Source organism: Molothrus aeneus, chromosome 1, assembly GCF_037042795.1.
Source record: "Molothrus aeneus isolate 106 chromosome 1, BPBGC_Maene_1.0, whole genome shotgun sequence".
NCBI classification, from domain to species: domain Eukaryota; kingdom Metazoa; phylum Chordata; class Aves; order Passeriformes; family Icteridae; genus Molothrus; species Molothrus aeneus.
In genome coordinates, this window is record NC_089646.1 from 15,674,069 (window position 1) to 15,802,825 (window position 128,757).

The 128,757-nt window shown below is 45.5% G+C and overlaps 1 protein-coding gene across 4 annotated transcripts; it reads right to left on the reverse strand.

The window, feature by feature from the left end:
* Positions 1–18,281: 18,281 nt before the first annotated feature.
* On the reverse strand, positions 18,282–78,438 carry JCAD (junctional cadherin 5 associated). 4 transcript variants are annotated; one of them, XM_066551901.1, is made up of 5 exons: positions 78,308–78,438; positions 69,119–69,197; positions 34,508–34,869; positions 24,542–28,197; positions 18,282–20,559 (listed from the first exon to the last, which is right to left on the reverse strand). In XM_066551901.1, exons 3-5 carry the CDS (start codon positions 34,807–34,809, stop codon positions 20,525–20,527), a joined length of 3,993 nt encoding a protein of 1,330 aa, XP_066407998.1. In that variant the 5' UTR covers positions 34,810–34,869; positions 69,119–69,197; positions 78,308–78,438; the 3' UTR covers positions 18,282–20,524. The 4 variants fall into 4 exon arrangements, with proteins under 4 accessions (XP_066407998.1, XP_066407982.1, XP_066407975.1 ...); XM_066551885.1 differs by lacking the exons at positions 18,282–20,559; positions 69,119–69,197 and having other exon boundaries at positions 24,447–28,197; XM_066551878.1 differs by lacking the exons at positions 18,282–20,559; positions 69,119–69,197; positions 78,308–78,438 and adding an exon at positions 47,439–47,509 and having other exon boundaries at positions 24,447–28,197.
* Positions 78,439–128,757: the final 50,319 nt, after the last annotated feature.

Below are 128,757 nucleotides of genomic sequence, written 5' to 3' on the forward strand. Positions count from 1 at the left end.
TGTTTTCCTTTTGCTCGTATAAAGGAGAGTAACAGATAAAATGAAGTCTGTGAATGAAGTCCATAAAATTAAGGCTACACTGAGAGTCTATGGCCTTTTCACACACTGAGATGGGCTTTCCACCAGCCCAGGCCATGCTGTGCCCTCAGGAGCTCGTCAGAAGTGCAGGAGCTGTTTTCCTGTGATGCCACAAGCACCTACAGCAGCACTTCTGCACTTCATTGTGTCCAATGCAGCAGACAGCAAATTCAGCCCATCTCCTTTTAACTGTGAGAGTTTAGATTGGGATTCACATAGAAAATATCCCACTAGCCAGAATTTTCCAGGCAATGGATGGAGGAGGCAGATAACACTATAACACATAGGCATATAAGGGACACACTTCCCTTTTCCCATTGAACGCACAAATAGCTGTATCCATTTCCAACACCCCTAGCACTTTGCAGGTACCTCCTGCACAGCTGCTTCTTGCACCACTGCACCTCTAAGAAGTGCTTTAGTAACACAGGGTGCAGCTACAGATATTTCTGAATGAATTGGAGGTATAGATTTATAGTGTCAGTGCAGCTGCTAGTGGCAACTTCTTCCTCTTGCCTTGGAGCAAATTTTCCTTATGGTTAGGGAACTTTTCACTTACCATAGGCTGTGAATGAGATCTTGCTGTGGAAAACATGATGTGATGTACATGCATCTCCCCACAGTCACTTGTTTGTGTAGCTGTACCTTTAGAAATAAGAGCTGCAACCCAAGTAGGGTTTGAGAAGAGTCCTGCTGTTGCCCAAACAATGCTTTCAAAGGACTTTCAAATAGTGTGTCATGAGGGATTTGTAATTTGTTTTGCCATACAAACCGCTGTGGCACCCATTACAGCCTGAGTCTGGAGCAGAGTTTGTGGTTAAAAACACTGTGCAGCTGTAATACAACAACAAAGCAGTTCCTCTGACTAATGCTGGCCACAGTCCTGGGGTCTTTTCTCTTGCTTTCTCAGCCACACCCTTCCCTGAAATCTCCTTCTGCGTTATGCAGCTGACCGCAAGTCCATGGGGTTAGTCTATAACAGCAAAATGATTTTCCAGACCAGAACATTTACAGTTTGATATCTAGATAAAGAGTGACTAATTTTTGACTCATGAGTAATGCCTGACCTTACTGATGTGCCTGGTTTTCAGAAATTGAACTGTCAGGGGGAATACTCATCCTCAAATTCCCAAGCGCCATAGATGTCATGTGGCTGTCACCAGAATGACAAATGGGCACCCACACATCCTTCCCCTGCTGCACCCCAGAATGCTGTGGCCCTTCAGAAGCTGAAACATCTGCACCCTTTCTCCTGAGCTTGGGTGCAAACACAGGTGACAGCTGATATCTTTCTTGCAGCAGCTGCACATACAGCTCCTGTACAGCCACCCCTCCCCTGCCAAGACATGCTGTGCAGGACTGTGCATTAATTCAGGATTGTGATAGGGTTAAGCAGAACAGACATTGTGTGCAGGATGTATTCTGTTTTCATCACAATATTTTGAAAGTAAGGGAATGCATGAGAATACATATTTGCTGCAACCCGATAAATTCCCACTTTTTTTGTTTTAATAAGAAAACCACAAAATCTGCAGCTAAATATTCCCTAAATTTTTTGAAATTTCCCCCAAACTGAAGCTCCTGTACAACCCAGGCACTTTTATAGAAACAAAGGCAATAAAAAAGTTGGATCATTAACATTGTGCAGAAGCCCAGTTTCAGATGAATGTGTTGGAAATGTTCATACTTTCAATATCTTTTCCTCCTTGCCAGTAGGAAACCATGTAACTTAAGGAAAGAAGGTGGAACAACACATGGTACAACATGGAAAAACTTCAGTAGTTCTCCTCACTGCTCAGAGATCTCCCTTTAGCAAACTTGCAGTCCACAAAAGTGCCTATGTGCTGCACTTCAAGTGATGAAAATCCACAGGAACAGGTGTCTCTTGGCCAAGCATTCCAGTAAGTGAAATTTATTGTTTTAATATTCCCTTCTCCCATTTCTCAACCAAGGAATCTTCCATCACTAAATCAACATGACCCAGACTGGTGCAGGAAGACAGACAACAGGACAAGTGCAGACTTTCAAAAATTAAAGTAGAGTCAAAGAGGTCTTCTGCAATACTGAGTTATACTATGGTACCAAGATGACTCAAGAGAGCTACCCTGGGAGGCCAACAGAAGAAGGAGGTAGCAAGAAAAGCTTATCACTGGTATCAATATGACAAGAACAGGTGAAAATCATCCTAGACTTGAAACAATCTGATCCTCCACTGCAGTGCCTTCATCATCACATTGGTCACAGATGAGGGCAGGAGGGTTTGAGAGTGAACGTTTTATTTGTGCTTTGCTGCTTTCTCTGTTCCCGGGGCCAGAAAAGATAAGAGCATCACCTATCACGTGTCAGTCCACTGGCAGTCTCTCAGTGCTAAGGAGAAAACTGGCTAGGCAATGCCCTGTGTCTTATGGATGGCCCAAATGTCCTTCCCAAGGGAGAGGACAGAAATAGCACCTTCATCCTTCCCACATCACCTGTCCATGTGGGAGTCACTAGATCAGCCCCTCCCTGTGAGTGGCCCATCCAACTTCTACAGGATACCTGGAAGTGCTTTATTCTTGGTAATGCTAAAGGAGAGTTGTGTCTTATGGTATGTAGTGCACAGAAACAGGGTAAAAAATGAACCAGAGGGTTTACAATGTAATTAAAGGGTTTAATTCTTTACATACACTGTAAAACTGAAAATCCAAGCTAGGTGCATTTGAAAACAGAGCAAACCAGATAAACGTGAGCTGTTTCACACTAGACTATGGGTATACTTATGTAGAAGACTGAACAAATAAATTAATGTTTTTTTTCTTATAATGTTAATACTCCCAAGAACACTGGAGATCCCAGTATAGTCATCTGGATGGGGATATAATGCAGTGCAGATGTGAAAATGCTTGAAGGGAAAGAGGGAGCATCCAAGCCTTTCCCAAGACTCTCCAAACACCCTTATGACAGTGATCTGCCTCAGTGTTGTTGTTGGCATGGTTGACTCAGCAGCCGTCACATCCCAGCTTCATAATTGAAGCTACAGGCCCAATTCATTAAAAGAAGATTTACTAGTGTTAGGAGGGTTTTGTCATAGATTTTGTTTTCATAAATGGGGCTCTCTAGTGCATGTGATTTACAGAGGAAAGAAAAATCTGAATTATGGGGAGAAATGCATGTGAGCAAGGTTCTTGGAGTGAGAATAGTTTAGTGTGGAAATGTGACGCAGATCTGGGGAAGGAATTCGATCTCTCCTCTTACCTGCTGACATCCCAGGAGATGTCTCAGCAAGACAAAACCACACTGGTCTTGTTGTGCTGCTCTGTACAACACTCTGCTCCTTCTACTCTCCAGTGTGCTCCAGCAGCTCCAGGAGAGCTAGCAAGGAACAAGGGAGTCCCAGCTCCCACTGCTCACTGCCTCCACAGTGTAGCTCTCCTGTCTCTGAACCACTCAGCTAAATGCTGAGGCCCTGTAGACATCTTCTACACTTGGAGTGACTTTCCAGCCAGACTGGCAAGTACAGCCCAGCAAGATTAACAAGGGGAGCTGCAGCTGTAGTTTGAGTGGCTGTGGGAGCCACAATGCAAGAGACGTGTGTGACGTCTGGGTATGGCATAATAAATAATAGTGGCAATAATAAATAATGACATAATAAATAATAATAGCAAGCAGGGACCTGGTCAGTGCAAGCAGCCGAGTCTTGAGCATATCTCATCCTAACTGGGTGTCTAAAACAACAGGCTCTCCAATAACCCCCTCTTTTCATTGCCTACCAAGGGAGCCAGGGTTCTGATTGGACCCAGCTGAGGTGAAGTCCCTCCATGGGTCCTGATTCAAGCCTAATTGCAACCTTGCTGCTGCCCATGGGGCACAATACAAACATGCTATGTACAGTGCTGTCTGTGTTGGCAGAAGCATTGCAACGACTCAGTCCAGGTGGGGAAATCCTGAGGACAGACCAAAACTTTTTTAGTCCCTTTCCCTCTTCCCTCTCCCCTAAAAACAGTTTCTGCCTATTAGCCTTTATGTCTAGAATGCAAAACAATTGCGTAAAAATTCCTGTCCTTTCACTGAAGCCTTTATATTTGTTTTTAAAAGACAAGTAATTTATTTTACAAAAAAAAAAGTGTAAGCTTAAATTTTTTATGAGTTTTTTCTCTGAGAATTCATAAAAGGCTATAATGTGATTAATAAAGCCAATGAGTAATTGTACAATGAGGCATTGTACAACTTAGTGTCAGACATGTTGGAGCTGGTCAAGACAGCCAAGAGTTAAGAGACCTATAGAAGTGAACAAGGGAAACTGTTATTTGTTTTGATTATGATGTGATGTTATAAGCATTTTGCTCTTGCAGATCTGATATCCTGCAGTGACCTACATGTGACACACAGCTCCTCCAGAGGGTGTCCTGTATACAACCAAGCAATTTCCCTGGCCAAGCCTTGTATGTACAAATGATTTTCTGGAAACATTCTTTCACATCTTTACTTAGTGATATCATATAGGCCAAAAAAGTTTGTTGGCTTTTTAATAAAAAGGAAGTGTGAAGTGAAGCATTTACTGCCTTTAAGTTGTTCATACTTGTCCAGGAATCAGGAGCTGTTTTCCAGAGGCCCTGCAGGTGTCCGAGTGCGCATTGAATTTGACATCTATTGTTTATGCCAAGCAGTAGATTTTTGAGGAACAACTGGAAACATTCAGAGAAAAGGGAAATTTTGGACTTGTGCAGTGGGACTGATCTTGCACAAAACCTGAAGCTAAATTTTATTTGCCCAGTGGGAGAACAAGGTGCAAAACCACCCTTATGAGTCATGAATTCATTCCTCATTCATTGCCTAAATAGTGCATACAGGTTGCTCTTAAATTGCTTTTGACCAGGGAGTTTTCCACTGAGTTATTTTGATTAAGTAAAAATGTTGTAAATAGTCATAACTTGCTTGTGGTCAATTCACAAAGAGAAAAAAATAAAAAAGTTAAACTGTCCAAATATTATCTTTATTCCAAAAAGTGTATTCTGTTCTAATCACATGGCAACATTCAGGTGTATCTAGTTAAGCCCCACTGGCAAGCCATCAGCAATAGAACACCAGGAAAATCAGCCTTGATGCTTCAAATCCATGTTTTTCATTTTCAAACCAAGAACCATGTAATAGAGGGGAAGAACCTGAATTTCAAATGCAAGCTGACTGGCAACAAGCAGTTACCTTGGACAAACTCCAAAGCAGTTGTTCCAGGGATCTGATGACTGAAAACTGTAGTTTTAGGTCAATCATATTTCATAACCCAGTTTCAAGGCTGGGCTTTTTCTGTGTGGAACAGTAAAACTAGGAAGAGATTAGGAAGCCTGCCTAATAATTAGCATTCTAGCCTGTCAGAGTCATATTATGGCACATAAAACTTCGATTAGACGAACAATCCAAGGGTTCCCAAGATAAGGATTCAAAAGCAAGGCAGTACCAGAAATAAGGTCATTATGCTCAGTTTCAGAACTTTGAATGATACAGCCATGTTATCCTTCTGGGAGAGTCATCACTCTCCTCCAAATACATGGTCTGTGTAATTAGCATGTCCATGAATGAAGATCCCATCTGTACTCACCAATATAAATTATGACAGCTGGAGCTTGCCAGAAAATTGATTTTTCTGTTTGACATGTGTCTTTCCTGATTTTTCAGGATTTTTAAGCCTGGCACCTCATCTGCCCAAAGTACAGCTACCACTGGCTTTCAGTGGTATCACCCACCTCTTCAAAGACTGCTTGAATGAAGTGCCCTGCATCACCTGGGACAGAGGGACAAGGACAGTCCATCTTTTTGGAGCACTACTGTCCTTTCTGTCCCTGTCCTTCCTGGCTGCAATATGTGCTTCCCTGTTGTCCTCACCTCCCAACAGAGAAGATGGACTTTGTAAGGTTCTAAAATCACAGTCTAAATGTACCTTGAAAATTGCTCTGGTCTTTCAAAGGCTGTTCTTTTTCTCCATGTTCTGCACTATAGTCAGTTCTTTTGCCACATTGCAAGCCTTTCCGAAAGAATGGAAGAACTGTCAGGCATCCCATCATCCATACAAGAAAGACCATTCAAGAATTTCAGGGCATGAAAAAACCAGCATTTTTTGTTCCTTAACTTGGATCTTGAAAGTAGCTTAAGCTGGATATCATGGAAAATCTCCTGCTGAAACATTTTTAAAAGATTGTCAAAATCACAAACAGAAAGACTTGGGATTTATAAAAGAGAAAACTCTTCAACCCAAATAATGAGTAGACTTGCTAGATCTCTCCAAAATAGCACTTGCTGTAAGACCTAAAAGCATTTCTCCACGAAGGGTTCAAAGCTAATAAGCTAAGGACTGGTGTATTTTACAGACATAGGACTGTGGAGAATGCTCTACATCTTCCTCTAGACATTCACTGAGATTAGACTGACACCAAGAGTTGTACTGAACTAAATCCACAGCCAAAAAAGTGATAGAGTCTCTTGCTTAATGTGAGTAGCAAGTCTCTTCAGACTGAATTGCTGGATTTCTGTTCTACACTAATAATCTGTAGGACTAATTCATAGACCATAACTGATCACTTATTAGATTAAGGTGAAAACAAGTACTCATGCATATCACCTTCTTTCTTCCTACAGATAGCTTCTTCAAAATGTTACTGTTCATTTGAAGAAAGCCCTGTTTGGAAGAGAAAGGAAAGGCATCACTTTTACACTATCTGTATGAGCATTGCCTCTCTTTACCTATTTTTCTGAGGGCTAAAATGTGGGAACTGAAACAGGAACTCCAAAAGGGTTCTGATTTAGATACCTAATGTAAGATATGCTTGATTATTTATCATCCCAAATTATGTTTCAGGTTTTTGGCTTTATGCTCATGTCTATTCTTTTGAATTTAGTTTTCACTGATACAAGTTTTCCCCTAAAGCCTCTTGCACTGCAGGAAAAAGAGCCCCTCAAAGCTGGTTTGTGTAGATTTTTAAAACTGGCTTTTAAAACATGCTAAGCAACACACACAGCTGCAGTAAAGGGCACTAGGCTTTTGATCTTAAAAAGAAAAATAAAAGGAATCTAAGTTTGAAGAACACTCATTTTATGCAAATAAATCTGTGCCCTTTAGACACCCGAGAAAGCAGCTGGCTCTGCAGGAAGCAGCCTGCAGGTGCTGGGAACTGGCCAGAGGGTCAGACTTGCAGCTGCTGCACTCAGACCTGGCCTTTAGTACAGTGGGAGCAGGAAGATGTGCCTGAGGAAGCAGTAGTTGTCCCTGAAGAGGATTCACCCCTTCCTGGCTCCAAGCAGAATGGGCTGCTTGGCTCTTTCCATCACATGCAAATTTCTATCAGGCTGGATTTTGTGTTTTCTTGTAAAAAAATACTTCATTTGAGAAAGATTTATTTGAAGGTTGTGTCTGGCAGGCATTTCCCTCTAGGGCAGCCTGTGCTCTGATTTTGGTCAGTCCAGTAAAAAAAAGTCAGATAAATGCTTCTGCAGAGGAGAGACTGATACATTACTCATTTGAAACAATCATAGCTTCTTTTTGCAGAACTTGTACTTTTTCTGTTTCTTTTTTTTTTTCCTTCCTGCTATCATTACTATGGATTTATTTTTCCCTCTTCAATACCTTTCATATGAATATCCTACCTTATCAAAGAAAGTATTAGAAGCTGAGGGGAGAAGGGGAGACAAAAGAAATGCAGTTGCCATGTTTCTTCCCACCCAGGTAGATCTGGATTGCTTGCCCTTCATCTCCTTAGTCTGTAACTCCAAAGGGAGCAGCATAGGTATAAAAGTTTATGCCATGCTGTGTGACTTGCTGTGTGAATTCCAAGGGCTGTGTAACAAGCCAAGGCTGACACAGTGCAGACAATGTGATGGCAATGCCTGCCTTTTGTGTCACTACAGAGAAGGAGGTGGAGGAAGGCACTTGCACATCTCCCAGGAAAGAGGGAACGGGTAGACAGCTGGAAAAACAAACATTTTAAGAAAAACAGACGACAAACAACAGAGAATACAGTCATGAATATGTAGTGCTAGTGCAACATTTTCCACCTTCAGATTTCAAAATGCTTCACCACTTTATAAGAACACAAAACCCAATGCCATGTTCACCAAATGTGTTTACATCAGAATCAAGGGTGAAAAATTACCTCCATGCTACTGCACTCTTGAAACATTCCTTTTCTTTCTCCCAGCTCATGTTGTGACATGTTTCAATATAAATGTCCCTGTCCCCATAACTGAGGTTCATGGAGCTGAAAGGTTGGAGAAAATCTAAGTTAGACTTGGAATTGAGATGGATTTCAGGAAAAAATGGTGTTGATTTGGCAACATGAGCTCTTTCAAACTTTGACTAAAAATGTGTAAGGATGGGTGAAGTTAATGAGCAGCTGAGCAATTAATTATTCTATTCAGTGGGTGATCCCAGTCATCCTGGAACACAGCTCCCCATGAAAGAAATGCCAAGACACAGCTTTCCTCATCCAGAATGAAGCTAACATGCCTAATCCCTTCCCAGTAATTCTTCAGCCATCTCCACCCAATCAACAATGAACAACCTCCACAGAGTTTTTAGCCCTCAAGCTATTTTCCATACAAGTGTGAAGTGTCAAATTTGCTGGGTCTGAAACCACAGGATTGGGATGGGGCAAGTCAGTTGTAGTATCAAAGTTAAATGGGATTATGAGTTACATGTTTGCGACTGGAATATAGGATGGTTGGCACGAAAAGCGCTGTGGAGCTCTGGCTGCTAGGGTTTGGCAAGTGGGAAGAAACTGGAAACTGTCCTTGAAGCAATTTTGAAAGCAGTATCTTATTGCTCTGCTTCCATGAAAACCATCATTGGAATAAACCCTATGTCTTTTGAAATATTCATTAAAAAGAAAAGATTCTCCCTTGCCAGAAGAGTCCAGTAGCCTGAAGTATCTAAGTCCAACCTCATAATTTGGGTTTGTATCAGACAGGGAAGATTGTGGCTGCCGTGCATTGACTTTTATTCCTTTTTATTAAAATTTAATTTTTCCTATTTAGAATCTTATTTTGTATTAAAAAAATTGATGTTCAGTAGGACTAGGAGAAAGTGTCTGTTAGTTGGTGAAAGGAGGTAGGAGAAAGGCTACTAGTTGGTGTAGACTAAAGACTGATTACTGGCATTCCAGTTCAAAAATAGGAAAGAATTAAAACACAGGGTTTTGGCCAGAGTGCAAGGTGTAAATGAGATCAAGCCAGGTATGACACCAAGGGCAGGGAAGGATGGCTGTGGGAGGGATGGCAAATAGGATGCTCTTAAGGGGTTTACTGAAGAGTCAAATGTTGGTGATGTTGTTTTGGCTGAAATGAGAGTAGAAGTGTTTTGTTCAGAACCAAGAGTATATGTCAGTGAAGCAGACACAGAAGTTTTCAAAGGTCAGTTGTAGCTGGTGAGTGTGGTGACACTGCTGAGTAATTTTGTTCATGTTGTGATCACTTCCTAATCCTGGGAAATCCTCTTACAGTGAAGTTGCGGGTCCCCCTGCCTTTGGGGAATCTGCTGAAGCAGAACTCATGTGTCTCAGGGATGCTGAAAGGATAATCTGGTTGATGGCAGTAGATGGACTGGCCACCTAGAAGCAGAACAGCAGGTGCTGTCATGGGTGCCTCTGCAGATCTAACCAGAGGCTTATCCTAAGGAGACTTAAAATGGAAGTAGTTCAGCACAGGCATAATTGGTACCTACTGTAATTCTTGGGGTGGTTTTGTGCAAGGCCAGAAGACAGACTTCAGTTATACTTGTGGGTCCTTTACAACTCAGGGCATTCTGTGATTCTGTGATGACACATGCCTCACTGGTAAATCCCAGGAAGTGTGAGCTCTGTTGAAAGGTTTTCTGAATTTTTTGTCCCTGTCCAGGTCTGCCAAATGATGGTTCTAACAGTATGCCACAGCTAGACCAAAAGGCTGGCACACCTTATATACCTGGCCTCCCTAGCCTCACCTCCCACCAGCTTTTTCTGTCCCTTGTCCAGGCTCAACAGGACTTGGACCCATCAAGTCTCACCTATTCCACCTGCCTGCCACCCTCCTCACCCTATGTCCGCTACACTTTCCTGCCTCAGCCTGTTTCCATGCCGGCTGCCCGCAGCCCATGTCCCTCGGTGAGGGTGTCGGGCCGGGCACGGCCTCTCCCCGCCGCTCCCTGAGGCCGCGGGCAGCGCCCCCGGCGCCATTTCCCGGCCCGCAGGTGGCGCTGCTGCGCCGGGCCCGCGGCCGGGCCGAGGCGGGCGCGCGCCGGTCGCCTTTCGCCTCAGACGAGAGCATCAATATGAACAAACAAAAGCGAAATAAGTTTTCAGTGGCGAACAATCTTTGGCGGAAAAGAAACAAGCAGGTTTCCAAGAAGGCTGCCAGGCGCCGTGGCAGCCGTCCCCCTCAGGAGCGGCGTGTGGCCTCCCGGACGGCACGGCCGGCTGTGGGCTGCAGGGGCTTTTCCCCGCGGGTTGTGGCTTAGGGTCGGGACACGCCTGAGGAGGGGTCGGGGCAGCGGCGCATGACAGAGGGGACACGAAGTTAAGACAAACACACATCACAGCCGTGACTTTTGTCTCTGCTAACGTGAGGAGGATGAAAGGTCCCTGCGGAGGACGTGGAGAAGGAGATCTGCTGCTGCCTTCCCAGCAATTTCTGCTGAGGAGCCCCGTGGCACCCGGCTGTCAGAGGAACCGTGCTCAGGGCAAAGGGGACACGCACGCCAAGAGCCACGCTCGGATGGGTTTGTGGCTGCTGGGAGACCCGAGCTCAGCTGCAGCCATTCCAAACAAGGCACTCTGCTGAAAGCAGCCTGTTTCTTTACTACTCTGCCTGCGCATAATTGAGGTGCTTTTACCCCCATCTCATCTCTATCTCTTTGCATCACCACCCCACAGCTATTATGAACTTCTTCAGTTATTTATATCGTTCAAATTTACTGACACTGCCTAAAAAAATTCCTCAGGGCAGAGTTTTAGGAAATTGGTCAGAAATCTCAGAAACTGAGTCATTTGGGATGGGTTGAACTTTGCTTTTTTTCCTCCAGCTGCCTGCTGTGTGTTTGTCAGATAGGGATTGAACTGAGGAAGGGTCTTGGAGTTCAAACGCCTTCCCTGCTGCAGCGAGGTGGAGCATGGCACAGGATGCAGCTTATCACAGATAGCAGCTGTGTGTATCAGGGGTCTCCACTTCCCTCTCCCATGCTGTTTGCTCGGCTCCCTGCTTCTCCTGTGCACGCTGTGTGAGAAGCTGGGGTAGGGGATGGATTTCAGACCCATTAACAGCTTTCCAGACAGCTAAAGTCAGTGTCACGGGGCACATCCTGCTGATTCAGCAGCAGAGGGCAGTTCCTATCTCAGGGGGAAGGCAAATAAAAAAGAAATAAATCTACTTTCCCTCAGGAACCATGAGTTGCACCTTTCAACCCTGTCTGGGTGAAATGTGGACTTAGATTACAAAACTATACTGCTTCACTTGCATAGCTAAAGCAGTGTAATTTCTAAGCCATTAACAAAACTGTACAGATATAAATGCAGTCCCAAGCATTTACCAACCCCTGAACTTCAGCCAGAAAAGACACTCCATAGAGCTATGTCCACACCAGGATTTGGTGGTTTGAAAGGTTGAGGGTGGGGGAAATATTCAGATACTCAGATCAAAACCATGAATAACAGCTTTTGGGTTGGGGGGAAAAGGGGGTGTGCAAAGACCATTTCTGAAGGTTTGAAATCAATCCACTATTGCTCTGTTATTTTCACTTCTCCTAAATACTCTTTCTAAATCTTAGCAAAAACATTATCCCAGGATTATTAAAACACCAATGACATACCCAATAATATTTTGATAATAAAACTGCAGTAAAAGGCACAATGTTCTCAATGAACATCCTCTTATTGCATGAGTTGACAAAATTCCTGAATTTTGTTTTTAACTTCTCCAGGAGAATAAAGGATGGTTTTTACATAAGGAATGCTTCTGTTTAAAATCTGTCCCGGGAACCTGGTGGCCTCTGTTTGACTGTCCTGAATCACCTCCCTGTTGTGCCTGTGACCCTTGGGGGCAGGGAAAAGGGCTCTGTATTTTTGGCTCTGTATTTTTGGTGCTGATACCCTTCAGAGGACCCTTGGCTGAAGTGTCAGAATTGTATGAGAGCTGCGTAGGTTAAGGAGGGTGTTGCAGGAACAGGGAGGTGTGTCTGCACTGAGAGGGAAGAGGAGCTGGAAAGTAATGCAGAAGGCAAAAAATAGTTTGTGGGTACTTCTCTACCCCAGGCACTCAGGAGGAGGCTGAGAAGGGAAGGAAATAAGAAAAGCAGCATATCATGAACTGAAGAGAGCAGTGACATTTTACAGCAGCTGAAGACCCCTCCACAGTGTTTGTACTCCTTTCATGTGGTGTTATCAGAGCTCTTTGGAAGAGTTTATTATCGTGTTCCCTCAGACAGCAGCAGACAGCCATCCTGTGACCCACATCCTGAGTTTTACAGCCCTCCTTGTCCTGTGCCATCTGGGGTATTTATAGTGTGACCCACCACTGGGAGAGCAGAGGACTTCCTTTGTACTCTAAACATTACGCTACAATAATAATGAGAAAATGGGACAAATGACAAGCTTTCCTGCCCAAAAAATGTCATAACCCCCTGCCACTTCAAATGACGTGAGCTGGCCAGGTCACCACGCTCATGGCTCTGTGAGTTTCAGGGCACTGCTGTTGTTGTGACTATGCTGAAAGGCTGAAGGCTGTACCTGGGGCAGCACATGGAAGGAAAGTCTAAATATGCTGCAGACTAAATCACACAGGGAAGGGGTAAGAGAAGCTGAAGCTCCTGGTTAGGGCAACATCTGCAAAGTGAGCTACAGATGGCCTGTAAATACACTGCTACAGAGCATAGCATAGCACCTCAAAGAGATTTTAGAGCTTTTTTCCTTTTTTTTTCCCCAGGAATTTGCCTTGATCTTAATTATTGTTACAATAAGTGATCTTCTTTTAAGGGATAAAAGGAAGGAGTTGGCTTCCTTCCTTTCTGCATCATCTCCTGAGGTATCACACTTCTGCAGGCTGATGCTAGCACCTCACTGCATAAATGGTGCAAAGGGATTCCCCAGGGGGCTGTTTTTCTCCCACCCAAGAAAGGGATGATTTTGAGAGATAAAATAGCTTTAACTGAATGTGGTAACATACCATTATTGCCCAGAAAGGTCAAACAAAGGGGCTGTGAGAGGTCAGTGGGAGAGATAAAGAAGATGAGGTGTGTGGAGAGTAAGATAAGAGCTGAGGGTCTTATGTGATTATCAAAGGTCAGGCATGTGTGGGCTAGAGTGGCAAAAGGATGAGTGAGCTTGTGGCTCTCCCAATTAGAGCTGGAGAGGGGGTGAAGGGAAGCAGTGCATCTGGGAGAGTTTTTGATTGACTTAGCAAGGAAAGTTCTGAGTGAGAGCTGAGCAACCTCTGTTCACCCTTAGCCATCACTACACTTTCCCACTGATGTGCTTTGCAGGCCAGGGTGGGCCTGAGCACCGACAGATTTGCTTGGCAGGAGCTCAGACTGTGTTGGCCAGCCCCAGTCCCTGTCTGGTAGCAGGAGCAGGACCTGTGCTCCCTGAAGCATGCCATGAGAGTGCTGGCCAGGTGACATCCAGGAGCAAAAGTGAGAGATAGCTCCCTGCTGGAGGGGCTGGCATCAGCCTTGATACAGCAGAGAGGGTGGGTGGTAGCAAGTGCAGAAATGTCTCTGCTCTTATGCTTTCACCTTTCCTATGGGGCTGTGTGTGGGTTCCCCAACATATGGCCAGCCCCTTTCTTCAAAATGTTGGGTCTCAATGGAACAGGAGAGTTTGGACCCTGGGCTTCTGCCTTTTGTAGCTAATAGCCCATTCTGTTAGGTACATCTGCAAAAAGTAATGAACAAAATGCTTGGATTGATTCAGGGATCAAAACTAAGGTAAAGAGTAGAAACAAAAACTCCCATGTATTAGCAATGGAAAAGAACTGCAAGCATTCTCCTACCAGCAGAAAAAATGTAGGAAAATTGGTTTCTAGACTCAAATTGGGTAGATGGTGGGATTATGCTGGACTAGAGATTTTTATACTTCAAGCAGGTGAGGAAGGAGGGGGTATAGTGAGAAGGGTTTGCTGGATGATGAAGAGGAGAGCAAAACTGCCACAATGATTTCTATCTTCAGCCTCCCCAGATCTGTTGGGTCTTTTGTTCCACAGGTTTGTTGGTTACATGTGAGAGGTACTGGGATGAATCCACTGCTTCTACACTGCAATACATGTGACAGTAAGGTATAAACTGCTTGTGAGCCAGTGACAAAAGACAGAGCTGCACGTTCTAGCCATGAACAACCTACAGTTTTGCCTGGGGGAAAAAAAATTGTATTAACTTGATAACTTAGCTCTCTTGAAGTCCTATCAGCACAGATACAGAACATGCCATTCTTTACTGCAACACAGCCAAGGTAAACTATCCCAGTGCCATATCAACTTTTGCAAAGGGAGGGGAAAACACTGACATGGAGTGGAAAATGCTCTGGTGGCGTAAGTTTGGCCAGTGCTCATGGCTGAGTGCCAGGCAGTAAAGGAGGAATCTGCCCTCACACAGAGGCAGAACACACCCTACAGGTAACAAACAAACAGAACACAACCTGGAAATGAATGTCTCTGCTGGTCTGAGACAGTGTGGATGTGGAAAGAAATTCTTAAAAAAAAAATTAAAATCTGTACCTCATTCTGTAGACACCAGGTTTGGAAGCAGCAGACCCCTGGAGAATACTTCAGCCTTTTAACACTTCACCAATACAATACATTTATCTTTCTTGAAGGCAGTGCAAACATCAGAGCACAGGCTCCATTTTACCTCATGATAACAACGTCAACAATATCACTGAGTAGGGTACTCATGCAAAATCTTTATTTGGAAAATGTCTTGTCAAGAATAAAAGCACTCCTCTGGTTTACTTTTAAGCCCAGAAACAGTATTTGCATTGTGCAGGGAAAAATACAAAGAAAATTCTTAAAACACATTGATCTTCTGATATCATATAAATAGTATTATAATTGCTTACGTCTATTTCCTCTATTTTTATCCCACTAAATCTGCCTGTGGACTAGTGAGAGAAGAAAAGCAAGGCAATGACATAGTATTAGTTTTGGAGAAAGGCCACAGTATCTTAAAGACAATGTGGAGAATTATCTGTATTGTATAAGGACAAAGACACATGGATACTGATTCACTGTCTAGCACACACATCTCCTTGTTTTCCAGGTCAGGAATGGCTTTCAGAATGGCTCTGATTATTTTCTCTGCTGATCCAGAGCTCTAAAGAAAGCCGAGATTGTGGCTGTTAAGGGTAGAAAGTTCCTCCTTCATTTTATAATATGTGTGTTATTGTGGTTTCTCTTGGCTGGGAAATTTCATTTCTATTTCTAATCTCAGCCATGTGTCGGTCAATTCTGATTTAAGTTCCCTTCACCCTCTCCCTGCTGTGCAGCTCTGCATGCCATATTGCAAACATATTTTTCAGCATGGGTGGGAGGTAGCACTGTGGTTCGGGCTTTGCTATTGATATCAGGATTTCCCTTTTTCTTTGTTTGAAATTTTTTTTCTTTGAAAATAGAATTGATGGTAAACAGGTTTCATTTAGTCCACAGGGGAGGGACAGTGAACATTTTCTTGCAAATTTGAATAAGAAATCACAATTTTCCAATTTTTCTAATTAATTCAGACATATATTCATCATCTCATGAAATCTTCAGCTTGAACCTTCATTTGGATTATGTAGAAGAATAGAAGTCTAAATTTTGTAGACTCCACTTGTAATTAAAAACCACTCCAGTAAATTAGGGCTCCAGCACTGTGGCTTATTGCCAGTGGAGGGAAATTAGGGGATTGTTTGATCCTCAACCAAGAAAATACCAATGTCTTCCAAAAGGACAGCTTCACACAAAACATTCAAAAGTCTAACAAGCTGTCAGTTCTCTCCATTCCTTTTAGCACTGTTTTGTCTGTCTTCTTTGAGTTGAAGGCTCCTGCCAAGTAAAGATTCATTTCTCACATATACTTGCCTATCAGATTTTGAAGTTGGACAAAAGGACCCACTTAGCAATTGCAAGAACTTTTATAATTTAAAAAGCAAGAACATTGGATTTCTGCATTTCTCCCAATCACTCCACTGTTTGTTTTTTTTCTTTGAAAAAAGGCAGTGAAGAACGTATCAACAGTTTAACCCAAAGAGAAGGTCGAGCACTATAAAACTAATCTTCAGCTGGCTGTCCATGTGGAAAAGGCAATAAAATGTTGACTCTAGATATTTATATTGATTTGTGATACTAAACAGAAGTATTTTGCAAAATTCCAATATTTATCCTTAAATAATCTTTGATAGGAATGATTATTTTTTAAGGGTGAGACGTTAATTCTGTGACTTCACAAATTTAAGCATTGCTGTCCTTCCTGTTTTCCCAGAATCATTGGATGTTTCAGTACAAAGACTTGTTCCCCACATCAGGAGCGGAGTCAAGGAAACTTTATGGTTTTGATACATGATGCTGGTGTTTTAAATAAAGACAAACCTGTGGTATGAAATACAACAGCCCTTCTTATGCCTGGGAAGGCTTCTTGAGTTAATATCTGATGAGTGATGCTTGGTCAGGTGCACTGTATCACAGGGCATTTCTGTCACCGGAGGTCTCAGGTCATTCAGAGGCATTTCCCTTCTTTGCCTTCCCATCCCCTCCTTTAGCTGTGGTGTGGTGGCATTTCAAACACTGAAGAGCTCTGCTCAGACCTCACTTTGTCTAGTTCCAGACGACTCTAGCAAGGAGGATGGCTTGGGGCCCGCCAACAGCGGTTCTTCAGGGAAACCAACTTCCCGCTGGCGCTCGGGAGCCGCAGGAGGGAGCGCGCTGCCCTCCTCAGATGCACCGCCCCCGGGCAGAGCCCGCCCGGCCCCCGCTGCCGCTCTCCATCCCAGCCCCGATCCCAGCCCCGCTCCCCATTCCAGTCCCGCTTCCCATTCCAGTCCCGCTTCCCATCCCATCCCAGCCCCGCTCCCCATTCCAGTCCCGCTTCCCATCCCATCCCAGCCCCGCTCCCCATCCCAGCCCCGCTCCCCCTGCCTCTGCCGCACCGGGAGAGGCCGTCCTGCCCCGCCCGCAGGGCTCGGGCCGTTCGGCAGCCCCGGAGTTCACGGGTGGCTTCTCTTCCTCATATAGGAGCTAGGAGCCTGGAATGTCGTGTTCGATTTTATCTCCCTGCCACCAGCCGCTGTTTATTGGCACCAGCCCCTCAGGATGTGACTGTCCCTTCTGGATTTCAACAGGGTAAAGGGAAGGAGTTGGCAGGTCCTCTTTAGCCATCCAAGTCCTGGGTGTCCCCATTAAACATGTTTTTAGATGTATGGATCAGTCAGGTTTAGGGGGTTTTTGCATGAATTTCTGAGATTGCTCATGAAAACAGTATCTTCCCCCAACGTCAGCTTCCTCAGCTATAACAGCATAGCAGCAGCATGAGCTGGATACACAGCACGTTGTAAAAACATAATTTTTGAGGTCTAGCTCTGCTCTTCCCCCTAGAATAAAGGCAGAGTTCCTCACTTTTCACTGTGCTTGCATTGCACGAGGCACTGGAAGCAGCCTGCTGCATCCTCCACCTCTGCACCCGCTCAGCCCTGAGCTCCTGCTGCTGCCATTTCCAGTGATGACTGTTGCCAAGACAGTTTTATGGACCTATTAAGACAGGCACTGGCAATCCCCATTCACTGGTTTTTAACCATGTCTGGCATAAAAGGAGCTCAGTGTTGACTGCAAACTGACAAAAGGCTTCTGGAAAGGTGGTTCAGCTATGGTACAATACAGTCCATTCCAATAGCTGACCCATGGTATTGACACTGTAGAAACACTGAGGCAGAATTGTTAAGAAAACTGTACCCTATGGATTTCTCAATTGTCTGTATCATAGTACCAAATGAAACTACCAATGTTGTTAGAGGAATACACCATTTCTGCTCCTCCATCCACTGGTCAGTCACACACTACTGCAAAACAAAGCTTACCCACTTTTTAGGTTTTCTTTTTTTGGTTTTGATAAATAAAACTTCCTCTGCAATATTTTTAATACTGTTGCCTCCTGCCTCTTCTTCTTCTTCTTTTTTTTTTTTAAGATCTTGGATGTTTGTGTGCTTTGGAAAAGTAATTACTTGACATAACTGATGAATGAAACAGACACATTGCAGAATCAATAAACCTATTAGTATCAGAAGAAAATAAAATGCACAGAAAACTTCTGTTCCATGTAGACATAAACAGAAGGCAATAGCAATGCTTATATGGGACAATTTACAGTTCTTCTGCAATCAAGGTTAAACTAAAACTTTCAATTAATTGCTATGCATCTCAGCTTCACTGGTTAGTAGGAAGATGAGAGTGGATGAAGTTCTTTCAGAACTGTTTTTTTATGGGCAGGATTCAGGTGGGGAGGCACTGGGGGGAGAAACATGTTTTGTAGCTATCTACAAGTCCCTGGATGTCCTAGATGGTGATGAAGAGAGGTGAATATAGTAAGAGTGGTAGGAACAGTTTGTCAACAAGTATTGCTACACAGCATGTGCAAGAGTTAATAAAATAAATTATACACCACATTTTCTTTTCAAGCAAGCTTTAAATAGTCCATATGTAACAGAATCATGTGTTACAGACAAGAAACTCTTGCTGCCAAAACACAGGATGAGTGTTTTTCCCGATCGTTCTTTCCAAATTACAGATTTAGGAAAAAATATTTCAAGAAATTACAAGATTTTAAAAAATAAAATTATGCTAAAACCCAGAAAAGGCCAAGAGAATAGAATGGTGAAGTACATGAACAAGTCATCAGAAAAATGTTAGTACACAAAACTTACAGGAATGGACATAAAGGCTTTTAAGACACAGATAATTAGCAGGCTAATTCAGGATCAAAGGGCAGAATGCATAGGCTTTATTATAAATTCTGTAATTCATGCATTTGTGTGTGCAGATAAAATATATTTAAAGCCATGTATTTAAATGCCATCAAAAAGACACTTGAACTTCTCCCCAGCAACACCTGGTGACTTCAGGGAAGAAGAACCCAGTTTTACTTACTTTTGTGCACTGGCCTAATCCAAACTCATAATCTGTAAAAGGGAACAAAGTATAAGAAAGCAAGCAGGCATTTTATCTGAGCCACTCGGCAACACTGGGACAAAGATCCAAACCCACTTTTTGGTAATCAGCATCCCTGGAATGGAATGGCAGCAGCACCAGCCTGGAGAGTTCTCAGTGTGTTTCAGAAAGTGGCTCCAAGAAGAACAATCCAAGGGTTGAGTGGGAAAAATTAGAAATTAACCGTGTGGTAAATAGATAGATGGATAGATGGACAGATGGATAGATAGATAGATAGATAGATGGCTTTTTTTCAGAGCAAAATAAGGTAGCACTACCAAGTAAGTGGCAATATGGTGTGTGCATTAAGATATATAAGTGAAATCTGCTTGGGGCACCTTCACTCAAAGGAATAAGTCTTCTTAAAATATAATTATAATAATAATTATAATAATAATAATACTTCTTTATACTTGCCACTTGTTAGCAATTGTTTACATCGTAGAAAAATAGATAGTATTCTGTAACAAGAAATATAGTTACTTTGTTAAAATGGGCTATTTTAAACCAGCTATTATTCTTTCATATAAAGAATTTCTAAACAGCAAAACAAAAACAGGTAATACTGAGTGCAAAACGGCCAGTGGTATACTTTGCATTGGTTTGAAACATAGTTGCCAGCTACTATAATTACATGTTCTGTACACTGTACTACAAAAGTCTTCCATCTTTTAGAAGCTTTTGCATTTTGTTTTTCTTCTTTATAGGTGGCAAGTAAGTATTTAATCCAAGTAAATTCAAACTCTGGAAGTCAGAGAGAATTTCACAATCAGTCTTTGCTACCACTCTTTCACATTCCTTCCCCCACGCAGTGCAGCAGCACTTTCTACTTATGGCCAAAAATCCCTTAAGTTAAACAAAGTTCAGAATGTAGATACTTAGAAGTGTAGCTTATAGATTCACATTCTTTTAAAAATAATTTCACAAATTTCCCACGTTTACATTTACACCAATGTAACACCTCACTTGATGCATTTCATTATCCTTGCTAAAGACTGAAATAAAGTTCAGATGAAAACTCTTTGCCAATGGTAGGTATTGTCTTAAACACTACAAAGCCAGATGGTTCCAATGTAGAAGTCATTTTTCTGTGGTCTCCGCAACAGTTTCAGACATGAATAGCTAATTCCTAGTGGCAGTGGTAAAGGCATTATCAGTACACCATGAACATCACAAATGGAGACAATTTCCAAATGTTAAAGAACAAAAACCAAACAAAAAGCACCCAGAAAAAAATCAGTGAAACATTCTTAGTAGAGAAGAAATCTCTCTATTCTCCTCTTCATTAATCTCACACCTTTTCAACTTTGGTGGGGTCATATGTATCTGGAAAAAAACCAAGAAAACACCATTAATAATGTATTGTGAAATCTATTCAATATTTCTAGCTGTGAAAATGACACATCTTTTCCCTAGTTTTTATTTTAAAAAAGAGAAGCTGATAAAGCTTGCCACATTAAAGATACATATCACATTCCTGACGCAAATTCTGTGTTTTTACCACTATAATTCAGCAACAACTCTGACCAAATGCATGAAGATAGAATTTGGGAAGGCCTTAGATAGGTAGGAACAAGCATACTGAATGTTAAGTGATTACTTCCAGTTTTCAGGTGCTTTGACAGGAAGAAAAAGACATAAGATTTGTTCCCCCTTGCACTGAACACTAAGGACCAGCAAATGCTTTAAGCATCCTAGCAGGGTGTGTAAGGCTGGCTGAAGGAGTGATTATGCCATGCAGTCATCAGGGTCTTTTCATTTGATTGCAAATCCTTCATTTCAGATTAATTCAACATAAAACAGGAAAGCACAGCTGCATTGCATCACTATGGTTGGTCTGTCTTGCTTCAGTCTGCAAAACTGCAGCTCATGTTTCAGCCTTATTCACTAGAGCACTGGAATGGCTTGCTACCACTCTTCTTCACTTCTAGCCTCCCTCCTGCCAGTTCACAGGACATACCATAGGCTGGTTTTCCTTTTCCCAAATCCCTGAGGACACTCTTCTATCAGGTTTCTTAATTGGGTTTATCCCACTGCTGGCCATATAGTAAGCAGACATGAGCCTTTTCCTTCACCCTTGTCATTCTGGGAGAGGATTGCAAGGAAAAGGCTTTGCCCTGTGAGCTCTGCCTGCCCAGTGTCACCATGCAGATGCCTGGCTTGCCCTTGTTGTGCATGGTCATGGCATGTAGGAGCCAGGGCTACCTAGGGAGGAGTCTGCGGGCACAGAGGGCCCAGACAAACCAGCACTGCAGCCGCGCTGCCGCGTGCTGCTTCTGCTCTTACACAACCTGGGAATCTGTGCTAACCTTAAACGTCCCTCCCGTAGGCTGTACTCCCACTGCACTCACATTTAAACAGCTGAGCATGAAAATAATTCCACACACAAATATCACACTTTGGAGTAAAACATTCATCCTCAGGACTTTCGTGTTGATGTGAGTGAATGTCTTCATTCAAACATAAAAAGCATAAAAATCCTCCAGGGAAATTTTTGCTCCTATGTGCAAGTGTCCATCTGCTACATCCACACTCACGTCAAGGGGGAACTGGCTAAGAAAGGACTTCTGGATTTGGCCCCAGTGGGTGGACTTGTATTGCAGAATCTTTTATCACTTCTCTTGCCCACCCTCCTGGAGCTGCTAGTCCAGCCAAGAAAGGAGTCTGTGCCAGCAACACCTATTATTTCTGCTAAGCCTTTTCTGGTATTTCCAAACAGACACCACATGAATGCAAAAAATCAACAGAAATAAAGCTTTTGTGGGATAATGAGCTCTAGGATAGTGCAGCATCTTTTTAAGCTTAATGCACTGATGGTGTATGAAGATGCCTCTAAAGCAGTAACATTTTTTTTGGTCATAAATATTTTGCCATCTAAACTGTTAGAAATTCTGTTAAAAATTCTGAAGTGTTCTGTGACAGGTTGACCTAAGGATAAAAATGGATTTGCATTTCAGAAACCTGATTTTCCTAAGGCCAGACACATTCACATTAACAGAATTCCCCACAAAATTTCAGGTGCTCACTGTTTCAGGGAGTGGCAAGACAGGGGTGGGGAGGAAGGGAGAAAACCAGGCCACAAGACATGGAGCCTCTGCAAGGCTCAGTATATTCCCTGAAAGCTTACCCATGCCCTCAGCACCTAAACCAAGGACACAAAAGTGCCAGACTGACAGGCCAGGTCACCCTTTTGAGGGGGACAGACATTGGAGTTCTAGCACTGATACAGAAATGCTTATTCAACATTTGGTTAAGCTCATTTGAAATGCTCTCTACAGAAACAAAGCCAGATTAGCAGACTCATGTCTTCCAACAGCAAAGGAGAAAAGACATCCAATGCATTTGGGAACACTTAGAGATGTTCCCTAATGGCAGTATTTGCATAGTAAGATGAGCTTGCACTCAGTTTTGGCAGGGCTCTTACTCTGAGATGACTGTTCGTCTGCCAAGCTACATTATACATGTAAAAGCCTGTTTCTGCTAAGGGCTGCAGCCTCTGTGACAGGCCCAGTCTGCAATTATAAGTCTAACATCATCCTACCTTGCTCCAAATAGAGTGGCCTTTTAGAATGGAATATTTGCTCTTTGAAAGCAACAAAAACAATCAGGATTTCAGGATTAATTCTCATTTGGGCTTTCAATGGTACCAATGAGCTGTTGTGAAAATTGGAATGAGATTTAAAAGAGGAAGACACAACATCAGGCCCTCTTACAAACATGAATCTACAGTCACCCTGTAAGGTGAAGCTTTTGGGGCCAGCAACAAATCAGGGTCTCTTTGCATGGGAAGAGGCCAGAAGCCACCTGCCCACCCCACATGTGTCACCCTGGACATGCACAGCAGGAAGGGACATTCATGCCATTCAAACACAAGAAGGGCTGTTATGGCTGTGAGGGAGCTGCTGCAGTGGGAACACACTGCAGAATATAAGCCTGGCATCGTCAGCAAGAAGGATAAATTTAGATCTAATTTACTGCAGAATAACTCTCCAATAAAATGCACACAATCTGTTTTGATACATCCCTGAAGTCATGTCACCACAACAGTTATTTTCTTCACTCCAGCAGAAACCCCAAGGGAGGAAAGCATATGAAATGCATGTGGGGCAGACTAGACCTGATGGGTACAAGAAAGCTGAATCAGTCTGTTTGAAAAATCTGGTCTGGAGAAATACAGTTCAGAGAAGAGAGAGACAAAGATGTGGGATACAGAAAAAGACATGGAGAAAAAGGCTTCAAGGCTGCAGGAGTCAATACTTAGAACTCACACAAGCATTTCTTTTCAGTTGGAATTGCATATATCCAGTTTAAAGTATACCTAATTTAATTTCAGTCCCTCTGTACTGGAAAATTGTGAATAGATTTTTATCAATAAGGTTAAATGAATAACCTGTGCAGATTTCAAGGCAAAGTGTCAACTGTAACAGAAAGGATGGAAAAAGGAAGGAGGAGATTAATATTAATTTAACAGCTTTCACACTCTATGTTTGCTCACTCCAATTTATTTAATAGACTAGGCAGGTGGCCTGGGAGATTTATCCCTTTACACAGATCTATAGCAACAACTGATTTTCAGTTGTTAAAAAAAATGCTAAATGAAAACTGTTTCAGAGAGGGAACTGCTCATGTTACTTTGGGGATGCATATGGACTACACAAGTTTATATGTTTTAGAGAGAGATCAGAAACACCAAAAATAGTAAAAAAAAAAAAGGTGTTCACTGAAAAAGTCAACTTTCCATTTGTCCTGGGGTTAATAGTTATTCTCAACATCTGATCTGGAAAATATTCATGAGAGAGAGAATTTCCAGGCCCCTATATGCAGCCATTTCCCAGAGGCTTCATAGAAGAACATCAGATTTTTATTTTTAGTTTCTTCTGAACTATCATATAGTATGTGTCTACTTAAGTATTAGAGAAGGAAAAAAATTGGCATTCAAGGAACAGCTATGATTAAATGACCACATGTTCCCAAACACTGGCATTAGAGTGACTGTCTTTGAACTCCACTGTTTTAGCCTGGCCATTCCCTGAAACAATTAGACAGAGACAAGACCTTAGGGAGCACTCCAGTCTCTGTGAATGAATTTCTGTATCACAAGTGAGTTTCACAGTAACAATTCCTAAAATGGGACCAGAGAACACTCATCTTTTCCACAAGGAGAGCAAAGTGGGTGGCTCCCAGATGAGGATAGTACCACCTACAGCCTGTTACTATTTGAGCAGCATTACGTGGGCATAAGCAAACCGATCATGCCCGTTACATAAGAAACGAGTACCCATCTGGATCTCCCATAACAGGGTCTTACCTAAAGAAAAATCTCTGTCGATTTTCTTCTTGTCCATTCCACCTAAACATCCATTTTCAGTGAGAGAGATAACACGCTTGGAAACAGCCCCTGAGCTTGCCAGTTTGCTTCCTCTCTCCTCTGGTACCTTCAACAGCTTCTCCTCATCCACCTCCTCTCCTGAGTCTGCGCTCTTAATGCTCAGGCGTCTCATGCGTGACACAGAGTCAACTTCTTTCATCCGCACCAAGCGATCCATGGCAGTCCGGCTGGGTGGAGACGTGAGCTTGCCTTGGAGTGTCTCTATCACTTTTGAGGTGCTCCTCACTCTCTTTTCTGAATGCTGATAAGCAGCTGACTTGCAAACCAAGTTTTGGTCCTCACCTTGGCTGAGACTCACAGGCTGTTCAAGAACTTGCTCAGTTACCAGTGGTTTAGCGCTGGCTTCTTGAAGAGTGGCCTGGCTTTCAACAGGGTATAAAGATCGCCCTCCTGCTCTGACAAAGAGAGCGCTCTCTGTCCAGCCACACTTTCGTCTGCCTTCATAAGAATCTTCTTTTTTTCCTTCTTTGTTACTTACTGTGTTCCCTACAGTTGATGACTCAAAGTCCTGAGCACCGTTTGAAGGGCTAGTGCCTGGGTGGGGCCCAGCATGGTCATCTGGAAGGAGAGACTCCACTGCTATATCTATACCTAAAATTCTTGCAGCTCTTGCCTGCAATGACTCATTCACAGGGATTTCCACTGCATTTGCATCTGAAGAGTGATCAGAATTGTTAGCACCAGGTTCTGGGGCCACATCAAGTCCTACTGACCTCAAATCTGGTTCAGAGCACCTTTGGTTCCTCTTTGTTAGTGACAAGCGTACTCCTGACCCTCTCTCTAATACCCTATCATTTGTGGGAGTTGCACCTCTGCTTAGTTTAACAAAGTCTAGGTAATTTTGGTCTTCACTCATCTCCTGCAAGATAGGGTTATTGAAAGGATTACTGTAACATGAACTACTTGAGCTACTGGACAAAACTCTTTTGATAGGGCTGTCATGAACTGGCTGTTTGCTTGTTCTGCTCTTGGCTTCCCCCATCCCCATTTCTGTTTTCAGTCTTCCATCTGCTGGCCTGACTCCTTCACTGCTCCCTCCTGGCTTTGAGAAACCTTGAGAGCCACCACATCTTAGCTCGCCACCATGCTCTGTCCCCATGCTCCAACTTTCAGACTTACTTTTAACCCTTCCTGACCTAATTACAGGCACCTCTGGCACAACCATTTCTGATTTCCCACCATGTTTTGGCTCCTGGCTTGGTTTCTCTTTTCTGGACTCCCTCCTGTGCATAAAGGCACCTGCCTGCAGAGGAGCTGCAGCACTTTCCAAATCTTCTTCACTGCTTGTGCTCTCCTCCTGCCCTTGCAGCTCCTTGTTAAAACTTTCTAGCTCACTTATTACATCCCAGGGACGGCGACTTACAGGTTTCAACAGGAACTGCCCAAATGGTTCTGTACTGTTGCAGGGAGCACCTGGTTCTCCCTTAACTATATCTCCCTTGGAAAGAAGGCCATTTTCCCTCTCTTGGACAGGCACAGGCTGGCTCTGGTGGGCTTTTGGGGAGGGAGACTTAAGGACTGAGATGGCAGTCCTAGAAAATGCACTGTTGCTAGACTGGCTAAGGTGTGTCTGGCCCTTCATACTGTAACTGTTCTGTCTGCAGCCTCTCTCATCAGAAGGTGACCCTGTCTGTTTTGGCCCCATTGGGGATGTTGTACATCCTGGGAGTTTTGGAGATAGCTGTTTGCTACTATCAGGCTTCCCAGGCTTTGTACCATGGAAAAATTCTGGGCTCTCGGGTTCTTCAGAGAAACTTGTCTGTGTCTGCTGGTCTTTGTACTGATCACCTGGCCAGGAGCCAGAATATTTCAGCTCTCTGTGTTTTGTAGGCTGAATAAATCTGAGGTCATTCATTTGTTTGAACTCTTCTGGTCTCCACAGCTCTTGTTTTTGTAACTCATTTTTATTGGTCATGCTTCCTGTAAGCGCTTGTAACTCCAAGTCTGTTGAAGACATACTTAAGAGACTTTGTTCTTGCAAAGCCCCATTGTTATCAAACCTATTCTTATCAGGGCTCTGAGTTATGTTGTTGTTCCTATCTGTATCTGGCAGATTGGATTCTGATTTAACTGGGATGGAGACCAAACAAAATATAGTTTCATTCATTTTTTTCTTTGAACTCTTTTTGCTCTGCATCCCAACTCCAGGTTCAAACTTTTTCACTTTTGTAACAGTCTCACAGGTGTTGTCCATATGTGAATTTCTTACAGAAAGTTTGCCTTTTGTGTACTCTGTGCTGGCTTCGTTACGGGGGCTGTGATTAGTTGCTCTACAATTGTCTCTTTGGTCCGGCAAGGCACAGTTTTCCTGATCTCGGATGGATGGTGCCAACCATCTGTTGCTATGGGTGGAGCTGTCAGAAGTTCTTTCTCCCTTTGCAGAACTGGACAAGTTTGATGCATCCACAAAGGCACTGTTGCACTGTACTTCAAGATTTCTCTCTTGCAAAGCACCAGAACTGGGACTACATGCATTTTCAGTGTGGTTAGAGTTGCCCTGCAGACCTTCCAGTGGTGCAATTTTAATGTGTCGTATCCGAGGATCATCAAAGGGAATGTACTGAACGGAACGCAGGTGGTCAGCAGGGCGCCTTGCATGGCTTTGCTTCTCATGAGGAAAATGGTTGTCTTTGCAAGGGTCACCCCCCACTTCAAAAGTATTCATTGCTGGTCGTTGGCAGGGGACAACCCGCTCTGCAGGACCCTGTGGATCACTGCTGGCGCACGTGTTGGTTTTAGGCACTTCACTGGGGGAATGGGGGGTCGCGTATTGGTGAGGTGGGGATTTGTAAGAAGGAGGAGGTACATACACTGGGGGCTCCAAACCAGAATCTGGAATGCCAGCATCTTGCCTTGGCTCATTGACTTTGGCTAAGTAGGAGATAGGTTCCTCTTTCTGGTAGTGGTCCTGGAAACCCACGGTTTCTGCAGGTGCCCTAGTCTGCCGCTGCAGTTCATAGGATGGAGGCTTGAGAGGTCTCCCATACTTGGGCTTCACCAGGGGAAGGAAATTGCCTCCTGTTCCATGGTGCTTGGCTGGTTCCACACTCAGTCTGTTTGGGGAATAGGAGGGGGTTTTAGTGACACTGAGCGAGTTGTTACTGTTGGTCAGGGAGGGCATTTCCACGCACCTCATGCTCTCAGGTGAAAGGACCCTTGGCAAGGACTGTGATTTCCCCCTGCTCTGGGTGCTGAGCACGTTGTCTCCCAGCGTCAGCGAATACAGCTCTTGAAGCAGCTTCTCCCTGTCACCCTCAGACATTTGCCTCCCTACCTTTTTTGGCTGGTTCCAGCTCTCTACTTCCAGACTTTGCCATTTGCAGCTGCTGGACACTTCACAGCTTTTCTGCAAGCCACTTCTTCTGCCATACCCTGCACCTGTGCCCACCTTCAGCTGATTCTCCTTGGGCTGCCGGGGTGCCCCTGGGGATGCAGCCAGGCCTTTCATCTCCACACTGGCCTTCTGGGAATAGCCCAGTAGCACACTGAAGTCCTGTCCTCGTCTTCTCCAATAGGCCAGATCTTTATCAGTCTTCGGCTGGGAAGACCGTGCTAAATGAGGCCTGTCATAAGCCCTGGAAAAAAAAGCAGTGTCAGAGGCAGTGTGCACAGGTGCCTGTTCTTTCTACCATGGGTAAGGCCATTAGGAGGTCAAATGATGAGTTATGCCAATGGGGTTTTGTGTAATCAATTTGCAACCAGATGACAATTTTAATGAGAGGATTTAAAAGTCAGTCAATTAACATGGGTAAAGGAAGGGAAAGAAGCTCTTCTGACAGGTTGTTAGCTATGCAAAGATGTTAGAGAGACAAATGCAGAGTTACCTGCTGTGCAAACATGCACAGCCCTCCTTGATGGACATTAGAAAATTCCCTGCCCACAGCAGGGGGCTTGGAACTAGATGATCTTGAAGGCCCCTTCCAACCCAGACCAGCCTCTGATTCTAAGATACCATTCTAAAACCAGAAGTGACTGTCTTAAATTACTTCTGTATCCTGCTAAATTAAAATCTATAGATGTCAAGGAGACTACTGTGGTATTCAAGTTTAATAGGATTCCAAGAAGCAGAGGTAGGGAGAACAGGTAGGTGTCTATATCATAAGATTTCATAAGATACAGTCTGTAAGAAACATGATTTGCATCCTGGTAAAAGTGCTGAAATTAAACATGTCAGTTCCTGAATTGATTCTTGTTCATCTTTCTGAGGAACAAATTTCTTCAGGGTGCTTTGGATTAAATGACACATGTCACAACAATGGTGATGTATCAACACAGTTCTGAATAAGACGGAACCAATATTTTAAATGTAAAATACCTCAAAAGAAGTTTAAAATTCTTAAATAAAATAATCTATCGGTGAAATATGAAAGACATTAGACATTGCAGATTAGATATTCAGAACACAGATTTACATGAACAAAATAGGTTCATTGTCTATTCTGAACAGAGTGTAAACTGTTTTATACATTTCTGCAGATCAAAATTGGTACCCTTCTATATAAATAATTAATTTTCTACTTGAATAGCATTCTGCTATTCTTGTACCTAAGGTGTCCAACAATATAACTGCCTTTACACTATGTGGCTGCCACCAGCATAAGACTGGAAAGAAAAATCAAAATTGACAGAAATAGGACAAGTATGTAGATAGAACCCAAGAATTTCTTCCTCCTCCCTGCACCCCAAGGTATATAAACAGCATCATCTGGCTGTTTTTTACTAAAAACATGATCTATGTAAATGATCTATTTAAATAGGACCTTGTGAAGACATAATACAAATCAAAATTCAGAATGAAAATTAAGCCATGCAGATCCACAGCAATTTTCTTTTATGTATATTACTTTCATCCTATGAGTCTAAAAGTTTAAAAACCAGACTGGGATAAGGAGCATCTTGTTCACATTAATTCAATTGGATTGAGATTGAGCTTCTGAACAAAATGTTCTGCCTCTGAAGCATGAAACACAGTTTGATTGCTGAACCCCAAGAAGGAACAGACATCTCCATTAATCAATGAAATATAACAGGACACCTCCTATATCAGAAGCTGACTGTGGTAACAACAAAAACTTCCATGTGGAAACATACAGCTGAACAAATGTTGTTTTCTATCTTTTCATCTCATCCCCATACTGCTGTGGCACCATCTATATCTGTGTTTACAAAATGAGGTGAGAAACAGGGTCCAGTAAGAGTGAGGAGAAAATGAACAGGTTCTCTTTCTGATTGATTTTATCCATCATTGTAAAAGGGTCTACAGAAATTTCAGGAAGTACAGTCGTAGATTCCAAGATCAGAAGAGACCATTAGAATTATTTAGTTTGACATCTTGCTCAGCACAGGCCATCAGACTTCTTTGAGATGATTCCTGCTTAAGTGGTAGCGTCTCTTAGAAAAGCACCTAAAAATTCTGATTTTTAAATATCCTGTGATGTTGCAAAGCTTAAGTCACCATTAAAAAAACCCCATAAAGTAACCAAAAATCCTTTTCAACAGAAAGAGAGAAAGCCCCTCCATTTATTAAAAGCTGTTTAAAATATTAAACTTATTTTTAAAGGTTAATAACTAGGCTTCAGTAATGAACTTTAGAACATGATACAATCCACTGTGTAACCTGTACATCATTGCAACAAGACTGTAAAAAAGACATTTAAAAGGAGGCATTTAGAGCATTTTAAAACCTGATCCTTTCTAAGATCTACTCATAGGACAGACAGTATCTGTCTGTCTAAATCCTGGCTAAGGCACTACAAGTGCTTACATAGCCAGCCTCTATCAGGGACCCCATAAACTTGTGAAGATGACACTGCACTGTGCGGAGAGGATGCTCCAAGGACCCTCCAGTGCAGCTCCATCCTGAAGTCTCCTCTGCTCCCAGTGATGGAGAGCAGCTCCTGCACCCCTGCATGCAGGCATGGTAGGCAGGCACAGCCCAACCACCCTGCCTGTGGCCACAGCTGCAGCACAGAGTGCCTCCCTCCTGGACATGTGGCACTTCTGGCTCTTGCAGTCCATCAAGTGCTGGAAGGGGAAACTTCCAAGAGCCACTCCAAGTTTAAAATGCTTCACTGCAGCCTCACCAAAGGTGAGGTGGTGCATATCACCAGAGAGAAGACTTCAGAGCCCCTCTGTGCAGCAGCTCATCTCTGACTCTGCCACTACACAATTCTGTGTCTCTCCAGGATGTGCCAATGCTGATGCACAAAGAAATGCACACCCAGACACAGCAGCTTCCACGTGCCTGCTAGCTGGGAGGAGGATGGAGCTGAGGATGGAGCAGTCCCATGGCACCAACTGTGGAGATTTAAGTTCCAGGGACAGAGTGGTCCCAAGGGATCAAGGAGATGGGTTTTAACATTATGAACTCTCTTCTAACAGGCCTGCTTCTAATACGTATCACATTTGCTCTCATAAAATGCTTTGAATTGATTCTATATAAAGTCAGTTTAATTAAAATGGTTCAAAACCCCCAAAACTATTTCTAGCTTTCTGTGAATTTTAGGTCTTTACAAGAAATGAGGCCATAAGTCTAAGCTGCACTGGCTGTATGACCATATTTCACTGAGCTGTCTTGCTCAGAGCCATGGGTTGAAGCTGCCCTTTTCCCCTAGGGTGACACTGGACCAGCAGGACCTCACATGATGCAATAATGGGGCCAAAAGTGAAGCAGCATGGTGCAAGCATCAAGTCCAAATCCTGCAGAATGAGGCCACTGCAGGACTATGTAGGGAATGTCTGTCCCTGCTGCTGGCTGCCAGCATGCAAGTGGAAGGTGTTGGGCACTCAGCAGCTCATCCTGCATGAGCTGTAGGCACTGGCACAGACTTTGTGCCCCACAAAGGGCACTGTTAAGAAAGCCAGCAAAGTGGAAAAATTTTCAGAGGGCTGTTCTGGACACTGGCTGCTTCTGTTCTATTTTGAGATCCTATCCTCATATACACTCTTCTGAGACCCAGCATTGGAAAACACCAATATACTTTTCTAATTGTTCCAGCAGGTGATCTCATTAATGATATCTATTTATCACTAAATTTGCTAGCTACTAACACTTCCTCCCACACAAACAACTAAGCAAAGTGCCTCTTCTCTCTACTTAGAACAGAATCAGAAGGGAGTTCTCCTGTGAAGAGAACTCTCATCTATACCCATAGGATCAGCTTTCCCTTTTTTTTTGTTGACTTGTCTCCTCTTCCAAACCTTTACTGTGTGGCCTCCAAATGCTCAGTTAAGCAAGGACAGCCAGGAGAGCCCTCCCACCATCTGCTCCCTCACGCTGTGCCTGAAGAACAATAGGCTGGAGCCAAACATCCCTTCCCCATTCCACCAGGGCATCATTCTCCCCTCACAACCAGCAGGAGCAGTGCCTATGAAGCCTCTACCCTGCTCAACAAGGTTTGATTAGCAGAACAACCGTAATAAGCAGAGACAACAGCATCATCCCCTGCCATCACAAAACACCACAAGCCCTGCAAACCTGCCTGCAAAGGCAGCCACGAGGCTGGCAGCATCACCCACTTCCGTGGTGTATGGGAGAGGATTAGTTCTACCTCAGTGGTGTCAACAGGAGTTTGGTGTAGATAATTCCCTGGACAAGGAGCCTAAGCCCTGCTCAGAGTTGCTGTGGAACTGTCACCACCCCTGAAGGACACACACAGCCTGCTCAGGGCCTCTCCTGCCCTGTGCTAACAGGGAAAGCAGCACCAAGAAATGGTGGCAGGAAGCCTGTGATGCCCAGAGAGTAACTCCCTGGGTGGTCATCTTCCCTTTGGGCCCAGATTGTCCCCAGGTCTCTGCAGTGTGCAGCACTTTCCCAACCTGGGAACCAGAAGCTGATTTCCCAGAGCAGTCCAGAAACCAAGAGCGATATCAAAACATCTGCTGGAGCTCACCATGGCCTGCCTGTCACCAGCCTGAGCATGCCCAGCTGGGCCCCACAGGTATCTTCTCTCCAGCTTTGGAGCAGCTCACAGGCACATGGCAGCCTTGTGACTTGGGAGGGGACCTGGAGGGGCTCAGGAGCTGACACAAGGCACTGCAGCGCTGAGGCTTCCCTGGATCCAGCCTGGAGAGCTCCCTCCTCCCTTCCCAATCCAGCCACGGCTGTGTCATGCTCCACACCAGAGGGATTCCACACTCCCAGGCATGGCAAGGAAGGGATGATACAAAGGTTTTTCCAGCTGCTAGTGCCTTGTGAGAGCTCCCAGTAGGTTCACTGGGAATCAGAGCTTGCTGTAACAGTAATAGCAAGAAAATATTTCTATTTTTATGAAAGGGTGACAAAGCCATTTCCAGGGTTGTGTTCCAAATGTTATGTGGAAAAGCCACTTTTGAAAACCAGGATTAATATTTAACTATACTGTAGATTTTCAGGTCTCACCCCTTGCATTTAGTAAGAGATGTTTAAACTGTTAGAGAGCATTATTTGATATTTAGCCAAGGCCAGCAATTACAGATATCTCTGCCATATCCAAGATGTGGGGCAGATGTGTGAGCCCCTGCAGATGCACCCAGAGGAATGGGAAGCAGGGAGGCAGAAGCCCTCCCAAACCCCTGTGCACCCACTCAGGCTCTCACAAACAGGCTGCAGGAGCAGCAGTGCTGTGGTAGCTTCCAGCCTCACACAGGGAGATCTTCTTCACAACAGTATTTCTCCACACTAAACTGAGCATCAGCTTCAGCACCACTGCACGCCCTCGTCCCCTGCTTCAAACCCTTCTTCTCTTTCATTCTTTTTCAGTATCTTTCCTTACTTTTTTTGTTGTCCAGTTCACTTCATCCAAAACACACCAGAAAGGACTCTCCCAACTACCCTTACATCTGTGTTCTGTCCTTCCTTCTCTAGAATGGATGGTTCCACCTGGAGACCTTCACCAGGACTTGCTGTCCTATGACTGCTTTAGAGGGCTCACATCTCTTCCTGCCCATTATCCTAACTGGCAACCAGCAGCCATTCCTGCTCCAGGCAAACAGACTTGCAAGGGGAAAAGATGTGAAGGGAAAGAGCAGACGAGCCCAGGAGTAAGGGGACACATGGCTTTGCCACATGTTACTGAAGGTCTTTGTAAGAGGACAAGCTCCCAAGGTGACAGTGTTTGCCCTGCTTTCAGTTTCAAGCCCACTCAGCAGGAGGAAGGGGCTTTTCCTTGTAAACCATCGTCATACTTGGGCTGGCTTCCAGTCCTGCTCGAGCCCCTTTCCTTTGTCCATCTGCAGCCCTCAAATAGCTGCAGAACAATGGCTGAGTGTGGCTGTGTACACTCAGCTCTTCCTGCCCAGCCAGCCCCAGCCCGGTGTGCACGTACTTGGTGCTGAGCAAGCCATGGCTGCACGAGCACGTTTTCTGGAGTGACAACAACAGCTTCCACTGGCTTGGAGTTGTTTGTAAAAGAAGTGCACGGGCACCTTCTCATGTTTACTCCACAAGAGCAGCCTTAGGAGAACAAGCAAGTCTTCAATGAATGTAAGATCACCCACCAAGAGCTGCATGTGGCTGAATCCACAGTAAAACTTGGGTGTGTAAGTGGCAGAAAAAGCTGGGTGCAGTTTTAAAACTGAAGAAAAGGATGACTTTTTTCCTTTTCTTTCCCCCTGTGCTGGAACTAAGCTTTCCTAAGTCCATCAGAAAGGCCTTTCTCATTAGTAAAACATATTTTCCCACACTCAGCCACTTCACATTATCCCAGTATTCCCTAAGGCCTTTCGCTAGCAGAAGGTGAATGAATGTGCCACTGGATGTGGCCATCCAGTGAATGGAAATGGTTACTGGGATGGGAGCAGGAAAGGATCACAGTAAGATGGCGTTAAGGGTTAGAGTCATGATTAGTTATCTGTCAAGACCAAAAGAAAGAGAAAGCAAAGCCATGGCATGATGCTGAAACTTACCCCCCTTCTGAAGTATGAAAAGTGGACAAACCCTGAAGGTCATGGTGGTAACCAGGACCTGCTTGCCTCCCTTGGCTCCCATGGCTGCTTTCAGTGCTGCTTGAGCTGGTTTTCACCAGAGGTTTCTTGCTGTAGGCCCCAGCTCTGGATTCTGCTTCAATCCCATTCAGTGCTGGTCTCTGAGCAGATCTGCTCCCCGTGGTTTCATGCCGGTATCCATCGTATCTGTTCTCGTATGAAACAGGGGGATTTTTCGACACTTTGTATCCATGAGAAATCAGAAGGTCTTCCACACTGAACATGTTCTGCTGGATTCACTCACAGCCGTGCCATCAGAAAGCTCTTTCCAGCTGGACCCATCACTACAAAACACAACCAAAACCAATCAGAAGGCCACTTTAGACAAGAAAAGGTACCTTTGATCAGGAAGGTACCTGGTTGGCTCAGGAAGCTAGGAGTCTCATCTCCTCTACTCAGTTTTTCAGCCTCTTAATAAAATAGAAGAAGCAAAGTGCATGCAGATGCTGATGAATCATGGGCTGTCCTTCCCTAGACAATACACCTCCCTGCACTCAGCCAAGCAGCAGATGCTGTGCTGCTGCTGCTGACTCAGTCCCTTTCACTCAAGAATTCACTGGTGATTGCAGCTTTCAGGTTTCACTAATGCGACCTCAAAATAAAAACTGTGCACTGGAAGTAAGCCTACAACCTGAGCAGGCATTTCCTTAGACAACTATTTTTCTCCAGTCATGGAGAGGTGTGCTCTGTATTATGTTTTAAGTTGCTGCAGGAGGAGGGGGTGGATTACAGAGCAATAAGCCTCTCCCCATAGTTCTGCATATTCCAATTAAAAAAAAATGTTCACATGAACAAGGATGAAATATGCACAAGAACAAAAACAAATTTGCAACCACATGAGAAACCCAGGTAATATCATGCAATACCCCAGCTAAACAGTCCTTTTTACAGATTACTTTCTTTTCTCCCTAGATTGGTCTGCTGCAATCCTCAGCTAGAATAACACAAAACCTAAGATTTCAAGTATGCTGTTTTTACAGCACACTTCCATTGTGCAACATGACTATAAACAACACGTGATGCCCATGTGTATTATGTCTCAAGGATCTGCAAGACACAGGATGGTCAAGATTTTTCTTCCCCAGTGACAGCTCTCAATTCTGTACTGACTAGAGCACAGATCCAGCAAACTGAATTAGCTGTCTGAAAACAGTCTCTATTGTCTATACCACTCTCACAGCTTGTAATGGCAATTACAGAATACCCATTCTTCCAGAGTTTTAAAAAGTGTGGAAGGTAATGTTCTGTTCTGAAGGTTGTACAAAACAATGGACCCATCCTGATACATTCCTCCCTGTTTGAACTGTGTTAACAAAAGAAAGAAATTTTTAAAAGGTGGATAAAAAGGTAAAACACACAAAACACACAGAAATAGATTTATGTAAAATATAACCACAAGATTCTTTTCCCTGCATGAAGAGTTCATTTAACACATCTAGTGAGTACTGTGTGTCCTTAGTAGCAGCAGGTCCACCTGAGGATCATGAGCAGCTCCCTAAAGGAGACTGTCTCTGCAAAGATCATAACAAAAGTACATTTTATACACTGTCTCTAATGCCCTTCCTGGGCATGAAGAAAGGGAGAAGGTCTGTTCCTATTGTTCACAAGGATTTACCTGAAATGGAGCAACTACTGAGATGGCTGTTCCATGTTTATTAGTACTAAATCTCTCAGGCTACACATACACAGAAGTGGATGTGTTGGCACTCTATATAAACCAGTTTCTGTGCTGCAGCACTCCATGTGTTATGGCCACTCTTTGCCTATCCAGTGCCCAATCCATTTTCTGTCCCACCTTGACTCCTGGATGCTGTGCCAGCTGTGGAGCCAGTCTGGCCAGCTGCTCTGGGCCAGCCTGGTGTGCAGCTCCAGGCACCCAGGAACCTTCCAGCTACTGCTGCACTGCCCACAGTGACCACAACACTCGCCCAAGGAGAGCTCACAGTGTAGAAAAACAGGCACAATTGTAATACAGAGCCACAATTTAACCTGGAACACTGCAAAAGTGGCTTTCCACCCTGAGAGCCTCCTGAACACCTAAACCGGTTTGTCCCTAGAGCTTAATGAATCTCCTCCCTTTTCACACAAGCAACATTACACACCCTTTCAAAACAGAGAAATAAAGCTCTGTGCTGAAGATATTGGCCCCTGCTAGAACAGAACTCCAAATTCCCATTAAGAGCTTGGAACAGATGAGCCAGCAGTAAGTACAAGCAGGCAGAAAGCAGGGAGGAGTGGGACCCTTCCCTCATGGAAGGAGGGGAAGGCTTTGTGGGTTATTTTTGAATGCTGACCTAAAAAGCTGATTTTCCATCCACCCCCTGCCCGGACTGTGCAAGGAGCCAGGTACAAGCAGAGCAGAGGGAACAGCTGGCTGCTAGAGCTGTTCAGCTTCTAACAGGAGAAAGATCCAATGTGACTTCCATAAACAGCAGAAAGCCCATCGAAATGCTCACAGGTGCAAGGAAGAAATGTGCTTTTCCTGCTGTTAGAGGGCTGCTTTGGAGAAGAGTTTAACCCCCTCTCTGCCACCCACTGCAGCCATCAGAGAGGCAAAGCTGTGTGGGCGAGAAACCTCCAGCCCATGGGGTTTACTCTGATCCTTCTTTTGGCACCAGTGGTGAGGAGCAACAAGTGGGAGTGTGCCATGAGGAACTGGTATGACTGTCTCTTCCTGCTCTGCAAACTCACCATGTGTGGAAGGGGAAACCCCATGGTGTTATGTGTGTTATGGAGGCCCATCTGGGAGAAGGATGCTATATCTATGCCCATCACAACACCACAATGGGAACAGCCAAGGGGGAAAATCCTGCTCCGCACTCACGGCACAAGCTCCAAGGAGCCAGTAGCAGTGGTGGCAGCTGGCCACTAGTTGGGACATTATCAGGACACAGCCTCAAAGGGCAGTGCAGAAGTCATGGGGAAGTAGCATCTCCTGCAGGGACCTGATCAGGGACAGGGAAGCCAGAAGTCCTGCCTGATCAAAGCTTGCAGGACATCAACCATGTCAGCACCCATCATCTGCAAGGAGGCTGGCCAGCTTTCTGAATCTGACTAGAGTTCTAGGACACTCACCCCACCCTCCCTTAGATAAATAAACCTAAAAAATAAAATCAAAGTAATTGGATTGGCAGGAGTAACAAAACCATTGCTGCAGCATTCCATGTAAATAATCTGTCAGTCTGGACCGCAGAGTAAAGGCTGTGCAGAGCTTCTAATTTGAGGGAAGATCAACAACGCTGCAAAGCAGTTTGTTTTTCCAGCCCTCATTTGTTTTGTTTGCCAATGACATCACTGCTTTCTGATAGGGTTTGCTTCCTGAGGATGCCTGCTATCTTGCCAGTGTTTCCGACTTGTCCCCGGCAGCCGGTACAACTCTGCAGTACATTGGAAACAGGGGCCAAGCTTTTCTCTGGAAACTTCTCAGCAGCACTCTCAGATGCAAAGAAACAAGTGTGAACGGCGGAAATCAGCATCAGCCCCCATGTAGACAGACACAATGGAGACCCACAGCCTGGGCAAGAGGAACACAATGGGATCAGCAGATGGAAATATCATCAGAGCACCTCACCTTGGGGTGCTCATTCCAGGAGCAGGGATCTCACCTCCGGCCTGAGAAAAGCCCAACGCTCCTGAAAAACAACCTGAAGAAATTTGGTGCTAGTTTCCCCTGAGCTGCTTCTGGAACTCATTCTCAGTGGGGGAAACACATTGTTTTCTATTTATGATCTGCCTTTGTCTGCAGTTGTTTTCAGTGGCAGGGGTTCCCAAGCCTTGTTATTTTGGGGGGTACCATCACCATCTGTACGATGACCAGTACCAGTGATGGTGAATGCCAACACTGCAGCAGTGGCAGAAGCAGGTGTTACCCCTGTGCTCTGAAATGACTTGCATGGCATTGAATGCCCCCTCCATGGTGCTCTGAGCAGCCCCTTGGCAGGCTCCTTCCTTTAGCCCAAGTTCCACAGACTGCCCTGGCACAGCAGCCTCATATTGGGTGGGAGACCAGAAGTGACAGAGGATTTGGTCCTGGCTGCCCTCTGTAACATCTCTCCTGCCCTCCACTACTTGAAATGTAGGGGAAGGTGGTAACCCTTTAACTGGCTGAAATCCTTCTTGAGCATGATTTGCCCTCCCACCTCTACAGAACTATTTATAACAATAATATAAATGATTTTGTACAATTTTGAATAAAATAAACATTGGAGGAACATGATTCATACTGCAAAATGAAGCACACAACATCAAGAATTGCCAAAATCAAGGACACACAATTTATGTGTCTCTAATTACATGACTTGAGGCTACTGAATTCTGCAGGACTCTGGCCTCGTTTGGTGTGCAGGCTAGGTGATGGCAGTTCTTCCTGGGCTGTCTCTACAGCAGCTATTCAAACACTGCTTTGAAGATATAGTTACTAACAGTCATGTGAATTACAAAGAGTATTATCTAGATGGGTCACACATTAAACTAGCTTATCTTCACTCACGTCTGGGTGACATTATTCCCATTTCATGTCAGACATGTGCCAGACAGAATATTTATGCAGACAGACTAAAGTGAAACAATCCTCTCCACTCTAGGCACCCAGTCTGAAGGGCTTACAACCTGATTTTTTGAAGGACTCAGCGGGCCTTAAAAGTGAATTAGGTACATTCAAAGCAACTGCTGCAAGAACCTAGTGCCTCTGCACATGAACCTAAGTATGGCAAATAGCTGTCCACACAACGAAGACACAGGATAAGCCAAAAAACCTGGTTGCAGTAATTTGTGTACTGTGCTTTCCTCTACCCCTCTGTCCATCTAATTCAACTCCAACACTTTTGTCCAGGAAGCCCCATATCCCCCCACCCCTGTTAACTCTTCACCACCATGTAACCCAGTGCCTTCATTTCCCCCTTCCCACACTCACCAATCCTTCTTGCTGCCCTCCCCCTCTCCTCCAGGATCCCTTCTCTGCCCTCCTGTCTCCTGGTCCCACCAGTTGAGCCACTCTTCCCACACAGCCCACCACTGTGGCAGTCAGCCCATCCTTCCTCCTGCACTCCTCACAGCTTCTGCTGGCCAGTCCTCAGTTCGCATCCATCACCCCAACTTCTCCCTTCCCCCTCTGATGAACTCCTACTGTCCTGTCTACATTTCCAGCAGAAGAACCTCTGTGCCTGCTCCCAGATTTGAGACCCCATCTCACCTATACTGGAAGAAGCAGGAGCTGTCATCACAGGGATGATCCCACTCCAGCAGCACAGCCCTACACTGGCACATCCCTTGGAGCAGTGAGGGCACGAGCACAGGGCTGGGTCACCAGTGGGCTGCTCAGCACCAGAGGCTGGGCTGTGCTGATGGATGGGGAGAAAAGCCTTCAGAAAATGGAGAACTCAAAGCAGAGATGAGTCTGCCAAGAACATGCAGAGATGTCTCCAAGCCTTGTCACCACAGATCCTGTTCTTGAACATGATGGCACTGCAGCTCTTAATCAAAAAGCTGAAAGATTTATTTTCTTTCCCCTTTCTAATGTGGGCAAAACAACATTCCTTCTCTCCTCCCCTCTAGTTTTTCTTGGAAATGGTTGAATTGGTTTAGCTGACAATATTAAAATAAACCTAGCCTGAGAGAGACACACACAACCTGAAAGTCTCAGATCAAGTGATAAAAGCCTGACAGACTAGAGCAATGGAAAACAGGTTCTTATGGTTGTTTCAATACTAGATGGTGCTACTTGCTCTGTCTAAATATAACCCTGAGCTATATCCCAGGAGAATATCTAAGGCTTTGGACATTTTAATTGCTCCTGTTTTCTCACTCTGGCTTTGCATGTGTGCATATAAAACAGCCTATCAAAAGCACATTAAACAAGGTTTTTACCTTTCTAATTTCATCTTTTGCAGGACAATAAAGTCAGATGGGACTGTAATCAGCAGGCTGCAGTGGTGCTGTGCATGCAGCCACCCCAGAATGCCATGCCCCTGCCCTCTGCCACGGAAACAACCAGCACCACATCCACTGACCTGCAGACACACGCTCCGTCGGGAAAGATTAAATGAATGTGTTTGAAGAGCCTTCAACAATAATGTTTACTATGATCAAATGTTTGCTATTTAATGCAAAGATACTCTAGAATGCAGGAGAAAGATTGGAGAACGTTAATGTAAGTTGGATGTATCCAACTTGGTGGGGCTTAATTAAGCATAGGCTAGGAGTAAGGAAGGAGTAGGGAAATAGCCAGGGCTGCCTCCTAGCCACGAGTAAATACCTTGTAGAAATTCTCAAAGGATGAGTGAAGGGCAAACACACTATGTAACTTCAAACAAAAGAGAGAAGGAGACAGATCTGGGGTATCATAGACCAAACAGCCTTGCTTTGATATCAAATCAGACAAATTATTATTCAATTCCCTTATAAATACTTATAACAAATGTTGATTATTGTGCAGCAGGAGGGAGCAAGTGTGCAATCCAAGAAGAATTTCCATCTCCCTGCTTGCCACCTTGCACTGCAGCTGCATCCACTCCCACGTAATAAAGCCATGAGAAAACAGAAAATACAGACTTGTCAAGAACAAATTAAGCCTAATCTATTTAATTTTCTTCTTTGACTGAGCTGGGAGCATAGTGTCTAGGGAGGGAAAAACAGCACAAGTCACACGTTGGAATGAGGAAAGCTTTGATGAATGCATGTGATAGTCTTATATGCAAACCAGGTGAATACAATTGAGGTATAATTCACTGTGGGCAGGCATACAGGGCAGGCTTCAAATACCTACTCATGGAACAGTAGCAAGTCCAATGGTAACCTGAAAAGACACATAAGGGCTGTGCCTGGGGTCTTGTTCTACTCAGTATTTCCATTAGTGACTTGTAAATTAGGAGGAAGATTACAATTACAAATCTCTAGGGAATGCTGTGAGCATTTTCAGGGATTAAAATTAGAATAAAATCTTAATAAATCAAAGACCCAGTCTGAAATGAATGATTGAGATTCAATACAGGCAGGTGTAAAAAAACACGTTGAAGAAGAAGGATGTCATGCAAAACAAAAAGGAGCAGTACAGCAGAAGAGTCTCTGGGGCTATAGTCACAAAGAGGGATGACATGATTTGACTCAATGATCTTAGAGACCTTTTCCAAGTTTAACAATTCTATGGTTTCATGATAAGAGCGGTGCACGGCCTGGTAGACACAGGTGAAAAAGCTTGGAGATATATCAAGAGGAGCATCACACATCAGGCTCTTTACTCCTCTCAGCCCTATATCCAGTTTGTGTCCTACCTCAAGCAAGACGCTCACAGGAATGATAAATAATTTAGCCAAGTGTGACCCCTAGAGAAGAGGGTACAAGAAATGGGCTTGTTGAGTTGGAAGAAAAGTGTGGAGGAATGAGGGTGAGAGAATGAGAGACGATAACAAGTTTTAAATATGTCAGGCTGCTAAAAGGCTGCAATAATCTTGTCCTACTCCCTGCAGAAGTGGATTACCAAAAGGACTGACTTAGGAAGCAGCAAGGGTGATTTAGATTAGGTATTGAAAGGAACTGTCTAGCCATAATGATAGTTATTGACTGTTTATGCTGGCAGGTTGTGAATCAATACAGGTTTTCAAGAACAGACTGAATGAACAACTATCAGAAGTGGTGCAGATGAAGCAATCCTGTCCCAGAAACAAAGAATTTAAGATGGAAACTAAACTTTGTAATATTCTTCCTCTACCTTTCCCTCAAAAAATGTCTTGTTGGCATGCCCCACACATTTCCAAGAAAATCAAAACTCTTTCCCACAAATCTCTCAGTGCTACAAATAGCCACCTCACCTCAATTACAATGTGACTTTCTCCTCTATCCCCAGCCCCCTGCTACAACTCTCCCTGCACTCTCCTTTCCTGATATCTCTGCACTGCAGGGAAGAGTGAGGGGGTTGATAAGGGGGTGCAGGTCTGGCACAGGGGTAGAAAAAGAAACTTTGCTTCTCCTCCAGGGATGGGAGGGACAGGGAGGCTGGGACACAAAACACACACCACGGGGTGAAGGCTCCTGAGCAGAGAGAGGCAGCAGATGAGAGGAGGCACCAGAATGGGGTCCTGACCGAAGGACTCCGATCACATAATGGATACACCAGGCAAAGCTTCAAGAAAGTTCCCATTGCAGCCAGTGCTGTACTGAAGGCTTCAAAGCTGCTAGTGCTACATGCATAATCATCTCTGCAGACTACATGGGAGGAAGACGTGCCAAAGTCTTTGCTGGAAGATAAGCCAACTTTATGTTGGTTCTGCATGTCTTCTCAGGCCAGTCCTTCTCATTCACCTCAAAGAAATTAAAAAGAAATATGTGAATTTTTGTGTTCAACTCTCATTACCTGCGGGCAGGAGAGTTCACATTTTTTCTCTAACACAGAGATTCACAGACAGTGAAAATTACAGCTCACATCCTCTTTGCATTCTTTGAGCAAAAAGACCTCACTGAAATCCTGGAGGAACCGTGCCAGAGAACAAATTAATGATACAATGTGTCTCCAATAAAATTAGGAAGTGGGAAGGATGAGAGGAACAAGTCTTAAAGAGTTTATTTAACTCTCAGAAGGTAGTTATTCCTGTCTTGCATCTCACCGGTGCAGATGCATCTGCAAACCCACCATGACATGTGAGAGAGTGCACAGCATCTCCTGGGGCAGATCTCCACGAGTGACAGCTGCTCTTCAGGTGCTGCTGTTTGTTAGGAGCTTTCAGACTCTGCTTTCTCGCATTCACAAAGGAAAAATGGTAGAGAGACAGAGATTATTTTTTTAAGTAATGTGGGTGTTTGAGTACTGGGGTCACACAATTCAGAAAAACATGTCTGACTATGCACAGATGGGAGCTGGTATCCGAAATAAGTTTGATTTTTAAATTTGCCATGGACCAGTCCAGGCCTGACTGAGCACTGATAGGCTGAGGCTCTTGAGCATCCAAATAGATGTAAATGCCTAAGAGAGAGAGAGGATATCCAAGCATGCACAGATACCACTGTTTGTATTAGCTGGTTTTCAAAATGTCAACAGCTGGCTTTCACTGATGATAGACCAGCACATCAGTCCACTGAAATTGGCCCAGATTTTTTTCAGAGAAGGAGCAATTGTTAAAGAGCACTCACTGATACTCTGCGCTCCAGATATAACCAGTCCTTACACCAATTGGCAGCATATGGTGCATTTCCTCAAATGACAGCTTTTGTCTGTCACAACAGGAGAGCAAAATAGTACTTCACTTATTACACAAAGAGTAATTAGTCAACTCTTTGCCTCCCAAAAAGGAACTGCAGAAGAGGATGCTTTTCAGGACTCATATAAATGTTTCCATGCTGTTTACAGTTTTGTATGGAGCAGTTCACACTGGTAGAACAAAGCACAGGGAATCACATTTGGTGCTCACATCTTAAGATATTATGGGCTGATCATCCTACCTAAAATACCTATGGGCAAAGTCCTAATAAGCTACTCCCACATTAGAACTTCATGAATAAGCATTATTTTTTGTATTTTTTTAATAGAAAAGCTCTCCATCTGTACAAGACAAAAGAAAATAAAAAAGGATCTCAATAATAACTGTATTAAATCTGTCAAAGCAAAAATTTTTAATAAGGGATCTATCACATGGCTGAACTCCTTTGAGGTGACAGTGACATGACTTATAGAGCCTGGGCTCTGTGATCAAAAGGATTACACACATTAGCATCCTACTAATCACAGCAGGACAGGCCAGCCCATCAGGCCAGGACTCAGGGAGGAGGGATCCCTAAACAAACACTTTCTCCTGCTCACAAACGTGGCTGGGAGCAGAAGTGTTCCAAGGTTGGTGTGGTCTTCTCTTCTTTCAAAGAGATAAGGATTGTGTCTTCTGGAGTAAATAAATTCTCAGCAGAGTCTTACACATCTGTTTGTTTACTCATTTTCGGACACTACCACCCTCTCCTGTGTGTAATCCCCTTTATATTACCCCTGTACTATAATCAAATGCCCTCTCTTCTGGACTGACCCTCTGCTTCTTCCTGTATTACAGATGCCTTTGATCTTTCTTTCTTGGATCTGTGTGTCCTGACTGGTAGTCTCAGCAGGATTTCCCCCTGACCCCTTGCTCTACCAGAAAACAAATGCCAAAGTAGCATTTTCATGCACTAGCACAGAAGAAAACTAGACAAATGCTTGAGAAGGCTACACATGATCAATGTTGTGCTGCTGAAGAGCTGTGTGTGCTGGGCAGGACTGCCCAGCAGTAAGGTAAGCCCAGGCTGGTGAAGGGTGACCCAGTTCCAGAGCACAGATAAGCCCTCTGGACCAACAAGGTGAGCAGCCATCATCACAAGTGGGAAGATGGACCATCCTGAAATTTCAGAAACAGCTGTTCATTTTTCTTCCCTTCATCACACTCTTAGTGACTTGCAGGGTGCTATGAGCATTTTCAAAAAGTAGAACCCAGCCTTTAACTTTTTTTTTTCCTTTTTTCAACTATCTCAGATTTTTTTCTCTTGCCTCACCATTTGAGACAGTCCAAGTTATGGCTGACAAATTCCATTAATATCCTAATTGTAATACTCTTGGGCAAAGAGGCTCCTGCGGTTTTTCCTTCCCTGCAGGCACTGCCAGTACCAGAGGAACTGAGGGTTATTTCTAGGTAGATGTGAAAAGATGCCATCAGTTCACACAGAGACCTTAACAATCACATCAGGACTGCTGAAAGGCTGCCCAACCCCTTCCTTCACAGCTGGAACTGGTGAGTAAGTTTCCCTAGCAAGCCCAAGCCCACTTGCCCTTGCAACAAAGCACAATAACAAGATTGCAGAAAGCAATAGGATAACCCTTCCACTCAAGGATTAGAAAACAACATCTGTTAAAAAACAAATAAACTGGTGTAATGGCTTCAGCAAGAGACCCAGAGGATTTTAGAGATGTAGCTTGTAGCTTGGTCAACACATTGTGAACAGCAAATTACAAGAGAACAATTGTTTCATACCAAGCTCTCCCACCCCTGAACTCCCTCAAGGTTAATTAGGATGGCCTCTGGCCAAATTAATTAGAGGAGAAGATTTGGGCAGGACTTTGCTATGCACTCATAACTAGTTCCAAGGTGACCAAGAAGTTCAGAAATGCCTCACCTTCCAAGTAGAGCTTGCTTGGCAAAAAACAAGCTCACATGTGCCATGTCATTCTTCTGACAATCAGGAGAAACACTTAAAAGTCGTGTTTCCCTAACGAACAGCTAACGTGGAAGAACTTTCTGCATCCTTCCCACTGAACAATATGCCCTTGTTTATTTTCTGTGTGCTTTTTAGGTCATAAGAGGCCAGAGAAGTTATGCATCTAAAGAACAATATAGTACTGTAATATGCCAGTTGATACACACAGCCTGGCAGACCCTGAAAGATCCATCTTTCCAAGAGCTGGCAAAGGCATGTTGCAGCGTGGAGAAATACTTAACATCACCATAGGAAGGGAGGATGCAGAAGGGCCCAGCTTTGAAATGACAGACTAAATTGGTGTTTTAGTTGGTATTCTAATGTGCCCTGATGGTGCAGCTTGGAGATGATCCTGCCTTGAGGGGCACAGCCATGCCCAGCTTCTCTATCCCACGGCAGCAGTCTGCCTCAACTTCCTCCTGCTCCTGCTGCCCAAAGCGTCCTTGGAAAAGGGAATACCTGGCAGGACCACGCTTTTTCCTCCAAGTGGTACCCTTGTGTGTGGTAGAACTGCACAGCATAGTAGGGTAGAGCAGATCTAGCCTTGTGATTACAAACCAAGTGCTGGCACAAATTAAGGCTCTGCAAGTGACTGCATCTCTGATCTGTAGAACCCTTCTCTGTCATTAATCTGATATTGTTTAGTTTGAAGCCGGAAGGTTGCTATTTTCCATGTGTCTGTTACCCACAGAAAGCAACAGCCATTCTGGGCAGAATCGGAACTTCTGAAGTAACAATGAGAAACTGCTTCAGCTCACGCAAAGAAGTGCAGCTGAATACTTTTCAGCAGGACACAATTCTCATTGTCACTAGCCAAGATTTAATGTCTTGACTCTGTGAATCAGACTGACTACTTAGAACAGTTACATCGTGTGTTCACTTAAAGACAGGGGCTGGAGTAACTTAACGTGTAGAGACCATGCCAATAAAAAGCCATTATTCTCAACTCTTGACCAAAAAAAAAAAAAAAGGAAAAAAAAGGGAAAAAAAAAGGGAAAAGAACCCAAACAACCACCCATCCTTAATAGATGCAAGAGTCTTTTGGCACAGATCCAGTGGCAGACTAAGGCCATGATTTGCAATTCTGAGGCAATTATGAAATGACATAACAGCCCAGATCTCCTTCTGACAGAACAGCTGAGGTTTTGTCGCCTTTGCAATAGGACATGGCTTAAAACAACCACCAGAAAGTAAAATAACCCAAAGAGCCATTTAACTACTGTGTAAACACCGGAGTACAGAAAAACACCAAGAGGGACGGCACTCGGTGTTTCAGACGCTGGTGCCACATCCTCTCGGGTCGGTGGGAGCCGGCACCGAGCCGCAGCCGGAGCCCCGGTCCCGGGCGCAGGGGACCGCAGCGACCGACGGTGAACGAAGGGGAGCGGCTCCAGCGAGCGGCACCGAACAACTTCCCCGGGACGCCGGCTCGGGGCGAGCTCCGGGGGGATGCCGGCAGAGAGCCCCGCCAGAGACGGCGGTCACGGCGGGGAGAGAAGAACGAGCAGGTGCAAGGGATGGGAACCCGAGGGATGTGCCCCCCACTGCCGCGAACCGCCGCCCGCTCCGGGACGCCGCCGAGCGCCGCCGTCCTGCCCTTCCCTTCCCTTCGCCTCCCGCCTCCCCCGCCGCCCGCTCCCGGCCCGGCACTCACCGCTCCGGGCGCCGCGCAGGACCCGCGGGGGCCGCCGCGCTCAGCGGCTGCGGGAGGCGCCGAGCCCGCGGCGGCCGGGGCGGGGCGGAGCGGGAGGGACGGAGGGACGGACAGAGGGAGGGACGGTGCCGGATCCCTGCCCGTCCCCCCGCCGCCCGGCCCGCCCCGGGCGGCTCCGCGGGCAGCGGCGCACCGGGCGCTGCGGGGCGCGGTGTGGCCGCTCCGGAAAGTTGAACGGGCAGGTCGTGCTCTCCCTCCCTCCCTCCCTCTCTCCCTCTCTCTCTCTCTCCCTCCCTCCCTCCCTCCCTCCCTCTCTCTCTCTCTCTCTCTCTCTCTCTCCCCCCCCCTCTCTCCCTCCACACAACTCATGGCTCAGCTTTCATCAACTTTCTTAGCACGGGGAGAATCTGCAGAAGGGAAGACGGGTCTATCAAGGATGAAGAGGGACATGAGCAGACCTTTCCAAAACGTGCTGTTCCTGTTGGCACCTGGCCATGCGCCCAAAGGGCCTGTCTTCAACATGGTTTTCAAACGTTTTTGAAGCACTGCTTCCCCACCTTTCCCCTCCCCATGATCTATTCAGCCTCTAGAAACAGGTGAATAATTTGCAAGTCTCTTTTGCTTTAATGACACTCTCAAAGAAAAGTATGTTTGTGAATCATTTACTTTAGTAATTGGCTGGGCCCATCAACTGCTTGCCCTGTCTTAATTGACTTTTACCCCAGGCTATCGAAGCACTTTTACACATGTTCATGAATTGAATCCTATTCAATATGTGCTCCAGTTAATAGTGAGAAAACAAGGGCAGTAAAATTACATGATGAGTCCAAGGTCACAGCAGAAGTCTGCAGGAGAGCCCAGAACTGAATACAGGTTTCCTGGTGCCCCGGTTTCCCAGGGCTCCGGGAGTAATTGTCATTGACCTGCTTTTCTGTGAACATCTCCTTTTGTCTTCCAGCAGTGGCGGTGTGAGCCTGCAGCTGCTGACACATGATGCAGCCACCAAAGACAATGCCACCGGCAGCAGGGGGACTTTGAGCAGAGCCCTTGCACCCTGTCCCTGCAGGGTACCCCTGAAGTTCTTTGGGGCTTTGCTGGTTGGGAAACCCCTGTATTTTCCTGTGGTGAAGTCTTGTAGCTGACACTGTAGTCACGCAGTAGAAGGTTTAAGTTTTGTCACAGAGCAGCTTCATGTGGATGTGACAATAGCAAGGGTTTCCATCAAGGAAGCCGTGCTGCCACAACTTCCAGTTTATTATTTAAATATCTTGACTCTCACAGGCAAATTGGGAGTTCTGGGTTTATAAAATACTTGTCTCCTCTGTGTTGTTAGAAAAAATTTCTGGAATTATTTTCTCATCTGCATGGCTGCAGCTCTGAGCTGTTTGTTCTCCTTGGTTGTAGAAGACAGTCCTGTTTAAATCACTTCTTCCCAAGACAAAAGCTTTTGCTCTGGTTGGGTAGTCATGGTGTGCCACATGGAGCAGGTCCTTTTTCCTGGAGCTCACAGCTCTCTGTTGGGAAAGCTGCTTTGGCCCTGGGTTTAGGGGATGAGAAGAGTGGGGGAACAGGCTGGACCATTCCATTGGACCATTTGAAATGGGACCATTTACTGAACATTGTCAGAGTGAAGGGACATCTTTTTGTCTTCATGATGTCACAGCCTGTAGAGATCATGATAAAAGCACAGAGGACAGAGCACATCTCAGACCTGCCTCCACACCTGGGACTAATTTTTGCTACATATCCTCTGAGAACACTTTGTGGGCTGCAAAGGGAGGTGCAGTGCTTAGAAGGAGGCACTCCTGCAGGTGTGTCTGGAGTCCTGCAGTCACTGAAGATTTCTCCCAAGTGAAGTCAAAGGACCTTGAAGTTAGAAAAAACAGAGGAAAAGATCCTAAAAAAAGAAATCAGTGTCCATGCTTCTAGGTCTCCTGTTACAGAGAAAAAACTGAAAACGTGAGCTGAACATAGCTCCACAGTCAGACACCAGAAAGCAAACATGATTTTGGGGACAATAGGAGGGATGCCTTGGGCTGGATTCACAATTAACAACAAATGATGGCTGGCAGCCCCAATTAATGTCCAAGGGGGATTGCCCAGAGGGTTGGTGTAACACCTTAGTCTGTGATTTGGGAAGTCTGAGGGCTGAGCTTCTCAGCATCAGTGCAGCTGCCAGGGACTCCCTTTGCTCCTGCATCCCCTTGCCCTCTGCCTGTTAGAGAGCAAGTTCTTTGGGCAGATGTTGCTTCTCGCTGTGCCTTTGCCCGGTGCCCAGATCAGCGGGGTCGTGGTCTCAGGTTGCTACTGCAGTGCAGACTGTGACTGCCAGAAGGGCAAAGATGAAGGGAAGAAGAGGAGGCAGGAGAGAATTCTGCCTTTTGATGGTCAATGTGCACAACTGATGGAGCATTGCTCCCCTGCAAAGGCCACAGTCCTGCAGCTGCCTGAGGAGATCTCCCTCTCCTGGCTTTCCAGAGAAGCAGACCATAGTCAGACATTCTTGAGCTTAGAGCTTCATCCTTAAAGGGCTAAAAGAACTAAATGTGGCTGAGAGAAAAGCATACAAATGGAGTTTGCAGAAGAGAAAAGAGCAGTAAAGCCACTCACTGTCCTGCCATGTAGGACTCCTGAGGTGGGTAAAAATCAGTGTGATGGAGCAGGGTGACTCATGGGGCAACAGAGGAGAGAACCATTATTGTCCCCCTGCAAGGAGAAGGGCAAAGAAACCACGGATCAAAAGCTGCTGGTGGCTGTGTGTGCAAAGCTGGGTATCTGGACAGGAACACAGTGGGGCTGCATGAACCCAGCAGGCAGTAGAGTATCCCTGTGTCACAGCAGGCAGGCTCAGATCAAGATCCTGTGGGACATGGCAGAGCAGGTCTGCGTGCCTGGGCAAGCAGGGAGCACCAGGACTTGGCTCCCCAGGAGATGAAGAGCAGCTTCTGCAAGTCTGGCCTGCAAGTGGCCATTATGGACAGAAATTGTGGAAAACAGAAACACACAAACATGAGCAAGACAGGCCAGATGGGGGAAATACAGATGAATTAATTTAGAGGGAAGGGAAAAGAAAAAACACAGAGACATGCTGCACACCAGCCAACTCTTCAGCAACAGCACTGCAGCGTGTCATCACTGTGCCAAGTGAATGGGAAATTGTGCTCTGCTCGATGCAAGATATTGCTGTTTTATGCCTTTATAATTCTCCCTGGCCTCAAAAACTCCCTGACTGGGAGCCCTCTGTTTATGTTTTATGTCCCATCAGCAGTGTCACTGCTCAGGATCGGAACTTTCCTGCCATTCCTACAGAACTTGTTGTGGGCTTGGAGCCTCATTTCTGGAGGTGATCATTCATCAGTGCTTTTTACAGTGAAATCAAGCATACTTTTTCATAATTTGGTGGGGTTGGAAGTGATTAGGTGCATTAATTACTCCCCAAAAGACTGTAACAGTTTTTGTCTTAGATCCAGTTGCTGGGAAAATATTTAGGAACATATGCTGAAATCACCACATACCTGAAGTTTACCATAACTAACTAGCCACAGATGTGCTATTAAACCCCTGGTTATTTTTTCCTCTTGTCTATCCTATATGGCATGTTACAGCCATAAGATATTAAACTTACTTGGAACAGCTGCTAGTCAAAACCAAAATAGCTATTACCTTTTTGCAAGAAAAAATTCACATTGCCCATCCCAACAGTAATCACTTGCTTATACAATTGGCACCTCTTTTTAGCTTGGAACAGAGAAACTTCAGATATTTTATTGCTACATCAAGGGAAACACTAAGCATTGCTGTGGAAAAGGGAGGTTTTCATTTGCCAGTTCTCTGGTGCTTCTTTAGCTGTATTTTGACTTGGTATTCAGGGATCCTTTTCTTGAACTGCTTTATTGCTTCCTAGGCATCCCAAAAGAGCATGAGGGCTGGGTGGGTATTGAATAGAGGGAAATAGTTCATGATGTCAGGTGGTGACCATTCTGCAAAGATGATTTAATTTGCTGATGATTCAATTGCTGTCTGTGCAAGGTGTTGGGCCACTGGCTGCTGAGGAGCAGAAATAGTGCACTCATGGAGAGTATTTTCCTTTAAGTGTAAGGACTAAGCTATCAGGTCTGTCAAATGTACCTTGAAGTCCTAAAGTATGACACATGAAAGTGTGCTGGAGGGAGGAAAAAATGGGGGAAAAAAGCTAAAAATAAAAGACTAGTTAACACGGAGGAAGCGTACACCCATATGAGTGTGAGTTCCTGAACATTGTGAAGACTGACGAAAAGGCTGAGGGGTGTGGCACACAAATTACCCTGCAGAATTTAGCTGGTTTACATTTGGGAAAATTAGGTAGTGCTTCCAAAACTTTTGAAGTGCTAAATATTGTTAAAACAATCCTTACAGCTCTTTCATTCAAGGACTTGGCTCAGGGTACTCAGAAAATAACTAATGAGTTTCTCATCATAACACCCAAGAGAAATGGGAAGTTATCACAGTAATTACCCCTGTCACCCAGCTGGGGAACAGAACAGCTAAGCCTTGTTTTTCAGGGGTGTTTCTTGACTGAAGTATTTGTACAGTCATCCAGCTGAAAAGCTCTTGAGAAGGATTAGAAGCTCCAGCTGGCCTCTCAGCAAGGTGATGAGGGGAGGAAGAGTCATCCCCCAAAGGTAGGGGAAGATAAAAGGAGAAAAGTTATGCAGCAGCAAGGCATGTTGGTGTTGGATCTATCCTACTTTTCTTAGTTTAACATTTGAATGCTTTCTACTTCAGAGAAGACCAATCCCTGCATTTCCTTAATAATGTTCTGTAGATTTGATAGTATATGCATTATGTACCAGGGTACAGAGTGGTACAATGCAGATGTTATGGCAGCTCCATCCATCTCCATGAAGCTACACATGGAGGCTCAGCTGTGAATGCCACATTGGCATTCCTGCAAGAGATGTGAGCTTCACTTGATGAGGAGGGAAAACTCACAGACACTGGGAAGAGAGACGTGCAGCTGGGAAAAGGTCTTTTTCCAGGTACAGGTTTTAGCTTGATTTCTGTAATGACAATAAATTAGTAGGAGCTGTGGATCTCATTAACATCATTGTGCAGACTAGAGCATAAGGAAAACAGACTTCAAATAAGCTGAAAGAAGAGCAGCCTTTGGTCAGAACTCGTAAGTTACCACAAGGTGTTGATGATGTCTGTGGAAATGCCCACCTCACATGTAGTTGTGAGTGCTCAGCAGCCACCAGGTCATGCCTGATGTCCAGTGTAAGTCCAGTCAAGCAGTGGGTTCCACCCTGTCCTCCTATCAAACATCTGGCTACAGCTCAGCACCATCCTGCTTCTGACTCCAGATTTACTGTGTCAAGCTCAGATACTGACCTGCTGGAGTTACAGTGAAGACTGAAAATAAACTGAGGTGACCCATAGGCTTTAGCAAAAAATTCTTTGCCTTTTTCATTAAATTAATTTCAAATTTACTTGGGGGAAAAAGAGAAGAATCAACTTCATCTTCAAAACAGCTGCAATCATATTCTTACTAGTACAGATAATTTAACTTGCAAATACATAATGGGTGCTGACCAGGTCTTTATTTGGGAGAGTAGACTCTGAAACAGTGGAGATCCTGGGGGAAGAGAAGCACAAGGGCCAGAGTGATAAAGGTATGTGAAGTAATGTAGAAACCAGAGAGGCCTTTTGGGAATGTCTCCTCCCTTTCCTGAACATATATGTATAAACAATAAGCTGGAAGATGGCAAATACAGTACAGATAAAATCATTCTTATTTATTTACACTGATATGTCTGGGCTGTGAAATTACTGCTATTAAGAGGGAACTGAAGCCCTGGGGTTTGTTAGAAACAAAATAAAATATATACTGATGGCAGAAGAACATATAGCTACAGCAGTAAATATCAAGAAATAGTGTCTGGAAAGGTTCTAGTCTTCAAAACTTTGATCAGACTGTAATTATTGGGAAGATAAAGGAAAGCTGCCCTGGAGCAGGTTACTCCCTTCTCCCAGGCCCACTCATTGCCATACAGAGAGGCTCAGGGGGGCTGAGGCACCTGTGTGCAGCTGGCAAGGGGGCAGCAGCAGGAGGGGCAGCTGGATCAGTGGCCATGGGCTGTGGGCCGACCATTGCCGTGGTAGTCCTCCTGCTTGCCACCAGGAGGCTGGAGATAAACACTGTGAGTGACTTCCTTCCCCCAGCATTGCCATACTTTGGGTACCAGTCATGGTGGAGCCTCTGCAGAGAGCCCTTCCCTGGGGAGTGCAGATTCTCCCAGGAAGAGGAGAGCATCCTTGAAACTGTGTTTTAATATACAATAAACTCTCTTTTTAGCAATACTTTGTGTCATAGTTTCTATTAGGTCCATAAGGACTGAATTAATAGCTATTTGACTGATTTCAGCTTTTAGCTGTGGTAATATTAGTTTTCAAATCTTAAGTTTCAAAAGGCAGCATTGCCCTTTTTGAAATAGTGCCTCCCTCCAGTGAATTTGCATGAGCTGCTTTTATGAGATCAAGGGGAGAAAGTTATCTCCAGTAGGTAGTTTGGGGTTTTTAAATAAGAGAATCTGAGCACAGTAGCAAGGGCACAGAGTGAAGAAAGGCTTGTTTGTAATGGGAGCACTCAAAAAGTTCAACAAGAGTTTGCAAGACCCCTTCATGTCAGGACATTCCCACAGAGAGCCTCACCCAAAATGCTGAAATTACAGTCTTCCTCAGTTAAAGAAAAAAATGGGAGAATGGCTTGTAATTTTTGAACCAGGAAAGCTATGTTTATCTTCCAAGCCACAGCCCCTTGAAGACGTGACTGTCATGCAGGGTTAAAGAGCAGGCAAGGAGCCCCAGAGGGACGGGCTGTGGCCGCTCAGCACCCAGCACCAGGCGTCTGTCTCCTGGAGCGAGGGGCTGCTCCTGTTATCTATCTGATACAGAGCAGTGTCACGGCTTCCCGTATCCAAACACATCTTGACACTGGAGATTGCACAGATCCCAGGCTCTGGAGGGAGGCCAGGGACGTGCCCCCGCCCAGCAGCAGCTCACACCGCGGAAATCGTTATCGGGGAGCGGCGACATGTCACGGCCGTCTCGGATGGGCCGTGGGGTCAAAGGATTATGACTCAAATCCATTCTTCATAGAGAAATCTTCTCCAAATGCCTGGCTACACTATGAAATCACACAGGGAGTGTCCTGTTATCTGTGGGGGTGGTACAGAGCCACCTCTGCTTCATGCGGAAAACCAGAAAAAGAAAAATACAGCTGTGCAGAGCATCCCTGCGGTACAGGGTCAGCTTTCCAAGCTTCTTCCCTTCCTTTCTACCTGCTTGTAGACAGGTTTAGCACAGTGAGTGGGGATATGTTTCAGCCCCACAGTAATAATCTTGCCCTGTGCATGTATATTTTAGTCTTGAATTTAACTCTTATTTGCTCTCTTATTCTTTTACACACATTTCTGCAAATACAGATGTCATCCCCATTTCTTATCTACTCTCCAGTGGAATTGCTTATTGAAGAGATAGGAAAGGAGATACTTCTTTGGAAAAGTACTGGTACCAAGAACTTATCTGAGCAGCATTATGGAAACACAGTTTTGCTTGACAACCTTTTAAGTTACAGCAACTGTGCAAAGGATTGCAGCACCAGAATGTCAGTGTGTACCGGGCTTCATTTGGATTTGAAAGTCATTGAAATCTGTTAGTTATGTTGTTGAAATTTATACTGATATTACAAGGAAACCTTTCTTGGAAGGCAGAGAAATACAGACTCTTACCAGAAGATTTTCCTGATCAAGCTGTGAATTGTTCTATTTCCTTCCTTCCTTCCTTCCTTCCTTCCTTCCTTCCTTCCTTCCTTCCTTCCTTCCTTCCTTCCTTCCTTCCTTCCTTCCTTCCTTCCTTCCTTCCTTCCTTCCTTCCTTCCTTCCTTCCCCAGAGAGAAAATGGAACTAAGCACCAAAATAATAAAAATAATAGAAGATTATTTTTAGCAAAGCTTCATTCAGATTAATCAAAAGGCATCCATGTGCATGTTACGAGGTGGGCTTGTTCTGAGGTCACCTTATGCAAAATTTATGCAGCCCCAAATTCACTAAAGGACTTCCAGACTCATCTGTGGAAATTACACCTCTACCTCACCATATTTTCTCTACTTCAGATGAGAAACAGACACCACTGAAGCCTTTTTTATCACATCCTTTCCTTCCCTGGATCAAGCTTCACCCCTGCCATTTGGGCATACTGCAGCACTGTGATAGAGAAGCATCATGCAGGCATCCCTCAGAGGAGACAGGCTGTTTAAAGACCAGGGTGCTGTGGGACATTTACACCCCACACACACTTTAATTGCACTGCCACTGTGCCCAAACCCAGTCACCCCCTCAGGCAAGTCCCTGCTCTGGGGGTCCCACATCCCCCTGTCTAATGTGAGACCTCATAAGTTCTGCCTTCACCTGACAGAGATCTGAACCTGGAAGGAGATTCTTTGTTCAAGCTCTGGAGTGCTCTGGGAGAAAAGCAGCCAGCCAGCCTCTGAATGAAGGGCTGTTTGAAAGGAGATTAAACCCTCCCCTGCATGTGCAACTTCCAGCCAGGCAGCCTACATCAGAGAAGTCAAGCTGCATCCACTCCAAGGGGAAAGTTAAAATAGAACTGAATCTTCTTACTTCAGCTCCATCTTTTGTTGTGCCCTGCAGGCAGTGTTCACCTGAACACCTACCCTCCAAAGTCAGAGTATGCTTGCCTAAAGTGAAAAATGGCACACACAGCCCTATCTTTTTTATTCCCATCAGCCTCTGTTGTCCCTCTATTGAGCATGAACTTAGTGGTCATGAGCAGCACCACTAATCATGTAGGTACTTAGATATTTCTGAGGGGAAGCTGAAGAGTGAGTTGCAAAAGTTGTGGGGTCCTTTACCCCACATATTTGAAAATAGAGGCAAACAAATCCCTACAGAACTAACAATACTGCTTTAAGATGCTGTTCTCTACCTGCCACCTTCCCCTCTACAGAGTCAGATGTACGGATAGTGGGACCTGCACACCCATTTCAACACCAAGTCAGTGGTTCCAGGCTGGATGGATTTCTGGACTGCACTGGGCTGAAGGTTTTGCAGTGAAGGAAGTTCTGCTGAGGGGAGTTTCCTTGTACAAGTGAAGGAAGCAGCCCGGGGCAATGACACCATAACCCAGTGCAGCTGTTTCTGCAGCATCATTTGTTTGCATTCTAGGATGCATTGAAATAGCATCTTGGAGCATTTCTGTTGCTGCTTATCCTCTGACTGGGCTGTTGTTAATGCAACACTCACTCAATGAAGTGTTTGGGATGAAGTCCAAAAAAGCACTTAGGTGCCTAAATCCAAGACAGTGATTCACTGCTGCCTAAGGACTTAGGTTCCCCCCTTTGTATGCCCCTTCCCTGAACCTCTTTAAAAACCTGGACTTCTGCAGAAGGTTGACTCTAGGTGCTGACATCTTGACAGGGCTTGGCCACCAGAGCCTGCCTGCTGTGTCTGTGCTGTGCAGCCCTGCAAATGAGGTGGTTGTGTTTGGGATACCCAGACACTCTGTGGATGTGCCAGAGCTTTGAATTCAGCAGCCACAGCTGCTCTTGCTCAAACTGTGGCTAATGTTGGTTTTTCCAGCTGATATAGCCACCGTGGGGCTCTTTGCAGACAGAAGATCATGAAGAGAACAGCACAAAGGTGATTTTATGCTGATGAGGGAGGAGGCAGTCACTAGCTTGGCTTGAGTATGTTTCCCCCATGTAACACTCTTCTCCTCCCACTCTCTAACTCCACAGTAGAGGTGATGAAGATGCCTTTCACAGAAAATGGGGTTTTTCTCCTCCGCTGTTTTTGCTACTGGTGGCCTGATGGGGAATGGTGGAGGCAGGTCTGGCATCTGCTTCTTGTTTGGAAACTGGATGGGTCATGGGATGCAAGGCTCAAATCCACTCATACTGCCACCTCTCAATAGAAATCTATAGAATAGAATAGCTTAAAGGCATTCCTAACGAGGTAAAAAAATCTTCCAATAACCAACTCCTCTATTACATTGCAGAGTATGTACGTCCATGTGCCTCTTTTCTCAAGATAGAGCTCAAAATAGTTGCCAGAAAACTGATTATAAATTGCAGTGACTTACAGGGAGTGAGAAAGAGCATAGTTGCTCTTCTACTACAGCTTATTCACCTTGCTCTTAAAAAGCCATTTACTTCCAAGAAAGCTCTGAGTAGATGACAAACTGAGGCACACAGTTTCAGTGCTGGGAACTGCTTATTTGGGATGGCAGCATCCCTTGCTGCACTATGTTTGGGTGCTCTGACATCTTGACTACATTCACATGTCTTGCCATGAGACCATTACGCTTTGCCAGGTTTCTCCTCTTGTCTGATAAAGCAGTTAGGGCTCTGTGTGACAGAAACTTGCACTTTTCAAATATAAATCTCAGGTATAGCTCTACATGCACAGGCTGTTTTCCTCATTAAGCCCTTCGGTTACTGCTCTTTACCTAAATCCAAGCTGGGCTGTAAAAGGCTTAATCGATGCAACACATTCACTCTTGGTGATGTCAGGGAGCCACTATACCCATCTAACAGATGAGCTGATCTGCTAGCCAGTAAATTTGGGATGACAAGAAAAGTTTATCATGTTAAACCAAATGCCATCAGCACCCTTCAGTTCTGCAAAAGTGCTCTAGTTCTTCAAAAAGCTATTACTGAGATGTGTAGGGAAAACATGAGATCTGAGCCACTTCCTGCTCCAGCCTTCTGCAGTTGGCACCTCGTCCCACAATCAGGAGAAGATCCCAATGTGGAAGCGTGTTTCTGAAAAGATTTCAAGGACAAGATTTGGGATTTGGTGTCTTCTCTGCCTACATGTGTCCTCAGCAGGAAAACTGCAGAGCAGCAGAAGAGGGAAGATGAGAGCTACTGTGGGACAGCAAATGAATCTCCTGTAGATCTGTCCATCCACGTGTGTCTGTCTGGGCCCCATCCTCTGGCCCTGCTGTGATCCATACTTCAAAGGGGCCATGATTCCTTCTCAAGTTACTGCTGCTGGCAGAACAGCAGAGCCGGCAAGTGAGCTTTCAGGAATGTCTTTATCCTTCACGATCCATATGAAATAGGTCCAAGTAGTAATATTTTTGGAGAGCCAGATACACAGATTTTGCAAAGGTTGGGAGCAGCAAAGCACACTATTAATAAAACAGTCACACTGTTCTTGGTTTTGGTCTTATTGTGATAATTATAAGCAGAAGTTTTCTTTTGTCTGGTCAAAGATTCTGCTGCTTCAAATTTAGAGCTGTCAGAGAGAGCTGAGCAAGAGGGCTTCGTTCAATGGATGGCATTATCTGCTTCAGCAAGTGTCATCATTCTCCTTCGGCAAAACCAGTGGAAGAATAAAGAGGAGCTTGTCTGAGGACCCACTCTCCCATCCACTATTAACACTACTGTAGCTCAGAGTAGCCTACCAATGGTGTCTTGGCTTAGAGAAAAAATAGATTTTTTTCTAAATATATATAAGCATATCCATCACTGTATACAATGATGAAAACTAGAACTACTTTAATTGTCATATTTTTTATATTAATGATGACTTATTTTAACATAGTGCCTTCAACAGGGAGAAAAAAAAGGACAAACTCTCAAAATACTGGGAATTAGATACAAAGAAGAAACTACTCATAATTGTCTTTTTTTATGCTCAGTCAAACAGGAGAAAAGTGCCTTCTGGCAGCATGAACCTGCCTAGGAGTGGGGATTCTGTTCTGATAGTCAATAATTTTCTCTTTACATTTTCAATTGTAAGTCTCAACAGCTACCATTAAGAATCAAAGTCTTGATGCTCCAGAGGCCAAAGCACCCACCATTTCACCTCATTTGTAATTTAACAGGTTTATCATTTACACTATGTTGTCTCTTTTAAAGGAGATCCCAGTGGAATTACCCAGTACTCAATTTCAGGTGCAGGAGGAAAATGTGCAGTGGAGCATATTCATGCTAGAGACAGACTTTTGTGCCTGGGTACACTGCAGTGGATATTGCTGAAAAGGGCAGCTTTTCTGCAAAGTTCTGTTATATCCCTTCAGCAGGAAACAATTATCTGTAATACCAATTTCCCGCAGAATTTTGCAAATCCATCCCCACAGGGATTTCACCTTTCTTTGTTTCCCCTGCACAGCACAGAAAGTCTGACTGCAGTCATACAAAATCAGATCTGACTCATTTTAATTTTCAGCCTCTGGCAGCTGAAGGGAATAATCTCATTTTTGACTAGAAGGAGATGAGCAAACAGGGTAAGGGCTGGTGATCAGAATCCCCAGAGGACCTCCAGCAGTGCCTTCCCACCGTGTCCATTTTGTGATGAGAGGCCCAAAAGGAGGGGTGGAGGATGCAGTGGAGTGGTCCCTGCCCTAGGGGCACCCATGCCTTGGAAGGAGAAGGGGTCCAAATCCAGGCATGCCAGGGCCCCAAAACATCTGTGGGAAGGGGCACTGTCATAACCAGTGTGTGCCTGGAGATGCCCCTTGCAGCACCTGCTGCCACCCCAAATGTTGTCTGAAGACCATGAAATCCCCATGGCAGAGCCTGTGGCTGCCTTGAACCACTTTTCTTTCAGCTGCAGCATAGAGGTGTTCTGAGGAGGATTACAGCCATGGTAACCAGGATTCACATTTTCAGCAGTTTTCTGCATTTTTTTGTCTTTGTCCCCTCTTCCCAAGCAAGATATCTTCCTGCACAGCTTCCTGACAGTGTGGGCACAGCCCTGCCTGTGCCAGCAGGCCTAGAACCAACCCACGGCACTTGGGAGGAGTCTGCCTTTTTCTTCCACCCTGGAAAGGAGCTCTGGGCTCAGTGTGGGGGTGCTCAGATTCCACACTGGGCAGGACATGCCCAGGGAAAGGGGATATGTGGGGTTCACAGGGGAGGTGGGCATACAGAGCAGGAACACTCTCCTCAAGCAGTTCAGCATGTTTAGAGCTACTGTATTGAAATAATCCTCACATAATCCACTTTGTTCCACCTCTATGGACATTTTTGGAGGGCCTTGGCTATGTGGTTAGGGAAGCAGGTACGGTGAACAGGGACAGTCCATTTTCCTGTTCCCAGAGTCTGGGATCCCAGCAGCAGTGGGACCTCACCCCCTGACTGACAGGGACAAGTACCAAGTTGGATTGTTTAGCTGCATTTCCCACCAAGAGGAGGCTTGTGACATTATGCTGTCAGTCCATCTGCACCAAGCAGTGTGTGGCTGTGCTATAGCAGAGGTGTTCCAAGGCCATGACGTCCCCACGGGTTTGGGACACGCGAGGAGCTGGCTCTGACCAGCACCAGCTGCCCCTGGCCAGGCGAGCGCTGGCTGCTGCCAGGGCAGGGGGGCTCAGGGCAGCAGCTGAGGCAGCCCCAAGGGCCAGACCCTGCAGGAAACCACTCTGACAGGCTCCCAGAAGCCACTCCATCACTGTTTGTCCCTCTTCATCCCCAGCTGTTTATTAACTCAGGCTCAGCTGACCTGACATTCAGGTAAGCCAAATCTGATTTTCCGGCTGAGGGAGCCCTCAGATCTTCACTGTTTCCAAACAGATTTCATCAAGGAAAGCAGCATGCCCAGCTGCCAGCTGGAGGAAACTCAGACCTTTGCAAAGCTCTGGCTGAGAAGCAAGGAGCTGCCCTGGGTACAGCACATGGCTGAGGGTCTGACCTGGGATGTCCCATCAGGTCCCATGGGTGGCCCAGGGTGCAGCTCCTCCCCTGCACAGAGGGCACAGGGGGATGTTCATCCCTCTCCAAAATGCAGAGTGCATCAGTGATGGTGGTGTTGAGGTCCTGGGACCACTCTGGTGATCTGGTTCAGTAAGGAAGGAAAGGCAGGAGGGGCCCAGCCTTTGGGGGTACAAGAGAGATGGACAAACAAGGTGAAGAGACCCCTAAAATATAAAGAATACCTTTTGATATTTTTTGAATTGTTGTGCACCTGGTACTAAAGATGGACAAATGACATTTAAATTTCTTAAGGTTTTTTTTTTCAAAAACTGTACACCTAAATCACAGCTGTCTTTTTAAAATATACTGCAAAATACTTGTTCAAAAGCAACCTTTTTGTGTAACAAGTGACTTAAAGGAAAACAGTGACAAAATTCGAGTTCTGGGAAGAAAATTTTTCAGTCACAAAAGTCTGAATAGCTCTGTTCTCCACTGCTGATGCTTTCAGACCTGCTCAAAGAATGTGCATGTGCATATGGAGCTGTGATTTGCCATTATTTGGGATATCTTTGTTGTTGGCCTTGAAGCTGCAGGAGAGCTGCCTTGTTTCCACAGTAGAAGTGAGTACAGAGTAGGCTGCCATTGTCCAAGAAGTGTGAGTACATCTGTGGAGACACACAAACCCACAGCACAGAAATTTAAAGCTATGGAGCAATTCTTCAGGGCTGTTAATATAATCTGATATTCAGCCCTCATCATCCATTTTTAGTCATAATCTTTTTACATGTTAGACCTCTCTAGCAATCTTTAATTTAAAAAATTCCTTTCCCTCCTGAGATCTCAGATGAATGGGGTAAAACTGTCATTTGCATGATAATCAAGGTCTCCTTCAAGGAAAGGGTAGGATCTGGATAAATTAGCTACAACTTGGCAAGAGTGGGAATATCTATCAAAAGTTTGTCTTCTTAATTCCAGAGTCCAGGTGATCACAGCTTTTTGTAGAAGCTGGGAGAGCAACAGCCAAGTGAAAATGCCCCAGCTTGGTCTTCTTGGCCTCACTCTACAAAAGGGGTTGGTGGCACCAGATCTTGGCATATTTGTAAGGGATTTCTATTTTTCAGTCTCGGGGTTTAGTTGTTATTTGAATTGGAACATTTTTCATTCAGTTGTAGCAGAGTTGCAATGTCCTGTGACATGCCACAACATTTACAAAAATCAACAGCAGTCCAAGTCCTTTGTTGACTTGGAACACTCCTGGCTATTTCCAAGTGCCATGGGAGAAGCAGGGATCACAGCCTTCCTCCACAGCACATCCTTGAGGAGGATGTCATTACTGAATTGGGTTTTCTGCTGGGTGTGCTCTGACTGACAGCCAGAGCCCACCCAGCCTATGACAGCTCCGTAATAGTGGAAGCTTATCTGCCAGCAGTGCCAATAAAAATAAATCACCTACTTGCCTTATGCTCTGAGGAGATGAAAACAGAGTCATCAATGGTCTTGTGTACTTCTACACTAACTCAACGCCCACAGCATTCCTTTTTTAAAATCAAATTGCAGGATTTGAGAAGGCTACTATGTACTGGAGTACAGAGCTGAGGTTTAGTGGGTATGAATTATGAGGTTACAATACATTCATTGTTTGTTTAAATACTGTATTTTCAAATTAGGTTTGCATGTATGAGTGCAATGTTCTCATTGACTAGAGCAATGCACAATGGACCACCCACAATTTGGGAGGGTGCCACGAGTTTGTCCCTCTGTGGGCAGACATCACTTAGTTTTTCATCCCCATTCTGCCTATATATCTTCAGCCTGGCCTTACTTGTTCCTTCTAGATGAGCTGGAAGCATATGTGGATCACATAATTTTCTGTGGTGACCTCATATACAGCAAAAAGATGTTTTTAAATTTGAAAATCCTCAAAGCCTGTAGAGTTGAGACCTGTACCACTGATCCAAAATTCAGCTTTAGCATTTCCCACTCATTCGGTGTGGGAGTAAATCAAAATTTATTCCTCTGAAGTCAGAGATTTACATAACTTTAAGGCAGGGATGAGTGAGCATACCTCATCTGTCAAGGGGGAGCTACATAGCAGGTTGATTTTTATGATATACTGGGGTCTCAGCTGTTTTGCTGTAGTTTTGTCATCATCCCTATTACCAGTCCTCCTACATTCATAAAAAGTAAGTGAGCAGGCAGCCAAATACGATGCACTGTGTGGAGGAATCACTTCCTCTCATGTTGCATTGAGATCAAATTACATAACTCAAATCCACCAAGGGCACAGCCCCTGGTTGTATTTCCATCTGGATCACATGTCCTTGCCCCTTCCCCCAGCACTTGCAGGGGAGATGCTTGGACAGGTTGTTATTTATGTCGGCACAAACTGGTGGTACCAGGCACGTCTCTGTGGCAGTGCAGGCAAGCATTAGCTCCAGCACCATTGTGGAGCATATGTATGTGATGAGATAACAGACATCTGGCAGTGAGTAGCTACTGGAGCTCTGTAAATCCCTTGGCTTGTAGTTTTGTGCAGAAAAACTACCTCCAGCACAGTATATGACTGTATAGGCTTGAGTACCAAATTAAAGATTGTGTTGGTTCTCACAAAGCACGGAGCTGTGTGGTGCTGCTTTTGGATCCCCAGCTTGGCCCTTGTGCCCAATTCCCCTGAGAGACAGGGAACCCTCAGGTGTCTCAGGACCTGCTTGTAATTCTCCAGGGTTTGCTTTGCATGCCAGGATTTTAGCTGGGCCAAGCAGCTCAGCATCTGCCCTTGGGCTGTGTGTCCCAGCTGAGACCCTGCACATGATGTGTGCTGCCTGCACGAGTCTTGCCCAGGAGAGCCCACAAACACAGCCCAGCCACCCCACACCACAGCCCCATCACACATCACTGCCAGCACCTCGTTGTCCTGGATGTGCCCACCACGTTTTGGGCCTGAGCAGATGGGAATGCCACATTTCCCACTTCTGGGACATGTGAAATGAGTGTTCAGGTCCCTGCTCCAGGTGCAGGCTGAGCATTGCATCCAACTGCTGTTTAGGACATGAAGCCTAAACCCCTGTGTTATTAACTCAAGGTTAACATATAGTTATTCTTATTCCAAGTCATGAGATTGCAAACACCATTAATATTCACCACCAGTGAGAAGCCTGAGAGAGGCAAACCTGCTGTGGAACATATAGCACATTCATTTCTGTGATGGGTCACTGCCAGCACCAGGACCCCTGGGATGGGTGCCGGACGAAATTCAACTCTCTCTTGCACTGCCCTGCAGCTAAACTGACTTCAGTTTGCATCCCCATGGCTTTATGTGGTAAATTGGTGGGATATTTGATCTCCAGTACCAAGAATAGGAATGAAGTGTCTGATTCCAGTGCATGATATTCTGCAAATATCTATTTGAGTAGCCAGGTCTGAGTAAAAGAAAAGAAATCAAACAGAGGGATATGGAAAAATCTTTTTATGCCTATAAAAGGATCACTTCAAAACCACAGGATTTTGTATAGGAACCTTTTTCCTTAAATAGTAGAAACAGTCACTGGGTGCATTCCATCAGTGTAAAAAATGGGGGTTAGAAAAGAACTGCTGTGTACAATAGCAGTTTCCTCTCTTCCTTTCCTCCCCCCACCGCTCATGTACCTTGTCTTGTCCCCTGAAACTGTGCTTATAAAAGCCATGAAAACTGTATACTTACTCTATATATATATATATATATATATGTATTTATGCACATAGATATCATCAAACCCATGTCCATATACATATATGTATGTGCTGTGTAGTTAAAGAGGAACTGCATGGTAGGATTTTTTTGCATTCTTCATGAAACACCTTTCCCACAAAGATGAACAAAACTTGGCAGTAAATCTTGCTGGGTATCTAAAACACCAGCTCAAGCTCCTCCTGCAGGTCCACACCTGCAGCCTCCTCCTGCCACCAGCAGCCAGAGCCAGGACTATGAAACCCAGAGCTCTTTGGCCATGGGCCAAATCCTGCCAGGCAAAACCCCGCTGACATCACGGGGATTAGAGGGGTGGCTAATCAGGACTGTGGGATTTGTGTCAATCTTTTACTCAGGATGCAATGCTGTGTTCCCCTGTGGTCAGTGGGGGTGGTCAGGGGCTGTGAAGGCCCTTGGTGTCCCCGGGGGTGAGCAGCTGTGGGGTGGCACTGGGCTTTGGGGTATCCTGTGTGTGCTTCCGTGGGAAGGAGCAGCAATGTGGGAATGGCTCTCCCAGGGCACAAGACTCCAGCACCACTTGGAGCAAGGGTCCTTCCCCTGTCCTTTCCATCCCAGGGGTCCCAGGCTGGCAGAGGACAGGAGGGGAGAAAAGGTTTCTGTGACTCTGGGGTTCATTGGCCCCTTTGTCTCAGAGTGGGTTGGGGAAAGGAGTCAAAATATTCCCATCTCCAAACTGGGGACAGGCTCAGTAGAGACTGAAACGTTTTTGGAGGGATTTGTGAAAAAACAGGGTGGTGTCTTTAGTACTCTATAAGAAGGGTCTTGTGTTCACATTAATGTGATGAAAATTTCATGCAAAGGGTCCCCGGGGATTCAGGCTGGCTCCAGTCCATCATTCCTTCCCATGCCTAGGTGAATCCTTACAGATGTCTGTATAACCTGTTCTGAAAAATCTTTAATAACAGAACCTCCACAGTCTCCTGAGACTAAGTATTTCAGTGTTTTACTACACTTACTATTAAAAACATTCCTTAAATCTGTATTAAGTCTTTCTTAACTCCCTCCCAGCCAGACCCAGTACACACCCTGACTGAAATTTTAGCATGTGGCTGATATCTGCAGCAGGGACAGAGACCAGGTTATTAATTTTCTTGTTGATCAGCCCTTTATATGCTTGACAACATTTTTTTCTCTCTTTAGATTTCTGTTCTTCAATCAAACCCAGGTTTTTTTGCCTACCTTCCTGCACATACCCATATACACCCTTTTTGAGGAATACAATCTCCTTCCATAAGAAAAATCTTTAGGTGAAGTCTCACACTGGCAAGGGGAGCTGAACTGAGGGAAGAGGGATATCTTACAGGCTGTGTTTCTATCTGTGTAGTTTACAGTGGTGTTTGGGGTTTTGTTTGCAGCAGTATGACATTATAGGTACACATTAGGGGCAGCCCATGACCCATCACAACCCGTGGGCTCTTGGGGCTGAGCAGCAGCCCACAGAGTCAGTGCCAGCCTGTCTCAGGACACTGGGGAAAGCTGTGTACTCATCCCCCCAAACTGCATCTTTGGGGTTTTCAGTCCCTATTTCCAGCTGTCATTCCACAACCTACAGTCAGCACAACACCAGCCATAGCTGCAACAAGCATGGTACTGATTTTCACATTGCCTAAGCTGTCACTGAAATGTTGGTTAGTTCTGTTATTAGTTCTGGGAAGAAGGGAGACCCCCACAGTCCCATTCTAGGCACTCCCAAGTCAGCAGGGAAGTATTGACACATTTCACATACAACTTTTTAGTGGTTTCACCCTTCCCACAACAGTTTCACTCGAAATTCTCATTTCTGCTCATTTCTGCTGCTTTCTTATGAAAGGGCTGACACTGTCATGGTTGCTAGAATCCAGGAGGGAAGTGGTGAGAGTGCACACTGTTGCTCCCGCTCCATGTACTGATCTAGAAAACACCTCCTGAACATTTTTTAATGTGACCTGGCAGCAGACCAGGGTAAATGGCATGTTCTTTTCCCAGTGCTTTGGCCCAAAGTGTGTTTCAGAGGCTTAAAAGAATAGTCAGTCAATTAAATGTGATAAACGAGGCCATTTGTCACCAGCATTTTCGCTTTTCTTTAAAGTATAAAACGAGATAATGAGCAGGGCTTGAAGAAATCCTTTGTGGAGTTGCAAGCCAAGGTCACATGATATGCAGAACGGATTTTCTGCCTCTCCCATCATGAGAATGTGATCTGACAATACTCCCCCTTCTGACACAGAAATCACAGACAATGTTAAGAGAGAGAGGAAAAAAATCACTAATGGTTGAAAAAACAGTGAGATGTTGCAATGAAGATAGGAAAAGAAATGCACTTATTTAAGGGCAAATTTACCCCCACTGCAAGCTTCCTGTAGGTGCTGGTCAATAGGAACACTACCACAGAGCCAGCTGCACAGTACCTTCATCTCACAGCAAAGCCTCGAGCAGAGATTACCCACACATCCCCTCCTCAGCAGAGAGCAGGGCACGTACCCAGGGCTGGCAGAGTTTGGTGGAACAAATGGATCACCCATCACCCCAGCAGAGGGGAGGGGACAGAGCTGAGATGGGCTCTGGGAACTGGGGGGTCCTGCAGAGTGTGAGTGAGTCCCTGGGCCTTGGGGCTCCAGGTGTGGGAGGGTATTCCTCCTGTAATGCCCACAGGTACATCCAGCACACTGGGACACCCACTCAGTGACAGCCATGCCACACAGCTATGTGTGACACACAGCCCACAAGAGTGGTGGCTCTTTGACAGTGTCTGCATTAGTGCAGGTTCGTATTTGTGGCTGGAGGCTAGAGCTGGATATGAATCCAGAGCTGGAGTGTCTCCAGCTCTCTTTTGAAAAATAACACCTTTCCTTCTGGCAAGTTACCAGAATGTGTTTCCTTCTGCATGCTGTTCTTTCCTATCATGTGTGTTTAGGAATTAGGAAACATTTACTCCAAGGTGTGAAAACTCTCTGCACCTGTGGGACATGAACATATTGACTGTATTGACACCTTTTCATGCTGCCCTGTATGCCACCAGGTCAGTGTTACCTCTGCACCCTTTTCCCATCTCCCCTCCACATGCACCCACTTGTGTAAGAAATTACTCTTTTTTTTTTTCTTTTTCTTAACCTGTTTTCTCAATCAATCATCAGTTTATACTGAATATATTGAGGCAGGAGTGCCAGTAAGTATGGTTGTGCACAAACAGAAATGGATATTTGAGGATCTGAGAACCACTGACAGTTGGTCTCTACAAGCTATGTTTTATTTATGTCTGCACTGTGCTGTGTTGGCAGCATTTGATTCAGCCTTGGGATGAAACCCCTGAGTTTTTGCAAACATGGACAGCCTCACACATGCCTCTGACATTAAATCAGTGAAACACACAGTGCAAGGAAACATATATTTTAAGAAAACTACCCAGATGCACCAGCAACGAGAGGTGTTGAAGTATCTCAAAAGACTAAGACTTAAAATCTTTTTAGAGAAAATGCAGGCCAGGAGGTGCCAGTCAGGCACCAAACAAGTAAATGCCAAACACACAGCTGAGTCACTCATTCAGCACCAGGTTAGACTCAAGCCCATGAGTTTTCATCTGGTAATGGACTGTGTGCCTGGCCTTTGGCAGGGGCTGTGCAGATGAGTGCCCTCCTCAGCACCCCAGTGACCCAACAGCAGCAGCCCAGAGCCAGCTTCACCCAGCTGGAGCTTTCCTACCTCGCAGTGGCTGCCACAGTTGGGCTCAGTGATCTTTGGGGGTCCCTTCCAACTCAGGATATTCTATGATTCCATGATTCACATCAGTGAGGTCTGTGCCTGAGGGGGATTTTCAGATGAGGTTTCAAGAGACATGACTGGATCCTGTGCTGTATTAAACTGCTGGGGAGAGCAGTTTGTCTGTCCCTACCCCCCCAGAAGCAGGCTGAGCCCCAGCTCATGAGTTGCCCTGGCTGTAGCTTGCTGAAAGGGTGGGATAATCCTGCCGAAGCCCTTGGTGGGCTGCCCGTTTCCTCTCCTTCCAACTCGCTTGCTTCCAAAACAAATTCCTGTTGCAAAAATTCACGTCCTTTCAACTCTACATTCCTGCATATAACACAATCCCTTTGAAAAGGAGGTGAACTGGTACAACTCAGTGAATTTGAAAAGAAAAATATCCCAAATAATTGTTGGAAATGATTGGAAACAAGTATCTCATAGAACAACATGTTTCTGGGTGTTTCCGATAGCAGCAGACAGCCATGGTCTGTTTGCAAAAGCACAGAGACTTACCATGGGCAGGCAGTGGAACTGTGGGAGGCAGAGCCAGCACCATTCCCCTTCTGACAGCCAGAGCTCCTCGGAGGGCTGCCTGCAAGAAGAGGTGGTTGTGTGAAGGTGCTGCCACCATCCATTCCACCAACAGCAAGAGAAATCCCCCCTGCAATCTCAGCTATGGCCCAAGGAACAAACCCTCAACCCCTTCTGCAGCAGAGAGTTTTTGGCATCCATTTGATTTGTTTGGGTTTGAAGAGGAGGATGTGGAGAAGGAGGGGGAGGGTCTGACTCCCACAAGTTCAAATTTACTTCTTCAGGAAGATAGTTTCTTTGCAAACTCTTTCCACATTCTTCTTCCTGTTATCTCGACATAAGGTTGAGCATCTTTAAAACTGCATAAGCTTCCCTTAGGGAGGCTTGTTTTCAGATCCCTTCTCAGCCCATTTTAGAGCAGGGACATCAAAGGCAAGGCAAATAGGGTCCCCTGTTAGCTTGGATCCATTTGGAGCTGGTCTGGGCAGTTCCAGCCTGCCACGATGTTCAGTCTTTCGAAGTATTTACTTATCTGACCGACAAGAGAGTTATTTAATAAGTTATGATGTCTGCAGTTTTGTGTAAACAATTTACAGTGCTGTGATTGATGCTGGATGCTGTTTGGAGAGAGGCAAGATGGACTGTATATATTGAGCTTCAGTTTGGAGAGTTCAGGCTCAGGACTGGGCAGTATTCTACCTAATAAATAACAGTAGTTAAACATTGGGGCTCTTGCTGCTTCAGTGCTCACAAAGCCACACAAACAGGACTGAATTAAACCAGAGCAGATGTTGGCCATGCAAACATCTGTGACCTTTGCAGGGGTGCCTGGTACAGAACCAGTTCCTGGTTCTGCTTTTGCCCCTTGCCCAGGTTTTCCCCAACCCTGCAGCACTCACTGGGCAGAAGGAAACAGCTGGTTTTGTGGGTAGGACAGCCAGAACAGATGTGGAGCATCACACTTCAAGCCGCTTCTCCAGATCTAGGAGGTTGAAAGTTGGGAAGTATCACCATGTCCAGGAGGCAGCTCCAGTCCTTGCAAGAGCACAGTGAAATAAGTGGGCTTGCTTCTTTTGGCACAGCTTCAGGTCATGCTACATGGTTGGTTTCCTCAGTCTTGCATTTTACAGCGTCTTTCATCAGGTTCCCAAGGCTGAGGTGAGATTCCTGCTGCAGTCCTCGTTTCCAAAGTCCCTTGTCTGGGTGACTACCTTCCATTACAGGTGTGTATGATCTTGAGAAAATTGGTGAAAGGGGTACTCCCATCTCCAGTGGAGTGACACAGGAGTGTGATTGCTGTGAGTTAGGCGTGTGTGCAGCTCAGCTGGTCAGACACAGCTATGGGCAAGCAAGAGCCCTCATGAGACACCACGGCACAAGGGAGAGGGCATGGACTAACGTCAAACTGAGAGGAACTCAGAGGCTTTCATTCAGTTCAAACTAGAAACAAGTTGTTTCCTTTCTGAACCATCAAAATGTTTCGTTTCTCTAGAGTTAAGCAACATGTCTGAAACTACAGTTTCAGGACCATGCAGTTCCCTAAAATTTTCTGTAATTTCACTTTCTGGTCTGATTGTGGACAAAGGCATGATTCTCAGATCCCCTGAAGTGGAACTGCCAGGCCCAGTGGCTATGCAAGAGCTGAATCTCAAAAGTTTGGGAAAAAACCCTTCTCTAGCTATCAAGTAGCTGTTCATATTGACTGGTCCAGGCAAAAGAAAAAAAAAAAAAATTAAAAACCCCTTTATTCTGGAAATCCTATTTCAGACACATTTACTGGCAAAGGTTGACTCCAGGTGCTGTGAGGAAATAATGGCAGGAAACTAAAAGGAGGAAATTAACCCTAAAACTGACCAAGATGTCTGGGTGGTTGAGAGCTGGATAAAGGCTCTATGTACCCATGGAGAGAAAAATGTGCTTCCTCTGAACAGAGACGAGTAACGAAGTATTGATTTGAAGTTATTGAACTGTGGTACTTCATCCATGCTGCTGACCATGGCCTTGCCTAATGGAGAGAAAAGTACAAGGAGGTCTTTCCCATTCAGACTGGAAAAAGGAAAGGATGTCTGAGGCACACGCTCCACATATTGCATTCACCATGGGAGCATGGGAGGAAAGTAATGTTCAATACCCTCCTGATGGTCAAAACTGTTTCTGCAATCATCTTCAGCTGAGAAAAGGCTGATTGATCTCCCAGCTTCACCTCTAGTGTTAGTGCTAAAAGGCTGTACTTTTTTATTTAGTCTGTGGAAATCTGCACTCAGAACAAGAAGGATCTCAAGCAAAATGCAGCCTGCCTCTTCCTCCAAAGGGACCATGCAAAGACACATTGCACTTAGCAAAAGAAGTGAAGGTTTTGGGGGGACCTAAGCGGCAGCAGGCTGATGGCACCACTCTTTGTCTCCTTGAAGATATGTCTTGATGTAATTAATGATAAAGAACTGGAGCAAGAATAAAAATGATTCAGAGAAGCTTTGGTATTTTTCCCCCAGTTCAGCTCTATGATTAAACCCACACAAAGCCTCAAATGAGGAGATGAGCTTCAATTATAGCTAAGGAGCAGCATAATGAATTATCTTCTTTGCACTTACTTTAGCTGGTGAGTAACTCAATTTCCATCCAAATCCATGTTGACTATAACTGATTTAGCCAATAACTGATTCATCAAGATGCTGGAAGAACGTGGAATTAGAATTGCAGAAGAAGGGCTCTTGCTCTTCTTCACTTCAATATTGCTAATCTAGTGCAACATTTTTAAGAGATAACTTTAATGCTACCTACACTTCTGTGTAAGTCCACCTTTAACAAAAGTTAAATACAAGAAAATGGCCTGCTAATGAAGAGTTTGAATCCCCTCTTTTATATATAATAAAAAATATTTTTATTTGGGATAGTGAGTCCTTAGATTTGCAGACTCCAGCCAAATAGTAGAGAGTATGTTGTGTGGTTTATGTATTTTTAGGGTCTTTTGCTCAGAAAATTCCCAGAGCTGCAGGTTATGAAGTTATAATTTAAATACTATTGAAAAAAATCTGCAGCCTCAGCTTCCTCACGCTGCCCAGCAGTTATGAGTTGCATAGGGTTGGCATTGCTGTGTTTCCAGCCTCAGCTGTGGGTACCAGTAGGAAGAGACAGCTCTCAGAGGAATTTTCCTGCATCCAGGAAAGGAGCCTTTTCCTGGAAGTTACAGGACTTTGGGGGTCCTGGGGAAAAACCAACACGACTTCTGAAACTCTGCTCTGCAACTCTGAGAGCAGCTGGAAAAATTTGAGGGCTGAGTCCATGAGTCCTGTGGAGCAGGAGCTGGCTTTCAGAGCTGCAGGATCTTCAGCCCTGGTAGAAGGAGGCACTGGCCCACAGCACTGTGCTCAGGCAGAAAACCAGTTTAATCATTTTTTAAAATAGTGTTTGGGGTTAATTTTGTACAGCAATTTACAAAGAACTCAAGGGATGTTATTGTTTAAATAAATATTTAAGCAAGATCCCGCTCAAGTTAAACACAGTGAACTGCGTGTGAAAAGCAGCAGCATTTGGTTACACATATCCAAGAGGCCAAAACAATTCATTATGAGAAAAGGTGTTGGAGCTGGATCAAACATCATTTTGTTTGATTCTGTTTCTCTGAGGGAAGTTATTGATAAGGAGATTTCTGCCTTCTGCTGATGTGTAGCAGGGGTGCAAACCCTGGCAGTGCTATCCAGTCAGTGTGAATTTGTGTCTGGGTAGGGGTTTCCCAAATTCACCAGTGCAAAAGGCTGAAATGCTCATCTTCCTCACCCTGTGCTAGCCTCCTTCTTTTGAAAAAGGTAAGGCCTTTTTGCCTTATCAGAAATGAGTATTTCTTTCCTGATGACTGTGTATTCACTCCCCTTCTGCATCTGAGCTGCAAGGCAATAGAGCACATAATAAGTCACTTTTCCAAAGTGTCCCTGAAATTGGAGGATTCTGTAAAGGTCACACAGCCCAAGTGACACATTTCATGGATGCATTTGAAGACTTGGCAGATCCCCTGTATTAAGCAGGACTTGATTTATACAGGAGAGCACTGTTTGGATAACCAAGATGGTCACTACAAGAGTACTCAGAAAGGGCTGTGCCTTGATAGGAGACAAAATCTGTACATCCACTCATAAGCAGATTTTTGGATGTTTCACCCTAACACACATCACTGCACAGCAGAATAAAATGAAGACATATTTATATTTGAAATGCAATTGCAGGAAAGTAGCAACCTTCTCTCAGGTCTTGGGTCATTTTGATTCTCTCAAGCCACAGGATCTGAAGACCTCAATCTTACTCTGCAATTACATTCAGAAACCCAAGATTCTGGCATGGATCAGGACAGAAGACTTGGCTCACAGAATCTGTGGAAACATCGGGGTATGCAAAGTAGGTAAAAACTGATAATTTGGGGAAAAAAATAGCATTAATTTCTGAGACAAAACAATTCATGATTCATAACTAATTGGAAACAAATGAGTAATAGTATTACACAAAAGACCCATTTTGTTCATTGAGGAACCACAGAATTAATTGCATGTACTTTAGTTTCCAGCAGAGGCAAAGTCCAAGGCACAGTGTTGTGATTGTTGAACCAGTCATGTTCATACTGGTTTAATTCAGGCCAAAACTGTAGGAAGAGCATGGGATTCTCTAAGTGGAGTCTGAGCCTCAAGTAGGTCAAACAATTCATCAAGCCATGAAGGTTTTGGGTTAGCACTCACGAGGTGACCTGACTCTTGCCCTGGGCTGTGCAAGGAGCTGCCTGGGCCAGCTGGGGTGCCAGATGAGGAGGCAGCAGCTCTTTTAGATCTGTGCAAGAAACCTTATGCACAGACTTGACTGCCTCAGTCATGGTGCTGCTCCTACTTGTAATCATCTCATCAAAGTTGTAAGAGCAGCATCCTCCTGGATTTATTTGCTTTGTGACAGCTCCCACAAGGACATTCCCAATAAGTATCTCTGCTCCTTCAACTGTCAACTCCACTCCATACTTATTCAGCATCAAAATTTAGGGATGTCCATTTTCTACCTTGGCTCTTGGAGCAGAAGCCCATAAGTATCCACCTCTGCTTTTCCTTTTCTGTTTCAGTTCTCCTGCAAATCCCTGCTTAAAACTCCTGGTTGTGACATCCTTGACTAAGGCAAGGCTGTCAGAGCACAGCAAGCACTGCCTGCAGCACTGGCCAACAATGTCTCACAGCTTCCTAGGGCTCCTTCCCCCCTCCACAGCTGGCTGTAGGCAGCTCTGATCTCCTCACACTGTTCTCACAGCTCCTGTCCTTCTGTTCTTTGTTTCTGCACAGTCTCACAGAGCTGGGTCCTGATGTGTGCATGGGGCTCACAGGAGCTGATGAAGATGACAAAACTTCACAGCCTGTCTCTGTGGAAGGAGGGGCTGTCCAGGTTGCTCCATGGTCTATAGTCATAAAAGAAGTGAGGAAAACCACCTTTCCCTGCCACTGCAGCAGGAGTGGAAACAAGCAGGCTGCAGCTCCTACCTTTGGATGTGGAAATCACGTCACAATGAGCACTGAGATTTTGCCATCTGTCTCCAATGTTGCATATGCATTGCATACAAAAATAGGCTGTTAGAATACTGCTATGACTGAAAAATCCATGAGGCAAGAGATGCCAGAATTAGGCCTCCTTTGTGCTATGTGTTATGGTACAATTGTTAATTAGATGAACACGCAATATTTTGCCAGAGGTCTCAGCTTTATCCTGTAGTACTGGATGGACTTTTTTCCCTGGAGATATTCTACAGAATTTTGGTTTTTTCCCTTAGAGTTCAGTGCAGTCCTAGGCTTTATTTTCTTCCCAACTTCTCCTAAATAAAAATGACTGACTTTCCCAAAACTTGGAACTATAATGACACATTTCCCTGTAGTACTTGGGTTCTTCTAGTACTTCTGTCAAGAGTGGTGGTTCTTTAGCCATTTGAATAAAATGGAAACAGACACAGGCATGTAAGCAACAGCTTGACTGCACCAGGCACTATTTTATCAGGATCTCGGTCACCCATCTCAGCTGTCCCCACAGGGTGACCAACAGCCATGGGGCTGTGCAGGAGTGTTCATCATGAGGCACACTGGACATTCTGGAGGCAGAGCTCCCACCAGCTCCCATCCCAGGAGTGGACATCAGGAGCAGGGCCTTTTGGCACGTGCAGACAGTGGGGCACCCACAGCCACTGGCTGCAGACTGGGGACAGCCTCAGCAAGACCTGGCACAGAAGACCCTGCAGGGAGAGCAGGACTGAAGCAAATTCTGAGGTAGCACTCATATTCTCAAAAAGGGACGAAGAATGGGGCAGCTGAGGTTTCATATCAAGCTCTGGCGTGCCTGGACTCTCCCTATGGCTCACACCTTGACATACACCTTCCTGACCTGTTCCCAAAGCCTCCTGACTCCTCATTTGTGCCATGTACTCCTCATTTGTGCCATGTACTCCTCAAACCATTTCATGCATCCCTCCAGCTTTAGCATCCAAGTACCAGGTCTTTGCTTAGCCCAGCATTGCCCGGGTCCCTGTCTGCCACCAGGCTGTGACAGGAAAGTATCAGTGTTGTTCCCTGCCTCCCTTTCCACTGACCATCAACTCTGCCCTGAGCAGCACTACACAAAGAGCCCATCTTCATTCTGCTCCTCGAGCTGGGATGACTCTTGGATTGCAGAGAGAGGACCTGAGTCCCTGTCACGCTGTGGGGAAGAACCAGGATCTGCAGGAGCTTGGTAGCACTGACTGTTTGCACAGGAGCACTGGGGTCAGCACTGGGAGCTGCTGGGATGCTGGCCTGAGCTCACTCATGTGGGAAGGAATCTCAGCAGATTTTGACTGCTCAGCCTTAGCACATCCCTAAGAAGTTGCTATTTTCTCCCTTCAAAGGCTATCACTAAGCCAAATTGGAGGAGATTTACAAAGTTTAAAAAAAAAATCACATTCCTAGCAGAAAGCTGCCAAATTTCAGATCTCAACTCCAGAGCACAGAGGGATAAGAACTATCCAAAAAAAGGATCACCAGATTCCCCCCTCCTGTTTCTTCCTTTCTTTTTTTTCCAGTTGGACAACAATTCCTTTTTCCCTTGCTCATTCTTGGAATGGACAAAACTGGCTGGACAGTTTTGGCTGAAATTTTCCAGAAAAGAACTTATCCCAAGGCAGACAATCAAGTTGGAAGAGCTCAGTCTAAACTTTTCAAGTCTGACAAAGTTACAAGCAACAGCGAAGGCGGTCCTGCAGCAGGACAGAGATGAGTAACCTTTACCACAGGAGCTGCAGCAATCCCACCTCTGACGCACTCAGCATTATAATAGCTGATGATGCTGCTCCATTCAGGTGCATCTGATCACGATTCAGATATGTCACCAGGAAAAAAGCTTTAAGTCAGTCATCCCACTGAGCCTTCCCACACCCCTTCCTACTCGAGCAGCTCTTTCCATCTAACAACTGATCATACAGGAAAACACAGCTCCCTCGCCTCCAGTATTTGTGAGCTGTGTGTGTGAGCTTCTGCTTCTTGGATAGAGGCAGCTGATGCTAAAATGGGATTGCTCTCTGAACTAATGTATTCAAAATTAATAAAGGAAATAAAACAACACACTCCTCTGGCATGTTCCCATGCATATTTTCCATAAAAGTTAATTTTTCCACAAGAACAACTTGTGAGTTTGTGGGGGTTTTGCACTGAATCTTGATACAGAGCTTAGAATTCTTGGCACTGCTTAGGACTTTAAAATGACATCAGCTCCACTTTCTATATTGGAATTTTATAGTTCCTGCCTGACCGCATTTCTTTGTTTTGCACATGTTCTCTCTCTGAGCTGCCTCTCTGCCGTGGTGTGCTCAGAGAATCAGGAAAAGAGGTGTGTTTGTGTTCCTTGCAGCCCTGCTTGTCCCTCCCTGAGCCGGGCACCCAAGTGATAACGCTGCATTTCTCCCCCAGGACAAAGCAGCACTGCTGGCTCAAGGGACAAGGGCACCTTTTCCAGTTCAAAAGCTTCCCCACAGCGTGGCAGCTCCGTGCTGAGAGGAGCTGGCGTGTCCCCCTCTCCTCTGGCCCAGCAGGAGTGGAGAGCATGCTGCCATGGGGAGTGACATGACTGTGCGACAGCGGGGACCGGGGTGGCCAGTGACTGCACACAGGACAATGGGAAACCAGACAGAAAAAAAAAAAAGGAGTGGAAAGCAGAAGAAGGGGAAAGTGAGCATCTCTGTGAGCAAAACAAGGCTTTCTCCCGTACAGGACAGGTAGCACTTGGAGCAGCATTTTTTGTGCTATCCCGATGGAAGGAGAGAGTAATCCCAACGCAATCAATACTGTCCCGTGCCTTGGGGCAGGGAAGGGCAGCATTATTTTAAATTAAGCAAAAATGTGAGTAACGGGTGTTTCCATATTCCCCCCAGCAGTGCCACCCTCTGCCTTTGAACATCGGGTGCAGGAGGGCTGCTGAGGTACTCGGGATCCCCTGTGAAAAGCAGCACAGGGCTGGCAGAGTTAACAGACCCTGGCGCTGGGAGTGCAGTTCCACGGGCATCAGCACAGACATCACGCTTGTTTCCTGGATTTCAAATAAAATAAGGATTCAAGGAAAGATGATGCTTTTCTACATCCCCTGTGACTTGGAAAGCAGTAAGAGGAAAGAAAAGCAGTTAATTATCTGGCACGCCGCATCCAAACATTCCTGAAAGCACGGATCCGCCGTTCCTGTAAGAGTCACGCTGGAGCAGCATTAGCATATCCTCAGTAAACAGACTCAGTGCCATCCTCCAGCACAGCCTCAGCCTCCCAAACGGGATTACAGCAGCTGGACAAACCCAGGAGGGACTATACCTGGCAGTTAGCAAAATGCCAGTTCTGCTGTAGCCTGGCTGGATGACAGCAGTTCCCAGGTTTGCTATTTCCTACAGGCTCAGCTTCTCTGGTGTGTGATGGAGAATCACTGCTCCTTCCTTCTCTGTGCAAGATTTATCATTTCATCCTTTCACTGTCGTGTGGAAATAGCCAGGAGACCAGACTAACATTGCAAGATTGTGAAGCCATTTGCCAAACACTTGCTCTATAACAGCAACATTTTTACAATTGCTTTTGCAACAGCCCTTTTGCAATCGTGTTTATAAGCTCCTTTACAAGCGCATGCAACCGTAGACAGAATGCAGAAAATCTTTACCTTGCTTGCCCAGAGGAGAGAGCCTGGCTTCTTCCTCTCATGGATCAAAAGTAGGATGAAAAACAAACCCGAGGAAGACCCGTGAACAGACTCATCTGCTGAGAGTTGTTTAAATCCCGAGCCTGCTCCTGCTCACAGCTCTAAGTTTGTGCTCTGAATAGAGGCTGTGTTATTTTAACCACAGGATTTCTAGTCATGGGGGAGGAGAGATGGATTAGGTACGTTTGCAATCTAATGCTTCACATTTACCTCAACTGAAATGAACTACTTTTAGCCTGATGTAAATAAGCACAGCTAAGATATAGATTTCAAGAGCCCACTAACCAATTATGCTTAAACTAACATGCTAAATAACTGTGGAAAATTCCAGAGGAATAAGATAACATACTTTTGTGTTCTTTCCTAAATAAAAGGCATGTGTGGAATTTCATGCTAGATACTATGACAAGTGAGGGGCAGCAGATGAACTCCACAAACTAACCTATGCAAGGTATTGTACCTCATAAAACAATATTCCTAACACCTGTTAGCATGGATTTCAGCAGGCATCCCAGAAATTTGCATTTTCATGGCTTGTAAAAAGTACAGATATGAGGGATTTGATTCTAATATTTCAAGTAAAGCTCTCTAAGTTAATAATGCATGATTTTAAAAGGTCACAGTATCTGTAGTTCTGCAGGAGCACAAACATTAACCCACTGAACTAGTGCCACCTCCAACAGGGATACAAGCTGGATATAACCCTCCTGCAGCTCATGGATTGCTACAGAGAGTGTTAAATGCAGGCAAAATATTGTGCCTAGGACAATTATTTGTGGTTTTGTTGTTTAACCCAGCTCAAACTCTGCCTTCCTTTCCTGGTTTATGGTACTTCAGTGTCACAGCTGATGTGATTGCAAAGCTTGACTATGGCCCAGGCTTCCGTGGCCACTGCCCAGGCTCACATGGCCACATCAGAGCTGATGGAAAAGAGATTTCCTCACTTTCTGAGATGTATAATTTGTAAATAAAACACATTCTTAAACTTTGGGATGATCTGAGAAAAACAATTTGAATGCAAAGCTAGTGGACAAATTCCAATTTGTCTTTGACAGCAGAGGCTTCAGGAACACAAGTTTAATTCCATTTTGGATAAAACCTGGCTCTATAAATAACCTTATCTTACACTTACATAACGCTCTTCATCCCGGGTGCTTTGCAGATGTAATCATCCTTTCTGAAAAACGCGGGCAGACCTCCCAGCCTGGCCCGCAGCATCGGGAGGATGGGGAGGATGGGGGCCGCTGCTGGGCAGGAGGAAGGCAGCAGAGCATCCAGCAGCAGCCTGGCTGGCTCCTGTCCCTCAGCAGCCCAGCTCGTGGGTGCTGGTTGGGATCTCAGCTTGTTGGGTCACCCAGAAACAGCTGAGAGAGTTTCTGTACAGCTCTGGTGTCTGTAACAGCAGCAGAGGCTCAGAGCCTGGCACCCAGCTCAGCCTGCAGGCTCCCCAGGGGACTGAGGCACCTCCAGAGATGCCAGCCTGCTTCTCAGAGCTTAGACTGAGCTCCCTGAGCTTCCCCTGATGCATGGCTCACCCTGGCTCCCCTGAGCCTGGGGTTTTGTGGGCAAATTGGTAACCTGCTGTAGTTTAGCCCCAACCAACAACTGAGTACTAAGCTCTCACTCCCTGCCCCTAGCCTCCACAGTGGGATGGGGAGAAGAATCAGAAAAGGGCAAAATCTGTGAGTTAAGGCCAGTCTAATAACTGAAATCAATTTTTCTTTTTAAGAATGGTAATAGTAGGGAAAATGCCCAATACAATTGCTCACCACCTGCTGGTGATTGACCCCTGCCAGCCAGCTCTCTGCAGTTTACACTCTGAGCATGACATCCTATGATCTGGAACATCCTTTGGCCAGTTCAGGTCAGCTGTCCCAGCCATGGCTCCCTCAGCTTCTCGTGCATGAGAAACTGAAAATCCTTGAATTAGTGCAAGCACTGCTCAGCAACCACTAACATTAGTGTGTTATCAACATTATTCTCATACTAAATCCAAAACATGGCACTGTACCCTCCATTAGGAAGAAAACCAATTCTATCCCAGCTGAAACCAGAGCAGATCCCAAGCATCTGTGCCACAGGCAGAGATGTGCACCTGAGCTAGACACAAAATGTCCCCAAGCCGCCCATCAGCTTACCTCTGGATCATGAACCAACTCCTCCTTCCACCACCCGAGCAGCTCACTCCACCCAAGGTGGCTTTCCTTGGCTGTAATTGTCATAACATCAATCCCACAGATGTTTTCCAGCTACAGGCTCTACCTCACCCTTGCATGGGACCCCACAAGGAAAGCAGGCATGAGAAATGCTCCCAGGGCAGGGGCAGGGAGGAAGCTCCAGCAGGAAGAGCCCAGGTCTCTCAGTTTGCAGATACTGAGGGACCAGACCCCTGCACCACAATGCTGCAGTCTGCCACAGAGGACTTCTCTTGTGGTCCCTGCTGCACCTGGATGGGGGATTCTGTGCGTACAAAGAAAGTTTCTGTCCTGCAGATGGGTATATTTTTCATTTTCATTTCGCTGTTTCAAAAGGAAACAGCAGGAGGAAGAGAGGCCAGCAGACTTTGCTCTGCAGGTTGACCTGAAAAGAGTCCATTTTTCCAGAGAAACTAAAAACACAAAACTGGGAGGAGGGAAAGCAAAAATAATTTTGAATTAAGTGAAAGCTTTCGATCCCAATGCATGGTTTGGTATTTCTAGCTTATCTCTTAGGTCAGCCTGTGCTCAATTTACAAAGAAACAGCACTTTAAAAACAAACATAGAGGAAATTTAGAATTTCATTTCTGAGATGTCAAGGCAAGACATTTCAGCATTCCACATAACTCCTGTTTTTTTGGGGTGTGGACAAAAGTACTAACAGAGGGATGAGTTTAGTGTTTCCTTTGTTCTCCTGGACAAGTCAACAAGCTGAACACAAATTCACCTCCAGTTCCTTCAAGTTCACATTATTTTGCAAAGAAACCCCAATATTTCAGTTTGAAACCTTTGCCAGAGTTCGACTCTGTCACAGCATCCAGCATCTGGAAGTCAAAGGCCTGCTTATTGGTGATGTTTTGTATTTTGCCCCTGTACCTTGAGGCAGCTCAGACCTGCTCCCTGCCTGATGTACCTGCTGCAGTACAGACCACAAACACTCTGCCTCCAAAACAAAGGCAGCCCTGCAGTTCCCTCTCTCTTCATCATGGTTCCAAGCTGGAATGGCTGTTTCCCAAGCATAAACAGCAACAAGTCATTCCTGGCCTGTGAGAGGAGCGTTCCCTTTCAGCAGCCTCATGCAAGGCTGGATATTTCTGTAATCACTGGCTGAGGTCTGGAAGCTGCTGTGCTCACCTGCCTCCCATTAAAGCCTGCAGAATAAAACACATCCCTATTTAGGGATTCAGTTTTGCACTCCAGTCAGCATTTCTATGAATTGGGCAACAAACAAAAGGAAATGTGAAGCACAGTAAACTGCACAATAAACTGCACAATGAAGTACAATTTTGCAGCATCAAGAACTCCTACGCTGGCCACTCCTTCTGAGATAATGAGATGAAGACACTGTAATGGACATTGTTGATGGGAAATTACATGTTAAAGGAACTTGAGTAGTTGCTAATTTATTTTGCAAGTTTTCTCCCTTTTTTATATAGTGAAAACTGGAAGTAAAAAGTTTCTATTTCTTTTGAATTGGGAACATCTTCTAGAAGTGATATTGCCGATCCACACTGCTAAAAGATCTTCCATTAGGATTCACACAAAACAACTTTGTGTTTGATCTAGAAAACATGAGCTTTTGGGGAAAGGAGCCCATTGGGAATGGTAACAGACCACAATTTGGACACTTCTGCTCTACAGTTTTGACATCTGGTACTTCTGTTGTAAAAGAAAGCAAATGTTTTCTTTAGTCAAACCGCTCCATGGACTGAGGCCCTGAACCAGCACTTCACCATATCAAGCACAATAAGACACAAAACTGCCATAGGTGTCAAAACTAAAAAAAAAAAAAAAAAGAAAAAGCAGGGGAAATAAGTGAATTTCGTGCATCTGAATTATTTTCTTTCTAGATTGCACTGTTTCCTTCTGTTTTGTTCTATTCCTAAAATTCCACCAACCATGACCATCAGTGAACATAAAACACCAAAAGACAGGACAAGCTAAAATGACACAAATTTACAGTTAATTGCAGGTTAATCCAGGCAATTCCACCAAAGAGCTTCCCCTTAAATGAGGTGTGGGCACCTTTGTTACAAGCCCAAGGGGAAAAGGGGGGTTCCAGGTCCTGCTGATGGGCACTGGCGGGCTCTGACAGCCATTGACCCTACGTGGGCTTTGCTTCCCCTTTCCAAACCCAGCAGGTCTTCCCCCTACCACGAAGAAGTTGCTCCCAACCCATCAAGAAGGATCTCCCAGTTAATGGCATTCAGACTCTGACCCTCATTCAGGGTTGTGTGGGATACAGCCCATTGCACAGAGCCCCAGGCAGCCATGGGGAGGTGGCAGGTCCAGGGGAGGGGGGCACCCCCAGCCTGGCTCCAGGAGGTTCAGGTGTGCTGAGGAAGGGCAGGGACATGCTGGTGTGGGCTGAGCCCCACAGCCAGGCCCTGCAGGCTTTGCCATGGCTCTGGCATGATGAACAGCTTCAAATCCATCTCCTTCTGGAATGAACACTTGTGGAGGAAGGTTTAAGTTTCACATCTTAGCCCTGTTTCAACAATCAGCTTCATTTCACAGGGCAGAAACCTCTGAAGCTGTGTTGAGTGTTAGTATGGGAGTACTGGAGAAACCCTGAAGTATATCATAAACTAAAGTATATAATAAACTAAAGTACATCACAAACTAAAGTATATCACAAACCACCTGAAATGGTGCAGGCTCTGCTCCCCTGGAGTGCTGGGTCACAGGGAACTGCAGGACTCTGCAAAGGAGCAAAGGATTAAATGACTCCAGGACAGACCTGCCACTGGCCATGGACCCATCAGTGACAATGGGTAGTGCCTCTGGGATAACATTATTTAAGAAGGGGAAAAACTGCCTGGAATAACAGAGGAGAGGGTAGTGAGAGAGTGTGTGAGAGGAACAGCCCTGCAGACACCAGGGGCACTGAGGAAGGAGGAGGAGGAGGAGGTGCTGCAGGCACTGGAGCAGATTCTGGTGCAGACCAAGGTGAGGCAGCTGTGTCCCCACAGCACCACACTGGGGCCCAGCTGGAGAGCCCCACACTGGGGTCCAGCTGCAGGATGTCAGCATGAAGTCCCTGGTTTAGCTGGTGGATTCAACGACACAGAATTATAATGAGCATTCAATGAGACAAATAACAAATCCTTGTTCAGATGGAGGTGTCTGGGCACATTGTGGAGAAAACAGGGAAAATGTAGGCTGAAAGGAACATAGGGTTTCAGAGGTCCGGAAAATAGAGGCTAATGAGGAAAACAGCAGAGATCTCTCCTAACCTTAAGAAAATACTGGTATTCAGAGAAAGGTGTGATGGTTCTTGTTAGGTAATGACAGTGGTTTTCTTGTTTCTCTCACACCCCTGATGGCAGGAGCCCAGGGACTCTGCCAGGCCCCAGGACCATGGACTGCAAAATGAGCCACGTTAATTGGAAGATGCCACCCCACAGCCTATGTCTGGTGGTCATTTTGGCTTTTCACTCTATGCCATGAAAGCAAATTGCAAAACCAGCCACCTGGAAGAGAGTGGGTCTGGCCCCATGGCTGCTTCTCTGGGAAAAGGAGTAATTGCTGTTCATGGAAACAAGAGTGGGTCTGACAGAAATTGCAGTCCTCTGCCATGGCCTCAGTGGCTCCTTGGCTGTTTTCATGTGACAGCTCTTGATAATTTCAGCAAGGCAGAGTGTGTTCTTGTGGCAAGGAGGGGAAAAAGTCTCTTTTTAGTGTATCCAGAACTGCAGCCTTGCCTTCAGCTACTTACCTGCAATTACTTCTGTCACAACTAGCCAAGTGGCTGTCCAGGATGCAGTGTGAAAGCCTGTCTGAAGGAAATGCTGAGCCACAGATATTTCTGAATAAAAAGGCAGAAAGTGTGGCACCACCCCAATGATCAAGCTTTGTGTTTGTTTTCCACAAGAGAAGTTAAGTGATATTACAAGACTTGAGGGAAAATGCCTCACTGACCTGCTCACAGGCATTCTCCAAGCCTTCATCTCACCTAGCAGCCCCAAGGAATCTGCTCAAAAATTATTAAATGTCTATGGAAGTTCTAAAACTGTACTGAGCCCTGAAGCCCTTTGCACTGTCCAGGGTGGGTAGGGTGATGTGGGGCTGTCTTTGCCTTGTTACAGCCATATCAGCCCTGACAACATCTCCTCTTAGAGAGAATCATGGAACCATAGATTGGTTTGGGTTGGAAGGGGCCTTAAAAATCATCTAGTCCCAAAGCCCTTGCAGTGGGCAGTGACACCATCACTAGCCCAGGTTGCTCAGAGCCCCATCCAACCTGGTCACAGAGATCACCCCAGGAAACATCAAAATGCCACAAAGGATCTGCACAATCTGCTTTGAGCTGCCTTTTTTTTCTGTTCTTCTAAAGCAAGACAGCTAATCCAGAGCTAAATCTTGTCCTTCCCAAACAAGTAAGAGGCCTGAATAATGTACTTTGTTTCAGACATGAGGATTTGATCCCCAGATGTATCACAGACTCCCTGCATCACTTCTGGCAAATCACCTTTGATGGATTTTCATACACTCGGCTCTAAAGCCAAGTCGTTATAGTAACTACATGAGGCAAGATCCCCAAAAGATCTCATTTCCCCTTGTCCAGAGTTCTTTGGATAAATTAGCCCATTATTTTACTTACTAATGGAAGCTCAGCTCTTCTGAAAACCTGCCTGCACTTGGCAGACCCAAGTTCTTAGGAAATTTTATCCCCACACCTCTCTGTCTCCATTCCCATCTGTATGCTGAAATAAACCATCTTTCCTTGCAGCCCTTGGTCTGGCTTTTTTGTTCCAACCACAAAGGCAGGTGGTGAGACCTCTAACCTGTCTTTCATGGCAGGGCACAAACCTCTGGCACGCATCTGCCTGCCCCTGCTACACAAATACACACTGTTGGCAGCAGGAACTGAACTTAAAAAAGGTAAACTGCTCAGAGGAAGGACATTGGAAAGGGAAATAAAACATCATGTTAGATTCCTCTTTGATGCACTTTAATCAGTTTTCTCTTATAAGATCCTCAGTGTTTGGGACCTATTTCTGCTGTGTACACTTGGAGGGTTAGAAGGCACATTTTTTGCAAAAGGCAGAGTAAATCTTCTTTGGGTTTTTAATAATGAAGATGAATAAGGATGAGCATGCTTTCTCTAGGGCAAGCATCAGAAGGAGCAAAATACAAGGAGTTCCCAGGAAGTAGAGAGAAACTGCACTTAAGGTCAGAGCAAATGGAACTTTCCAATTTTATGGCCATAGCAAGCCTTTTTTTTTTCCTAAAACTCACATTAACATAGGATTTCTCAGATGCTGGAACTGCTCCTGAGCTGTGGAAACTTACTCACAACCTAAGGTGCAAGAGTCATTGTACTCAAATGATGCACTGCCCCTAGCAGACCAAAACTCATTCCCTCCTGTTTGCATTCTAGAAAGCCAAGCCTCACACTTGGGTGTGCACTGACTGGCCATGTACAAGTGTTTAGAGGCAAAGGAGAAAAATAAGGCAAAGAACTTTTTGGCAAAGTTCTGATAATCAGACTCAGATGTGCACTACGGCCAAAAAGCTCATAGTAACCATTCCCAACAGAAGTTACAAGAAAGCAAGGTAGCATTAAGGAGTATAATGCATTGTTTGTCAGATGAGTTCCCAGCTCCATCCTTCAGAGACACAACCTGCAGGCCTGACAGAGTAGTATTTTTGAAATCTTGAGGGCATTGTAGAAAGTTTTAAGTGCCAGTAGCTTCTTCTAAAGCCAGGGCATTTGGCACTGGATGGGCCAAGCCCTGCTCTGAGGCTGTGCTGTGGATGTGCTGGCACTGCCTGCCACAGAGCTCATCACAAGGCAGCTGGTGGAATCAGGGTCAGCCCTGTGTCATGGCCTGCTCTGCTTTCACCTCGCTGCAGCAAGTCAGAAAACTCACAGAAAGCCACCAGTCTCAGTCTGGGCACTCATACTTCATGCTGGTCTGTTCAGTATGGAGAAGGCATCCCAAAAATATTGACATCTGCATCCATGTTCCATGGATGGTGGAGCCACACTCCTGTGCTTGCCCCCTTGCTGCCACTGCAATCCCAGTTTTCAGTGCCAAGTTACCATGCCAGACATACTCAGGGAGGACCCCTGCACAAGGACAGTGATGCAGTGACATTTCCCATCACACAGAAGTGTCTCTGAAGACAGAAGTGTGAACATTTACCTGAGCAACACCAAGGTGCAAATGTCTTAGTTTTGTGTATTAACCCTTTGTATGGATGCTCCTGAGTTTGAAGCTGGATTTTTTAAACTGTAAAGTAACAATCCATGTGGATTTCATTCCTTACCATCCCCTTTGCAGTGCATTTCAGTTCTCTATAAAAAAAGCCCTGTCAGGCTGTTCTGGGCTGTATGCAGGCAGTAGCCTGGATACAAAGTCTTTTGCTTTTAGCAAATCTCTTCAAACCAATTTAAGACAGGAGCAGTTTGAAGCTTTTACCCTCTGAGAACTACTTGGCAGCTCAAATGAGATGAATTAGGCCAGGCTCCAGAAGATGTGACGTTGTCACAGCAGGGTCAGCAGCAGCCTTAGCCAGCATCCTGATCCCTGTTTGCAGATGGGGTGAAAAACCACTACAGCCTGTCCTCAGCCACAGGAGGAGATGAGTGAGACACCACAGAGCTCAGAGCACCCCTGGCTCTGTGGGCACAAAGCCAGGCTGCTGCTCCCCACTGCTGCTTGGTGTCTCCCCTGCCCAGATGTGAGGGAGCCCCAGTCCAAGGATGTCCAAGGACAGGAAGGCAAGGTAGTGTGCTGCCAAAATTCAGGCCCACACAACATTTTCCATTATTGTTCAGATTTGTCTCCTTGGTCTCATTATTTTTTTTTTCCATTTTGTTTGTCTTCCTTTGAAGGAGATATGTTTGAATTTGTTATGAATTCTCAGAAGCAAAGCAGTTAACCATTGATGATTCTCATGCATCTCTGTGTGCTGGTATTCCAGAATTAGCTATAAATGGGGTTTTTTTAAAAGATTTGTATTTGAGGCAGACCAGAAAAACAAACTTCCACCATGGGAAAACTTGTAAGATTTGAAGAAGCTTAGGAAAGCTCTGTTGTGTGGAAGCAGAGATGTTTGTCTGGTTTGCTTGCAGAAGTCTGGCTTCCCTAGGAAGGTTACTGGGTGGGGAGGAGACCTTAAACAAAACCAGGTGCTGTTGTCAGCCCTGCAGGTGTGTGGGCTGGCATTCTGGAGCCCTTTGGTGCTGAGGGGCTTTGTAGCAGGAATCCCCATGACAGCAATTTAACTCCCCTGGCTGCTGCAATCTGTCAAAATTGACATATTCCCAGAGAACATTCCCATTTTGGCCAACTGGTATCTTCACATGCAAGCAAACATTCAGCTGGAAAATATCCAACAGAATCTAGGCCCCACCCTGTGCTGCACCTTCCCACTGTTTATGCACTGCAGGCTGGCATAGCTTTCACAAGAAAATTAATCCAAGAGGAGCCTCCACTGAACCAGAACCAGCTTTGGACTATTAAGACAGCAAAACTCTGTGCATTTTTTAGCCAACCCAGGCAGTGCCATAAATGTGACCACAGCCAGTCCACACCAGCTCCTGTGGTGATGATGTGAACTCATTGATCACTCCAAGTCCCATGGAAACCAAGCTGCCTGAAAGCAAACCTGCTCCTTCTCCTCCCATTTAGACTCAACTGATGAGCAAAATAACAGAGAAGAAATTGCATTAATTAGATAGTCACAGTCACAGTTTACATTTTACAGCCCCTTTATGCCTCTTAAGGAAAAGAAGCATAGTGTTGCCTGCGTCAATCTGAAGATAAAGTCATTTCTGAACTTAGGAAACCAAAGATCACAGCTCCTTTATAGTTTTATTTCCTAAGTATCTACAGATATGAGATTATTCATAGCATTGCTTTACAATATGTCACCCAAAGTTGAGTTTCAGGTTTTTTAACTGAAATACTTTGTTTCCTCCATTTTACAGTTAAAGGAACAGAAACCTGGGAGGTTTTAAATTGCTGCCTTTAAAACACACTGTATGTCATTGTCAGATTGATGACTCAAAGAGCAACTCTTGACCTGTGCCTGTTCATCTGACTCTGCTCCCTCAGAAGGTCCCAGCAGAGTGATGAGGGTGATATGGCTGGTGCTGGTGGTCCTACCAATAGCTGCTCAAAACCACTGGCAAATCCAAGTTACAGAATTTAGCATCAAACTACAGAGAATCCCTGCCACAGCCAGGATCCAAGCACTGTCCTTTCAGTGACCCTGCTCTTTTCACAGCTTCTCTTCTCCATTTGCTGCAGTCTTGTGCTGCCATGGTGTGTTGTCCTCCTCCTTCACTGCTCTCCCACCACCAGTCCCTTGAGGCTCTGATAAAATCTGGGGTGGGCTGCTAAATGTTCAGGAGGCTAACTAGATCAAAATGTGAATCTTAAAAATGAAGGATAATCCTCCCCCTGCAAAAATGTGCCTCCCATCTATCCAAGTGACAGCACCCTGATGCTCGGGGGATTCCGTGTTTGCACCTCATGGAACAGGCTCTGGCTTTCCTCTAATTCTCCAGCTCCTGGAATAATCTGATTATGTGAAAATGCCTTATGTGAAGTTTATTTAAGGAAAATATTAGTAGCTCTCTTGTTTGAGGAGAAAAGCTGAAACATATGAAACTAAGGGGATCAAAATCCCAGAGGTAAATTAAAGAGCTGTTGGATGATTATTCTCAGCTTCCCCCTCAGGTTGCCATTGCTTGTGAGGTGCTCTCTCACTTGTGAGACCTTTGTCTGCCTGTTAGGAGGCTCTCTAAAGCCCAGGCCATGTGCAATCTGTGAACCACAGCTCACACCATGTATCCATCCCAAGCCAGCCTCAGGCCAGAGTGGCACAGGGCACACTCTGCTGCAGGGCTGGCTCTGCTGGGAGGGACAGGCAGAGGCTGAGCCCAGGGCAGGGCTGCACCAGGAGTGAAGGTGTGCAGTGAGAGCAGTGCCTTGCACTTGGCAGGAGCCCCCTTGGGGAGGGAGATGGACACAGTGCAGGTGTGTGAGAAACCACAAGTTACCCAGGAGGAGCAGAGAGGCTACACTCACCCAAGTACCCCATGGAGCTGTCTCCTGAAAGCCAGACCTGCCTTAAACAAAGCCAAAGTGCCATCTTCTCATCAAGAACATGTATGCTGGATCCTCTTTTATCCCATTTCAGTCAGACAAAACCAAATTTTTTGCTTAAATCTTTAATTTCTCCTGAGCATTTTCTTCTGCACGCTCAGCTGGTGGTCACTGCAGAGCAGAGCTGGCAGTGGATGTGGTGTGAGCAGATTTGCCATTGATGTGCTGCCCATCTTTGGAGCAGTGTGGTGCTCATGGTGCCCTGGTGGCATGGGGTGTTTCTCATCAGGCTCACTGCTGGGTGTCTGTGTTGAGTGGTGCCTGCTGGGCTCCAGCCTCCTGGTGTGGAGGCAAGGGCACCCCATGAGCTGCTGGCCATGCTGGGGAGCCAGTGCTGCAGGCAGGGAGGGGCTCAGGAACATGCATGGAGGGCTCACACCACCAGCTCCCACTCAGGCTGCACTGGAGAGAGGACTTTGCTGCATCACTCTCAGCTTCTACAGCTTCAGCATCCCCAGCAAGGCTGGTCTCACCAGACAGCAAGAAGCATCTCACTACAGAGAAGGTGAAAACCCTTACTCATTGCCTTGAACAGGTGATTTTTTTGCATGAGGTTTCCTAGTCTGAAGCTCGGCCATCTGCTCTGGTCCTGCAGGGGCAGCATTGGCTGGCCCTCAGGGCATGCTGCAAGGCAATTTGCTTCCAGGGCTTTTCCTGGGCTCTAGGGAGGGCCAAAGCAGCTGCAGTCTGCAACATGCCCAGCCAGGGCAATGCAGCACTAATAAACAACTCTAATTAGTTGCTGTGGTAGTGCTTGAAGCTGTGGATGGAGACAGCTGGTTTCCTGCCCTGGGATGCAGCACCTTCACTGTTTGGCTCTTCCTGGCCAAAGAGCTGAAATCCAGCCATGGCCTCATGGCCCCGAGCACCTCCCGCTGCTCTCAGAGGTCCCTGCAGGGAAGAAGGGCTGGGGAAAGGCCTTGAGAGCCAGAGCTGGGAAGTGAGATGCTCTTTTTCAACTTCCACTCATTAGTGGTGCTCATTAGCCCAACTCTGAGCACTTCCCAGACATGTGCTGGGCATCCAGCAGGTGAGGAGCTGACGAGAGCAGAGCCTGGTCCAAGGTCACGGTGAGGGCTGTGCCTGCAGCCCTGCCTGGCCTGGGCTACCCCAGCAAGAGCAGTAACACTGTTCTTGCTCTATCCTGTATTCCTGGAACATTATCCATGTAAATTCTTCCACTCTCCCATCTCCTGGGGAAGTCCATTAGCAGTGACATTAAAAAACAAAAAGCCCCAGAAACTGGAGCCAAGGAGTTTAGCCAGTTTAGAAGCAGGTGTGGCCAGGCTGATTGGCCAGAGAAAAAGGGCCAAAAGCCAAGTGGTCCCACTGGTCACATCTGATGACCAAAAAGGTGTTGAGCACTGCAGGAGCATCCCTTCCTGTGCATCCCCAGCCCCCTGGGGAGGGTGTCCTGGCTGGTGTCTGCTGCTGCAGCTGTACTGCAGGGTGGCTGTTTGTTTTTATGGTTTTCATCCTGCATTGATGAACAGAACTGCTTCCTTCAATATTTTATTTACTGATCTTTCAGAATAACATTCATAGTTTTGAAAAATACAATTCCTCTTATAAAGGTCAGCTTTTTAAACTACCCATGTATTTCAACACAGTATTGGAAAATATCAATATAATGAAAATATTGTGCTTGAAAGCTTGTAACCACCACAACTTTGGTGAAAGAAGAGCAGCTGGGTATTTTTGGCCTGGCAGTTGCTTTCATGGGAGTGCCTTGCAATTCTGTATCTCAGATTTGCAGAGTGACAGTACCTTTACAAGCAAGGTGCTCCTGCCAGAATGGTGAAGGGACTTATCTCCAACAAACACAGTTTCTACTTGTTCATATTGGTGGACTGACAGCAAAACAAAGCAAGAAATATTTTTCTTTCCCCTTTCTTTCTCCTTCTTATTTAAACAGGAGGAAGCCGTCTTAAAATGACTTCACTTCAATGTGAGATGGGAAATTGCTTAAATGACTACTCTGAGGAAAAAGAACAAAATAACAGAGAGAGGACACCAGGGGAAAATGGTGCAGAAAGCAAGCAGCATTTTCTTTTTGCTGTTGGTGTAATGGGCAAATTACATACATGTGTGCTGTTGGCAGGGCTTCTGGAGATAGCTCCATGCAGCCAGGCTGGTAATCTCACCCTGTGGGAGGTGGTTTTGGAAGGGGGCCTGGTGCCACAGAGTCAGGGTCACCCACTCCTCAGTGACTCTTGTAAGGGGCTGCAGCAGCCCCAGAAATGCAGGACATGCTAGAAGGATCTTTCTAGTGTGCTTTACAGGACTCCTTCCCACTCTGAGGAAACTCTGTCTGCGGGGTGACAGACGCTCCCCTAAAATAATGTGGGCTCATGCATGGTTTCTCACGAGCTGAAGGACAGCAGAGGACTGCAGCTGCCCTTAGAGCTCCTCTCTCCAGAGATGCCACAACTCTGCTGGTGTCTGAGTCCTTCTGGTAGCAGCGGGAACAAGCAGCAGATGATGGTGGTACCCTGGCTGCTTATTGGGATGTGAGGAGGTCAATTCAGTTGGGTGTCACCACAGTCAACCTGTGCCAGGGACAGCTGGAGGCACCTGGCCAGTTCAGCTGGGTGTCACCATGGTTAACCTGTGCCAGGGACAGCTGGGTGTCACCTGGTCAGTTCAGCTGGGTGTCACCATGGTTAACCTGTGCCAGGGACAGCTGGGTGTCACCTGGTCAGTTCAGCTGGGTGTCACCATGGTTAACCTGTGCCAGGGACAGCTGGGTGTCCTTGGTCAGTTCAGCTGGGTGTCACCATGGTTAACCTGTGCCAGGGACAGCTCTGGGTGTCACCTGGCCAGTTCAGCTGGGTGTCACCATGGTTATCCTGTGCCAGGGACAGCTCTGGGTGTCACCTGGCCAGTTCAGCTGGGTGTCACCATGGTTAACCTGTGCCAGGGACAGCTGGGTGTCACCTGGTCAGTTCAGCTGGGTGTCACCATGGTTAACCTGTGCCAGGGACAGCTGGAGGCACCTGGCCAGTTCAGCTGGGTGTCACCATGGTTAACCTGTGCCAGGGACAGCTGGGTGTCACCTGGCCAGTTCAGCTGGGTGTCACCATGGTTAACCTGTGCCAGGGACAGCTGGGTGTCACCTGGCCAGTTCAGCTGGGTGTCACCATGGTTAACCTGTGCCAGGGACAGCTGGAGGCACCTGGCCAGTTCAGCTGGGTGTCACCATGGTTAACCTGTGCCAGGGACATCTGGGTGTCACCTGGCCAGTTCAGCTGGGTGTCACCATGGTTAACCTGTGCCAGGGACAGCTGGGTGTCCTTGGTCAGTTCAGCTGGGTGTCACCATGGTTAACCTGTGCCAGGGACAGCTGGAGGCACCTGGTGTCCACGTCAGGAAGCCAATCCTGCAGGACCAGGAGCCATTTCCCCCAGTGCATGGCCTGGTTTGGGTGGACAGCAGATGGTGCCAAAGGCTGCAGGGGCTGAAGGTGGCTCAGGTGCTCAGCCATGTGAGATGTGCTGCCAGCCCCACACCCTCCTGCCTCCCTGCTCTCCTCACCAGTGTGTCACCCTGCAGAGGCTGCTCTGCCTGCCCACACACAGGAACCACAGAGAGCCATGCAGTGGCTCCCTTGCAGCATGGGACTCATGATTCAGCTGGGAACTGGGAGGTTATCAGGATAAGGACTGAAGTGACAAGGGCCTGTTTTGGCAGGGGTGGTATTTAGCAGCTGTCAAGTGTTCTGTCTTGGAGCAGGAAAAGCTGTTTATGTTAAGCCATTACAAAAACTGAAAACAATTCAGCACTAATGCCTACATTTCACTTCACTCTCAGTGGAAGATGCAGGAAAAAAATCTGAGTTTTCAGCTTTCTATTTAAGTGGGAAAGTTTCCCTAGGAAAAAATCTCTGGCTAGCTAATAGCTAATACAGAAATTACTCCACTTTCTCCCAGCTGTTCCCCAGCTCTCCTTTAAGGGGAATCAAGGAATATCCAGCTACAAAATGATTGCTTAAACTTGTTGTATTTCAGGATTACAGCCTTGTCTGAAAGAGATATTGCAAAAATTTTGGTTCTGGCAAAAAGATAAGCACCAACTCACTCATTGATACAGAGGATGGAAGTATTATGTCACTGAAATGGAAATTGGCATGTTTTTTCCCTCTATAAAACAATTCAGCTAATCAAATCTGAGAAATACAGGAAACCTCAGTATGAAAAAATACACAAATATACCCTTACAGTTAATCATCCTTGATTCCTTCCAGGGCAGTAAGCTTCCCTGTGGTCTTGCCATCATTAGACAAACTCAACAAAACCCAGGGACAGTGATGTGGAGTGCTGCAGAGGTGGTGTTCAAGGGTCAGACAACCTTGGACAAGTGTCTCAGGTTGTACCAGTGGACAGAGAAGAGCAGCTCCATAAAAGCCCCCTCTGCTCATGGCCTCAGGATGAACATAAATGCTAACTGGAGAGGTGTTACAGAACACACATCTGAGGATACACAGCAAATTCAAACAAAAGAGCCAGGGAAAGAGTGAAGAGGCTGCAAAAACAAAGTGAAGCTGAAATAAAATGAGTGGTTGGAGTAGGGGGTATCAAGGCTACCACAGCATAAGGAATCATGAAAGAAAAAAATGTATGTGGTGGTTTGTGTTTGGGTAGTGGCATAGGGCATACATTAGTAAAGCAAAAGACCTGACATTCATTTCAGAATAGAAACATGTCCTTGGAGGGCCTGTAAATCCTCCAGAGAGCAGGGCTTGCTCTGTTCACTGCCATGAGATACTCTACCAGCTCCCCTGGAGAAAATCCTTATCAAGAAGGTGATTTTCAGTGTGACCTTCGACTGATATGTGTTAACCCTGGCCCAGAAGTGGTTTCCTTCAGTTTCTGGAAGTGCTGCAATGGGAAAGTCATTGAAGCAGTCATAAGCACTCAGAAAACCCTATCAGGGGACCTGGCACCTCCAGGCTGGACCAGGACTTGGAAAACATATTTTATTTCCAGATCTGAGAGTAAATGGAAGTGTGACATTGAAGAAGGCATTCCACCCATCTCTGCTTCACTTTCACCATATATAAAATGAGAAAAATTAACATTTCTGTATTGTGCTTTCTGTTCTACTCATAAAAATAATAAATATGAGTCCAGTATTAATTATCATTGTTACTATTAAATAGAAAATTAATTAGACAGCAGGCCAGATCATTCAGTGCCTTATACCAAAGGTACTGACTGTCTTTCCCATGTGCTACATGCTTGTGCTGTTGAAGAAATCCTGCTCTCCCTGTCAGTGTGACCACAGGGCTCATGGACCTGCTGCCTGTGAGCTGGAAGCCACCACCCCAAGCTGGTCCCATCAGACAGGGGATCTCTCAAGGAATGTGCCACTGTTGGTCACTTTGGACAGAGGAAGAGAAAAGCTGGTGTGTAGGGAACAGCCTCAAGCCCTAATGAAGGGCCAACATCTAAGGAGCTCTACCCAGCCCACTGACTGCAGGGACAGAGCAATAGTGTGTTCTTGTGCCCTCCCTGCTGAGAGGATTTCTGTATCATCCCTTTAGCATTAAAATCCTTCCTCACAAATCAGCATGCATTGTCACCAACAAGCTACCTTAGATACAGCTGTATTATTTTATGAAGGACTTATGAGGACAATCACAAACTGAAGTAACATAACTGACCTGGCTCTGCTCTCAGCTGGGATTCAGCCTGAGGCTGCTGCACTCTATGAGCTTGGGTCAACTGAAAAGAAAATGCCTTTGACAGCTGGGATGGACTTGAAAGGCCCTTCAATAGATGCAGTTCAATGGAAATGTGAGAGAGAGTCCTTCACCTCCTTCACCTCTGGACTCTGCCTCAGAGACAGGCAGCCACACTGCTGGCACAGGAACATTGTGCATATCAATATTCGAGGCTGGCTCTTAACTCACTTGACCCACCCTTTCCTGTCTGCACTGCTCTCTACAGCCCTCACCCAAACCATCTGCCCTTCTCCATGTCTCAGTGCCTGCAATGAGCATGTTCATGCTCTGCACCAGGTGTTGCAGCAAAGGAGGATCTTCTAAAATGGATTGACTTGTACTAACAGCTTCACTCTCAATAATCCCAGTTATTCCAGGAGGTGTGATGTCTTTATAGAAACATACATTAAGCCTTAAGATTTGTCTTTGAGAAAGACACACAGAAGAGACTTGTGAATAACAATGCCATTTTCTTAGCAGTTATTATCCTTCTTAAGGACTGCTTTATAGTTCAGGATCAATGCTAATTACACATGCAAGGAAATGGCTGGAAGAGCAAAGGCTCAGACCTACCAGATCCATACTATGAGGTGACTGTGGGAATGCCTTTCCCCAGACTTGTGCTCAACAGCTGTTTCATTGGGGAGATTTTCTTAGCAAAGAAAGAAGCATCACTGGTTGGGAACCTTCATTGCCTTCAAGAATCTTCTCCAGTAGGTTGTTTACTTTCCTTTTAACTTTACCTCAATAGACATGTTTTTAAAACAAAACAACTCACTATCCCATGGATCAGTGATGAATAACATATGGAAAAAACAGCAATAATAACTGCAGAAAATGATGATTTTGTTTACCTCTTAAAGAAATTCTGTGCTATGGGAGAACTGTGTAAAAGCAAAAGCTAAGACACAGTTGATGGAAAGTCAGTATGGGATGAACTGGTCGTAAAACTAATGGGGAAAATGTTCAATAGAAACACAGGAATCTCTGTCAAAGCCAGGCCAGGAAGAAAACAAAACAAAACAAAAAAACCCCAGCAGTTCTGTGACAGTGATGTTGTCTTATATTAACATATATATCCATTATTACTTTGGAAGCAAAATGAATATACAAACAGGTTGAAGTTTCTCCTTGCCCACATGAGCACAAGTGGTAGGGCACAGGACAGCAGGGCTGTGCATGCCGTGTCCCATGGCAGGGCCGTGTCCCATGGCAGTGCCGTGTCCATGGCAGAGCTGTGTCCATGCCGTGTCCCGTGGCAGTGCCATGTCCATGGCATGTCCCGTGGCAGTGACGTGTCCCGTGGCAGTGCGGTGTCCATGGCAGAGCTGTGTCCATGCCATGTCCCGTGGCAGTGCTGTGTCCATGGCAGTGCTGTGTCCATGGCAGTGCCATGTCCATGCCGTGTCCCGTGGCAGGGCCCTGTCCCGTGGGAGTGCTGTGTCCATGGCAGTGCTGTGTCCATGGCAGTGCCATGTCCATGCCGTGTCCCGTGGCAGGGCCCTGTCCCGTGGGAGTGCTGTGTCCATGGCAGTGCTGTGTCCATGCCATGTCCTTGGCAGTGATGTGTCCATGGCAGTGCTGTGTCCATGCTGTGTCCCATGGAGTGCTGTGTCCTTGGCAGTGCTGTGTCCATGGCAGTGCTGTGTCTGTGCTGTGTCCCATGGCAGTGCTGTGTCCCATGGCAGTGCTGTGTCCATGGCAGTGCTGTGTCCATGGCAGGGCTGTGTCCCATGGAGTGCTGTGTCCTTGGCAGTGCTGTGTCCATGGCAGTGCTGTGTCCCATGGCAGTGCTGTGTCCATGGCAGGGCTGTGTCCCATGGAGTGCTGTGTCCCATGGCAGTGCTGTGTCCCATGGAGTGCTGTGTCCTTGGCAGTGATGTGTCCATGGCAGTGCTGTGTCTGTGCTGTGTCCCATGGCAGTGCTGTGTCCATGGCAGTGCTGTGTCCCATGGAGTGCTGTGTCCCATGGCAGTGCTGTGTCCACGGCAGTGCTGTGTCCCATGGCAGTGCTGTGTCCCATGGCAGTGCTGTGTCCACGGCAGTGCTGTGTCCCATGGCAGTGCTGTGTCCATGGCAGTGTTGGGGGGGCCAGCCCACCCCAAGTCCCTGCTACAGCAGGGCTCTCAGCTCTGTTCTCTGCTGCTGGCTGTGGGTCAGCCTCAGCCAAGCCCCTTTCCCCCAGGGGTGGATGTTAAACCCCAGTAGCCATCAGACCACAAGCTGGTAAAGCCAAATCACCCTCACCCCATCCTGCAGGTAAAGGGGACACTCTGGTTCCCCCCTGGCCATCCTCCATGTCTCACCAGGCCCCCCCTCACCTCCAGCCCAGGTAGCTGAGCCCATCTGACACTGTGTGTCTGTACATCACATTTTATCCATTTAAATGGGAGAACCTAATAGACATCAGAGACAGGTCTTCAAGGATGAAGTTAAGGACTGAGGGAACAGGTCAACAAGGGATAGGGCTGGAGGAGGCAGGATGTAGGGAAATAAGGCTGGAGGGGACAGGTCTGGCAGGGACAGGGTAGGCTGGAAAAGCACATATCCCTCAGCTGGATCTGTGCTGTTTGCTCTGAAGTGCCTAAAGCTGCCTGGATAGATGGGGTGTCAGCAATCTCTCCAGGTGTTCATTCCAAATATGTGAACAATCCACTTACAGAGAATTTGTCTTTTTTGTGCTCCCTCCTGCTCTGCACGTTTCTCAGCTGCTTTGCAGAGGTGGCAATTCCAACCCTGCATGTAGGCACTGGATGTTTGCCTGGAGGCTGGGCTAAGGTGCAGGCAGGTACTCCTGCTTGGGAAAGAAGAGAACTTCTCTTCCTTCCCTGAGCTGCCATGGGAATGGGAAGCATTCTGGGGACCCAGCAAAGAACTAGACACAGCCCCACAGCAAGCAAGGATTTCTCTGAATTTTCAGAAATAATTAATGGTCCCAAGAGCTGATGAGGGGAAGGAAAATGAGACCCTCTTGTTTTGGTCTCTGTTGGTCTACTTGATTGCTCCTTGTTCTCAGTGTCCTGGAGAAGGCCTAGGAGAGAGGAGGCATTTTTGGATGAGGTTGAGGTATGCATAAATGGTGCAGACAAAGGCTGTCCAGGAAGAAAGCTCTCCAGAAAGAGCACCTGGAACAGAGTGATGAGGGGAAATAACAGTCCAGGGAGAGCAGGGTGGGAGTGATACACCCAGTGCCCAGCAGCTGCAGTGCCTGTCCCAGGGGGCAGGGGCAGAGCCACCAGTGGTGTCACTGCAGCTGCAGAGCCACCTGCCTCTGCCATGGCACACAGAGGAAGCCAGATATGCAACTGCTGTGCCAGCAGGCAGATGGTGTTTCCCTGCAGAAACCATCTTTCCCAGGCACTAATCTCTGCTCAGGGCTCACCCAGCCATCCAAGAAACTTTCCCTTTAGTGAGACTGTTCTCTCTGAGAGACCAGTAAAATCCCTTCTGGCCTTGACTCAACAGCATCTCCCTTTTTATTCCCTGCCTTCAGTGCATCCCAGTGTTTGGGTGAGGCAGGGGGATAGAACAGCAGAGCTGTCTTGCAAGGGATGAGGAGATGTGCCATCCCCTGGGAGCAGGTCATGCTTATTTAGCTGCCAGCATCATTGCAAGCATGGAGCTGCTAAACAGACCCTGGAGCTCTGCACACAATGAAAACAACCCCTGAAAACACAGCAATGCCATGGGCAGGGAGCTCACTCCCCAGCTGAGCCTGCTGGGCTGGTGGGATGTGGTGGGATCTTGTGAATCACAGTAGCAGCCACTGCAGGAAGGGGTAGGGAAGCTGTGAGGCACTGAGGAAGTATGATGGGCATAACTGCAAGGAGTGAAAGCTGTTTGTTAAAACAGCATTTGAGGTTCTCAGAGTGGTTTGGGAGTTTGTCAGAGATGAATTCAGAAGGCTGGGATCTCTGCCTGCTTGGGTGGTTTGCATCTGACTAAGCACAGATATTATTTAAACTTATCCTTTAGGCTCCCTTTGAAGGCAATGCAGAGAAAATAAGCACTTTAGGGGTGCAATTCTCCTTCTAAAGGAGAGGTCTAAAACAGGTGACAAAAATGTATCCTCAAAGTACCTCTTTCCCTCAACTGAGTATAAAGAGCCTGCGCTGACTTGCCCTGCTGGAGACATCCTCACTGCAGCTACCAAAAGGAAGGCAAGGTGAACTCCACTGTAAATGAATCTAAAGAGAATAAAATATAATGAGAGAGCTCATCATCTGGAACACAAAGGGCAGCAAAATCTAGAGCTGAATGTCAGAGGATGGGAGTTGTAGATCAAAGGGAATGTGTTTTAGGAATGGCATTAACCAAACATGGGAGAGGTTTAGCCTAGACTGGGATGGATTTTCAAACCTCAGAAATTTTCCTACAATGCATTTTTAAACAGAAATATTCTAGTTCAAAGGCAAATTAATTCAGGGAACCTCTGGCCTGAGCTGCCTGGGAAGTCAGAGCAAATGTGTATAAGAGTGTCTTCTGATTCTGTATTTGGCAAATCTAAATGGTAAACTGAAGACAGGTTTCACCAGCTTTAGTACATTTTAAAATTTGCAAATTGCTGCAATAGAGTGATGAGAACTGGATCTGATGGGCATTAGTAATGCTGAGCTCACCAGGGCTCCATTTGCTGCGTCTGCCACTCCTTCACCAGGGCTGCTGGAAAGAAAAAAACACTTCTTTGCTTGGACTGTCCAAAGCTGCATCAGGAAAGCAATTATTTTGAAAGGGAAATGACTGAAATCATTCAGGGTTTTGCTCCACAGAACAAAAAAAAGGACACAATTGAAACTGGAATGTTGTGGAAAGACTGGGGAAGGCTTATTTTCTTGACGGAGCCACCCCCACCTTTTTCCCATGTAGGTACTTACTGTTCACCCAGACACAAAAATGGCACAGAGCTGTGCTTGGGAAAAAGGGCTGAAAATAACTTCAAAGAAAGTTAGACAAGCATATTTTCCCAGGCCAAACACTATAAATGCATTGTTTAGGAAAGGCTGAAGTGAGAAAGGGGCTGGAGCCAGGGCAGCAGGGAAGTGCAGGGTCCCCCCAGCTCTGGCCACGTTTGGCTGGTCCCTGCCGTGGCTCTGGGCAGTGCCACATCACGCAGCTAAACTCTCCTAGAGGCATACAGAGAAACAAACTGCTGGCTCTGATGTGACCTGTCTTCACCTCACTGTTTTCTTGCTTTAAAGAAGAAAAAGAGAAGGGTTGATGGCAGCATGGACATCCCTCTCTTTTAACCCTTCATTTTACCAAGCTGTGTATGTCGTGATTTTCCCTTTCTTCTTTCAGAGGGATGGAATTCCTCTTCCATGTGGAAAAGCTTTGAGAACTGGGGTTGTTCAGCTGGAGAAGGCTCCAAGAAGATCTTATTGTGGTGCTTCAGTCCTTGAAGGGAGTCTATGAGAAAGATGAGGACACACATTTAAGCAGGGCCTGTTGCAAAAGGACAAGGGACAGTCATTGGAAATGACATTAGAAATGTGGAAACTTTTTATTAGGAGGTTGGTGAAACAGTGGAACAAGCTGTCCAGAGGGGTGGCAGATGGCCTAACCCTGGAAACATTCAAGACCAGGTTGGACTGGCTGCTGAACAACCTGATAAACTTGAAGATGTCCCTGTTCAGAGGGGGTGGACTAGATGACCTTTAAAGGTCCCTTCCTACCCACACCATACTATGATTCTGCCTTTTGAAATATTTTTTTGTCTGCCTGAGGAATGCATTTCAAAAATTCTTTTTTTTAATGTGCACACATTTGTGTATATAAATATACATACCTGTAGCATGGTATTTCCTGCTTGAATACTGGGGCAGGAGGGACTCCTCAGATCCTTTGGAAACACTCCTGAGCTTCCTTGTATACAGGGAAAGACAACAGCAGTGTAATAGCATGTGTTGTTCACTTGATGGCCAACTGGGAAACCATGAGGCCACCACACCTGAATGTCACACAACCCTTCCTCATGCACTTGGTCACTTCTTGCTGCCTCACCCCTTTGGGCCGTCAGCATTTCTCCTCCCAGGTCTCTCTGTGTGTCCCTTAGTGACACCCTGAAAATGGCCCAGCTTCCCCTGCAGACCTGAGTGCTGTCCCTAATGTCTGATCACTGCCGAATCCCCCACATGCAAATTCTTCAGTCACTGCAGATTGCATTGTTATTTTGAGTAACTGAAACTGGATATTAAAAAGATCTGTTTAATCTTTAAGTCTCATCCCTTTTTCATATGTAAAGATCAAATCCCTTTTGAGAGGCCACACTAAATATTTAATGTTATATTACACTTGATCTTCACCAGAAGCCTCTCAGAAGGTATTTGTGAAATCCTAGGCTTAATTAATAGTTGCTCTTCTTAAATTTTTCTTTTTCTCTTTTTCTTTTCTTTTTTTCTTTTTTCTTTTTTCTTCTCTTCTCTTCTCTTCTCTTCTCTTCTCTTCTCTTCTCTTCTCTTCTCTTCTCTTCTCTTCTCTTCTCTTCTCTTCTCTTCTCTTCTCTTCTCTTCTCTTCTCTTTTCTTTTCTTTTCTTTTCTTTTCTTTTCTTTTCTTTTCTTTTCTTTTCTTCCCGGTAAGAAAGAGCAAGTCACTTTTTAGGAGGAAACAAATAAGGGGAAGCATCCTGGTGTATGAAGGATGGAACACCCCCCAGGCATCCCAGCTACAGGAGAGGTGCTGTTGCCCATCACCCTCTTGTGAGCTCTGTGATGTGGTGCCTGGAGCAGCACTGGCACCAGTAGGTGAGGGCAGAGCCCCTGCCTGAGGGTGGCCATGGGACATCAGAAAGGTCAGCAAGGAGACTGAAAAATGGACTAAGAGGACTCAGCAAGGTTCAGCCCCAGGCTGGGCAGCAGAGCACCCATGAGCAATGGGAATAGCGCTGTCCCACAGATGGGACACAACCTCTGCGGCCTGCTGGGAGAGGGAGGCTTGTGCTAAGCTCAGCCTCATTGCTCATCTTGCTGCTGCTTGGGTGCTCCCTCCCTTGGAGAGAGAGAGCAGAATCCCCAGGCTGCTGCTGCTGCTGGGGTGAGCCTGGGCAGGGCCATGGCCTGGCTGGGACACCAGGGCTCTGCAGGGTGAGGGCTGGACACTGTGCTGCTGCTCCCTGCACAGGGCACACTGTGCTGCTGCCTGGGGTCTGGAAGGCATTGCCATGATCAACAGCGAGGCTGGGATGTTGGAAAAACACCTCAGAGCCCCTGTGCTGTCACACACGTCAGTAGGAGCTCCACTGCCAGCCTGTGAGAGGCAGCTCCACCAGGCAGCTCCAAAGGTGCAATGAGAGATGAAATAGTAGTTCATGGCTATGTGCTTAGAGAACTGGCCCCATTAAAGAAGTCCTGAGTTTGACCAGTCTACATAAAAAATAAGATATCAACACAGGGAGAATGTTTTATTGGAATACTGTACGTCTGATCCCAGATTTCTTGGTTTCATCTTTCTTAGGGAAAAGAGGTGATTTTGCAGCAGGATGCTGCTTCTCCATGGACTGCAGCCCTGGCCAACATAGAAAGACAACATGGAAGATTTTGCTCTATGCTGAAGTGATTTTGTTCTGTGCTGAGTGAACAAAAGCATAAAAATACTTTCTAACCCCTAATGAGAAACACAGCAATCCTCATAGTCAATGAACCATAGAGGTTATAGATGAGAAAGATCCATAAAATTAGGTCAGGTTGAGCATCCCTGTGCCAGTGCCAGAAAACCTTACAGCTTAAAGGGGTACATTTAAAGCAGAGCAGGCATACACATTTTAAAATGCATAGAGGCTATGCCAGGGGCCTAAGTCACGCCCGAGCATCCTGGTCCTAGCCATCCTGCTGAGGTCTTTGGTGACAATCAGCTCAGGAGACACCAGTTTGCTGCAAACATTCATCTGACCTTGGCCAGTCACTTGCATTTATGATTTTTTCACTCAGGTCTGTGGAAGGGAGAATCATTTCAGCATTGTGAGACACTCCAGTCTTAATGTGACTGCCTGAGGAGTTCAGACACCTGCTCTGCTGGCCAAGGTAGTGGGTGCAGATCAGCAAAACTAGGGCTTTGTGTGAGGTAGGCTTGGGACATGACTTCTCAGATTCTTGGATATTTAATGTTTAACTCATGGTAACAGTTGGCTGAACTAGAGAAGTTCATCTTTGGGGAAAAAAATGCTTCCAGGGATTCTGCTCTCCATGGCCCTGGAGAAGACAGGGATTTGAGGCTGTGGGCATAGGGAATAAAAAGGGAATTAATCCCTCACTGTTTCTCTCTGCTGTTTCAAGTGTTACTGGAAGCAGGACTGGGAGTAAAACAAACATTTTCTAGCTCGCCAACCTCTTCACCTCAAACTCCAGGGCTTCACAGTTTCCAAGCTTATTAAATTCAGAAGGAAGTAGATTCCTAAATGCTCTTGCTCCTTGACATCCCAGTAGCCCTGCTGAAAGAGAGCAGAGAGAAGTTCAGCAGGGATCTGCTGGACCTGTGTGGTAACAAATTCAGGAGAGTGTTTCTGGGCCCCACTGCAGCCTCCTACAGTCACCATCCCAAGAGGCTTTAGAGGAACAAATTCGGAAAGCAGGTTAGCTCACAGGTGTAGCACAACCCCAAACAGGTGTGAGGAGGCACTTTCAGCCCTCCCAATCTCCTGATTCTGACAAGTTTTAGGTAATTTTCAGATTTTGGTTTGTTTTTTCAGGAAATAAGATCCCAGATGCTCTGAGAAAAGACAAAGGAAGGAAAGGTCTGGGTGTATTACCCCGGTGTTGCTGCACTGTTGCACCAGGCTCAGAGCCAAGAGCTTCCTTGCAGCTGTGAGGCAGAGAGAGAACTGATGCCTGCACAGATGAGTGGAGTAATTGGGGTGTGCTGCCTGCCTTTTCTTTTCATGTGTACAGGGCATTGGGATAAAATCCCAATATTCCCAGGTGGAACGTGCCTGGGCTCGTCCGGCCCTTGCTGCTGGGCCAAAGGCGGCAGCTGTGGTGTTTCCCCTCAGAGACACCTTGGGCTGGCTGGGAGTTGCAGTCAGGCTCTCGGAACAAATCCAGGCATGGTAGAAACTCAGTTTGCCTCTGGTGGAAAGGCTCCAGGCGACGGTGAAGAGGAAAAGGAGGCAGATTCTGCAGAGGGTTTAATCCAGAGTTTGTTCCAGAGTCACAGATGTCTGAATCTCGTAACAGCTCCACACAAACCCGACCACAGGGTCTCCGTGTCTTTTAGGCCCGGGGGCAAGGGGAGGGAAGGGACAGCTGAGGCACCAACCAGGTGGGAGCGGGGGAAGGCTCAGGGGACAATGACACTTGGACAGGCCAATGACCCCAGGGCTGAGGGGCCTCTTTTGAACTTTTGCCAATCACAGGACGCCCCTGCTGGAATGATAAGATCGACTGACAGCACTTAGCAAGGAGGCAAGGGAGGGGAAGGGAGAAGGTATTGCCACGCCTGGGAAACTACTGGGGCAGCTGAAACGGGAAATGGCATCACACTGCAGCAACAGGGTGTCTCTCTGTCCCTTGTGGGGCAAGAACACTGTGTTCAGGTGAGGAAATTTCTCTCCTTGCACTGGCACTGAAGAGAACCTGTGCACCATCCCTGAGGCATAAACCAGTTGTTCTTCATGGCCCTGTGCTGAGAGATGCTGAAAGATGGGCAAGCCCACCACATGGCTCACAAATTCCCTCCTGACCTTCCCCCTGCATCACTACCTGAAGCCATGAAGAGAAGTCACAGGATTTTGTTCACAGGACACTTTTTTAGAGCTTTTATTCTACATCCTTTTCCTTTACTTCCACCCTCTGAAACGTCTCCAAGCAAAGCTTCAGACTGTCCCAGGATTATGCTATCTATGCACAGAGCTGGCAGATGCTTCTGGTGGTGGCAGTCCAGCTCCCTCCTCTCCCAGTGCTCCTGAGGGACAGGTTTGCCACCTGCTCCCTCCAAAGTGCAGGTTCCACACATAGCACTGGTGCTAATGAGAAACATCAGGATCCCTCCTGCAGAAATTGTAATTATCCCCTGCAACTGGGTGATGATTTTAGTACCTTCCCAGTGAGAAATGTGCCACTGAAGAGCAGTACAAAAAACATCAGCTGAGCCAATGTCCTCAGGTACTAACGGGGGAGAAATGCCAGATTTCCTCTTGGATAAAGGAGGAGCTGTGTAAAGCTGTGTAAAACCCATGTATGGTCCCTGGTCTTCCAGGAACAGCTTCAGGAAAGCTGGAAGCTGTCTGTGCCTTCTCCTGCCTGGCTGTAGTGGGGCTCAGCACCCACCCATGGGCTCACTCCAGAGGGTTCTTTGCTGCACCTCACCCACACTCAGTGCAAGGCAGAGCAGAGAAGTGAGTGTGCCCTTGTGAGAGACATCCCTGAGGATCAGTCTGTCCAGCACTGCACAAGCAGGAAAAACATTATATCTCCATCAAATAAACAAAAAGAGTTGTTAGGCTCAAACTTGCCAATGATTGCCACTCTTACAGGAACAGAAATGTTAATGGTAACCAGTCTGGTACTCAAGGGTGAAAAAATGCAATTTTATTTCGTATGACATCACACAAAAAGCCAAAAGCAAAACAAACAGGCAGAAAGAAACATGATGGAATGTAAGAAAACCTTGCTGGGCTGTTTCCTTCAGATTTTAAACACATGCCTATCACGTGTATTTAGATACCTGCCCTGCATGTATCTGAGATATTTCCAGTGCTCACATGCTAGCAGCTCATTAGCTGGGAAGCCAGGATGTGTGGCCAGGTGTGAGCTGTGGTTTCCCAGGGCCATGTGGAGCCCAGATGCACACACACAGGGCTGGGATGGCTCCTGCCAGCCCTGCTCTCCATCTCAGAGTGGTGACAGTCAGCACCAGCACTGCTGTCACCAAAAGGGCTCTGCTTACAGAGACTTGGGGCTTTGGGCAGCAGAGCTGTTGTGCCTCCTGTGTACTAAAGCATACAGTCTGGTACAGGGTTTTTTGCTGGTGCTAGGGCTAGCAGATGCTGGATGCAAGGTACAAGTGTCCTCCAGGCAGGAAAGGCCACAGGAAGGTCACTGTGCAGGAGCAAAGCCCAGGTCCGGGTCTCTCTCTGGTTGAAATCTGGCTTCATTCCCAGCCAAAAGCCCCAGGGACGGAGTGACCACATGGACCTGCAGGAAAAAAAGGAAGGGGCAGGTCAGCCCAGCTGGTTTCCCCTGTCTGCACCACTTGCCTGGCAGCTGAGTGGTGTCCCCTGCTCTGATGGTGTCTCTGCTCTGGTCCTGCAAAGCACCTGGCTGCCACAGCCAAGCACAGCCTTTGTGCTGTTAAAGGTGGAATTACTTCAGGATGCCTTGGTTAACAAAGGAAAACTAGCAGGAGGAGGCTTTTCCCATCTGGGAGGGAGCATGGGAGGAAGTGTGGTGGGTGACTCACACAATGCCAGCCCAACAATTGCAGGAACTTGCTGGAGGAAATTACTAAAATAGCCACGTGAGGCAGCCCTGGAGAGCAGCCTTCAGATAAATAACCAGAACACGAAAGATGAGCTGCACTAGGTGAGGGAAAGCAAGCAGGGAGGGGAGAGAGGAGGCCTCAGAAGAGCATGGTGGAGGAAATGGCATCATCAGTGGCAAAGGACCCTCCATGGTGATGGCCTGAAGGTCAGCATCAGTGCCAAGGGTTGCAGAAGGACTTTCACAGATTCTTTAGAACAGGCATTGCAGTTCATCCTTGGCTTGTCTTGATCTGGAATAGGTAACAGTTAGATGTGCCAAAAAAAAAAAAAAAAAAAAAAGCCAAGCAAAGACTTTTTTCTCCCTCTTTCACCGTTGGAAAAACATGGCCAGAGGCAAGTTATACCAGCCTGACTGCACCAGGAGGGAAGGATTTCCCATGAAACTGAGAAGGAAGGTGCAGCCCCCATCCCTCCCCTGGGCAGGAGCCCGGAGAGCCCAGCCCTGTCACTGCACGTGCCTTGGCCCCAGCCTCAGGAGCACGAGGGGCTTTGTGCAAAGTACACAAGCCTTTGCAGAGCTTAGGTTAAAATGGGAGCTCTAATAATCAATCTCCCAGCAAAACAAGTAAACAGAGGGATGACACCACACCAGCCTTTGTTTTCAAAGAGTTCTCCCTGTTGGCTAGTACTGGGATGAATTTATTTCTTCATCATAGATATTTCCTACACAAAATATATAGTTTAATAGCTTTGATCTCTCCACATGCAGTGCTTGAAGCTGATTCCAAGTTTTATACAGTTAAATACTACCACATGCTTCAAGAACTCAGTTCAGCCTTCTCTATAAACTAGTGTAAATCAGAGTAAGAATGTGAACTGCTTCTTGCCAAAACAGAGGGTGTGCCTCTGGCCCACGCTAAATTCCTTTCTTCATCTCTGCTCTGCTCACAGTTAACCTGCAGTGTAGCAGCTTGGATTTATGTGACACCCATTACATCCCACACAGGAGCACTGCAGCCTTCCAGTGACTCTGAGAAGTGCAGACCAAAGATTAACAGTCCAAACCACCAAGTCAAGAAAGTCTTTTTGATCCTGGTTAATCCCTTCAGCATCCTGGTTACATTTGTTTGTTGAAACACATGAAATCCTGGGAAAAAAAATAGGAAAGAGGGGAGAAATCATCTGCACAACATACAGGACAGTGAGCCTCTGGAAACTCATCCAGTCCTTCTCCATCTCACTATCCACAAGGCCATTTTAAGCACAGGAGTATCATTCATTAGCATGACAGCCCAGTTCAGTGCCAGAGCATCAAACATCCTTGTCTTTGTGGGGAAATGCATCCTTCAGCATCCTCATGAGGCGACAAAGCTGAGGGCTGGTGTGGGTAGCAGGGTCAGGTTGCTGCTGAAGGCAGCCAGCCTGGTAAAAATCAGATTAAAGCAGAGCCCAGTTTGGCCTTTGAGTACTTGAAGATTTGTTTCTGAAGGATGCATGCTAGGGCTAAAATAAATAGCACACTTCCAGGAGGGCAAGGAGGGAGAGTAAGAAATCCTGCTGAAAGGGAAACTCCTGGGTAGCCTGGGGTGACAGAAAGACATGCAAACATGTGGGCAGCCAGGGGCTTAGACTGTGGCTTGACTGGGGATAAGAACTTGTTCCAAAGTGGTTGATGCTTTCCATGGTACTTGGCTGCTGCAGACAGGAGGGTACCATGCTATGATATGTAGTTCAAAGCTCTGTGATTTTCCTCCATGCAAACATCCTCATAAAGCCTGGTTAGCATCAGGACCAGCACACACAGAGCATGGCTGATGCTGAAAATCAAGTGATTTTTGGAAATCCCCCTTTTTCTTTGCTTTGGGTGAAGCACTGCTGTTCTGGAATTTACAGCATAGGAGAGCACACTTTCCCAGGGCAAACACAAACCACAAAGCCATTGGAAACAAGGTCAGGAGCTCACGTGCTCGCCAAAGGGCTGGTTTTCACATGAGGTATTTTCCTCCTGCAGTGTCCAAGGGCTTTGGGGGATCAGAGCCCTGTGCTGTGGTCCCTTGATGTTGGTGGCAGTGTAGGGGCAGGGCTTGGCTTTCAGGGCTGATCATTGCCCTGCTGCACTCAGAAGGTGACCCAGTAAGATTTGCAGACATTTCTCTAAACCTGTCCCAGTTTGGGTCTGGATACCCCCATTTTGGGATTTTTGCTGTTCTGTCCTGTGCAGAGGCCTGGAGCACTGGAGGAGCTTGTCCTTGCCCTGGACCGATGACAAGAAAAGCAGCACCTCAGAGGAGAGGAGGATATGGATTGATTGATTTGACTTCAGTCTGTGCTGCTTGCACACACTGAGGGCTCTTTGCAGCTGTCTGAAAAATCCACTTGATGAGAAAATACAGAAACAATTAAGCACTTGCTGCTGTTTACTTTTGCAATAGGAACAATTGATCCTTCTTCCTTTGGACTTCCACCTCTAACCCTAATTCCTTGCTCTGCATACAGCCAAGCACAGTTCAGACAGGGGGAACAGTAAGAGAGATTAAGATTCTGGACTTCAGTTAGCCACATAAATCAGCTTTGAAATAGTCACATTTTTTGGCCTAACTAAAGGAAGTCATCTGTACAAAACAGGCTATGGCCACTTTCTTTGTTGTAGCTAGAAATATGCCAGCTTCCTGGCTGCTGAAAAATACTTCTTTTTGTTGTTTTTTTCATGACAGTGGGATCATGTAGCTGGCAATGCTTGAAGAGAGTCTTAGATCAGGGGAAGAAAGAGGCACCACAAAGGCACTGCTGTGGCAGTGCCTGACAGCATGGCCAGGCACAGAACCCCTTGGTGATGCACAAGAAAGGAGCTGAGTAGAGAGGATATAGTAGAGGGTCCTGGTCTGTAAATGGAGCACACTGGAAGGAGAAAAAATGCCTCATGGTGCCCCTGTTCCTTTGGGGCACTTATTTTCATGGCTTTATGCTGCATTTGCCTCACTGGGGATGACACATTTCCCAACACCGTGCTGCTGGAGGATTTTTTGGAGTTGGTGACTTCCAGCTCATCCCTTGTTAGCTGGCAGGTGGGTCCTGGCATGTCCTGGGACAGGGACATAGGCTCATTTCCACATCAGCAGAGCCAGCCCCTGTTCCAAGACCTGCCTGGGAGTCTCAGTGGAAGTTCCAGCATGGGAGTTCCAGCACGGAACCCTGTGCCCTGGGGCTGCACAGCTGCTGGCACAGCCAGCCCAGCATCTCACCTCACTTGCCAGCAGAAAGGTACCATACTTCTGAAAATGGGTAAGAAAAGTAAACTATTTGCTCTGCTTGAACATACATTAAACAGATGCAGCTTTCCCCCTTTGCCTTGTTGCTTCTTAACCCAAATCATGTCAGTGATTTAGTTTATGTTACAGCTCTCTAAAAGAGTTGCATTGACTCAGCTGAAGTGGACAATGGGAATGACCATGATTTCTGCTGGAACAAAAAATTTCAGCACCGAGACTCCACCTCATGCATGACAAAGACCAAGAGAGACACCAGAACAGCCTTTGGGATAATGACTTTGTGTGTGAGAGGCAGTAATGTATTTTCTTTTTCCAGTGAAGTGAAGTGAAGTGAAGTTACAAAGTTATGATTTAAATACTTCAGGACTACAGAAATGGGATGGGAAATGCATTGGAGTATAAAACATATGAAATGTCTCATGGCAAAGAATAGCTGAGAAATGTGCAGGAATAACAGAGCTTCACCTTCACATGTTCTTAAATATGTAAAACAGCTAAAACTCCACAGGACATTTTCTACTGAAAAATCTGGACAGGCTGGACTTTATATTAAAACTATTTTCTCTCCGTAACCAGCTACAGAGACTTCAAAGCAAAATGTTCTGTTCTTCACGTTGGTGTCCCTCTGTCCTTTTGGTGCTCAGTGTCCCACAGGACACTGATGCTAGATGAGAGGTTATTGCTCTAAAAGCTCTCTTCCCTAAAGAGGGAGCATCTGCAAACACAGTGGCTACACAGCTCAGTGGCTTTGAAGACAGGGAAATGCCATCTTTTTTTCTGAAGCCTGGGGTACAACCACCTTCCCACTGGCCATGTCAATGTGGCTGCTGCCAGCTGAGGCTAAGGCTCTGTAAACAGAGCTCAGAGAGGTGGGGAGGCTGCTTTGTGCTGCCAGCACTGATGTCCCCTGCAGTGCTTACCTCAGCCAGGACACCAGCGTGCTGACAGTCACCTTGCAGAGCACGTGCTGCTCTCCAGGCAAATCTCTGCCAGCAGAAGCCAGCACAGGCACATGGTCTGTCCAGAGCATCCTTCACAAACTGCTCAAACACACACAGACTCTTTGATTTTGAAGCTCTTTGTGGGCTGCTCTGTTTTTGTGGCATTTCTGAATGTTGATGATTTCTCACTGAGCTCCAGAAGAATGTTGTAGGGTTATGGGTGTGATCATGGTTTGTGCTGTTTCATTAGGGAGGTGAAAGGATTGCACAGGGAGGGCAGAACCAGGGTGATGTGAGTTACCAGGGGGCAGTTTGGCTCTGGTGGCATTTAGAGTGTGACACAGATCTCAAGAGAGATTGTTTCATGGAGTAAACACAGTATGACCTGGTTCCTGGTGCAGTTAGGTAAGGTGTCCACTCAGACCTTCCCTCCCCTCCCCAAAGCCAATGACCAATCTTTACATCTACTTGGAGAAGTACAGATAAATATACTGATAGATATATAAATATACACACACACACACACATATATATATATATATACATACATATATATATATATATATACATACATATATATATATATATGGATCCATATAGTAGAGGAAATGTATTGTATTTGAATATCTGTATAGAGGCTTTGCCCCGGAGGTCCCGGTTGCCCTTGATGGGCTGCAGCTGCAATGTCCTTAATTGGGCTGCAGCTGTGACCAATGAAGATAACTGGGATAAAAGAGGGTGGGTTAGCCAGTCAGGGAGAGCCTTGGAGGGGCTCTGGCCTGAGAGAGAACAGCATGCAGAAGGAGTCAGTGAGGATCTGCAGCCATGAGAACACACTGAAGAGGTATGGACTTTAGAAATCTAACAACAATGTGAGACTCTAGAAATAATAGAACAACAAAAGATCCACATAAATATTCTGCTGGTCCAGTGAGGATCTTCAGGGGCAAAAGCCTCCCAGAACAGGGCTGTAAGAAGCAGCATGTCCCACCATTTACCCTTCCATCTCCAATATCCACCATGGAAAAGGACAGCAGTCGTGCAAGTGTCACTGCTCATCAACATCCCAGCACTGGAGAGACACAAAGAGCACCAGAATTCACTCTAATCATCTCTGTCCATTGAGTGTGGTTGCAGAAAGTCAGATGTGATCAACTTCAGAACACAAGCCATTGCTGCAGTGCTTCTCCTTTGTCACGTCAGAGGCAAACCAGAGGCTGTGTGGATCCAGTCTGTTCCTCTGGAAGCAGTGCCACAGAGCAGCCTGCCTCAGCATGGTGAGCCTCCTCCAGCAGCAGGGAGCTAAACATTTCATTTGGTTTCTACCCTATCAGTGTCCTCCACAGCAGTTTCTGGTGACTCCTTTTAACAGGTGCTGTGCAGGGTGTGCCTTGGCAATGGGATTATCCCACTTGTTCTGTAGAAATCACTCACTGGTCATATGCAGATTAATAGAGAAGGACACCAGCTAATTAAGTTTTTGTTACATGCACAAAATGAAGGTGCTTTATGGGGTGCATCTCATTTTCTAACCAAGCCTGTGGGTAGAATTTTTCTCCCTCCAAATTCATGCACTAGAATGTGGAATTGAAATCTTTTCAGAAGAATCCCAAACTGGCAGGGGCATGGGCTTGAAGTCAGAGACCATAATTTCTGCCTTTTTAGGGGTTCAGTGGGCCCATACTTGGCTTTAGACATCTGGTTTATGCCAAATGCAACCTGCTCTGGGCTTGCAAACAGGATCTGTTTGTGCAGGAATAAGCTGGAGATGAAGCCTGGCTCTCCACACTCGCTGTAAACAGATCTCCCAGGGTGGGAGTGTAAGCTGCTACATTTTTTCTCCTTTTATTTTGTCCTGTAGGATGGGTAATGTTTTCTTGGACAGAAGATCTTCTCAGCTAGCAGCATCCAAAATCCAACTGTCACACCATGGTGGAAACTACAGAAGGATCCTGTCTCACTGAAAGAACTGAGAAGGAAAAAGTATCTGTGTGGAGCAAGAGGCGGGTTTTGGCATCCAGAGCAGACAGGAAGATGGGGAGCAGGCTGGGGCCAAGGCGGGTTGCTGGGGTGATGTGGGCACATACTCAAAGAAATGGAGCAGGGCTTATCCTTTCCACAAGTCAGCTCAGGGGCTCTGCAGATGGACAGGCAAAGGCCAGGCCAATATTTCTGAAAAGGCTGCAGTGGTGTATTAATGCAGAGAGTGCTCTTCTGCTTGAGGAGGCAAACATAAAAGACAGACAAGCACTTTGGAAAAAAACCTGTCATTTCAGAGTACGCCTGCTCTCTGGAAGCGTGAGGACCAGCACGCCTGACAGCCACCACCAGGAACTCTTACCCAAGCCTGTCCAAGGCTTGTCAGAGCACAGCCAGCTCAGGCCAGGCTCACAGTGGTGGGGCAGGTGGGCTGCCATGCCATGCTGTGCCATCCCATGCATGGGAGAGGGTCCCCAGGCAGCAGCTCCCCAGCCTGCACCAGCTCTGATGGATGTGCAGTGCTGCTCTCGCCTGCCATCAGCACAGTTTAACATCATTAATCTTTCAGGAAATTCAGTATTCTAAAGCACACCCTGGGTAGCAAGTTAAATTTGTATGTTTAAACAGAGTCTTTTAACCTTTCCACTGTGAAGATGCAGCAAGAGCACTGCTTGCTGGGGATTTGGTGATGTCAACGTTGGGGACAGGATGAGGCAAATGGAAAATCTTCACCAGAGCTCACCTCCTCTGCAAAATGAAGCTGAAATTTTCAAACAAACACCACAAGGGTTTAAGCATGCAACTCTTGTGCCCTTCAGAGCAGTCAATGTGAGTCCATGGACATGCTACACTGTTGGTGTTCTCTCATAGATACTGAGAGAGGAGGAGGATTTAGAAATAAGGTGCTGGAGGTGAGTGGGAGGAAAAGGGAGGAAAGGAAGGTAGATATAGAGGTTATAATTACATGAAGACCTGCTGTTGAAGTATTTTTTTTTTTCTGTAAAATACTGCAGAACTCAACAGGGAAAAAACCACAACATGCTGTGAGCACTGCAGAGAATTAAGAGAAAATTGCATCCTTACTGTACAATGCTATAATTACCCTGAGATCAGAGCAAGAAGGACTTGCTTTGGTCATGTTAGGGAACATTTAAACAAACTGGACATAGGCAGGCCCCTGAGGCTCCATGGGATGTAACCATGAGTGCTGAGGAGCTAGCCAATGTCACTGCAAGGTCACTCTGTAACCTTGGCACTCACGAGAGATACCTGAAGATGAAGAAAAAGAAGAAAGAAAATAGTCCTCCTCTTTCCGGAGAGCCAAAAATAAGGTCTGGGAAACTGGCAAAGAAGACTAATGGTGTCATGGGCTGCATGAGACAAAGCTTGGCCAGCAGGTCCCCTCCCATGCCTGGAGTGCTTTGTCCAGTTCAGGGTTCACCAGTGCCAGAGGGACATGGACACATTGGAGAGAGTCCAATGAAGGATCATGAAGTTGATTATAGGACTGGAGCCATCTCTTATAGAGGGGGAAGTTGAGAAAGCTGGGACTGGTCAGGCTGAGAAGGCTCAGGGAGGATCTCACCCTTATGTATAAACACCTGAAGAAAGGATTTACAGGAGAGGGAAGCAAGTTATTTTCAGTGGTGCCCAGTGCTAGGACAAGAGGCAATGAGCAGAAGCTGAAATGCAAGAAATGGATTTAAACACAAGAAAAACATGCTCTACTGTGAGGGTGGTCAAGCACTGCCGCAGGCTGCCCAGAGAGGGGAATGGAAAACACTGCCTCCATCCTTGGAGACATTCAACATCAACTGGACATGACCCTGGGCAATCTGCCCTAGCTGACCTGCTTCGAGCAGGAGCTGGACAAGATGATCTCCAGAGGTCCCCAGCAGTCTTATCCAGCCTTATCAGTCTGTGATTCCAATGTTACCTGGCTTCAATTTGTCATGATTTTTATCTCTTCATTCAGTGATTGATAGAACAACGTTTTTAATGAATTACAGTTTTTTGTTGGTAAGAAGCACGTGATAAACCAGACTTTGTCAGCTCTCAGCCCAAACAGAAAAGTCTACAGCTCTTCACAGGGACTAAACACTGCAACTACTACATGTAAACAACAATTCTTGAATGAATTACCCTGGAATAATGAGACATTTGTAGGAAAATGTCACAGAACAAATAGAAACATTATTCTTACATGTTCATTCTGACAGGTTCATGCTTACAGGTCTGTGAACAAACCTTCTGGGGAGACTCTTTTTCAAATTCAGTTTCCTTACAAAAAGATTCAATTGAGCCAAACCCAGGACATGGAGAAATCCATGGAGGGATGGGAAAGATTTCCCAGTTCACCGGGGGTGTCAGCAAAGCCCTTTCCAGTCAATGGCCTCATGCTCCACCCTCAGGAAAGAAGTCCAAGCAGGTTGGGTCAGAGCTTGCAAGGAGTGCTTTGGCGTCTCTGAGGTGTGATCCTGCAGAAGCAGCTATTTCATGCTAAAAATATGTATTTTTAGCACAGCAGCTTGCAGCCTCATGCTGAGAGAAAGAAGCTGAGCCAAGGGAGGGAGAGCTGATGCTGCAAGGCCTGTGGCAGGCAGAACAGATGCATAATTTCATGCTGAAAGAAATCACCTCCTTATACAAGCTGCCTCCTTTATCCCTCCCACCACTCTTGGTGGCATTTTTCTTTCTAGAAAGTGAGCCTACCACATAGAAAAAGTAGTTTATCTTCTCCTTTTAGGAGATGTTTTTGCTGGCAGAGCCAGAGCTCTTCTTTGCTTTTCAGTTTCCCAAGCACTTGTGGTGGAACATTTCTAAACACCCTCAAGTGGAGCCCATCAGCCCAGTGATTGTGTGGCTGGGAGCAGATCCCTGCTGGGGAGAAGTGCTCAGCCTTGTGAGCCCCTTGCAGCTCTGCTGGTGCAGAGCCATGTGCCCCAAGAGCAGGACAAGCTGCAGCCTGTGGTGCCACGTGGAGCTCCAAGAGCAGCAATGGGGAGGCTTGGCTGTGCTGCAGCTGAGCAGTAAATGTTTTCTGACAAGGAACAGCAGTGTGAAGTTTAGTCTTCTGTGCTGCACTGAAGTCATCCAAAATTATGATCTACAGCACCACCCCACCCACTGAGTTGCTGCTCCTGGGAGCAGACCACCCAAACTCTCTCTCTCAGTGCTTTACAGGCTCCTGCAAGGCCGTGTCCATGCTGTCCCCACACACTGGGAGATGGAGAGCGTTCCAACAGACCATTTGCCATCACCCAGGACTGGTTATGTTTTAACTCCATGCAGATAAAAAGTTTTTTCTATTAATGCTGGGGATAAACTCAAAATCTAAACAGGAGAGGGTGTTTTGCTGCCTTCTGATTGTCAGGACCTGCTCTTTTCCCCGTTGTTGAATGTACAGAAGAGAGACAACATTTATGCAGAATGTGGACTTAGCACCAGAAAGGTAAAAATGGTGCAGCTGTCCAACACTGACTGAGCTGGCAGGTGACAAAGTATACAGAGAGCAGGAATTATTTATCTCAATAAGGAGCCTACCCAGGGCTTTTCCCAGCACAAGGGAGAGAGGAAAGTAAATTTCAGAGATAGGTGAGAGCAGGCCAGAAGAGGGGGGATGGCACATGGCCCAGGCCCTGCCTTGTGTGATTTTACCATGATGAAAGTGTGAATCAAAAGGCAGAGAAGCACAAGAGTCACAAGGCAGCACTGCAGGGGAACTGCAGAGGGCTCACAGTGGGATGCTCTGTCCCCACTAGAGGAAGCCATGGATGCACATCACCCTTTGGTGTGCCCCTACCTCCCTGCCAGGCTCCCAGAAGATGAGGGGAGTTTGCAGGGTGCTGGGGGCTTGCAGTGGCACTGCCAGCTGAGGCTGGGTGACAAAGGGTGACGGGGGCAGCCAGCTGCTGCCGTGGGCACTCACTGGGGCACACACCACACAGGGCACCTGTGCAGCAGCTGCTTGCAAGGGCACAGCACCTGTATGTGCACATGGGGCAGAGCAGCTGCAGCACAGGGAGAGAGCAAACGCCCGAGGATCCCAGAGATCTCCACCCGGGGGAAAATGGGGCTCCAGCTTGTAATGCACTGGTTTTTCAGATGGGTGATGGGCAAAAGGTTGTGTTTATCCAATGTGAAGATAATTGCTTACAAATATTAAGCTTCAACAAATATTTACACACAAACAGTCTCAAGATTCACATATCAAAAAGCATCTCTCTGAAAGGTAGGGGTTTTTTTTCTTGTGGACTTTACCATTCAAGAAGCAACCATTTTCCATGACAGAAAAAGTTCTCCTGTTTTGAACTGGAGTGGATGATGAGAAAGTTAACTTACTGGCACCAGTTTTGTTATTCAGGTGCCTGCAGCAAGCTGGTTCTCACCCAAAGTCCATCAGCAGTGCCTGCTCTCAGGCTTGGTGCAGCACAGAGCCACTCAGTGCTGACAGCAGCCATCTGCCTGCCTTTGCTCTCTGGTTGTAAAATACAAGTGGAAGTTCTTCAAGCTGTGTAAATGCCTTAAAAGGGAGAAAGCAGAATTAACACCGTTTTCATGCAATGTAGAAAACATCTTCTCCCTCCAGTGTTACATCAAGAGAAAACAGGCTGTGCATTGTATCTCTGGCAGGGTTGAGCATCATGCAAACACTCCCATGGACTTTGCAGGTGAGATAGGCAAAGGAGAGAATTGGGCCCTTTCCATGTTAACAGATTTATTAACTTCTCTCAGCTGGAATTTCCATTTCCAGGAAGAAATAGAGCACTTTGCCCAAGGTTTCAGGATTGGAGCAAAACGCAGGTGTGAAGGGTTGGAGGTGATTTTCACTGCCAACAGCAAGCAGAGGAGTCATCACTCCCATCCCTAGGGACGTCAAATGATCTGGGGAATGCAGCTTCATAGGGAATCCCTGAGAAAGGGCAGTGATGGAGGATGCTGAGAAGGTCTCTGTGAGCCACACCTCTACCCTAAAACTTCCCTGATTAGAGCTGCAGCTTGTTCAAGCATCGAAGCATCATTATTCCCAGCTCCAAAACCATGTTGGACGAGCAGGGAGCTTCTCCTCTCCCCGCTCCTGCCGCTGGAGAAGCGGAAGCTGCACGGTCCGTGCTGTTGCCCAGGGGCTCTGGAGCACAGGGGGATTTCCCGGGGCTCGCAGCTCCGGAGCGCAGCCTGGAGCCGCTCTGTGCGTCACGGAGCCTGTGTGGGTATGAGGCGCAGCCCTGCTGGGGCGGCTGCCGCAGGAACACAGCCCACGCCAGCCTTTTTCTGATCCAACAGACAGAGAACATGAGCTATTAGAAACTGGCCTGGTATTCACTGCCGGCAGCCTGCTGGAGCTCACAAAAGCAGAAGAAAAACCAAGTTTGTAGCTTGCTGTGCTCATTAGGGATGCGGAGGAGCAGGGATGCGGCTGTGTCCGGATACTCTCGGGGCCGCCTTTGCGAGCCGTGCGAGCGGGACAGAGGGACAGCGGGACAGAAGGACAGAGAGACAGAGGGACAGAAGGACGGAGGGACAGCGGAGCAGAGGGACAGCGGGGCAGAGGGACAGCGGGACAGAGGGACAGCGGGAGGGTCCTCCCTCGGCGGCAGCCGCGGCTGGAGGGTCGGCGAAATTCAGCTAAAAGGTGTGTGAAACTCAGCTGGAAGGTACCGAGCTCAGCTAAAAGGTGTGCGAAACTCAGCTAAAAGGTGTGCAACATTCAGCTGAAAGGTGTGCAAAACTCAGGTGGAAGGTGTGTGAAATTCAGCTAAAAGGCGTGCAACATTCAGCTGAAAGGTGTACGAATCTCAGCAGAAAGGTGTGTGAAACTCAGCTGAAAGGTGTGTGAAACTCAGCTGAAAGGTGTGTGAAACTCAGCTGAAAGGTGTGTGAAACTCAGCTGAAAGGTGTGTGAAACTCAGCTGAAGGGCTGTGCAAAGCTGCTGCTTTCCAGCAGCTACAGCCAGAAGTGGCTCATGGAGGTGCAGCACGAGTTTCTCTCCAGAGGCACGGGGAAAAGTCTCCTGTTTTTTTGTCTTAGCCTGAGCCTCCAGAGAACATGTGCATTTTGCTGTTTCACTCGAGGGTGAAGTGGTCTAGCCCCAATCACACCCCGACAGTGCTAAAATTGCAGGGTGTTAGAACACAGCAGATTTATTTTTTACTGATTATGGGATTACTCTACCTCCACTGATTATCTATGAAAAAAAAATAAATCTTGTATGTAGATGTGTATAAAATGTCTCATAAATGTGAGGGAGGAACAAGAAAACTTTCATGAGCAACTGAGAAATCCAGCTTCGAACAACGAAGGGATTTTGAGCGTCCTCTCAGCAGCACCTTTCCCGCCAAAGGAGAAAATCAAGGGGGACTCCATTTCTCTTATTTTTATAGGAATCAGACCAAACCTAACACTTGTTAAAAACAGCTATATTTAGATTAGTGCATTAAATAAATGCATATAAAAATAACCTAATATAACAGCAATTGTTACACCATTCAAAATTAAATACAATCTTTATGCCTGGCAGTCAAAATGTATGTGATAAAGATTTAGCAAAATGTTTTTTTATCCTATTGTGCTACTTCTTACTCTGGTTTTAGAGATGTTTATATGGAAAGATTAGAGTGTAGCACATGATCTATACTCCTTTTTTTTTACTTATTTCAGCAAGAAACAGTAATGACAGTGTTAAAGAAGGCTATAATAACTTATTTAATTAAAAATATCACCATTATTTAAACATTTGAAATAACCATCCTCTGCTTTTATCACAGCAACAACGGAGCTGTTTGTTGGATCAGTTGGATCAAGTTTCCAGACAACTTCCTGTTCTTCCAGATATACACTGGCTCATTTACAGGAACAAAGACAAAACTGGAACAGACAACTGGCTCACCAGACCTGCTGGCCATTCATCACAGCATGATGCTTCAGCAGAGGACATGCTCCCTTTCCTCTTCCCTGCATAAACTAGACTGTAATTGATTTTTTTTAGGGAATTTTCGAAGTTGCTGAAAAGATTTGGGACTCAGCACTGGAGCCCTGTGAAAACTCAAGTTCATTTACATACAGATGCTTCTCTGTGTCAGAATGTGGTGCTCTGGTCTGTGTTGGCATGCATTTCACATAAGAGTGCAGCAACAGAAATCAAGATCCCCTCCCATAATTATTCTTTACGTTTTTCTTTATGATCAACAGCAATCAAGATCCTCAGCTAGGGACTGCTGTGGAAAGGCATTAAGCTACAGATACTTCCACAAACCCTGTCTAGGGCTTTAGCCCTCCTAGAAGAGAAATCTCACCTTTGGGCAGGTATACAGAACTTCCCTGTTAGGTTGTTTTTTGGGTTGTTTTTTTTATTTTGAAATAAGCCTCACCAGCAATAAAATTTAAATTCAATTGAATTCTTGTGATGAGGCAGAAATAAAAATATCAGTTACCACCCACTTCCCTTCTGAACTGTGTTGCAAGCTCAAATTGTTGCTCATATTGTTATTTCAAACTTATCACCTGACTGGGTGTCCTTCCTGTATGAGACAGATTTTCATAAGATAACCAACAGAACCCCAAAGAAAGTAATAGTTATAAATGCTTAGGACTGATAGAGGGAGGAGAACAGTTTCATAAAAGTCTACATTGTGCTAATAAACATGCCAAGACAAAGTATGATCACAGACAATATTGTGTCCAGCCATTAGGATTTATTTCCTTCTTTCAAAAAGAAAAACAATAGGACATGGTCTGATCTCTGATCTTGCAACACTACCTCCAACTGCTTAAAAAAATCTATGCAGCTCTCAAGACATGTGACAAAGAATATTTTTCCTTGAATGTGTGTGGTGAAGAACCTAAAAACAAAAAGGTATGGTTTTGGCTGTAATGTTTGTCACAACATCTATTTGAGCAATGTTGTAAGGTATTTCACATTTCTCCCACTGGTATGAGAAGAAACTGACAGTTAATTTAAAGGAGAGAATCATTTGGGAAAGAGTTGTTCTCCCCAAAATAGGAAGGTGCCTCAGCTTCTCCTAGCTGTAGAGCAGAATTAGCAGTAATGCTGCTGTTTATGTAGGTGATGAACACAGAGGATCAGAGGGACAGACCTGGAAGTGAGAACATGAGGTGTTTGCAGAGGCACCAGCCTGGTCCAAAGAGTGCATGACACCATCCAAAACGTCCCAAACAAAAGCAGTCCCAGGGCCCTCCATTGGAGCACTCACCTAGGGAAAGAGGGAAAAGCTTTGTTCTTCATCTTCAATAACCAGAGGCTTTTCTGGAAGGAGGAGACATCAGGAGAGAGCTGGTAGACTCCCATAAAAAGGCATGTCATTTTCCTGCATGATGTGCAATGGGGTGTGCAGCAAAATGTTTTAATGTGTTACAAAAAATTATGTTCCCAAAGCCATTTTTGACTGAACAAGCAAAACCCAAACTGACTGCTGAACAAGTTTCTGAAGCACAGACATTAAAAGGCACAAGACTGAAAGAAAAGTCCTGAGCTAACCAAGTTAACTGTCAATTTCCTCTGATTTTTAAGTACATTGTGTACATGTACATCAGCTACTGCAAGGAACTCATACTGGAACAGCAAGACTGAGTATTTCTAAAGGCTTTCTCCTTGGCACAGAGACAGACTTTAATTGCAGAGCTTGGGTAAAGAGTAAATGAGCTGTTTAATGGGAAAAATTAAACCTCCTCATACACAGACAATGTCCAGCTCTGCTAGCTAGACAGCAAGTATTTGACAGCAAACTGTTCATAGATTACTTCCATCAGCAGAACAATTTAAGTTATATCAGAATAGGATTTTTGCTATCATGCTTCCCATTCCCAGACATCTTTGTAAAGACTGCAAACAGAGGTGCCAACATATCCCATTCTGACCTACATAGCAAACAATTGGTCTTGTGTTCCTGCTGTGTTATCACAAAATGAATCATTGTCATGTCTCCTCAAAGGCCTGGCAAGATGGAGACTTTTCTGCTGGGAAGTGTCAGCTGAACCCTGCACCTACTGCTCTCATGACACCAACTGCATACTTTGTGTTTATCACAGAAAAGAAAAACATCCAGCAGAAAAAGGCTCAGCTTTGAATTTTACTCTTTGCCAGGAAAAACATGGGAACAAGTGAAGCACAGCTCTGAAAGCTCTAGCTTAATAAACTCCAAGGACAACAAAAACAACAAAAAAATTTCATCAATCTTTTTTGAAAAACAGAATAAAGATGTTAGATAAAAACAAACCATACATTGCACAAATCTAAGGAATAGAATTGGCCATGCTGTAGCATTATTCTTCACTATTTCTGCATCTGAGAAAAAATGTAGGGGTATGTCCTGCTGTTACTAGACTCAGGAGGAAAACAGTCTTGCTAGGAATGGGCTATGAAGATGGCAAACCATTCTTTGCATTCTCAGGCTTCAGAAGTCCCTAGGTCAGCTTGGCAATTAAAGGTTGCTGTTGGCTTAGAAAGATTAACCCCAGGGGAAGTTGTCCCTACCAGGAGTGAGCAGCTGGCAGTTGTAAATATTTATGATCTTCTGCTACAATGGTGGGTAGGATCTAAAAAAGTGTAGGAGATTTGGGCTAGGTGTCTTTGAATCAAGCCTGCATTAATCTATGTGATCTGAAGCTTCTCTCTTACCAGCATTTGGAGCATAAAATTCTATCACTTATGCCTAACTGCCACATACTTGTAACCCTATACATGTGGGATAAAATTAAATCAAGACAAACAGAGATGCCTGTATTCCCCCTTTATAAATTATAAGGATAAAAAGCAAGTTTTTTGCCAGGACAGGGTTCAGGAACTTTGGATATCTAGCTAGAAAAAAAATTCTCTTCCCATTAGGAGACATCTCACAGAGTTTGTCAGATATCCAAAGTGTTATTTCTGCTCTCTTCATTAGAAACTGTGTTTTGTAAGTGATAGAGACATACTATTCACACACCACCATTTACTTAAACAAATTATTAATCATAAAGTGATTTGGGAAGGCAAGAAGTGCTCATCTCCAACCATGACTTGACAGCATTTGGTTTGACAATTGTTCTGTTTGGAAAATCTCCAAAGTTAAAAATGTTTGTTGGGTGAGTTGAAGCTGGCTGACACTGAGATTGGCTTTTTCAGGGGTTTGTTTTCTTACTTCTTTGGTGAGCTCTGTAGACTGGGGTATTTAGAGACCAACCCTTCAAAACCATTGCTCTTTGAAATGCATCCTCATTTCAGTAATCTCTGCCTGCATCTGAGAAAGGAAAGCACCAGATATGTTATCCTTTATCTTATCAAAGATTTCAACAGCACAATGGAACAGTAACTTACTGAACAAATACAGAGGACATGTTTTTCTTTATTAGTTATCTCATAGAAGAAATGTAAAATTAATTGCTGCAACACCGTTCAAAGATTAAAAATACTGTCTTCATTAAAAAGAAGGACTAAAATCATAACAGCCTAATTGTAACAGGCAGAAGTGTTAAAGTCTGTTGCTAACTGTAGGCATTTGCATTCTTAGGATAACTGAAAATGATAATATTCCAGATTCATAAGCCAACTGCAATGCAAACCCTTAAACATGGGGTTTTGAGCAGAACTGTAATCACCAAGGTCTTTAATGTCTCAACAAAACACATCATGGTCATTTCAAATGAGACCTTACTTTGCAAGCTCAGACATCAAGCAATTACAGCAAACCCTCTTTTGATTGGTGTCCAAAGATAATTTTCAAAAGGAAGAATTATGAGTCCCCTAAAGATTCACAGAAGAATTCTATATATTTTAATTTTTGAATAAAAAAGTCTCTGAATCTTCTTTCAGTTTGGAGTTGGTAATGCTTCTTTTTATCTACTGCAATGGCTAAGTACTCAGCCTCCCATGTATTGGATACTGTAGTTTCCATTCAGCATGCTCTCTGAAATCCCATCCCTCTATAAAAGTAGTGCACCACTGGACTACAGAAAATTAAGGCAGGAAAAGTGGTTCAAAGAGACAAGGCAGTGATACTTGTTATTGTCAGACTGTTACATGTGCTATTGTCCCCTATGCCATTACTTTTGATAGTTCATCTAATAGTAACAACATTTATCTGATTGCCTGGACTACAAAGCCTCTATGTATTCTCCCAGTTCTCTCGTCCTGAAAATCTCTAGAAATCGCTCCTAGAGAAGGACTTCAGAAATCCAAACTTCAGATAGAAATATTCAGAAAGAATGTAAGTACCACAGCCCTTTACCCCAACAATCCAACTTCTAGCATGTTTAATTTTCCTCTGCAGGAAAGCAATGTCTCTCCTCTGTCCAATATGAGAAAAGGAAATACAGAATTATGGAAATTATTCCATCTCATGGAGCCAGCACCACAAATGAGAGGCTATCTCTTGGTAATTTCTGGGGCTTTTACCTCCCCTGTTGGGCTGTGAGCATAATACCTACAAGACATATTCTGGGAGTTGTTCCATACAAAATTCCTGTACAGGGCTGCACTGTTTACATTGACTACAAATCTGTATGCACAAGAAAGCTCAGCCTGGGAACAAAACCTATCCTGAAGTCATTCTGTGAAACAAATTGAACATGGTTTTCCCTGTAACAACAAGGGAAAACAGAATGAATCCTGAAGGGTAGAGCACCTTCCTGCAAAAATTTGCAGGGAACTTCTGCTTTCTAATATAACAGGCTGTGTTAAACAAGTCTCTTTACTGAGGAGACTTCCCAAAAATACATGTTCTATTAAGGTGAGACCCATCAAGTCCAGCTAATTGATCCCTCTACATGCCATGGAAAATGCAGTATGGAAATTCAGTCTACACAAGAAATGAAGCAGTCAAAAAAATTACATTGCAATGTGAGAGTGATCTTTTGAAAAGTACCTGTTTTCTTCAATACAGCTGTATTCACCATTGCTTCACAAAATACTAGGAGAAGCAGAATACTATTTTTTACAGGTCAGATACAGTGAAAAGTCAATAGGAAGAGTGAAAAGAAGCAGGGAGGTCCTGCAAAAGAAAGCAAACCAATCCTCTGTTTAAAGAAAGTATGAGAAACAGGTCTGCAAAAGCAGTGGATCAAGACTTTCAACTAAGAGGATTTATGGAGAAGGAGATTTTATCTCCAGGCACAGGTTAGCCTCAAATAAATCCTAACCCTTGTTTTAAACAAACTGACCCCAAGTTACCCATGATGTTTAGAAGAATTTTGTACTAGAAGAGAACCTTGGTGGTAATTTTGTGATAAGCAAAGGAAAACATTTGGAAGAGAACTTTCCAGTGAACAACATGACTTTATTTTGAAAAGCTTCCTCATTGTTGATTCATCATATCTCCAAAGCTGCAAATCTTAAGCTTTCTTCAGCTGAATGTGGCATGGACCTTTCACTAGTTTGTTTGCAAAATTATTTAAATGGAGGTTCTTTGTCTACCTTTTCTTTCTCCAAAGGTACAAAATTTTGTTAAGCAAAATTATAGCCTGTACCTCTGGAGAGTGTAAAAAAATTGAACTTGCAGATTTGTTTCTATGAGGGAAGACTTTCTGTTCTAAGAACACAATTCCTCAATGACCAGCACAAGCATGGAGCAGAGTGAGGTTGTGGCTGAGCCTGACTGCTCTAGACTTTGAAGTGACACAGCACCACAGATGTGTCAGATCCACATGGGACAAGCTGTGCTGGGCAGCAGCATCCTGTACCACACTACTGCACTTGTGGAAGCAACAAGCTCCCAGGGACACAGCACTGTGCCCTAAGGTGATTCTGTACCTGCATCATCATTTCTGCATGGCACTGTATTTTCTGGGGCTTTTCTGCCAGTGCAGTACACCAGTCTGCTACTCAAGGCCTCTAACTTTCCTGCAGAGCTTTTCAAGAAACAAGTTTTCATCAGGATTTAGTGTCACGAGGACTTTGTAAGCTGGATATGCACAGTGGCATATCAAAGCAATCAGAACAATGAAGAGACAACCATAACCCCCAGTTATGCCATGCTTGTGGACAACATGGATTGAGAGAAAAGGATACAGGGTGACAAAAACAAAAGGGACCTCAGGAATAATAAAATATTATGAACAGGTACCCACCTAAAATGTACAAATGTGTGGCAGCCTGGGGAACAAGCAGGAGGAGCTAGAGCTCCTTGTGGTGTTACTACTACTACTTGTGCTGTGGGAATAACAGCCATGGTAGGAGGGCTTGCATGTGATGGATGGATATAAGTTCCTCTGGAAGGACAAAGAAAGAAGGGAATACTTGGAGCTTTCCATGTGAAGGAGCAGCTTGAACATTTGTAGTAGACAGTATTTTGATTAGGAGCATGTTCCAGGATCAGAAAAAAAGCCACTAAGAGTGACAATGTTGGGGCAGCATATTTCAGCCCAGCCCACCACAGTAATGGAGACAGTCAAGCACTAGAACAGGCTGTGCAGTCTTCATCCTTGGAGATTTAAAAGGTCTGACTAGATAAAAAGTCCTGGTCTGATATCACAGCTGATACCACTTAAGAAGGCAACTGGACTAGGTTCAGAGTTCTCTCCCAGCCTGAAATATACCATGATTCCAAGTCTAAAGAACAGAGCCCAAGACAGGAAATATAGCAATAAGTCTGTTTTGTGACTGCATCTTCACAAGCATGGCACTAGGATGCTCAACCAGGAGTCAACTGCAGATTCCCTGGAAGTTATAGAGGAACAGTGGCAGTTGCAGCAGAATCTATTCCTGTAACACTTGTGAGCATCAAGCATCTAGGGAAATAAAAATAAAAATCCCTGGCAACAAATGTTAACTTTGAAGTTAATATCCCAAAGCGTATTTTCTCAGGACAAGGAACTTCCAAATATTTTCAGTTTCCCTTACCATTTAGACTTGCACTAAAAAGTATTTCCAGTGAAGGAAAGGGGCAGAGGGGCAAAACTGCCTTTAATTAACTAGTATTCCTTACCTGTGACCTCCCAAACAGCCCCACCATACAATACAGCAGATCAGCACCAAGCTTGAGGAGTAACTAAAACTCACTGCCTTGCTCTTGCAGAGACATTGTTTAGGTGTTTCTGGAGCATATGAATGAGCTCTCAAATCTAGATCATAATCATAGTGCTTTCTTGACATACATCCAGCTCCTGTTTTCAGTGACAGAACCATATTGATGGTTTCTAAATATCTTCAACGCAAGACTGCTGCCCTCAGGAAATGATAATCACACAATTTCTCTTGATCTCATAAATACACCCCCTCAAGTCTTGGTTCTCTTCCCACAGGTGGCTTCCGTTTCACTCAGCCCTTCCCCAGATTTAACTCCTACTTTAGGGAAGCTCATGGTCAGGCCTCTACCTCCTCCAGCTACAGCCTCTTCTAGGAAAGCTGCCTGCTGAGCTTATTTACCTCACCAATGAGGGTGATCCTCACAGCCTCTAAGCTTCAGCTCCCTGCTCACCAGCTCCCTCAACTAGCAGATATCTGAAAAAATAACCTGTGCATTCCACTGCTACAACTCTGCTTTTGGCTTCTTTCTCGTCTTTTCAGAAATTGGCCTGCAGCCATGACAAGGGTTCAGAACTATTCCCAAAAGGGACAGGCAGTCTAAACAGAAAAGTGATGCTGAAAAGCGCTGCATGCACAGTAACCACGGTCTGCCCTGCCTTTTAAGGAATACTGAGCGGCTTGAACATCTATAAGCATTTACAAATGAAGCCTGGGTTTCAGCATGGCTCAACCACATAACCAAAATACAAAATTCACTCTTACTTGTCTACAAGTGTCCTGTATCTATGTGTCAAAATTCCTTTAAAATCTTTCCTACCTGTGTCAGTGGATCCCTGTGATAATAATGCAATCAGGTACACACTGCCACAGTTCTGCTGCATGCTTCTGTCCCTGGTAACCCATATTCTTATTATTACACTACTACCCATTTGGTTAATGTAAAACAAAAGAAAATTCCAAAGTACTCGAGTACTGCCCTAATCTTCAAAAAGCTACATAGTCTATTCCTGGGTAAACTGCAGACAATGCACCTCTAGGTTCTGTAAAGATTAAGGGAGCAACAGGCTCCTTACAGAATCTGTGTCAAGCTTGCTATGAAAGCTTTTATGTTTGCATCAATAGCAAGTTACAATAAACTTCATACTAGCCTCCAAAACTAAGTTCTAATACCAGGATTTAGGTAGAAAAGCAACTTTCAAAATCAAGGCTCAATCTTGAAGAAGTTAATATGAGAATTAATTTCAGCAACCAAAGTAATGACTATGTGAGTCATTATTTAAGAAAACGTTTATGAATCAGAAATGGACACATATATGTATTATTTTAAACTCCAGATAAACTATTATGGAATTGACTTGAAGATCTAACCTTTCAGTTTGTCAACTGCTAGAAGATACTTTTCCTTGCCCAGTTTTTACAAGTACTTGGAAGTATGCATTATTTTTGCCTACAGTATTTCCAATTAATAATGTATCAGAGAAAAGAGAAAACACACTTATAAATTGTTCAGATCACACCATTAGAAAAAAGTCTACACAAGACCATATCCCAGTGCAACATTAAAGTGTCTAAAAGTACTGAAAATGAAAAAGTAATCATAAAATTGATGTTGCATTTATATGATTATCTATGAATACAGTAATTTCCTTCATGTAATTTCTGTTAAGAATAAAGAAAATGCTCTGTGGAATTGCTGACAGTGCTACCATTTAGTCTAATGCATGAGGGGCTCTCAAACTGGACAGGTGAAGTATTCACAAATGCGCAACCCTCACTGTTCTCCTGAATATGTGAAAACCAAGGCAAGAC

Bases quoted from the DNA above. Each gene is read 5' to 3' on its own strand.
- JCAD (XM_066551885.1), bottom strand. From the start codon at position 34,809: ATGTTCAGTGTGGAAGACCTTCTGATTTCTCATGGATACAAAGTGTCG. The intron at 28,198-34,507 runs GTAAGTTTCAGC...TTTTTTTTCCAG, and splicing joins TTTCATACTTCAGAAGGGGG to GGCTTATGACAGGCCTCATT.